Here is a 110,720-nt window from a genome sequence, read left to right on the forward strand (position 1 = left end):
ACGGACATCTGGAGGCACTGAATTGCAATATGTAACCCCCTTCCCTCTTGCAGCCAAGTGTTGCTTTAGTCTTGTTGCCCCACCACCGCCCCTCTTTGTATGGCAATACTTACAGCGCCATCCAGGTGGGATATTCTCCCCGTGCTCCCACACAGGGTCCCTACTATCTGACATCTCCACCCTGTATCAAATGCATGAGAAATTATCACTGCTAATTATAAACATACCTCCCATTATGCAATAATACGACGTAATTATATGTACACTGTAAGCATGCATCCAAATTCTTCCATACTATGACGTATTTAATTTAACCTATATGTACATAGACCAAAGCAATCAAATATACTTCACATGCATGGTTTTAGCCAAGCACGGGCAACCAAATGCCGAAATAAACTCATATTCCCAATGTATTTCACATAATCCCCAAATATACTCCACATGCATATTGGTAAAAATATGTTCTATTGACCTAAATCCCCAAATATGTTCATGCATATCACAGTAAAAAATACCATACCACGGTTCAAGCCACGGTAACCACGGTAGGGTGGACGGTTACCACGGTTTTCACACGATTACCGCACATATGTATATCGTCGCATAGCTTACGAAGCCGACGGTAACCCTACAAAACCGCACGGTTACCGCTCCTAACCGCGCGAAAACCTTCAAAACGGAGGGATTACCTCTTGCCCGTCGACCCAGGCGATTACCGTCCCGTACCGCGCGGTTACCGCAGCTTACCGCGCGGGAACCGGCCTCGCCGGCGCGGGCGCATGCCGTCGCCCCTTTGGTCCTGAGCGCAGCTACGCGAGAGAGGGGAAAAACGGTAGGATTCGCCAGAGAAACGAAGCAGAGGCTTCCAAAGATATTTTCCTCCCATTGTGGGCTTTACTGGGCCTCGTGAACAGTGCATACTTGGCCCATTCCATTTAATCTTTTTTCTTTTTTATAATTCACAATAGGTTTTGCGCTCAAATTTGAATTTACCTGCATCTTTTTGATGAAATTTTTTCACCATAACAACATACAAAACAAGCTTTACATCCATGATTTTTTTTATTTTTTTCGATTTTTTTTCAAATTTTTGAATTTGAGCAAAATTTGCCCAAACCCTACCGCCGGTTTTCGTTACCGACCCCCCACGGTAAGCCCGGTAACCGCGGTTACCGCGCGGTTACCGGTGAGAAAGTGAACCCTGAGTGTAGCATTTTTTTTTTCTTGCTGTAGTGGAACTCCTTGAACAAATCAAATGCATTAGGTTCTTCATCATTGTATTTGTCATCCTGAGAACAACATATATGCATTAGGTCCAGCATGAATTAAGATGTTACAAAAATCTGGACAGCTACTGTTCAACTGAAAATCCAAAAGAACATGTTCAACTAATTTCTAGCCTCATTCGTTGCACACAGTCACTATGTTTTCCACTTAGACAAACAACTGCAACAGAGGTCTTTCACTGCATACACATAGACATAAAAACAATAACTTTTAATCTATTAACACACTCAACTTAGATATAGATGGAAACCTAACTCGTCACCTGTCACACAATCATGTATTGGCATGATGTAGGGCGGCGGTGCTGCAGATCTACAGGATGGCGTTGTAGGGCGGCGGTGGTGCCTGATGTCGCTGGTCGGCTGGTGTGCAGCGGTGATGCGCGATGGCGCGGCAAGCAAGGAGGCGGCGTTGCTGAACTACGCGGCAGTGGTGGGCAGCGGCAACGCCGCTCCTGCCAAATTTCGCCGTGGGCGGCGGCGGCGGTGTCTCAGATTGGTTGCGGCTGGATGTCGAACTGACTAACTGAGTCGTGAACTGCGGGGTTGAGGAAACCTTACTCCTCCGTACATACACAGGTCAAAATAAGTACAGAATCCTACAATAACACATCAAACCAACTAGCGCAGTGGTAGGATGGGGTGCCTTCTACTGGCAGGTCCATTGGTTCGATTCTCGTTGGGCGCATTATTTGCTTCTATTTTACCAATTCGAGTTCTTTTTTCCTTTTCGAAATGCCAACTCCAGCTGCTAGGCCACGCTGTGGGCAACATCCTGGGCCAACTCAACTCGAGTGAATGGCATTAATGGGCCACGCCAACAGGGATGCTGGGCCAATAATAAATAAATAAAAATATATAAGTGCAGAATTGGACATCTAAAACAAGTGTTTCAAATGGTAAGACATATTTCATACCTTCCTGCTCAATGTGGGTTCAAATCCAACATGCTGCAGATTTTTTCCCCATGCGCACCATATTTTTTTAGTTTGCCATATTATGCATCATATACATGTAACAAATTAACAAAATTATTTTGTTCAAATTTAACAAATCATCATATACATGTAACAAATTAACAAAAATATTTTGATTTTTCCCCCCATGCGCACCATATTTTTTTTTAGTTTTCCATATTATGCATCATACACATGTAACAAATTAACAAAATTATTTTGTTCAAATTTAATCATCATATACATGTAACAAATCAACAAAAATATTTTGTTCAAATTTAACAAATCGTCTTTTGGGTTTGATTCTTCTTGCAATCATATTTTTTGTTTTTCTTTGCGCTACAATTTTTTTATTTTTCTAGGCTAACTAGAGTATGACGAATTTAAAATCATACATTGTGACGGTTCTGATAAAACCGTCACGATTTCGCGGGCTGTGAATATCCACTGGGCTCATCTGTGATGAAAAACAAAATATCGTCACGGATCACATTTGTCAGTGACGATCCATAAATCCGTCACCGAGAATCCATCACGGATTAACAAGTTTCTTGTAGTGCCCGCAGCAGTCTCCACCGGCTCGTGGTCCAGCACGACGACATGCTCGCCGCGGACCTCCCCGCTTAGCGCCGCTGCACCTCTTTGTCATGGGCTGCTACCTCGGTGGTGCCAACGCGTGCGCCGAGCTCGTCGAGAGCGGCAAGCTGCCGGTGATGGCGAAGAGGCTGGGGGAGGAGGGGCTGATGCAGGAGCTCGCTAGTAGGGTCCGGCTGCTCATGAACCCGACATGGACGACGCCGCAAAGAAGGCCAGGAGGGAGAAGCGGAGCACGCCGTCGATGCGGCGGCGGAGAAGGAGGAGCACGCCGGCCACCGCGCCGCGGCGGGATCCGGCGGGGACGAGGGAGACGACGACACTGACGAGGAGGAGAGGATCCCATCGGGAGTAGTGGGCGCGGGGCACGCCGACGCCGACGACCACCATGCCAGCCGCTAGGGGGCTACCGCCTCCACAGCCTCCGCCTCCGCCACTGCTGCCTACTGGCCGCCACGCGCTCGACCGCCTGCCGCCACCGCCTCCGCCACTGCGCCTCTGCTCCACTCCGCTTCGCCGGCCGTCGTGCTCGCACGCCGCCTCCACGACCGCCGTCCTTCTCTCCCGCCTCGCCCCTACCATGTTGCAGAGAAGTGAGAGAGAGGAGGCTAACGTGGATAACCCTGACATGTGGGGGCCACGTGGATCCCACGGTGACTCAGCCGCCACGTAGACCAAAACTGGGGTCAAAACCACCGAAAGACCTCGGGTAACCGGTTTTGTATGCTTAAGGAACCCCGCATATCTAGTTTTGCGGTTGAAGGACGTTTTTTTATCCCGATGACAAGTTGAGGGACCTTCGGTGTACTTTTTCCGATCCATAACCATAACCATAAGAGCAGGTACAATAGCAGGCTATAAACCAGCTATAAACACATTTCAAAGAGATAAAAGAGGAGAGAGAAGGGCAGCGCTCCGGATTACAAATTTGTAGCTAGCTGTAGCACGGACTCCAAGGTACATATGTGTATGACAGATAGGACCAGATATTAATTATGTAGTATATGTTCATAGACAACTATTGTATAAATTAGCTATTAAGTTGACTATAAATAATTTGGAGCCAGCAATTGGCTATACTATTAAGCTTACTCTAAGCAGAAGGCCTACCTTCCTTTGCGGCTTCGGGACGATATACTAGCTGTGGACACGCAGACCGGCTTGTGGGCTTTTCGTTTTTAGTGGGCCATACGATGGTTACGCACAGACCGGCATGACGCCCCGTTTGAGAGGACGGCAATCGGCACGGTGGAAAACGAGGCTGAAATCCAGACAAACCTAAGCTCCTGAACGCACCAAAGCTCCTGTTCAACCGAGTAACCAAACCATACATCAATCAGAAGATACCACGGTACCAACAACAAAACAAAGGGGAGTAACCAGCAACAGTGTCTTGGCGAGCTCACAAATCGTGTCACATCATGCAACTTGCAAAACAAAGTAGAAATTCAGAAATAACTGGCAGAAAGACTAGAGGATTTCTTAGAGGAAGGTCGCCACAAATACCTCTGAACATGCAAGCATGAAGCAGTGGCGCACCCAGTTCAGATGTCTACTCCATAATGGGCGAAAAGCCGAGTAAACAAGAGAAAATTTAGATAACAATCAGCGATCAGACGAAGTTAATGACATTTGCTTACGACGGTGCAGCCAGCAGGCGCCTACTTGTCCGAGACGCATCCAAAAACAAGGCTAAAGAACAACGACGGCCGGTACGTGTCGCGCGCGCGGATGATCAGAAAGAATCGACAACTATCAAACCCAGGAGAGGACGAGCAGCAACACGGTGGAGACCATCACGAAGACCCTCAATGGCCCCAGCGCCACGCCGCTCCCGGACACGGCGAACGCGAGCGCGGCGACCGCGAGGAGCACGCTGGGGAGGCGGCGCGCGCGCCGCCTAGCGGTGGCGACGGCCCGGACCACGACGAGCAGCGTGACGACCTGGACGAGCTGCAGGCGCGCCTCCAGGGCGCCCACGACGGCCTCCTCGAGCTGGTCCATCAGCTCGGCCGCCTCGGCGTCGACGCCCGCCGGCGCCAGGCGCCTGGCTCGCGCGAGCAGGGGCACCAGCATGGCGAGGCGGGCGGCGTTGTCGCGCATCCTGGCGTGGGCGACGTCGAGGGCGAACTGCACGGTGTCGACGTCGCGGAGGAGCGGGAGGAGGTTGCGGAGCACCAACGGGACCATGGGATGCGCGCTCGCCATGGGTGGGAGGGGGCGATCCGGCGATGCAGCTGTGGGTTTTGCGGTTTGGAGCTAAGACCAAAAGGGGGTTTTGGTCTTGGGGTTTTTGGCATTTTGCAGTGGAAAGGGAGAAAGAAGATGAGGCGAGTCCGCGAGTGGTGCAGGGATGTCAGATTGTCAGAGTACTGCGTGTGCCAGGCTTAACTTGCGTGGAACGTTAGCTTAAATCAGCAAGTGCTTCGTTTAAGAGCTGAGAATCATAATTAGGTCTACTCCTACTAGATGCTGATACCGTTTAGTGATGACAAACTGGAGTTGTGTTCTTATTTGACGAGCCGAGTTTAGATACAAAGTTTCTCTTCGAACTTCAGGTGTGTTTAGTGCACGTTAAAATTGAAAGTTTGGTTGAAATTAAAACGATGTGACGAAAAAGTTAAAAGTTTGTGTGTGTAGAAAAATTTTAATGTGATGAAAATGTTAGAAGTTTGAAGAAATATTTTGCAACTAAACACGGCCTACTAACTTTTCCATCACATCAAAACTTTCCTACACACATAAACTTTCAACTTTTCCGTCACATCGTTTCAATTTCAACCAAACTTTTAATTTTAGCGTGAACTAAACATACCCTAGAATGTTTACTGATGCCAATCTAGCTATCCAATAAAGGCTGTGTTTAATTCACACCAAAATTGGAAGTTTGGATCAAATTGAGATGATGTGACGGAAAAGCTGGAAGTTTGTATGTGTAGGAAAGTTTTGATGTGCTGAAAAAGTTGGAAGTTTGAAGAAAAAGTTTTGATGTGCCTAAACACGGCGAAAGACAAGTAATTCTTTCAAAATTTGTTCTCCTTTCCCTCGAGTCCACCGGAGGTCCGGACTAGACTAAAGAGTTCATTCATCCATTGCAATGGCCAATGGCAATATGGCATGCAAAAAAGGTTCTAGTTGTGTAGTATGGTTCGAGATAAAATTTACTCTTTTTTTATATTGACTAGTTATATAATGTTACTGGATGGCTTATGGACTATTTTTATATTATATCGTGGATGCCCTAAAGGATAACTAATTTAGAACGGAGGGAGTAAAGTTGATCAATGATCCCTATGCATGAAAAAACAAAGTGGAACAAGAGCAGTACACTACTCCAGTCAGTACAAGCATTCCAGCGAGCAAACTTAGGGTGTGCTTGGTTTGCTATCATGTTAAAATATAGTTTTGGTAGTGTCAAGATTTTGGTAACTTTTTGTGTGCTATTGGTAGCAAACCAAACACTATTAAAATACTATTCAAAGTGCCAAATAATTTGATAAGGCATATTTTGGCTTCAAACCAAAATGGCCGTACTATCACTCCGATCAATGCATTTGTAGTACAACTGTGCAGAACACTTGCAGCAGGGTGCAGGCGTTCAGCTCACCACGTTTCACGGACACCATCACTCCGATCAATATACTCCATCGGTGCCGGTAGGTCAGCTGGACAGGTTATGAAGGGCTGTTTTGGATTTGCCCATATTTTGGTAGCTTGAATATTTGGAGCCAACTAATTTGGTTATGCCCATATTAAATTTGGTAGTAATCCGGAATATTCTTCACTATAGTATCACAATTCGGCTCTAGTTGGAAGTAAACCAAACATGAGTACATGACATTATAAACTTATGGTAGTGCCAAAATCGCCTCTATTTTTTGTACTATCAAAGAATTGGTAAAGTACTGAACCAAATAAACACGAGCAAACTTAGCGATACACCACAGGTTCAAGACGAGATAGATCTCGTTTGCTCCCAAATGCCACTCGCCCCATCGAAGCTCTGGCAAGTGGCAACAGGGGATGATCTGGAATGCGTCGGTATCCAAACAGCCAGAACAGCTGCAGGATCGTGACTCTCGCGTAGCTTGAACATCCAAACGCATCACTTTTAGGGGCCCCCGCGTCGCTCCCAGGGCAGGGGCGACACAGGAGGCGACACAGCCGCCGCCGCAGCACCACCCCTCGCTGCCCTCCTTCCGCCTCGCCGCCGCCCGAGCGGGCCGCCGGAAACCGTGCGGCCGCAAGGACGGCGGCGGCGGGGCCTTCTCCCCCGAGGTCGCGGCGTTAGCCTTAGCCCTGACATATCTTCGGGGCGGCGACAGCGGCGCTGGGCGACGGCGAGGCGGCGGAGGCGCTGGGTGGCGGCGAGCGCAAACGACATGGCGAGGCGGCGCTGCCGGATCTAGCGTCTGCTGCGCGGATCTGGCGCGAGGGCTGCCCCAAGCCGGCGGCGGCGCGCGCGGGGGCGGCGGGGTGGCCAGATCCGGCCCCCTTCTATCCGGATCCGAAGCAGGAGGCCGAGCCCCGACCCCAGGCGGCAAGGCGGGCGGGTGCGGCTGTGCAGAGCCGGCGAGGGCAAGGTTGTGGCGCGGCCGTACGGAGGCAAAGGCGGCATGGCTTGGCCGTGCGGAGATGGTGGTGCAGCTGTGCGGAAGCGGAGGCGCAGGCGCTGAGGTGGAGGCACGAGAACGAGCCGGCTGGTGCGGCGCTGGCGGGAGGAGGAGCGTCGGCTGGTTGGCCGGCCGGCCGGCAGCGGCGGAGGCAGCGCGTGCACGAGGTGCGACTGGCGAGAGCAGAGGCCAGTGAGGCTCGGCCGGTGGCGGCGGAGGCGGCCGTGGTGCGCGGAGGTGCGGTCGAGGTGCCGGTGCGGCGCGACGAGGCTACCCGGCGTGGAGGCAGTGGCCGGTGCGGCAGGAGGAGAGGCCAGTGGCCCGGTGAGGCGCGACCGGTGGCAGCGCACGGAGACTGGCCGGCGGGGGGCGCCGGTGCAGTGGTGCCCACGCTCCGGCGGAGGTTTTGGATGGCGGTGGAGCAATGGTACATGTGTGGTAGATCGACAGGTGGTGGACGGCGGGTGAAAACCCAGCCCAGCCTTGGCCGGACAGGTAACAATGACGTTCGAGCGTCATTCCCCTCCTGAGGGCGTTGTCGTGCCATCTCGCCCCTCAAGGAAGGCTGCCGAGCGAAAGCTCAGTCTCGGCTCTCTTTGAGACCTTGACGGATGGCGGTGGCGGTGTTCCGTCGCTTCTCTCGTTGGAGACGTCGTCTAGGCATCCCCTTGCCGAAACCCCCAAGCAATTGGTGCAAGCACACCCTAGATTCTCATCCTCTTATGGCGGCGTCCTAATTTCTACAAGTTGGCCACGTCGGAGGGCCTAGGGGGAGAGGTGTTCCATCTTCTCTCTCACCCTCTCTCCCTGAATCCTGAAATCATGGATAGAGTTGGCTTTGTGTTGATTGTATGGGTCGGGTTTTGGGTGATCTCGGCAGTGTTCTGCTGTTGGCCTAGCGGCGGTCAGTCACGCTTAGCGGCGGCCGGTTCGGTGCTAGCCTTCTCCTGGATCTGTGTGTTGGCGCTGTCGGTGTGTGGGTGGTGGTATAATTTTCTTTTTTCCTGGTTACGACCTTCCAAGTTTGTAATCTTGTAATTTTTTTCCGCTCTATCAATAGAACTTCGCACCGTCTAATGCGAATCGTTCAAAAAAAAAAAAACTTATCCAGAACAGACAGAAAAAACCATTTTACCCACGAGCTTGACTCTCTTGACCAAAATCCACCCGCAACAGATTGTAGCAGAAACATGGCGTGGCAAAGGTTTAAACAGAACACACAACACATTGCTGCAATCAGATTCTAGAAAATTCGTGAATGGATTAATCATGCCATCCAAGAAGGCAAGAATTTATAATAGATCCAGCAAATGAATTGGCAGGGGGAGATCGAAACAAGATCGGCTTGGATATCTCTGAACAGAACAAGGTTTTCGCATCAGAAATCACCTTGTCTCAACTGTCAAAATCAGAAGGGGAGGGTGAAACAACAAGACGAGCAAAAAAGCAAACGAAAAAGCTAATCTCCCGATCCATCTACGCTGCTCACCACCGGAAAGCTAAGGAACAACACGAACGCGGCGCCGTCGCGCGCGCGCGCGACGTCGAAAGATCAGGCCCACCCGGTAGCACTCGAAGAAGCCGCACATCGCCAGAGCGAGGATCCTCGCGAGGCTCCTGGACACGGGCACGCCGCGCCTCGACTCGGCGTACGCCACCACGGCCGCGGATCCGGGCGTAACCGAGAGGAGCACGGCGGGGATGAGGCGCGCGGCGCGCGTGACGAAGACGTAGGCCCGGATCATGACGAGCGTGCAGACCACCTGGTCCAGCTGATGGCGGCGCTCCCGGAGGAGAAGCGAAGAGGCCCTGATATCGTCGTGGATCCTCTCGAGGGTGACCCGGGCGGCGTGCCGCTGCTCCACGCCGTCCACGATCATGGGCGGCGACGCCGTGACCTCGCGCACCAGGCGGCGGACGTTCCTGAGCCGAGCCCGCGCCTTGGCGAGGTGGGCGGCGTTGTCGTCGAGGTCGGCGCGCGCGGCGTCGAGCAGGATCTTGACGTCGTCGACGTTGTTGATGAGGTAAACGCCGAGGCTGTCGAGCAGCTCGTCGGCCAAGTTGTTCACCTCCATTGCTGTGCGTGGGTTCTTGCGCTTTTGGCGTGGTTCAGTGTTCTTCTCATCTTCTGGCCTTTTCTGTTCTGGGGGATGCTTTTTGGACTAAAACATGGGTGGTCTGTGGGCCAGAGTTGTCATGGTGTACAAAAGCTTCGTGGTAGACTGGGAGGTTAGATTAGCTCACACTGCTAATCCGCAATCAACACTAGTCCATAGGAGAGAAAACTGACATGATTATGGCTCTGGTGAATTTCAAATTTCAGATATCAAACATTTTTTTGTTGCGGAATGGATCAGGAAAGATTCTCACATTTCACTCCCACACATCGACAGCGCGAGCGAAATTAGCGACACACCAGTACACCGGTAGCAAAAATTAACGTGACATAATCCCAGATGTCACTCGCTCGCCCAACCGAATCTGTAACAGTGGGGGATGATCTGGAATGCGTCAGTAACTCAGTATCCAAACAGCCAGAACAGCGGCGGCAGTATCGTGATCCTCGCGTAGGTCACCGCGCGTCATCTCGTCGACTCGTCCTCGTCGTCAACCCCTTCGAGCTCGGGGCGGCCGAACACCTCCGACTCCACCTCATTCTCAATCGCAACAGCTTTGCAGCTTCACATCCCTTTGCAGCTTTGCAGAGATAACCATCCAAATCAACCAGAAACAGGTTGAAGCAGAAACACAGCGTGGCAAAATGCTTAAACAGCATATACAATGCATCGCTGCAACCAAATTCTAAAAGAAAAACATGACTGGATTATGAATGTCCTAGAACTTATAATAGATCGACCAAATGAATTAGCACGGGAAAAAGATGGAAACAAGATCGCTTGGATATCTCTGAACAGAACAGGTTTTCCCGTCAGAAATCAACTTGTCTCAAATGTCAAAATCAGAAGTAGACGGTGAAACGGCAAGATGAGCAAAAGAAAAAGAAAAGGCTAATCTCGACTCATCTACGTACGATGCTCACCACCGAAAAAGCCAAAGAACAGCACGAACACGGCCCCATCCTCGCGCGCGGCGCGGTCGATCAGACCAGGCCCATCCGGTAGCACCCGAAGAAGCCGCACATCACCACGGCGAAGATCCTCGCGAGGCTCCTGAACGCCGGCACGCCGCGCCTCGACTCGGCGTACACGACCGCGGCGGCGGATCCGGCCGTAACCGAGGCGAGCACGGCGGGGAGGTGGCGCTCCAGGAGGAGAAGCGAGGACGCGCCGAAATCGTCGAGGACCTCCTCGAGGGCGGCGCACACGGCTTGCTGCTGCTCCACGGCCATGGGCGCGGTCGCGACCTCGCCAACCAGGCGCCGGACATGGCTGAGACGAGCCTGCGCCTCGGCGATGTGGGCGGCGTTCTCGTCGAGGTCGGCGCGCGCGGCGTCGAGCAGGATCTTGATGTCGTCGACGTTGTTGAAGAGGTGAAGGCCGACGCTGTCGAGCACCTCGTCGACCAGGTCGTTGTCCTCCATTGGTGTGCGTGGGTTCTTGCAGTTAGGCGTGTCCGCGTGTGGTCCGTGTTTTGCGGACTGTGGGTGGGGGGATGCGTTTGGACTAAAGCCTGTGAGCCTGAGTTTACAGAGTATCAGGTTTTTGTACGTACAAAGCTAGCTTAGCTTGGCTTGGGTAGTTTGGCCAGTTGGGTAGGAGATTGGGAGGTTAGATTAGCTCACACTTCTAATCCGCAATCAACACTAGTCCATACTAGTCCATTAGGAGAAAGAACTGCCATGATTATGGCTCTCGTGAATTCCAAATTTTGTACTATAAAACATTTTTGGTTCCGGAATGGGTCAGGGAAAATTTTGACATTCCCTTCCCACACATAAACGGATATGATCATATGAAGTACCCTTCAATCCCTCGTCGTGCAGCGGAAAGCCAATTGCACGATTGCGCGCGTACATTCACGCCGCCAACCACAACCGCACCGCTCGACGCGGCGCGCAGGACGGGGAGGAGCCAGATGCGGCTGGTGCCGACCGTGACACGGCCCGGACGAGGACGAGCCACGCCGCGAGACGGACCACCAGCCTCTGCTCGATAACATCCTGCAGGAGCACGAGCGCCGCGGCGGCCGGCAGCGGCGTCGACGACGTCACCCGAGTGCGCGGGTGGCGTCCACCAAAATATCCCCCGCCGTTCGGAGCTCGGCAATCGCGCGAGCGAGGAGACGTCGGCGAGGAGGTGATAAAGATTGAGGAACGCGTGCAGCTCCATTTCGTCTTCTTCGTCAACCACTCCGAGTTCGAGGTGGCCAAGGTCCTCTGCTGCCTCCGCGTCTGATCAACCCCAGAATTCCTGAACGGGATCGCTCATCTCCTGGAACACTCACGCACGCGAAAAATGAACAGAGAAATTTTGCTCTGCAAACTTCGCAGCCATTTTTTCTGCTTCCTTTCTCCTCTATCGATTCGCGAAACTGAACAGGAAATAGCCCTGGTGGCCTCCAAAACACGCGCCATGAAACGTCGGAACGGCATCGCGCACCATCCCAAGGCTTCAAGATCATGCCTCATCACTAAACTCTTGCACTGTGCCGACACAACTGGTCATGCGCTGACTCAACGAGGAAGATAACCAGCGTCATCGTCGTCAACGACAGATAAACAGCACGAGCTTCACTTGGTGAAGAGAGTTTCCCCTATCTTAATTCTTAAGCATCCAAAATCCACCAGCAACAGATTGAAGCAGAAACGTAGCGGGGTAAAAGGCTTAAACAGCACACACAACGCATTGCTGCGATCAAATTCTGGATCGTGCAAATGAATCACTACAAGTGGACTATAGCACACGATCGAGCAAGATGGAAACAAGATCGGTTTGGATATCTCTGAACAGATGTTCCCCATTATCCCATCAGAAATCACCATTTCTCAAATGTCAAAAATCAGAAGCGCGGGCGAAACAACAAGATGAGCGACCAAATCAAACGACGAAACTACACTAAGACGGATAGTTCAGCGCGAGCTTGACTTGATGAGGACAGCTTCCCCAGTCTGAATTCTTAAGCATCCAAAATCCACCAGCAACAGCCAACCGATTGAAGCAGAAACATAGCGTGGTAAAGGCTTAAACAGCACACACAACGCATTGCTGCGATAAAATTCTAGATCGTGCAAAATTTCAAATGCTACAATAGGACTATAGCACGATCGGGCAAGAATGCAAGATGGAAACATGTTCTGTTTGGATATCTCTGAACAGATTTTTTTCCCCATCAGAAATCACCATGTCTCAAATGTCAAAAATCAGAAGCAGAGGGTGAAACAACAAGATGAGCGACCAAATCAAACGACGAAACTACACAGAAGTGATGAAACAAAACTAACAAATCATCAAGACGCCCGTGCTAATCTCCCGATCCATCTACGCTGCTCACCAATGAAAAGCTACTAGCAAACAACACGAATGGCATGTCGCGCGCGGTCGATCAGAGGCGCACCCGATAGCCCTAGAGGAATAAGCACATCAACCGGGTGAAGATCATCCCGAGGGTCTCGAACGTGGGCACCGTGCCGCGCCTCCACTCGACGTACACGACCACGGCGGCGGTTCCGGCCACGAACACGAGGGCCGCGGCGGGGAGGAGGCGCCGCAAGGCGCGCTTGATGATGGCGTAGGTCCGGATGAAGAGCAGCAGGTTTACGACCTGGTCCAGCTGCCTGCGGCGCTCCAGGAGGAAATCGACGCGCGCCCTGAGATCGTGGTAGGCCTCTACGAGAAAGACGCGCTGCGCCTCCCGCTCCACCTCGTCCATGGGCTCGGTCATGAGCTCGCCCGCCCGCTGAAGGACGTAGCCGAGCTGAATCTCCACCTCGGCGATCTCGTCGTCGTTGTGGGCGAAGTCGGAGCGCGCGGCGTCGAGCACGATCCTGGCGGCGTCGGGGTTGTCGACGAGGTGATCGTAAATGGCGACCACCTCGTCGAACAGGGGGTTCTCCGCCATTGCTGTGGTGCGCGTGGCAGCGTGGGCGCGTGGCGTGGCGAGGCTGCGTGTTCGGGGAATCGGGGGTGGTTTTGTAGGCCAGAGTTGGGGCTCCGTGACGGGTGGCTTTGTGGGTTTGTGGGCCAGAGTTGTCAGTGACACAGGTAATCAGGTAATCAGGTAATCATTTGTCCAGTACAATAGAAGTTAGACGTGTTCACACTGCTAATCCGCAATCAGCCAATCGCCACTAGTCCTGAGGAGAGAAGTGACGTGATCAAGGCTCTCCTATGCATTTCAAGTTCCATATCAAACAATATGGGTTCCGGAATTGATCACTAATTAAGTACTACTTCTTCGTTTAAGAGCTGTGAATCCTAACTAAGGCCTACATTACAAATGCCAACATGGTGATATCGTTGGTGACGAAGCCAATGAATAAAAAAAGAAGAAGAAGAAGAAGAAGAAGAAAGAGAGAAAAAAAAGACAACGGATGCAAAATTTGGAGCTGTTTTTCACTTGAGAAAGCTTGACTGATGCCAGTCTGTCTAGCTATCCAGTAAAGATAACTGATTCCTTCAAATTTTGTTCTCCTTTTCTTTTGCCGCATACTGGTCTACTGGACAAATGATCGGAGCTTGTCCCGTACACTCCGGTCAGTACATCGTGCAGGAAATAACATGTTTATACTTTGCTTCTGTAAAGTAAATCAGCAACAAATCATACTAGTGCACATCTATGCTGTTTTATGTACGAGATCAACCGTTTGTAATCCCAAGACACCACTCGTCCAACCGAAGTTGTAAGTTGTAACAAAGGGGATTGATCCGGAAAGCGTCAGCAACTCATGATCACTAATTAAGTACTACTACTTCGTGATCCCCGCGTTGTCCACTCGTGGAGCTCGGCCATGGCGTTTGCGAGGACGGCCTCGGCGCGGCCGACGTCGGCGAGGAGGTGATAGAGATCTCCTGAACGCCTGCAACTCCACTTCATCGTCTTCGTTAACCACTCCGAACTGGATTGCTCAGCCTCAGCTCCTGGAGTACTCCATCCCGCACGCGAAGAACCGAGACATGAACAGAGAAATTTTGCGCTGCAAACTTCGCAGACTTTCCTATATTATATTAAGGAACGGAGGGAGTATCATCTATTTGCCAAGAGAGATGCTCCGGTGCTTTCTACTCGTAGTATTATACTATCAGTAGAACTAATTTGAACCGTTTATTTTTTAGGGTAGATTGGTAAAGTACTAAGACAGATTTAGGGTAGATTTGACACTTAATTTATTTCTCCGTGTGGGTCTCGTGGTTAGCGTCGCTCGAAATCCTCATCTATCGCAATCGAGCGGAGGTGGAGAGCGTGACTCCTTCCGCCGGCGCCGCGACTCCTTCTGCCGGCGGCGCTTGTGCATCCCGTTCCCTTCCGCCAACAGCGGAACTCTCTGGCGCCCCCTCTCCTTCCGTTCCCCTTCTCCGCTGGCGTCTACTCGCTTCCCCACCGGCGTGCGCGCAGGAGCTTCTTCTGTGGGATGTTTTCCTGTTCATGAATTTGTATGGGTTGCGTTTTGCCTGAATTCTGGTGTGAACTGAACAGAGAAGGGAAAACGTTAGTTGGAAATTTATCTCAAATGCTGCAGTTCGTTTCATAGATATATGGACTAATCCATGTTAGTACTGAAGACCAACTGATCATCAATTGTTTGGTTTAGTTTTCAACAGTAACTGATCCTTCTGTTTGTCTGTCTGTTTGGTTAATTGACCCTACTCCCTGCATGTATCTGAATTCTTCTGGATATGAAGCAATTCGTTTCAGATATGGATGTGGATTTAATACCCTAGTATGTCACAATGTGTTACGAAAGGACATGTAGCCTAGTGGTTAGTGACCTGAGTAGTACCCTCAAGGTCCTGAGTTCAAATCTTCTATGGAGCGAAATTCAGATTGGGTTGTTTGCGGGGCTAAGTTCCCTATCTCAATGGCCGTATATATTCGGTTGGATATAGAGGCCGGGTAGAAAATACCCTTCTCTAAAAAAAATGTCACAATGTGTTGAATTCTTCTGCATCTGTTGTGGCATTCTGTTTCAGAGATGAATGGGCTTATCTGAAGAATCATGCTTTTAACTTGCAGGGCTAGTTGAACTGTTGGATCGCTTGCATGAAGTAAATATTTTGCCCCCAAGCTGCCACTCTTATACTTCCTCCGTTTCTAAATATATATTTGACATCGTTGACTTTTTAGCACATGTTTGATCATTCGTCTTATTCAAAAACTTTTGTGAAATATGTAAAACTATATGTACAATGAATCAAATGATAGGAAAAGAATTAATAATTACTTAAATTTTTTAATAAGACAAACGGTTAAACATATTAAAAAAGTCAACGGCGTTAAATATTTAGAAATTGAGGGAGTATATTTAAGTGAAATCCCAAGCTGCTAAGTTGCCATTATTATATATTTAATTGAAATCCCACTCCTATGTACTCTTATATAGCAAAACCGTTTTACTGTAGACTTGTTCGATGGTCACAAAATGCATTGACAGTGATATGCTACCAACCATAAACTCTGGACAGAAAGTTAATTAGGGTTGATCAAAGAATAGTTTGTCAGGTTTTGCTACTATCATGCTTCTTCAGCAAGCTCTCCCTTGGTCTGTTCAATGGTATATGCAACCAGCTTCGTATGTGTGAGAAAAGATGCAAAGCAAAATGCTCAATCCAGTAGATTGTCGACAAGATTTTTGACGACATCGAGCAGTGGAGCAGCTGCGGGCAAATGTGCTGGTGCATTTCTCTCAGAGAGCTAGATAAACGTTGGAGGCGGCGGAGGCGAGTGCGTTGGGAGGCGGCGGACGAGGGCGAGGGTGGCGGAGCAGGCGAGGTCGGCTGAGGCGGCGGAAGGGAGGAGTCGCAAGGGAGGTTCTCTCGGCATGGGCTCCAGAATCCAGATGTAGGCGTTAGCTCCAGAACGAATGAAGATAGGGTAGCTATCGTTATAGAGTGAAACTGTCGATTATACCCCTCCGTAAATAATTTTATTTGGACAAAAGTACCCCTCCACAATTCTACTACCATTAAGTGAGGTGGTAGTAGAAATAGATCTGAACCCTTCGATCAAATAAGATCAACGGTTTAGATTTTTTTCTACTACAAGTAGAAAGCACCGGAGTGAGGCTCATTTGCCAAACAGAACAGGGGAATGGCCGTAGTGGACTCCTAAACACGCGCAAAATCCACCAACAACAGATTGAAGCAGAAACAAACGCATTGCTGCAATCAAATTCTAGAAAATTCATGAACGGGTTATAACAATCCAAGAACTTATGCTAGATCTTGCAAATGAATTAGCAGGAGACTGATGGAAAACAGTATCGAATTGGATATCTCTGAACAAAATTTTTCCCATCAGCAATCACCGTATCTCAAATTTCTAAATCAGAAGCAGAGGGCGAAACAACAAGACGGAGCAAGCAAAGCAAACGAACCTACACAAAAGCAATGAAACAAAACTAGCACATCATCAAGACGCATGTGCTAACCTCCTGATCCATCTACGCTTCTCACCAATGAAAAGCCAGCGAACAACACGAGCGGCAAGTCGCGTACGCGGGCGGTCGATCAGAGGCGCACCCGATAGCCCAAGAGGAAGAAGCACATCAACCGGGTGAAGATCCCCCCGAGGCTCTCGAACTCGGGCACCGTGCCCCGCCTCCACTCGACGTACACGACCACGGCGGCGGCTCCGGCCACGAACTTGAGGGCCGCGGCGGGGAGGAAGCGCCGCAAGGCGCGCTTGATGATGCCGTAAGTCAGGATGAAGACGAGCAGCTTGACGATTCGGTGCAGCCGCCTGCGGTGCTCCATGAGGACATCGGCGTCCGCCCTGAGATCCTGGTAGAGTTCCTCGAGGGCGCGCTGCTCCTCCCGCTCCACCTCGGCCATGGGCCGGTCCATGATCGGCTCGTCCGCCGCACGCAGGTAAAAATCGAGCAGATTCTCCAACGTGGTGATGTGGCCGTCGAGCGCCGCGACGCCGGAGAGCACGGAGTCCAGCATGATCTTGGCGGCGTCGGGATCGTCTACGAGTTGTTCGCAAATGGCGGCCACCTCGGGGAGCAGGGCCAGGGTGTTCTCCGCCATTGCTGTCGTGTGGGTGGCTCACTGGCTCCGTGATGGGTGGCTTTGTGGGCCAGAGTTGTCAGAGAATCAGATTGTTGTACAGATCATTGGCTTGCGTGGCAAGTTTTTACATTAGCTCACAATACTAATCCGCAATCACCACTAGTCCAGAGGAGATAACTGACGTGATCAAGAATTTGGTTCCAGAATGGATCAGTGGAAAATTCTCACAGTATGCCACTTCCACACATATACTGCTTATTTACAATCACTCGAAATAACTAGGGAACTTAGCAAACTTCAATTAAAAAACTCAAACAAATAATCTGCTTTCCTCGAATCAGATATCTTTGAACAGGTACGCATAGCAGAAACCACCTTGTCTGTCCAAATCGGAAGCAGAGGAAGGAAACAACAAGAGGAACGAGTAAATGAACCCACAAAATTGCACCTAGCACGGTCATCATCAAGATGCAATATGCATGTGTTGATTTCTCGATCCATCTACATTGTACGCTGCTCAACAATCACAGCCGAAAAGCCAAAGAACGCAACGAACACCCTGTTCTGCATTACAACAGCTCTGCCATTTGGACTTGACTTGGAGAAGACAGCTTCGCCTCTCTTAATTCTAAAGCATCCAAAATCCACCAGAAACAGATTGAAGCAGAAACATAGCGTGGTGAAGAATTAAACGACACATACAAACGCATTGCTGCAATCAAATTCTAGAAAATTCATCAACGGGCTATAACAATCCAACGATTTATACTAGATCTTGCAAATGAATCAGCAGGAGAAAGATGGGAGCAAGATCGGCTTGGATAGCTCAGAACAGAATTTTCCCATCAGGAATCACCATTTCTCAATTGTCAAAAATCAGAAGCAGAGGACGAAACAACAAGACGAGCGACCAAAGCAAAAGACGAATCTACACAAAAGCGATGAAACAAAACTAGCACATCGTTGAGACGCCTGTGCTAATCACCCGATCCATCTACGCTCCTCGCCTCCTCACCAATGAAAAGCTCGCAAACAACACGAATGGCACGTCGCGCGGTCGATCAGAGGCGAACCCGATAGCCCAAGAGGAAGAAGGACGTCAGCCAGGTGAAGATCCTCCCGAGGGCCTCGAACGCGGGCACCGTGCCGCCGCGCCTCAACTCGACGTAGACGGCCAAGGCGGCGGTTCCGGCCACGAACGTGAGGGCCACGGCGGGGAGGAAGCGCCGCAAGGCGCGCCTGATGATGGCGTAGGTCCAGATGAAGACGAGCATCTTGACGACTTGGCGCAGCCGCCTGCGGTTCTCCAGGAGGAAATCGGCGTCCACCTTGATGCCGCGGTAGTCCTCCTCGAGTTGGACGCGCTGCGCCTCCCGCTCCGCGTCGGTCATGGGCTGGGTCATGAGCTCGTTCGTCTGGTGCTGGATATGGCGGAGCTGAATCCCCACCATGGCGATCTCGTGGTCGTTCTCCGCGGCGTTGAAGTGCGCGTCGTCCAGCAGGGCCCTGGCGTAGTCGGGGTTGTCGACGAGGTGGAAGTACATGGCGACCACCTCATCAAGCAGGGGGTTCTCCGCCATTGCTGTGGTGTGGGTGGGGTTCTAACTTCTAACTGCGTGGCTCCGTGTCCGGGGAATCGGACTATCGGCGGGGGGGTGCTTGCTTTTGTAGGCCAGAATTGGGGCTCCGTGATGGGTGGCTTTGTGGACCAGAGTTGTCAGAGAATCAGATTGTTATCCAGAGCTTTGGCTTGCGTGGCAAGTTTACATTCTGCTCCATTGCTGTGCGTTGGGTTATTTGCCCTCGCAGCCTCGCTCTTGTGCGTGGCTGCGTGTTTTGGGGGTGTTTTTGGACTAAATATGGGTTTCTTTGCTAGAGTTGTCAGTTGTAACAGAGTCGGGTACTCGTGTTACTGTCCAAGCATGGTTTGGTTGGTTAAGTCCATTAGAGCTCAGGCTGCTGATCTGTGAGAACTGGCATGAACAAAGCTTTAACGGAATTTGAGTCTAATGTCGAGCAATTTGGTTCCAGAATGGACAAGGGGAAATTCTCGCATTCCACTTTATGAGCAGAAAGCTAATCACACCACCAAAGAAAACCCTGTTGCGTCCAAATTCCTGAGTACTCGTGGTCAATAGCAAAGGGGTTGCATATGCATCTGAAATGGGAGGCGTGAGTCCATAATCCGTATGACCATAATTACTGCATACAGCATAATAACACCTTAAGTTGAAATAACGAGTGAACCACCAAACAAACTTCGACAAACAAGACTCGAAGAAATCAACAGCATTCCTCGAAAGTTCGAATCCACACAGCATTGCAGGAAATATACAATTCAGAATGTCACATGCCGGTTACCAGCTTTTGGGTGAGGAGCGGTAGATAACGTCAAGAATTGCATCTTGGAGAAAATCATTGGAGAAACAAAGGAATGCATATACAACAAAACGCGACCACCATTCTTCAAAAGTTCTTGATAAGCATAAGCTCAGTTCCGCGAATACAGCGCGTCAGCTGTCTCAATTGCATCATCTGCCGGTTACCCAGCACTGTTATATTGCAACATTACAGCCAGGCAACAAATGTTGCACAGCACCAGATTTACGAACTGTGCTGGTAAACTTAGGCCTAGATGGCTAGCTCAACGAGAGACCATCAACCTTTGCAACAACAAACAAAAAAAAAATCAACAGCAGAGGTAGTTCAGAGAAGTCTGAACAGAACGACGTAAAAAGAAGGAAACACCAAAGAATCACATAATAGGTGCATATCATATCCTACTTGGCTCACAGCTGATAATTCCTAATCATTATGACTATTTCAAGTCAAAATAGCATCAGTAACTGACAGTCCTCATCAACACAGCCAAGTAGCCAGAAAAAGCACAGATCATCTCCAGAAATATGATGTCCAACAAACTTCATACTTCACAGAACATAAACATAAAAAAGTTACACAGATGTTGCAACACACCAATTACCCACTGTGTGATGTACTGATGTATTGCATGCCAATTAGTTCAGTTCTACAACCAGCTAAAGTGAGTTCTTAACTAATCAGAGACAACCATTTCAGGAACTATTGGGATGCTACCAAATAGCAAAGTGGCTACATCTTGAAGTCAGACTGGCATTTATAATCGCGTATCAAAATTCACAAAAAACCTCCAAATAAGACATCTACAGATGGATTACTACTATGTGGCCAACTGACCACCAGTGTGCACATAGTCATGGCAACAGAAATGATTCACCATTGAGCATGAAACATTGTTATAAGCCACAGTCGTTTATTGAATAAATTATTTGACCAGCTATCACTAACAAATGAAGTAGAAAACAGCATTCATAAAAAAAGGTTATGCCAAAGAAACTCTGATGATAATCAAAACCTACAAATCTGAAAGTGAACTATGTATTCTAGCTACAGAAAAGAGTCAGACTAAAGTTTTACTGCAAGACCGATTCACTGATGATCAGAAATAGTCAATCAGACGCCAGGAAATGGTAACAAATGACAGTGAGTACTGATCACCAAAATGATCACATACTAACAGACAAATGAGCCCAATGAGTATAAAACAACCAGATAGTACAACTAAGAAACAGATCCGAGTTATCTTTAGTTTAGTAATATCGATAACCTAACACATTTATGGATGTAGGGATCACCCTAAACTCTTAACTTAAATCCAAAAACATTCACTTGCTAAATCCAAGACAGTAAATGTACCACATCACAAGATGAAATATGTCGAAATATAAACTGCCAATGCTTCCTCATAGGCCAAAGCCACCATCAGCAACATGACAAAAACATCAAATGTGATGCAAACAGAAAGCACGGATATAACCACATAATCAAAGTAAGGGCACACCATTTATGGCATCAAACGGCCCCAAACTATTTCATGGTCATTAGCATCAATCAATCACATGTACATGCATCCATCAAACATTTCTTTCCAAACAAAAGAATATAGAAGTGCACCCAAAGCCTAGAAGCAGAAAATGAATATAATGAAACGGTGAAAATTTGTCCCACCACCATGTTTTCCACAAGTGCGTATCCACATTCCATATAACCATCTATAGAGGAAGCATGCACATGCCAAAAGGCATATACAGGACATATATTGCACAGCATAAAAGAAGCAACACTGAATCTAATCAAGTTATAGTTCCTGGGTCGGAAACTAGAACCCGTAGGTACTATTGAACAGACTTGAGCAGCAGAAAACGCCTCGAGATCAGACAGCATAGCACATTAATCAACTGTGACATATGGCAACAGATTAATTAGCTCATTTCATCCATTCATTAAAACGGGATATCTCAAAATCATCAATCAATATAAGGGCACATCCAGATATGCAAACTGCAAACCATCAGTAAGAAGTAATGAGAAGCTCAGAATGGAGAAAAAGCATAACCGCACAGCAACCATTCGGCGTTCCTCAGTTACGCATCACAAATTGTTTCAGACATTTAGCGTCACCACCGAAGAAGGTAGAATGATAAAAGGAAAAACAGGAATGGAACATAACAAGTGTTCAGATCCCTATGTTTCTGTAGGCTATTAAGCAACTAGCTCATAGAAGTCATACTATTCTCATCCAACACTCTACCATCATCAGTTCATCACCACAAAAAAACTCATCAAATCTTCCATAGGCTGTCGCAGCAGAGCAAAACTTCCTGTGCATCAGATCACCGGTTTACCTCTTGAGGCGGAGGAAGATCACCACGGCAACAGTTGCCGCGGCGGCGCCGACGGCCGCAGCTCCAGCCATCACCGGCCACGCGACCCGCGCTCCCTGCAGGGTCCCAGGTGTCGGAGCAGCCACCCTCTCGTCCTCCGCAGCGGCAGCGGCAGCGGCGGCCCTGGCCCTGGCCCTCTCCTTCATGGCAATCACCTCCTCCTCGAGCCTCATCTTCACCGCGCGTTCGGACCCCACCTTGCCGGCGAGCTGATTGGAGTCGCGCTTGTCCGCCTTGAATTCATCTTTCTCTGCTTGGAGGAGTTTCTGCAGATCCTCGAGCTCCTCGCGGAGCGCAAGCACCTTCGCGTCGGAAGAAGAGGCGATGTACTGGAAGACGACCGAGTTCTGCTTGGCCTTATCGGAGGTGTCCTTCAGGCCGTCGATCTCCGTGGCACGCCCCTTCTTCTCACGGTCGGCAGCGGCGAGCTTCTCCTCCAGGTCGTGATTGGTGGTGCGGAGGTCCTCGATCTCGGCGTTGGCGGCGACGGCGGCGTAGGACTTGGCGGGGTTCACCGGGGCGGTGACGGTGACCTCATCCTCCGCAACGCTGCCGTCCGGCACGGTCTTCTCGGCGGCGACGGTGGCGTAGGACTTGGCGGGGTTCACGGCCGCGGTGACGGAGACCTCGTCCTCCTCGACGTTGCCGTTGGGGTAGGTCTTCTCGGCGGCGACGTCGGCGTAGGACTTGGCGCGGTTCTCGGCGGCGGTGACGGTGACCTCGTCCTCCGCGACGCTGCCGTTGGGGCTGGTCTTCTCAGCGACGACGGCGGCGTAGGACTTGGCGGGGTTCTCGGCGGCGGTGACGGTGACCTCGTCCTCCTCGACGCTGCCGTTGGGCAAGGTCTTCTCGGCGGCGACGGCGGCGTAGGACTTGGTGGGGTGCCAGTCGGTGGTGGCGGCAACGTCGTCGCCGGCGAAGCATCCGATGGGCGCGGTCTTCTGGCCGCCGCCGGCGGCGGCGGGGTAGGCAAGGGTTTCGTCGCCCTTCTCCATGGGGAACTGTGGGTTTTGGAGTGTGGATTCTCTCTGCCTCTCTGCGATGGGGACGGGTAGGGGAAATTCGCTGTGAAAAAGGCGAGACTACTTTCGCCTTCCCAATCGCGCGGTGCCCTTTTTATGCCGAAGGGGGGGCTTGATGGATTGGTGGAGAAGAAAAATCTCGGACGGCATTTGGGGGAAGGGTTTCGCTTCGCCTCACTGACCAGTGGGGCCCACGAATTGGTGTTGCCCCGTGACCCCACCTGTCAGTTTGGGTGGTAACCGCTCTGGCGAGCATGCGTGCCAGCCACCGCGACGCCGGTGGGGTCGCGGTGTCAGCTTGGATCGTGCCACTCGCGTTGCGCCATTGCGTGCTGAAGAAGATGGTGCCCCCGGTGCGTGGGGAAAAAATGGTTGCTACTAGTGCGCTGCACCGGGCACGGGACACGCGTCGTGTCACATCTCCGCGAACCTCGCATCGTGCAACAAAACAGTGTGAGGCTTGTGCGCTCGCATCGTATGACAAAGTAGCAATCGATATGCTCCCAAGTCCCATGATCCCGTCGTTTAGCAAGGGGCAGTGTGACCAGGGGCGGATACAGGAACAGGTAGAGGTAACAGAACAAACTGAACAAACTGCTCAGGGTGTGTTTAGTTGGGAAAAAGTAAATTTTTGGGTGTCATATCGAACGTTTGACCAGATGTCGGAAGGGGTTTTCGGACACGAATGAAAAAACTAATTTTAGAACTCACCTGAAAACTGCGAGACGAATCTTTTAAGACTAATTAAGCCGTCATTAGCACATGTGGGTTACTGTAGCACTTATGGCTAATCACGGACTAATTGGGCTTAAAAGATTCGTCTCGAGATTTCCCCCATAACTGTGCAATTAGTTTTTCTTTTTATCTATATTTAATGCTTCATGCATGTGTCCAAAGATTCAATGCGATGTTTTTGGAAAAAAAAATTTGGGGAACTAAACGGGCCCTCATTGCGTCTCAAAATATAACAAATTTTAGTTGGATAGGATATATCCTAATACTATGAATCTGGATAGGAGGCATGTCCAAATTCATAGTATTAGGATATGTCCCATGCATCCAAAAATTGCTATATTTTGAGACGAACACTATATTGTCATCTTCTAATGGATTATGACAGTTAATTTTAATGGAGGCTTCATGCTTGTAACACCGATATTGGGGACTCGAGACCCCCAGAGACCTCACGGTGAATCCGTCATTGAGTGTTACTGCGTGAGGCCTATACGGTTGCATCTTATCAGTGTATCACAAAGTATCAATCGATGCTCGCATATGATCCCATCGTTTAGCAAGGAAAAATATTGGTAAAACTTTTGTATTTACTAACTTCTCTATCTGTTTTACGATGTAAATCATTCTATCATTTTCCACATATATATCTATTTAGATTCATTAGCATCAATATGAATATGAGAAATGCTATAATGACTTACATTGTGAAATGGAAGAAGTATGTTCCATAAAAATTCAACTTATGTATATTTGTATTAAACTTACTCCATCCGTCCAAAAAAATTGTATTAAACTTACTACCTCCGTCAAAAAAAGGCAACCTAGTACTAGGACATCCTAATACAACGAATCTGGACATAAAGTATGTCTAAATTTATTATCCTAGAATGTGTCACATCCTAGTAGAAGGTTGAGTTTTTTTGGACGGAGGGAGTATGTATGTACTTATGCTATGTGCTATAGAACACCAAAACTCTGTGTTTTTTTATTGTAGCATACTAAAAAACGTGTTACGTGTATGTACGATAGGATAAAAAAACCTGATAATTAATTGTTAAACACCGATGGTACTGTATTATTTTGTTACATTTGATGTAAATGAAGAGAGAAACAATGTGAAAAGTATGAATGTATCCTTGGGGATATCTAATGCGCACTATTTTTTTCCCACTCCAACTCAATATCAAGTGATAGAGGGGATGAGTTTGGACGTCGGCACTCTAGCGACCAAATAGCGACAGTGGCAGCTAGTACTGTCCCATAGCACGACGCTCCCACGGGAGGTGGCAGTTGATGTCGTCCCGTCATGCCGGTTCGATTGAGTTGCAACGGTGGTAGGGGGAAGGTACCAATGATGCTAGTGTCGTAAAAAAGATCCATTACTACAATAAGTTTTTTTAAAGGATCTATTTGCAAAAGAAGGATTTTAAAAGATAGAATGTTAAAAATCTAATGAAGATGAGCGAGAAGAGGATATAGAGTAAGAAGATAGTGACGGTTTGGTTTAGAACTTTTAGGAAAATATACATTTTGGAGTAAGTAATGTCATATATTGTGTAACTGTGAAATTTAAATTGCATGACTTTAAATATTAAAACAGTAATGATATTTTTTGAACCATAAAGTCATTAGCAATAGCATTTATCTAATTAACCTTTTTGTATTGATTATTGAAAAGGGAAAGCTAGGAGAGCAATCAAGCGAAATTGACACGTGTCACGGCAGTGGACGAATATCCATATTGCCATCCCCCGCCCCCCCCCCCCCCCCCCACCCCCCGGGGGCGTCCCGTTTCTGCCATCGAGTCGAACAAACAAACCCTAGAACTCCAATACCCCATCGAGCCCCGGAATAGTACTCCGCCGCCTTGCGGAAACAAATCGAAGAAGAAGAAGGAAGACGCAGCCGCGTGCCCCCCATCCATGGATCTGGAGATCGTGGGCCGGCACGCGCTGCTGTTCGACGACGACCCGACGGCGGAGGTCGTCAACTCCGGCGGCTCCCTCGTCCCCTGGGCCGCCGTCGGCGCGGACGACCTCCTCCTCGACCGCCACGACGTCCGGCACCTGCTCGACCGCGTGCCTCCTCGCCCCCGCCGCTCCTACTCCGCGGCCCTCCTCTCTGCCCCCTCTCTGGATGGCGTCTCCGAGGCTGAACTCGACCGCGAGCGCTTCCTCGACCTCACCGCCGACGATTTCGGCGGCGAGGGCTCTCAAGATGCGGTCTCTTCAGGTATACGTCTGTTCCCGCTCCTCTTGACCTGCCTATGCACTCTTTCCCTATCCCCTATCCTGTATTGCAACTATTCTGCGTATCCATCAGCTGCCCTTTCACCTTTAGTTGCAATTGGGCGATGCGAGCTCTAAGAATCCAGTGTTTATCATCTTAAGAGTGCTAGCAAGAAATTAGACTCTCAACAACACCGCCTGATGTATCATGTAGTAGAGGTTAGAAACCAAACAGTTTTTTCTAGTCCCCTTTGCTCTCACTGGGATCCACAGACAGAATAAAAATCTGCTGTAGGGATCAAAAAAGAGTGAAGGACTGAAGGTACCAGACAATATGTTGTTGATCTGTGTGCAAGAGTTGCCTCTGCAATTGTAAGGACATACAGCAAAGATAATTTGTTATGTCATAATGTTGTTTGGTTTCAGTTGTGTGAATTTTCACCATCTCGGATTTGTTTCAAGTCTTACTGAGGCTTCATTTGGATGGGTTCAAATGACATCATTCTGAACCCACCAAATGAAACCTTGCTGAGGTTAAGTCCATGAAATGGGAGGGAACTTACATCGTTCTGACTTTTGAGCCCATCCAGATGAAGCTAAGTACATGGACTGTAGATATTCGATCTTCTTGGTTAGAATATAATTTTAGTTCAATCTTCTGAAACATCGCCCTTGAATGGATCTCAGTTGTTTAAAAGTTCTTTTGTTTGAATGTTAGTAGCAAAATTAAGCTTCTCTCTGTTGAATTCCTGCAGTAGCTATTCTTCTAGCAACCAAACTAGGAAATAGTTACATTGTTATGGAGCTCGATATAGTGAGAGTGAGCAATACTTGCACAAGTAGCACAACTAGCAATGCTAATTGGACCCATACATTTTTTTGTTGTACCTTTTGTAAGTTTGCAGGAAGGATGCTTGAATTTAGTTGATGAGCATCTTTAATCAGTTCAAGTAAGGGACTTCCTTCTATTTCTTCTAAGATGCATATTTGCACCTACACGTCTTCCTCTACATTCAACACTATATTTTATGTTGCTTGTGGTAAACAATGTTACATCTGACATCTTTTCTTTATACAGGAAATGGGACAGATACAGGTCGGGCTGATTATAATTCTGTCCCTTTCTCATATGGGAGTACTGCTGGTTCAGATGATCCAAATAATTTGAGCACATATTATTGCCCATCTTTTCCCGTGCCTGACAGATTGTTGAATAAGCTGGTAAGTACATGGACTATGGAGTCCGTCTGACTGCTTACATTGAACTTCTTTTAATAAATTGGAATTTTATTTCTTTATGCATTTTTGTATTAATATTCTTCAGCTGATCCAGCCATAATTATCCAAGGTGCATATGTTCTTCTAAGGATTAAATGCCTATTTCAGATGGTTGGAGCAGAGATGAGGTTCCTACTAGTGATGCACATTGTTTCCTTACATATATCATGATGTAAGGAATAGGCAGGTGGGATTAGAATGATGTAAATGTTACACACAACAGAAAAAAGTACTGGCATGGGATAGCTGTTCTTATGATATACCAGCTAAATTCATTTGAGCTTTGATCATAATCTTGTACTTCCATGCACTCAGACCCTTACTGAGACAATGTTTTCGCCCCCATATTTTTTTTTCATTTGCAGCCTCCTTCTGAGAAGGTTCATCAAATTATTGCAAGAACTGCTCTATTTGTCAGTGAGCATGGGGGCCAGTCAGAGATTGTGTTAAGGGTGAAACAGGGTAGTAATCCAACATTTGGTTTCTTGATGCCTGACCATCATCTCCACAGCTACTTCCGGTACCTTGTAGATCATCCTCAGTTGTTGAAAGATGGTCTAGATGCTGATTCAAACAAGGGCTGCAAAACTGCCAATAGTGAGAGTGGGCATGATGCATCATCAGGCGGGGCTTTGTCATTGCTTGGGGCTGTCTATGAGTCTGGAGATGAGGATGAAGGCATGCTTCCGCGTAGTCCAAAAAGCACGGTTCCTGGAAAAGACATGGTTGTGCATGAGCAAGGTCATGAAAGCTCTGTATCTGCTATACATTGCAACGAAGAAGCACGGGATGGTCAGAAAGCAACGGCAGCAGCTACTGTTGCAGCTAAAGATAAATCTATTTTGACTAAGAAGAACCCAATGATTACTGGCAGCAGCCTTCTTGCTGCTCGCCTAGAGAAGGCCAAAGATGCCATGATGGCATCAAGTACGTCAGATGTTTCTGACACAAAAGTTGTGATTCTGGAACCACCATCTTTCTTGAAGCGTACAATGGAGAAAATAGTTGAATTTATTATCAGGAATGGGAAAGAGTTTGAAGGAAAACTCATTGAGCAAGACAGAACAACAGGAAGGTTTCCATTTCTTCTGCCATCTAATCCATATCACCCGTATTATCTGAAGCTTCTCGAGGAAACTCAAGAGGTAATGTGAACCACGCATGTTTATACTTTCAGATTGCAATATTTCCTTTATTATCCCCCTTTCTGTTTGCTGTTTGGTACACTAAGTTTTATTAATCCCTTATGATATATGCATTGTTTCAATGTATATATTCATTATCTTTACAAGTTTACCCAGTGTTTTATGACTGAACTTCTCTCAAAATTTCACGCGCTCAATCCTTTCAATTGATTGTTCATCAATAATGTTTTGGTGAAACCGCACTAGGCATCAACTGCTAGATATGTTCATATAAAACCTCTTGTGATGATGGGCTGATAGAAATCCAAATTTTCTTCATTCGTTGGTTCATTTGATTGTTCTTTTTGGACAAGCATGTGTTGATCTACCTTATGTTTCTTTTTTTTTTTTTGCTCTTTTTAATTCTTCAGCACTTTTTTTGTTCTAGTGCCTGAAATGCTAATGGCTTCTCTATACCAAGCTTTCCTCCTGTTTGTTTCTTTAGTGCACATGATGTCTTACACTTGATCTCTGAACTTCAGGTAAGTTCATATGTGGACATATTTCATTGCTGATGCACTACCTACCTTTCCCCCCTTATTTTTTTGTTGATAATTCCAGTCACTAATAAAATATTTGGTTTCATTTTCTAGCATTGGTAAACAGCAGATTAATTTTAAGTTTTTCTTGTTGTTTTGGAGAGTCTTGTGTTACCATTTCCATACTTGATTTACTTCCCAGTATGTTTGTTTGTAAATTCCTAGTTGCTTTGTTCTACTTTTTTTCTCAGTACTGATTTTATTGGCTAATTGAAATGCATACCATCTATGTTGATGTACTTGCATTCTGCATATTCTTGCTTTTTGAGAATAAATCTCGAACTTCCAGAGCGTGTTTGGTTGCTATTTTTTATTTGCGCGGAGAATATTATTATATGTATATGCAATGTTTCTGAACTTATCTGTTTGAGGTGTTTTGTAGGCCTCCCCATACCAATAAACAAATGGAAAATTGTAAATGCACTTAACTGTGATTTAAATTCTGAATGATTTTGCAGTCCAAGTCCCGTGGTGGTTCTTCAGAGCCCAAAGACAGAAAAAGCTCTTCAGAGCACAAAGACCGAAGAAGCTCTTCAGAGCAGAAAGACAGAAGAAGCCCTTCAGAGCGCAAAGGTAGTAATCATGGTAAGGGAGAAAGTAAAAGCAAGACACGGTCAAGTACTAGCAAGGATGCCAGTTCTCCTGATAGAAGCTCTGCTGAGCCGTCAGAGAAGCAGCTCTATGACAAACACAAACAAGGGAAGGGAAAGTTCCACATGATCATTAGTGGGGCCAAGAAGGAACCTCCTCGGAATGTCACTGCAGATGAAGCTGCTGCTATTGTTATGGCAGCTACTCGTGGATTTGGCCCTGCCAATATTCAAACAAACACACTGAAGGACACTAGTGGAATTGGTCAGACCCGTGGAGATAATGGACATACTTCAAGCTTTGGAAGTTTCTCCTCTTTACAGGACCCAGATGTACCATCCAAACCTGTTTCAAATAGTGAGGCATGTACCTCACTCACAAGTAGTGGTCAGCCTAAAAATGAAGGCACTGGAATAATTGATGATGATTGGATTGCAAACACTATCGCAAAAGCTGCTGCTGTTGCAGCCTCTAAAGAAGCTGATTCTTCTGAAGCATCCATGACAAAAGAGCAGAAGCTGAAGGCGGAGAGGCTTAGACGTGCAAAGATGTTTACCTCTATTATTAAGAGTGGTGGCAGCAAGATGGCTGATTTGTCAACTTCAGCTGATCAAACTAATGAAGCTGGAAGGGCCTCTCCTGGTGATTTGAACTTATCTGAGTCTGATCCACAACCACCAGCTAAGGAACGTGAAGGTAGCTCTGTGCCATTTGAACGTGAAGGCTCTAATCTGGCCAAGCAGGAGAAAGACTCTGATGACGAACGGAACAGGGCAAGGAAGTATAGGAAAAAACATCACCCAGAATCTGACGAGGAGAACTATGATTCAGAGGAGAGCTATAAACACTCTAGGAAGAAACACCGTTCAGAGGATTCAAGAGCTCATACTAGTGATGTTCACAAACATAAGCTCAAGAGACACTCCAAGGATCTGGAACCCAGGCATCATAGGCACCGTGATAGCTCTTCAGAAGATGAGCATGAGCACAGGAGCTCCAAGTCAAGGCATCGTCACAGGGATGACTATCACTATCACGAGGATGATGAGCATAGGAGTTCACATAGACACCAGAGGGACCACCGTTCCAGTTCAAAAAGGAAAAAGGACGATGACCGAGATAAGAGCAAACAAACTATAGTTCTCCCAGAAGTCTCCCAGAACCAGGAGAAGCCCCCTGGTGACACTGCTCAATCCTCCCAGGCAACAACTGAAGTGCCGAGTGAGTTGAGAGCAAAAATCAGAGCAATGTTGCTAGAAACACTGTAAATCTGTAATACCCTGTGGGGATTATGCTGTACAATGTGATAATGTAGCCAACTCTCCTTGTTCAGCACCGACTCAGGGTGTATCAAGAAGTGTACTTGTTCGGTTATCTCTCTCATTTGAAATATGTGTACTGTGTACAGGATAGCGACTGCGTTCCGCAATGGCCATATTGGTTCACTACTCGGTACCAAGGCCATCCAACATGGGGCCTTGGATGAGTTGGATCCTATTCGTATGGTATTGTGTATTCGCTGTTTTTCCTCGCCTCCCCGTTTGCATGAGCCGAGCGCCGAACTTGGGCTAATGGGCACCGTTCGATCGAAGTTCGAACAAACATATGCAAAGCACAGGTTTCAAAAAAAACGAAGAGAAGAGCAAACGTAAAGCACGTAATATCACACAGAGCAGATTAAGTAAACAGGCATGTACTCCTACTCTCCTAGTACACTAAAATTCTCCTAAAAACGCAATTACGCCTAATTAATTAGCACTATCAAGCAAACATGCCAATGTAATCGAGTTCGACGGAGCCCAACCACAGCTTGCCCTTCTGCTCCGCCACTTCGCTGAGCGTGACGCCCTTGGCAGCCGTCAACTCCTCCACCTCCACGCCGTCGGGGTTGAGCCGTACGCCGACCAGGTGCTTGGCTGCGGGCGCCGCGCCCAACCGCATCCTCTCCTGGTTGAGCGCCACCCAGTAGCCTCCCTTGGTGTCGCGCCTCACGTTGTCGGGGTAGCCCGGGAGGTCGGCGAAGAGCTCGTACTCGCCGGCTTTGGTGCCCCGCAGCCAGTACCGGAACGCCTGGCACGGCACGGTGTGCGCCACGACGAGGTGCGTCCTGTCTCGGCTGACGGCGACGCCGTTCGGGTACGGCAGGTCGGTCTTCAGCACGGTGACCCGCCGCGTCCGCGCGTCGTACTTGAGCAGCCGCCCTGTCGCGTCGGCGTTCATCGTGATCTCCCCGTTGAACCTGCGGGTGTACGTGCTGCTGCTGTCGGTGAAGTAGGCATCACCCGTAGCTTGGTCGACGTCAAGGCCATTGAGGAAGTGGAAGGGGACGCCGTCCGCCTCGGTCGCGACCACCTGGGCCTCGCCGCCGTCGGGCCCGACCTTCATCAGCCCCTTGTACGCGTCGGCGATGTAGAGCTCGCCGGTCTTCCTGAACAACCGGATCCCCAGCGGGCGCCCGCAGATGCTCTCCCTCTCCTCCGGTGGCACCTCGGACGACGAGCAGAGAGGGATTTTCCGGTAGTTCGCATTGTACGCGAACGTGGTCCAGCCGGCGGCGCTGCCTCCCCACTTGAGCACGCGGCCGTCCGAGACGCCGGTGTAGAGGCCGTCCTTGCCGTCGAAGGCGAGGCTCTCGGCGCCGCTGACGCCGTCGGGAAGCGGGAGGTGGTAGCTCCACCGCGTGTCGGTGGTCTTGATCTGCTGGGCCGCGCACGGCGAGATCACCAGCAGCGACGCGACGCTGAGCAGCAGAAGAAACGTCGCCGTAAAATCGCGAGCCATGGGTCGCCTCATCGTTGCACGTAGCCGAGAAAACGTTTTCGATGGAGAACTAGCCGCTACCTGCATGTTTTTATAGGTTATGGCTCGTGACAGCCTCGGCGTTTCCCGGTGTCCAAGTTCTACTCGAGGTCGTCAGTAATCCTGCTCGAACTAGTACTCTATCCGTCTCGTATTATAAGTTTAATTCTTTTTAAGTTAAAATTATTTAGATTTAATTAAATTATAGAAAAATTAAAAACATCTGTAATACCATTAATTTAGTTAGATTTAAATTATATTTTGATAATATATTTGTTTACTAAAATTATTAGTAGTATATTTTTTATAAATTTAATTATAAATTTAGAAAAATTTAGAAAATGTTAAACGACTCGTAATACGAAACGTATTGAGTATTGCAGATGGACGGGAAGACGAAACCCAACCGAAACGGAGCCACGACACAGGCTTGGATTCGGTTTTCTTCACCCCCGCGGGCTCCGGCTCCGTTCCAAGTTCCCAATGCCAACCTCTCCTTCCACGAACGCCACGTCGCGGTCGCGGGCAACCCACGCGCCCAGCCGCCCACGCCCCAACCAGATTGGCATCGCGGCCGTCCATCGCCGCATCGGCGCAGGCGCGGACCCGAAACCCACCACACGGCAAACCAAAAAAAAGAGGCCTCACCGCACGGACGCGGAAATGGGTCGCGACCCAACCCACGCATTCCGCCCCCGGCTCCGATCTGCTAAGCCCCCTCGGATCGGGTTGCGGGTCCCCTCCTCCCCCCCGACCCACCACCGCTCGCCGCCGGCCGCCTCCGACGAGGTCAGTCCCCGCTCCCTTCCTCGCCCTTCCCCCCATCCCCACGCTGCCTCCTCCCCTCCTCCGTGGTGTTATCGGGTCCAGTAACCGGAGTCATAAACCCTAGCCGAGGGCGCGGTCTACGAGCTGCTTCGTGCCCGATTTCATGGGATTCGAGTGTGGGGATTGGACCCATGGAGGCTCCGATTTAGCTTGTATCTTCCAGATCGCTCCCTTGTATACGCTGATTGCGTCGTTGGTTTGGGACACTAGGGATTCGGGCGGGTTGAGCCGGTGAGGTGAGGGGATTTAGTGAAGGTATTTTGTGCGTGTTTCATCAACCGGGCGGAATGGCAGCTTGCTGCATCTCCAGATGTTTTAATGGGATTTGTGGATTATCAGAGGCGTTCTGTAGTGTGAGTGTATGCTTAGGATATGAGCTTTTCCTGCCAATTTCTACTTGCGCGTGTATAGTTATAGCTTGTAGCTACAAGTAGAAGAGGGCATGGAGAAAATATAGTAACATCAAAGGTCACTCATTGCTTTCCAGTGTTTTGGACGCGTGAGAGTTTGTCTGGAAAAGAGAGTCAAAATGATGCTATTACCTTTTCTTTGTATGGATGTAGTGTCTTTATATATACTATATTGCTACTAGTGTTGCATGATGTGCTTGTTTGGATCTGCTGCAGTGGGCGATCATATTTAGATACAAGATAGCATGCTGGAGCCAACAGCTATGGAAGTGCCGATTACTAGCTCAGTGAACACTGCAGTGGTGCCTGTGCCTGTGGTGCACAATCCACGGGCACGGAAATTGCGGTCTGCAGTTTGGCAGGACTTCACTAAGGAACGGCGTGCTGATGGAAGCTGTGTTGCTGTCTGTAACCACTGTAAGAAGCAGCTCACAGCTACTAGCCGGTCAGGCACCACACACCTACGCAACCACCTCGCAATCTGCACCACCACCTCCACGCGTCGTGCTGGTAAGCGCCGGAAGCTTATTGTGCGCCGTATTCTCCACAACAAAACCTCCACTGATGGACAGTCTGGTGACGGACATGCTTCGGGAGAGGACCATGACAACGATGGCACGCATTTTGACCAAGAACTCAGTCGGCGAGATCTTGCCCATATGATTGTCCAGCATGGGTACCGGTTTTCAATAGTGGATGATGTGGGCTTCCAAAAGTTTGTCAAGAACCTCCAGCCACAGTTTAGGATGGTGTCATATGAAACAGTGAGGGCTGATAGCATGACAATTTATGAAAGCGAGAAGCTGAAGCTGCAGGATGCTCTGCTCAAGATCCCTTGCCGACTTAGTATCTCAGTTGATATGTGGCGATCGAATACACAGATGGACTTCTTGTGTTTGACCTGTCACTATATTGACCATGCCAATGATGAGTGGAAAGTTAGGAAAAAAATTCTGAACTTTGTGCATGTGGAGGCACCTTTTACAGATGATCAGATTGCTAGTCTCATTCTAGAGAAGTTGCGTGAGTGGGGTATTGACAGGAAGCTAGCTGCCATTGTACTGGACAACTGCGCCTCTGGTGAGATTGTTGCTAGAGAGCTTCTCGTAGTTCTGCAGCCTAGGAGACTCCTCCTATTAAATGGGAATTTGTTCCAGGTGCGCTCTTGTGCGCACATTCTTAACCTCACAGTCCAAGAAAGCTTAGAACAGACATCTGATATAATTACTAGAGTACGTGAGATGATTCAGAATGTCAAGTTCTCACAAGAAAGGTTCGAAAAGTTTCAGGATACTGCAAAACTGTTGCAGATGGACCAAAAACTGCTAGTTCTTGATTCTCCTAATAACTGGCCGTCTACATACTTAATGTTTGATTCTGCATGTTACTATCATGATGTTCTCATGCGCCTTGCAGAACAGGAAGCACATTATGGTGCTTTTCTCACTGCAAAGGAGTGGGCCGATGTGAAAGCCCTCACTGAAATACTTGATGCACTCTATCATAAGATGGAGAAGTTTCCTGTGGAAAATCCGACTGCAAATCTCTATTTTAATGACATGTGTGAGGTGCATGTTCTTTTGAATACCTGGCGTAATAGTCCATCTCCTGTTGTTGCACAAGTGGCTGACCGAATGCTGACAAAATTTGAGGGGTACTGGGATCTTACTAGACCAGTAATGGCATTCGCATCTATTCTGGATCCTCGATATAAGATGAAGTCTGTTGAGTACTTCTGTAGACTCATTTATGCTGCTGATCAATTTAGAGCAAAGACAACAATAGATGACATTCGGCAGAGTTTTACCAATTTGTGCAGTGAATATGAACAGTCAGGAAATTCATTCAAGAATCCATCTGCTCTCTTCTACTCTGCAACCAGTAATTCTTGCATGAGTTCGGTATACAGCAATGGTGATGATTTTAAGACCTTCTCCCGTATCACATTATCTGATGCTCGAAGGGGACTTGATCAATATATACAGGAGACGTCATCAGGCCAATCCTTTAAGTCTGACTTAGACATGTACCTTGAGGAACCGGTCTATCGCCAAAAGGAAGGGCATTTAGATAATTTTGACATCCTGGGATGGTGGAAGTCCTTTGCAGCAAAGTATCCTGTCCTTTCTCAAATGGCTCGTGATATTTTAGCTATCCCTGTATCTATCATCCCATTGGACAGTGATGCTCGGACATTAAATGAGTATCTCAGTACCATGGACCCTTCAACAGTGCAGGGATTGGTATGTGCGCAAGATTGGTTGCGGGAAGATACAGAAGGTACCACTAGGTCACACCTTCTACAGTAAGTTATATTTCTGCCGGGCATGTTAATCTGAATTATTTGTTTCACTTGTGCTTTTGCAGTTGCTAGTTCAGACGGTCATGCAGATGACAAAGCGGCACGTGGTGATGAACTTATCGTGTTACCAAAATAGGTAATATATTGGACGCAGATCACTTGTTTCAGTTTGCTTTGATACTTTTATCTTTTCCCAGATGTGCATTCATGTGACGTTCTCATGCGGAAAGTTTGGGAGGAGCTTCAATATTTATGCTTACATATTCAAGTGTTTGACTTTCTCTGTTTGCTCATGTTTTCAAAACCTTGAATACATTGAAGATCAAACCTATATCTATACTCTGGTGCAAAGATTATGTTCAATAATATAATTTATCCAACAGCAGTGCTTGGGCTTACCCTGAGCAGAATATCCCTACTTTCAAATAGTAGTATGCGTTGGAAGTTTGAGTTACATTTTTCTCGAACACCAGTTCAAGTTACATGACATCATTGATTGAGAAGATCATGTGCACAGATGTTGCTAAGCTTACAAACTGCCTAATTGAATTGCTCATGAATTCTTGTTTGTACAATTTCATAAATGCATAAGGGGAATAAATAAAAACATTCTCTAAAAAGAAATGGCTACGTGAAGCACCATTTGCTAGAACTGAAACCTGTTGACCATAGTATTTGTACTCTTAGGCTTGTAGCCTGCTAATTTACTCACGGCTTCAGATCTCGATATTAGCTAATACTCCGTATTACTTAAGTACTTCCTTCTATACGTTTTCATATAAACTTTCTTTACTCTCCATTTGCAATCAACTTAGTGTGATTTTTTTTAAAACCCGTACAGCTAAAAAAATGAAGAAAAATAGCACACTGTATATTTCTTTTCTTCACTAGACTACTGGAGTACAACAATCGGAGTATCCGATCCACAGTAATTCACCACCGAAATGGTAGTGTTTTAGGTGCAATTTTCTTCGTTGGTGCAGGTTGCACAATGGTATTAACTTTAGCCAATTGCGGTTGTTATGCTTGTGGCCTGATACTTGACGAATTGGTTAAGTTAAAAATATGTTACTTCTTTTATTGTATTGGGCACCAGGATTATTACATCTTCATTTTTACTTGTCTGCAGTTGAGACTTCTGATTGATGGCTCCTGAGTCCTGAGGAGACCAAGGAGGCGAGGACGCAAGTAACTGCATTATTTATGTTCAACAGTCCAATTTCCAGGCTTCCAGCTACACCCCTGTAAATGTATCGTTCTAGTTCTAGATCTGTTTGTACAATGAAGTCGTAGGTACCTCCAAGAAGGTAGTATCAATTTAGGCAATTGACTCTGCATTAATGACTTAATGTGTATTATGCTGCTAAGCTAAGTTATCTCCATCGTAGCTAAGTTATCTCCATCGTATTTCTTAAGAATATGCAGTTATGCAGGCAACACTCCTGAAGTGGATAACTTTGAATCCAACATTTCAAATGTGACAAAATTTATTCTACTATCAAAGAATCTGAATCTGACGAGTGACGACTTGTGTTTATGTCTTTTTTTTTTCTTTCTTAAATTAGCCAGTATAAAGAACGGTCAAGTCTCTTGAGGCTTATCAAGATGTTGAAAATCGTCTCTCTCAACTCACAGAACTTTAAAGTTCGTCACGAAAACGCAAAAGTATGATGCTAGAAGCTTATCTCCTTTTATCTTTATCTTCTCTACAAATCACTGCCCTTAGGGGCAAGGTGTTCTATATTCTCCCCAATGGTGTTGCTTTCTTATTTAACGAGTGGGCTAGAAGTCCTTACTGGGCCTATTTAGATATGTGACCACATAAGGAAAAAGTCAACTTTACATCCCAACTCCTAAAACCAGTGTAAGTCACTTGATAATTTTAAGAATAGTTTTGTTTGACGTGGTACATACGTGGCTTGTTTGACTAGTTCTTTGTTTTACGTGGTATCTATGCGACAATAGGAAGCAAAATAGAATAAAACCAATATATGGGACCCACTTCTAATGATGCTGCCGCTGGTATTTGTCAGCTCCGCTATCCTCGCTGGCCTTAAGGAGAGAAGGGGTAGAGAGAGGAGCCAGATGACATGTGGACCTATTATATTTTATTATTATTATTATTATTGTGTGACTGACATATGGATCCCCTTGATATTTTTTATTGCAGTTTTGGATAGTATTTTTTATCAAAGTTTTCACATAAAGCAAGGTATGTTTACCTCTTCAGCACTTTGGATCACCTTCTCCATCTCTTTCTTCTCCACCTCCAGCTCCACCCTCTCCCACTGGAGCTTGATTGATAAGGCACCGGCAAGCTCCTCTTCCCCCACACCAGTGAACTCCTCCTCAGTTCGGACGAGATTCACCGTCTAGTTAGAATGAAGCAGGGGCAAAAGAGGTGGAGGTGGTGGTGATGGGAGAGCCGGAGGTGGAGAAGAGAGAGATGAAGAAAGGGTGGTCCATAGTGCAAAATAGGTAAACATATCTAGTCTTATGTGAAAACTTTGGATTGGGGGCAATTCACTCTATTTTTTTTCCTCTAATGCCAAGTACACACCAAGGGGTGAAGACTAATCAATACACCACATGTATGCTATGTAGGATGAAAACATTGTTTAAACCGTCTAGTGATTCTATATGTACTGATTTTGGTAATTAGGGGATGCTATATAGCCCGTTTTATAATTAAGAGACGCAAATAAAACTTGATCTGTAGGTGAGGGATATAAAGCACACCTTTTCCTCCACAGAAAGTTCCAAAGACAACTAGACTACATTCGATCCGATAGTAGTGCTTTCTATACATCGTCAGGTTGTAGTGAGAAACATAATCCTAGCTTGCTTAAGGGTTTATCAAAAGCTTGACTCTACATAAACTAGCAAACAATTGGAGAATGGAGAATGCGCACTATTGCTAAAGAGTGCCATTTTTCCTTAGTAGGAGCCTGTGACGACATTTTTCATTTTACAAACTTCCTAAGAGCAATTTTAATAGTATAGCCAACTGCAGGCTCTAAATCATCTATAGCTAATCTAATAGTTCATTCATACAATAGTTAACTATAAAAATATACTACACCATTAATACCTGGTCCCACCTCTCATACACACATAACGCTTTGGAGTCTGTGTTACAGTTGGCTACAAATCTACAGCTCGGTTTCTTCTCTCTTCTCTTTTCTTCTCGATCAGTGAAATTTTCACCATTCCCAACATAATGAGCTTGAGCCGCACGGTCTATATATAGGTACTTTTATCGTGCTATTTAGAGGACAGTCGGACTATCTTTTTTTTAGCTAAGTTGAAAGCAAATTTTAAATTTTATTAGAATTAGTTATGGAATTAATTTAAGTATTTTCTCGTTTTATTCGTTGCTTATTTTTCCTGCATAGCTAAGTCGTCCTTAGAAAAAACGAAAGCATGCATTACTCTTTTCTTTTTCTTTTTCATTGTTTTGGATTGCCTCGTAGGACGTTAGCTTATGCTGTGTTCGGATCTCCCTCTTCCTAACTCCTCTCTCTCGTTTTTCGCGCGCATGCTTTTCAAACTGTTAAACGATTCGTTTTTTAAAAAGTTTCTATACGATAGTTGCTTAAAAAATCATATTGATCCATTTTTTTTAAAAAAAATAGCTATACTTAATTAATCACGCGCTAATGGACCACTCCGTTTTCCGTGTATGGGAATGGTTTCCCAACACTCACCTCCTAACACAGCCTTAGTACATTAAAAATGAACAATGATATGACATCAGCATCAAAAATACCAGGTAGGATTTTATATGATACAAGGAAAGAGAGAATAGACAAAAGATTTATATTAACTAATAGACGGTCTAACAGATAGCATAACATCATTTATATCATGTAGAAGCTATCTATATGAATATTTTTGAAATAGCTAAACATATGACTTATTATTAAGTTATTTAAGTTGTCCTTATATCTTTGTCATCCAGATTTATAGTATTATCTTGCTATATTTTAAAACTGAGAGAGTAAAATCATGCGAAAAGATCTTATAGCCATTTGAATTGTCCATGCTCTTATGCGAAATGTATAGCCTCATATTTTCGCTTATGCTTATGCTTTTTAGTCAAAATTTAACTTTTCAACTTTAAATTTAAAGCGGATTTTAAGGTTTTTTCATTGAAGTTTATTTTTCAGTATTTACTTTTACATCTATAAGAACACGTATATAAAATTTTTATTCACAAATTACTTTTCATTTGCAAATATGTCGTTTGGCTTATTCCACAGATAAGCCAAATGATGGGGCTCATAATACACCCTACGGCCTATGTACCTTTTTAACAGGCGATGGCCGATGGGGCGGATGGGGAGTTCCCATCTTGCTGTTCTACCCACTACCGGGAACTCGTCCCAGACTATGGGTATGTTTGGAGGTGCTTCTAGTTGCTGTAGCTTCTCTCATAATCTCTAGCTCCCCAAACAATTCAGATTGTCACCCAGATTATAAGAATATATAGTTATAGAATTCAGAAAGTAAACTAAAATCTAGAAGCTGAAAAACCCAGCTTCTCCAAATTCACATAAGCTGACTCATAATCTTAAGCTTCTTAAAGCTCCTCCAAAGAGGGCATACGCCAGTGCCAGGCCACCGAACGAAATGATCCCACGACCGTGCCGAGACAACCGCTAATTTTCTTCCCTGGACCCACCGCGTGCGGCAACCCACGCTCCACCACCACAGCGGGGCTCTACCCGAGAGGCTGTGCCCATCGGCACGCCAACCGCGTCACCCCGCTGACACGCGCGCAGCACACACATCCCCCTCTTCCGCTGGCGCAAGCCAACACGTACGCCTGCGGCCTGCCTCTGCCTCTGCCTCGCTCGGCACTGGCGCTGGGTCGCTGGCACCGGGCAGCGCAGCGCAGCGCACGCCGCATAGCGCCAACCGCCCGAGCGGCCCACCCCCCACACCCGCCCGGCGCTCGGCACGCGCAGACCAGCAGTGCATGCGCATGACGAAACGTTTCACCGCAGCGTCGCCGACCGCACCGGGCAAGTACGCTGGACCATGCATGCACGCACAGGCACGGAGTGAGAATAAATTCAAGGGATATATAAAAAAGGCCCAGCGTGACAGCGCCCACGTCCTTCGGTGAGACAGATTGCAGCTGAATTTTGTCATGGTAGATCGATCGATCGAAAAAAGAATTTGCCTTAGCTAAGATTGCCAGTTTAATTACCTCCCCTCTACCCGAAAACTGAGACTTTTTATCTGGTACGTATTTCTCGATCTTACACAAAAATACTCCTATGTATACGCTTCCCGGACCAATACGGCTTCATTCCCATCTCCTCTCCCCTCCAGCCATGCCCTCCTCCTTCGCGTGCGTGCGAGCAGGCGTCACGATCGGTGGATACACCAGGCTGCTCTGAGGTGATCAACGTGGACACGGGGCCTGCAACCGAGAAGAATGTTCTTGTCAATTGTCAAGGAGATATGATTGAGTTGTACTATTGATATACAGGACTGCAAAAAGAAAAAAAGGTTTGCTTGCTTCAAGTTTTCAACACAGCATTATAGGATAACACAAGCACTGAAATAGGCCACACAAGTACACTGAGGCAGCTCTGAAGTTATACTATTACTGATGAAACAAACACATGCACACGGCCAAGATGTTCAGGCCAATTGCATGCATGCATGCTGCAAATTGCAAAACCGACTAATGAGTAGATAACCTGCTTACCTACAGGACTACATTCACATTTTACCATTTTACCAAGGACTCGTGTGTTTGAATTACAATTAAAGGATAAATTTTGTCTAAACACAATTTACAGATGAAAATGAATGTACTACATCTTTGATCCTTTGTAGATTGTATGGGAGCCAGGGTTTCACTTATCGCACGATAATCGCGCGACAAAAATCATGGATGTAGTTCTTGATTTGTAATTGCCAATGGTGAAGAATTTTTTTGAAATAGAGTAAGCTAAATTCAAATTTGAGGGCACAGCCAAAAATAGCTTACAAATTGGAAAAAAGAAGAGAATATTGGGCCTTAAGTATCCTACATATTCTTCCAATTATTCTCAATTTATAGTTTTGTACACATATTCAACCGTATTGTTGATTTTTTCCCTATTTATTTTACATTTACATGATTTTAGCTACACAGCCCGCGATAACCGTGCGAATATCGCGGTAAACCGTGCGATTATCGCGGTGAAACCGTGATACCGGTGAGTTTTGAATTCAAATTTTTGGATGTGATTTTTGTGCGATTTTAGGTGATTATCGCGCTGCCGCGGGGTGGCGATAACCCCGGCCCAAACGATAAGGTAAACCTGATGGGAGCACGGATTACTGCCTGAGCAAAGAAATTACGGAGCTAGAAAACTGTTTTCATGCATCAACAACAAAAGCAATCACATGTTGCATTTATTTTAACATAGACAAATATCTTCTCTAGCAAGTGCTATCAAATACAAAAAAAGTAAAGACGAAATTTGTAGATCTCAAAAAATAAGGGACATTTTGGTTTGATACCAAAATATTGCCATACCAATTTTTTGGTGGTTTAAATAGCAAATGTGATGATTTGATTTGAAGCCAAATGTTTGGTAATACCAATACTCAATTTGGCACAATTCTAAAATATTCTTCACCACAATTTAAAATTTGGCTCTCAATTGGCATAAATCCAAATGCACTCATTTACAATTCTACCCTACCAAAATATTAGTAGTGCCAAAACTTGCCTAGAGTTTGGCACTACCAACATATTGGTAGAGTACTAAACCAAACAAGCCCTAAATGCAGACAAACATGGCATTCTTTTTTGTTAATATCTTATTTATAAATCACCTGGGGCTCTTAGGAAAAGCCAAAAATTAGAAAAAGAAACTAAGGGCAAAAATTGATTGCTTATAAGAAAGTTGGTGACACCTGTACAAACATGGAGGCCCATAAATAGAGCATGCAGATCACGTACACGAAAAAAAAGTAAAAAGACCATTGGTTGACATCAGGACCAAAAGGGTCCACACAAACCTGCAAGTTTGTACTACTGTCATCCAATTCAATGCTAGATACTACCTCCGTCCCAAAATAAGTGTAGTTTTACACTGTTCATGTCCAACGTTTGATCGCTCGTCTTATTTGAATTTTTTCTATGATTAGTATTTTTGTTGTTAGTAGATGATAAAATACAAATAGTATTTTACGTGTAACTAACTTTTTTAAATATTTTCATAAATTTTTCAAATAATACGGATGGTCAAACCTTCGACACGGATTCCCACGACTGCACTTATTTTGGGAGGGAGGTAGTACCAAACAAAAATGATGGACATAAGCAATGGCAGATTGGCATGTTCTGGACTTTTGCATTGAGACATGCAAACAATTTCAGAATTGTTAACGAAGTTTGTAGTTTGTACCACTGAAATTAAATTTATAAAGAACACATTTGTGATGTGGAGAGTGGTTTAATGGGTTCTAAACATAACCAATAGAATTGCAAGAGTATAGAGTGACCCTATAAACTGATCAGTGACAGTGCCCACATACTTTACTCCGCAGTAGAAGTAATGGGAGTTGATCATCAAACCAGTGGGCCAAAAGAGAAAACAATTACTCTATGTTAAAGCTATTCAAAACTGTAGCACTTGTCTTAGAATTGCATCAAATTATGCAGGCATTCAGGATCAACCACCCAAAAGCTTACCTTAGCATGGGACAATAACATTCATTAGCAGACATTACTAATCAACTGCTTAAGATGACCTACAGAACAGTATTCAGTTTTCAAGGATAAACCAGTCATCTTTAAATAAAAATGAAGCACCTCTTCAGGGCATATTACTGATGAAAGCCATTATATAGTTATTCTAGAATCACGACCTAACTCTCCCAAGATTCGGCATCTAATCTAAGACAATTGTTTAACAAAGTACCGAAGCTTTTCTCATCTTTTGAGAGAAAGAAAAGTAACATGAAGCATGATATCTACTTAAAAAATCATAGTCACGAGATCAGGGCATCAGGCACTTATTTGGGCGCACAATGAACACGCAGTAGTTATGGGATGGCAGGCAGCTCACCCATAAAATCTATGAAGTACTAGTGCCGGCCCAACCAAATCTACGTCCACCAAACCGCAACTATGGGATTACCATTGGATTATTGAAGCCTGATCAAAGATGATAAATACTAAATAGTACGTAGTCATCACCTTAAAATATACTACTAGCTCACGTTATGAAAAATTACTCACAAATTAACTGGATCTAAGTATCTAGCAGCCTAGTAGCCAGATATATATAACTCTTGTCTAATGTAGTATTTCTTAAAACCATTCTGGAAAAGGCAAATTTGGCCCTCTGCATGGCCATGTAGTAGCAAAAACACCGTTCATTTTGCGTGCATATATCATATATGTACCACGAGTCCATAACTAGCTTAGTAGATTTGTTGTAGACCAGTGAGCGTAGCTTAAAGCGTTAAACCTTGAAAACAAGAACAATCGACCATGATTTTGTATTGCCTCCTACACAACCTGAACCTTGAAAGAAAAACTATCTAGCACCATGCCTTTGCAGAACTCTTACTACCTAGCTCTTACTACCTCTATCTCTCAAAGAAAACTTCTTGTTACCTCACACCATGAACAACTCAACAAACTTTAAGAACAGCAAAAGAGCAAGAAACCGAGTGCAATGTGGTAGCATGGGAATCAATCAAGCAGCTGCTCACCTTCCCCTCCGAGTCCACCTCGCGCTCCTTAGGAGGCCATGGAGGCCTTGGGGAAGCCTGGCCGACCCCATCCGCGGCCATTTACTCGGTTGGCCCTCGACGTCCTCCCGCTTGCTTGAGCTGTGTGTGTGTGAGCTGAGAGAAGCGAGGGAGCAAGCAAGGAAGGAAGGCCTATGTGTCTCCGAAAGGAAGGGGAAGCTGAGAGTTAAAACCAAGCAAAGAAAAGGGCAGTCTACCCTTGTGCTGGGCTCGGAGAGAGAGAGAGAGAGAGAGAAGGGGGCGTGCAGTGTGCAGAGGCAGCAGGGGCAAAAGGAAAGGAGGGAGCAAATGAGCAATGGCTGTCAGCTATTTTTTCTGCTTTTTTCTCGAGTCCGCACAGCGCTCGCTGCTCCTAGTCACTGCCACCGCAACGCGTGCCCCCACACACATCCGCATACTAGTCTACAGTTCATCTCTCATCTCCATTTTCTTTTTTTTCCTCAACTCCCTTCTCTCACTGCAAGTGGGCCACGGCACATGTTAGGACTTCGGACCACCTGCCAGTCACCGAGGGTTTTCTGTTAAGCACTTAGGCAATGTTCAACGCTCCACGCTAAAGCGTGGTTTCACCGCTCCCGAGGAGAATCTTCGATCGGGACCGCACCCTCGCCTAGCGCTGCGACTCTCTGCAGAGCGTCGGGTGATTTCGGCAGCTTTTCGGCGAGGAATGGGCGAGGAGCCGCGTTGGGGGAGAGGTGTCGCCCCGCGCCGTTGCTACTCCCGCGCTGGGAAGAAGATGGAGAGAGGGTGGACTGGAGAGAAGGGAAGAAGATGCGTCGATCCCGGCCGCTGCCGCGTCGATCCGCGGCCGCGGGCGTCGATCTACCGCCTTCGCCTCCATCCTGCGCCGTGGCGCCTCGATCCGCCACCACCGCGGCTTCATCCGCACCTGTCGCTGCTCGATCCGCCGTCTCCGCCTTCATCCGGCGCCGCCGCGCCTCGATCCACCGCTGCCGCCTCCATCCGTTGCCGCCACCGCGCGATCCGCCACTTCCACCTCGATCCGGTGCCACCGCCGCTCGATCCGCCGCCTCCGCCTCGATCCGGCGGCGGGGAGAGAGGCGCCGCCGCCAGAGAGGAGAGGAGATGCGGCAGTGGCGAAGGGAGAGTCGGAGAGGGAGGAGACACCAAGGAGAGAGGACTCAGGAGGGGTTGATGTATATATATCTTTGTGATTTTTAGTGGGTATACTGCAAATATTGGATGTATATGCAAATAATAATAATCTAAGGGTTTAAATGTAAAATGTAACGGACTGATAGGTGCTGAAACACAAAAAATACTATGGGGATATGGCTTGCACTATGTGAGATATATCTCTAACTGGATGCTTGGTCACTTTTGCTCATGTGGATAGTGGAGGTGCACCCTGCATTGGGCATGCCCTTAAGCCCCGTTTGGAAACGGAAACAAGCTGATTCACGTAAAAAGATTTGTACGAAAATTCCGTAATAGTTATAACATTTCAAACGGTACTCGCAGTGACTTTTTCATCCTCTGGTAACAGTAGCTAACAAGGGAGTGGATGGTGAGAATTCCATTTCACCCTGGCATGGGAATTCCTCGAGCTACGTGTGAGCTGATACTGCATCGCCGTTCAAGGCTCGCAGTGATCGACATTTTCCTCCCCGTGCTTTTCAGAGTTTTACCGCGGCACCGCCGGCCTTGCCGAATATATGCTCTGCTGCTGGCCTGAAGAAAGGCTTCATCATGCGCATGCATCGTCTATCGGCTAGCTGGCTGGCCCTGTGGAAGCGAGTGATTTCTCTCCCCGTCTCGGCCTCGGGTATGGGTTAATATCGGCGGCGTCGCGCGTGCGTGCGTGCCGTGCATGCGATGCGACATCGTCTTTTTATTCGCGGCGCGGCGCGCGGCTTCTCTCACTTCTGTCGCGGGCAGCGGCAGCAGGGTTTGGCTGGCGCCTCTGCTCTCCTGCTCGTTCGCCTGCTGCTTTTGCTCGCTTTTATCGTGTGTCTCAGGAAACGGGAAAGTGGCGGGTCGGGGGACTGGGCCGCGGAGGGGGAGGAATTCAGAGAGGACTGTGCCGGAGCGAGGTGGCGGCCCGAATCCCAAGAGATTGGCAAAGATCTGGAGGTGCTTTGTTTAATGTACAAAAACGACTCTAGTAGCAGCAGTAATGTCTACTACTAGCTACTAGCTAGGTTACCCTTTGGGGTTCCAGTATCCTTCCAGGACAATTAAGCCAAGGCTATATTTAGATCCAAAGTTTGGATCCAAACTTCAATCCTTTTCCATTATATTAACCTGTCATATACATATAACTTTTCAGTTACATCATCTCTAATTTCAATCAAAATCTAAATTTTACGCTGAACTAAACAGAGCCCAAATCAATGTTGTTTTGCAGTGTGTCTAGGCAATGCCACGGTTAGAGTAAGGACTAAGGATAATTAATACTCAAACTATATGGAGTATTACTTATGTGAAAGTGAATGGGGAGCGTATCTTATGTACTCATTTCCTTGCATGTACACACCATATACACCAACTAAAAATCATATAGAAAATTCATATATATATATATATATATATATATATATATATATACTTCCAATAGAACTGTCAGATTTTTTTCAGCTAAAATATAATAAATTTGAGGTTAAAATTTATACCAAGGTGTAATACTATTGAAAGTACATGTATGATTTTTTCTAGATCTTTTTATGACATTTATTAGTTGGTGTGCACGTGCGTACACGTGTGCGTAGGATATGTTGCCAAGAGGAAGATAAAGAAAAAGATTAGTGTTAGCTCTCATGCAAGAGCTAGTTCTACGCATGCTTCAAAAATATGCATTAAATTTATAGTGAGATAGAGAGAGGAAAGAATATAGAGCTAAATTATTATCCTATAATAGATTTATACTTCTTTGTGTCCTAAAATATAAGAGATTTTGGGTGGATGTGATATATATTATAGTATTACGAATCTGGTTAATAATCTTGTTAGTATTAGAATTGTCACATTCACCTAAAATCTTTTAGATTTTGGGACGGTAGGAGTTGTAAGTAGTAAGCTTTACTAATAAAAACTTAGTCTTAGGGCTTTGCTTCTTCCGCTGTTGTTTACAGAGGACTGGGCACCGATAGAGGAGTTGGGTTTGTTTTTGTTAGGTTGTGGGCTGGCTCTATTTCCTGCTGGGCCGTACTGATATACTAGTTGCTGGGACTTGGAGAATCCATTCAAATCACGACTCGATCTTACTCAAGTGAAGTCATTTTCGTTTCAGCAATGATTCCCGGGGTATCAAAAGCCTATCCAAACTCCAAAGGCTTGAAAACAAAACTTAGATCTGACAAAAGCTGAAGACTCGATCAAACTGTATACCCCACATTCAGTTCCGTTTACACTAATATATATTACAGTATTTAGTTTAGTTGGAATCAGTATGGTAATGTACATATGGGATAGTTTAAGAGCAGGTACGATGAGTACAACATCTACTTCTGGAGATAAGAGCAAGTATAGTAAGACCTAGTCAGCAGGCTGAACTATTTCCCACGTCATCAAAATCCTATATGGCGGAGTGAGAAGAGAAGAGAGAGAACGGAGCGGGCGGTCCCGCTATCGCTCGGCTGAAGCGTAGTATACGAGAGAAAAACGCCCGCTTCCAGCCCGATGAGAGCAGGTACAATAGCAGGCTATAAGCCAGCTATAAATATATTTTAAAGAGATAAAGGAAGAGAGAGAAGAGCAGCGGGCTACAGATCTGTAGTCAGCTGCGGCACGGACTCCAAGACGTAATGTGTGTATGACAGGTAGGACCAGGTATTAATATTATAGTAAGCAACTATTATATAAATTGGCTATTACATTGGCTATAGATGATTTGGAGCTAGTAGTTGGCTATACTATTAAACTTGCTCTGAGAGCGTTAAGCCGCCGCTTCGTTCCTCCCCCTCCGATCCCGTGCATCTCTGCCGCCGCCCCCAACCTCACTTCCTCCGCGCGCCAAATCCCCCCACCTCCTACTAAAATCGAGTCCTCCCGCTCAAATCTGCAATAAAACCCTCCCAAATCCACTCCCATGCCACCAAATTCGTCCCCAAATCGCCTCCTCTCAAACCCTAGACCCCAAATTTGTCCTCAAACCTCATCAAGATGAGGCGGCAATACAAAAGGACGCTTGCGCCGGCGTCTCTGGAGGTCCCTCCGCCAGCGACTTTGCCTGTCACGCCGGTGGCGACTCGGCCCTTGACACCGCCACCTCAGTTCGTCCTGCCGCCGTCCTTTTTTTCCACCTACATACCTGATGGCTGGTTCCCCACAGTAACACCGCAGTCCATTGTGACCTCCTCCTCACCATGCTTGCTCGCTGGGTTACGACAACCAGGCATTGTGAGTTCGTCGGCTCAAGGCCCTGCATTAGTGCCTCTGCATATCCTGCCCCAAGTGCTGAGAATTCCGAGGATCCCAATGTTCAAGCATGATATGATCTAGCCCTTACCGTCTTTATTTTTCTTAGTTTGTTAATCCTGCTCGAAGTGTATGTATGATTTTGTTGTGATATGTCCTATTGATCTGTTCAAGGCTTCACGTCCATACATGTCAAACTCAATTCACTGAATAGTTCCTGTTGTGTCATTTATTTAGGGGGTATATGGATCAGATTAGCTCCCAAATCCATCGGATCATGCTGACAATGCTGCTTGAAAACAATGGTACCTGGGTATAAAGATGAACATGTTGCTTGAACATATGTGGTATGCATGTTACTCGAAATTAATTAATTATATGTTTCTATGTTTGTTATCAATATGATATCAATATGATTGTTATTTCAAGTGTGATATCAATATGATTGTTATTTCATAAATCTTGATATATTTTCCTGTTATAATCACCATGAAATGAATATTTTGTACCCGTGTTGTTTCATTCTTTTGGTGACTGTACGTATGGCTGAGCATACTTGTATTTTGTTTGATGAAATAGCCACAAAGATATAGCCACAGCATATCATGTGCACATGCAGGCACATGTTGACTAATAGCCAAACATACAGCCAGTCTATTATATAAGTGAACTTTTAAGTGGAGGTTTTAGATGACATGGTATAAGAGCAGGTACAATAGCAGACTATTAGCTAGCTGTAAATATATTTTAATGAGATAAAAGGTAAGAGAGAAGAACAGCAGGCTACAACGCGGACTCCAAGACGCAATGTGTGTATTAATATCTGGTCCCACCTGTCATACACACTTTGTGTTTTGGAGTCCGTGCTGTAGCCGGCTACAAATCTGTAGCACACTACTCTTCTCTCTCCTATTTTATCCGCTTAAAATATGTTTATAGCTGGTTTATAGTCTGCTATTGTACCTGCTCTCATACGCCTTCGTACGTCGGTTACAACGGGATGAGATCCATGAGAGAGAGAGCAGCGTGGGAGGAGTAGGTTCAGTACGGTATCGAGGAATACCCATATTCATAGAGATCGAGTGTCGTGATTACATCATCACCAAGTTCCGCGAGGACTTTCCCACCACCTCACCTTAACGGAGGTCCGCAAAGGCGCTTGTTGATGAAGTCACGCTCCTTCAGAGCAAGTATAATAGTAGGTTATAAGCCGGCTAAATGCTGATATGGAGGAGAGAGAGGAGAAGCGGGCTGTAAATTTATAACTGGTTTGGACACAAGAACCAAGAAACTCTGTGAGATAGATAAGTGGGTCATGTATTAATTATAAAGAGCTAACTATTATTATATGGGTAGACTAAGAGAAGACTATAAAGAACCTTATAGCCAACAGATCGGCTGTATTATTAGGCTTGCTCTCAAAAATTGTTCGCCTTCCTTGACTCATCCAGCCTCAGCAACTTCTTCGCTCCAGCGGCAAACGAAGGCAGAGGACATCATGGAGGTGCATCCGTGCATATAGGGCTACTGATGCCGTGGGTGTGGGAATCATACATCATGAATGAGAGGAAAGCTTATGGGTCTGTTTACTTTGATGTCATTTTCAATCTTACTAAATTTTAATAAAGTTGTCAAAAAAAGTGGCTACACTTAGTTTGCTGCCAAATTTTGGTAACTATATAAGAAATCCTGTCAATTTTGGTAACTATGCTGATAAGGTTTTTTTTTTTTCATCCAAGTGAATAGGCCCTATGTATTGACATGTTTGGTCAACTGGTAGTGATAATTAGTACTATTGGCTTGTTACCGATGAGTATTAGCTGTTACCGTACTGGCGTGGTACCAATAGTATCAGATATGGTACTCAGCTGATATATCATACCTCCAAAACGAGACACCGTGCAATATAGCAACCCGTAAGTTTTATGAGTATAAAGTTTCTATAAAAAGGAAAGCAGTGACACTGTATGCGTACAAAATGAAACGCGAAAGGGCGTTCGGTTGATCACCGTGCGCGTGCACGTATGTGTGCATGCATCTCAACACGTACACAGTGCACACACGTTAATATCTACTCCTCGTTCAGGTGTACATGCCGAAAGGTTTTCCAAACCTCAACATCTCCCATACTAACCTGTCTGACCTGTCAGCCCGGTTAACGCACAGAGCAGGCGGTGGAATACGTCGAGCAGCCATGGGCCTTGCTGATCACTTGACCGGACCCAATGCGGCGGGCTCCGTCCACGGGGCGCCGGTGGAGCAGACGGCCTGCGCCCGCCTACAACCCCAGCTGGGCCACCACTACAGGCCGCCGGCTTCTGCTGATGCTGAGGCGGGTAACGCCCCTGCGGCGACGGCGGCGTGCGCGCCGGCCGGCGCAACGCCGCGTCCGGCGGCGATCCTTGGGCAGCTTCGTCGTCCTCACCGTCACTACTGCTTCCGTTTAGGTCCAAGTAGTCCACCATAACCTGCGTGGTTTCCTCTGCTGTGACTGTGGTAAGTACAGGGAGATTTTTATCATCTTGATCACCTAGAGAACGGGAAACCAAACTGTCAGTCTTGTGAGAAAGTATAGTAGTGCTATATGTAGTGTCGAAATAAGACGGCCAGAGAAGTGTAAGTACCACTAGCAAGTGGTCGAGCTTCGAGGAGTAATGGAATGGCCAGAACGAACACGAGAGCAAGATTGAAAGCAACCGGTAAACACTTCATGGCCTAAGAGGCTAAGAATATACTATTCTCTGCAGCGGCTAGAACGATCTAGTAAGGCAGCTCGACTCAAACTCTCTGTGCCCAGCTCGATCAGAAGCACGCTTATATATAACTGGCCTCTGACGCCTCTCCCCGAAGGGCAAAAGTCCCGATCGCCGATTCCCACTCAAGATGCCATCAACAACCCTGTGAAACGAAGCAGAGAAGAAGCGCATTTTGTGCATGCGCATTATATTATGACCGGTCCGTAAACCAGGAAACACGCCAGCCACAGAATCGTTTACTCTCTCAAGTCCAAGTTACGAGTCAATTCTCAATTCATCAGGCAAAATTTGGCCTTTTAATAGTTTTTCTTAAGGCGTTCTGCTCAGGCGACAACAGAAGTGGGCGACTACCTGCCGGGGAGTACGAAGTAGTACAGTGTAGTAGAGCCTGGCCTTATGGCCATGTGTCCACATGCATGCTTGCTTTGTAGGAGTATTAATCAAACCACCGCGTGGTTGTGGTTGTCTTCATGCACTGTGTACGTCAGACAAAAGGAATAATCGAAACACCCCCATTGTCTCGCTTGGGAACCTTCTTTTCCCTTTTCTGACTATTGACTCCACACAAAAAAAAAACCATTTCTGCATGCATATCACGCACGATTGAGATGCGCGTAGCTAAACGGCGATTGCTGGGTAGTTACTACATTTTTTCTAAGACAATGGAATTGAATATTCCGGTTTTTTCTCAGCGAGCTACAGTCAATTATTACAATGTAACAAAACAAGTGAAACTCATAAAAATAAAAAAGGACACCAATCATGAAAAAAAAGCAAACTAAAGACTACCAATCCAAGATAAGGAGTATACAATTATTGAATTTTATTTGTGAATCTCCATCCAAAATTGGTAAACAGTTGTATAACCGTTGTCTCGGGATTACGACATACAACTTTTAAAAACTCGTCCTCTTCATCACCCATTTGTAGCTGTGCGGTTCTAAGCCAATATGTTGTCCTAAAAAATACCTACATATATAAAACAGATGGTGATTTGTCAAACATCATGTCATTCATACTCAACCAATAGAACCTAACATAAACAGATATTTCTATAAGAATAAGTTTTCTATTTTTCTTTTCCGGTAGTTCCTACATGCCCCCTCCGTTCCATATTATTAAATGTTTTGGGTGTGTCATGTGTATTTTTCTTAATTAAGCTTAGACAATCGTCGTAGCAATATCTATAGCACCAACTTAGCTTATTTGAATCAACCGACGAATTTATTTTTATAGTACATTTGTTTTATGTTAAAAACCATATTACATTTTTCTATAATGTAATCAAACTTCTTAACATACACGGAGATAGCTGTATGTTGCTTACGCTTTACTTTATTGAAGAAAAAAAAGAGTCATGCTGTGCGTTATATAGATTGTACAACCCACGTACAATCATACCACATCCACCAATCATCGGTTAGGTTTATCTGCAGGTGGGCTCGGGCAAGCAGCAACTGTGTTTGTGCATGTAGTACTGATCGGATGTAAGTACTCCAGTACATATGGATCGGATGTATAGCTATTTCTAAAAATAAAATCTACGCAGTTATGAATCACTTAGCAGATGATTACTGGAGGGGTCAATCTTTTTTTTTCTTACCAAAGCACTGTGGGAAGCCCCCGCAGTAAAAGAACTTTATTAATGAAAGGAAAAAAATACAATGAGATTATCCAAGTTTATAATACATCATTTTCTACATGATTTCATCTATGAAGAAGAAAGAGTATATCCTTTTTTAAAAAGAGTTCTCAAAGAACGGAGGGGCCAGTCTTAAACACCCCCCCCCACCCAAAAAAAACATATGTTTCAAGCTTTGAATTATTTATTTGTTTGTTTGACTTAAAAATATGTGTTTTATAAAAGTATAGAAGTATACTCCTCCTGCCTTTAAGAGGATGGTTTTTAAAAATTACCCTACTAAAGGAAAGGGAAGGGCTCATATTTAATTTTTAATTTGGATTTAGTTCCTCACCGCCGGTTTTCATTGCTAGAAAAACTTGTAATGCTTACTTGAGGTTTTCATTGGAGGTCATTTGAAATATAGATATGTATGAGATTCTATTTTAAAAAATTGATTTGAGATTTTCTAACGAATATTTAGCCCCTAGATAATCTTAAATGAAAAGGTTGTCAACTTTAAGGTACAGAACTCGTCGAGATCTACAAGTTCTATATAAGTTTGATTTCAAATGAAGTCTACAAATTGTAAAAGTACGGAGATGATAAACAATACGGAAAAATTTGCTTTTACTACCTTCCCATCCCCAGAGGAGGATGGGAAATAAGCTTAAAGGGAAATATTACATAGTAAAGTGGGAAGACATGGCATTTCCTAAAGATTTTAGTGGCCTGGGTTTCACAGAAACAAGGAAAATGAACATTGCTCTCCTGGCCAAATAGATCATAAAGATTGAATCAGATGATAAGAGCTTGTGTATTGAGTTGTTAAGGAGGAAATATCTAGTCCATGGAGGTTTCTTTCAACACAAGGGTGGAAATGTGTCCCAATTTTGGAGAGGTCTTCTTAATATCAAGAGGTGGATGAGTTTTGGCTCTGAATGGGTTTTGGGTAATGGTGAGAGTATCAGCTTCTGGCAGGATGTCTGGTGGGGCACCTGTCCTTTAAAAACTCTTTTCCCTGCTATCTTTAGGATCTGTAATCAGCAAGAGCTGTTACTCAGCCATCTCAATCAGGAGGGTCCTGACTGCCTTACATTCAGGAGATCCTTTGGCCCGGAAGAAATCCTAGAGTGGGGAGACCTGAAAGAAATTATCGAACAAATTGAGGTTTCTGATTCACATGATAAGTTGGTCTGGGACGAGGAAGGTGAGGCAGGAGAGCAACGGGCCAGGAAAGTTCAAGTTGGTCCTCGGCGTCGACACGGATGCCGACGGCCGCCACCCCTACCGCTGCCAGTCGGATGCCTCAAGGTGCGCACGACACCTAGGCTCGCTGTCGGTGCCGCTGCTGAGTTGGTTGTTGATATGTGGGGCCCGTGTGGTTCCCACGTTGACTTAGCATAGCTGACCGAGTACACGTCAAATGAAACTAGGAAACATATTGTCTTGGGATAAAAGTTGACACGGTTTTGTGAGTTAAGAGATGAGCTATACCTGGTATCGTGGTTTAGGAAGAAATTTCAGACTAAGCAACAACTTAATGGACCTAAAGTGAACTTAGAAAACAGCATGGAATACAATGAGGCCACATGCGGCCTATTGGGCCACTGGCTACAAGGCAGGCTTAAGCATACTGTCTGTTCAGGCTTGGAAAAAGTACACCGAAGGTCCCTCAACTTGTAATCGAGTTGCAAAATTGTTCCGCAACCACAAAACCAAATTTCTGGCGTCCCTTAACTAATTAATAGGTTCTTTAGTGGTTTTCACCTCGGTTTTATTCTAGCGGCTGATTCAACGTGAGCCCCACATGTCAGCCTGCCACGTCATCTCTCTTTCCCTTCCCTCCTCTCTCTCTCTCTCACTCTTCTCTTCCTCCTCGGTTCCTCCTCTCTCTCTCTCTGCCTGTAGGCCGGTCGGCGGGGCGATGCGGGAGAGGAGGAGGGCGGCGCCGCGACGGCGGCCGGCGGTGGCGGCCGCAATGGGGAAGCACGGCGGCAGCCCGGCGGAGCTCCGCGGCGGCCGTGCGAGGCCCGCGACGCCGGTGGGGGAAGTGACGGGGGGCGGCGCGGCGGACGTGGCGAAAGTCGTTGTTGCAATCGCGAGCCTCTCCTGGTGCGCGCGCCACCACCGCAAGTCGTTGTTGCAACCGCGAGCCTCGCTCGGATCCTCCTCCTCCTCCTCGACATGGTCAGCGAGCAAACGCCGGTGGCGACCGCCGAGGCGGAGCTGGTGAGCAGCGCCGCGGTGCCCGTCAAACCCGAGGAGGCCGCGGCGAAGGCGCAGCCGGAGGACGATGCTCCCATCGTCGAGGACGCCAAGGATGATGACGACGGCGATGAAGACGACGATGACGATGGGGATGAGGATGAAGACGGTAACACTCTTCCTCCTTCGCGGTTTCGTCTTCGTTAATATTGCAATCTGTCCATGTGAAAGGCAGCGTGCAGTAGTTTTACTGATTAGAAACGTGTCAGTGCATCGTGGTGTTTGGATTTCGTTAACGGTTTTACCTTCGGTTCTTGTAGCAATTACTAATAGCTAGATTTATAGCCTGATTTGCCGTTTTTGATGACCTTGAATTGAAGGTGAGCACGGTGCAGTTGTAAACAAGGGCTCCAAGCAGAGCAGGAGCGAGAAGAAGAGCCGCAAGGCCATGATGAAGCTCGGAATGAAACCCGTCACGGGAGTCAGCAGGATTACCATCGAGAGAGCCAAGAATGTAAGAAACTGTACAGCTGCTGCAAACAATTTATTCATTCGAATGGAAGACAGAGTTAATGTTTCTCTGAATCCCGTGTGTTTCAGATACTGTTCGTGGTGTCCAAACCTCATGACGTCTTCAAGAGCCCGACGTCGGAGTCGTACGTCATATTCGGGGAGGCCAAGATCGAGGACCTGAGCTCCCAGCTGCAGGCGCAGGCAGCGCAGCAGTTCAGGATGCAAGATCTGAGCAAGGTGATGTCCAAGCCGGACGCGGCGGCAGCAGCGCCGGCCGACGAGGAGCAAGAGGTGGACGAGACAGGGATAGAGCCCCGCGACATCGACCTTGTCATGACGCAGGCCTCGTCGTCGTCGCCGCCGCCGTATCGTCGCCATCGCCGTCGCCGTGTCATCCGCCGTCGTGTCGTTGTCGCGTGTCCTTCCGTGTCGTCGTCGCCGCCGCCGCGTCGTCGCCGTCGTGTCGCCCGCCGCCTCCTCCTCTCCCGTCTCACCTTGGTGGTCTCCTCCGCCGCTGGCCGGCTTGCCCATAGAACAAAAGAGAAGAGTGTGTGTGAGAGAGAGGAGGGAAGTGAGAGAAATATGACGTGGCAGGCTGACATATGGGGCCCACGTGGGTCCCACATTTGAATCAGCCGTCACGTAGGACAAAACCGAGGTGAAAACCACCGAAGTACCTACTGTGACCGGTTTTGATTAGTTAAGAGACGCCGGATATCTGGTTTTGTTGTTGGGGGACAATTTCGGAGTTGCTAGAAATATAGCGCCATATGCACACAGTCGATTTTTTTAGCCACTTACACAGTAGTTACACCTCATTTACACCCCACTTACATATGTAATTAGTATGTAATTTTAGTAGTTACATATGTAATTTTGAGACTTACATTGTAAATACATTAAAATTACATATGTAATTTAGGGACTTACAATGTAAATACATACCGATTATTTTTTGATAAAAAATATGGCGCCATAAATATAGCTACGCCCACAATTTTGTAACTCCATAACAAGTTGAGGGACCTTCGGTGTACTTTTTCCTTCAGGCTTCAGATGCACATAGACTAGTTGGGCTACTAGACGATTACAAGTCTCTCAAGCCCAAGTTTTAATCATCCCAAAAAAGGGCCCAAGCTTTCACAGTGGCGCTGGATCCACATATCCATCAGGCTAATAGCCCGTAATATGATAGGCTTTTCCGCTAGCGTTTGTTTTCTCTGAGTGTCCAGTGTAGTTTGCTTTGGACTCTGACCATCTCTTTTCAGGGCATTGGGATTCTTTGAGTTGCATAATTGGAAGCTTGCTTTTACTTAAGCACCACCCAGTTCCCCAATCTTTCAACAGAACAAGTAGCATTTTGGAGGTTATCAGTGTCATCAAGTAAACTGAGTCCCTTTTCTACCACAAGTTTCAGAAAAGCTATAATGCCTGCTGGAAAGGAAGGAACATAAGATTACATGTTGACTCTACACATTTGGTGATTATCTATGTGAGAGGCTTCAACTACTACTAATCCCTAGCTGATAACTCCAAATCTTTCCTCGCCTCACAGGGAATAAGAACACCGTATCAGGATCAGGCCGGCACTAGCTGCACTGCTTTTGATTTTGAACGCTCGAAAGGAGAACAGTGAGCCACTGGCAGAACGGCGTAGCCTCACCGTCTGTAGGCAGCAACTAGTTGCCGCGGTCTAGTTGTAGGCCACAAGCGAGCTCGTTGCGGCCGACACCGGACAGTGACTTGACTCAGGAGGCAATAACTCCTTCAGCTCAACCAAAGGTGGCTGGCTGATGAACTGCCCGATTTTGAAGGGTTCAGTTCAAGTTCCTCCTACTTCCCAGCCAAGCTGCCTTATCCAATTAGCCGGCAGGTGATGACTGTCAAGCCAGTTGCATTAAGTTATAGCAGACGTCCTGGAGTGTGATGGAGTTAGGTCGAGGCGATATTTCTATTGCAAGTAGCTCACAAGGACGAATGAACGAACGAAAACTAATGAACCATAACTGATAACTCCAAGTCTCCAAGTTGTCAATTCTTGTTTTCAAGACATAAAATTAAGTAGCTTGACATCGGCCACCGCCGGTCGATACATGTCAATATCCATTAGTATTTATATTCAGGCATTGACTAAGTTAATGTTATCTTTTCCTTTGTCTCTTTTTATTCTTTATTATTACACGTTGACTTCCGCTTTACATTAAGTAATTTACAGCCATTGGCGGTGTCAACGCCTCGCTGATGATTTAGGGAAGCTCAAGGCCATCTTTGCGTCTTGCAGGATACGAAAATATATTTTTTGCAAAGAGGAGACGCTGTGCGTTTCCTTTTCTTTCGACCTGACTCGAAAGCAAAGTGTTCGAGTTGCCTTTAGCAAGGTTCAGTATAAGAAAGCAAAGAATAATTCGTAATCGATCCTGCGGTCAAAACGAAACTGGGGCTTTCCCCCTTTTTTATATTACTTGCAAACCTTGAATGTAACCTGGCTTATGTTGATTATGAAAAGGAGAAACCCTATGGGGATTTCTCAAACTGATTAAAACGCTTGCTCGCAGTACAAACCGAAGTCTTGGATCATTTTGTATTTAACAATTAGTTTCTTGTGAGATAAACATTGACACAGTACATTTGTCTTGTATGTAAGCTTTGTTTTGTCTCTTTACAGCTGCTGGGAACGATTGCTAGATGGTGGGTGCAACGTCATTCCACACAGGCCGGATTCTTTATTGTGATACTTTGATAGCGTGGGAATACTTGGAGTTATGCCTCTGGAGTCGACTCCAGCTCCCTCTTATCTCACAGGTTCAGAGCACCTGTGGCATCTGTGTACTACATCACTTCCGTTTATTTTCCAATTTGATCAGATCTAAGACATACAACTGACCTCGTGCATTGTTTGTCAACCTCCTAACATTCATGTTGATGGATATTGATAGCCAAAAAGCAAAAACTCATAAATTCTTCCTTGTAAATATAGATAAGACCAAGTAAGAGATAGTATAACAATGGTTGACCTACTTCATATTTGGGAGCTGGTTCAACCAAAAGGAGCTGTTCTTACTTTTTTGGCAGACTCCAGTAGAATACTGTAGCTAGCTAGAATCGGAGCTCTGGAAGAACGGGTTATTGTAATCATGCCCAGTTAATGTAATCATAGGGTGGTGAGGCTACTCAATTACTAGTAGTACCTCAAGTGTAGTCCGTACCAAACATTTGACTTGCTCGCATTGCTGGTATGTGTTGACTTGGGCCGTGGACCATTGAATCGAACGTCGAGTTCGGCGTCGCAGCAAAGCGATCGAGCCCCTCTGTCTCTCTCTCTCTCTCTCTCGCAGATCTCCAGACGTTCGGTAGTTCGGTTCATGTGCACATTGCACAAGCCGCCTTGAAAAACGCAGCTCCCTGCCTCCCTTCAACGCGTTTGCAACGTGCAGGCAGGCAGGATCTACGACGTTGTGCCGCACCGACGGGTGTGGTTTGGGGCCAACCCGAGATCGGCTCATGCAGTCGCGCGCTCGCCGAATCAAACCCGGCGTCCGGCTCGACCGGGTTCGCGTTCGTCGGCGAGCTTTTAGCTTCTGTTGTTGTCTCTCGTCTGGCTCCTGTGCGTTCGCGACCGCGCATCAATCATACAGAGCAGGCGCGCGTGCCGCCCGCCGGTTTGGCGGCGAGGCGGGATGCGTGACGAGTTTTTGCCAGTTCGCGCGGCGCTGGGACGCACGCGCGCGCGGGCGCGGCGTGCTGCGCTCTCCGACGACGAGGAGGCCCACCAGGCCACCACCACCTTGTATGTTGGGGGGGCACGAGACCGCAAGAGGGAATGAACCGTGAACGTACGATGCAAAAGCGAGCGGACAAGGCGGCATTGCGGCCAGGCATCTCGTGCTCGCTGTGCGGAATGGAAGCGGAATGGAAGGGGATGATGCATCCGATCTGACGCATACCCCAACTGCTAGTGCACTGCAGTGCAGTGCAGTGCAGCGCAGCGCGTTGCTGCATGCCAGGTCGGTCTGGCCCTCTGGCCCATTTGGCCGCCGACCTCTCCCAAAAAATATGCAGGCATCCACCTGTACGAAACTGCGAGGTCCGATTCCTTTATTGGTCGGAGACAAGAGAGTGTTGCCAGTTCCCCCCACCGATTAATCCCAAGAGCAATCCGGATGAACAAGCAAGCCACAGCAGGTAACTAGGTAAGCTGTGGCGTCTAAGTTCTAACTGTAACACTCAGATAGCTGGCTGCTTGCTAGTAGGTGAATGCACCAACTCCTGAACGGAATTGGTCACATTCGGAGGAAGAGGGACCTGGATGGCCGAATACCTGATCTATAATCTGAACTTGACCCAAATTTGATCCCACCAAAGTCGTTACAGGATTTTCTCAGGATGTTGTTGGGCCAAAGTACAACCGTAGAAGTCATGTACTACCTTACCTGCTCGTCCGGGTGGGTTTGGTGGAGCAAACTGCCGCTTACCCCGAACTACCATAATTCTGTTGCAGACTCACAAAGCCACAATGTCAAACCATCAGGCAGCAGCCATTTATGTCCCTTCCCCCACAAAAAAGACCCCTTTAGGCGCATGCGTTGACCCCCCCCCCCCCCCCCCCCCCCCCCGGCGGGACCTGGCATGTTTATATTGCGTTGAGCTATAGTGCCTTCCAATGTCAGCCGAATCACCAAACACTTGGCCCGCTAGACTTTGCTTTCGCTGCGCTCTCTCTCTCTCTCACCGTGTACGACCGACGACGGGGGAAGAGGTTGTTCGGCAAAGCCGTTGTACGTCCAATCTTGACTGGTGCCGCGGCACCGCTGATTAATTGGGCACAACCGATGAACTAAAAACGGGATCGCACAATCTTGGCCCGTGCTGCAAAGGCGATTAGATTAGCGAGCACCGCACACCCGAACGCCAAATTTTGATAGCTAAGCTCGTGTTTCATACCGTGATACGGCACGGAGTACTGCTATTTTGGCTCTTAACTAATGCTAGCTCTACGCACGACCTACACGACTCTGCAGAAATTAACATCTTGACCGTTTTCTAATTTCTAATCGTCAATTTGGATAACACACTAGCACAGTAGCAACATCTCGTGTTTCTCGTTCACAGGCATCTGAGAAACGCATAAATGCAGCGTTTTCCCACTGCAAAGGCAAGGAGGCCGTCCGTTGATGAGCCGGTCGTTAATTAGCCGCGCGTTCCCACCCACACACACACGCGAACACGCGCAGTCCAGTAGCCGCGCGTGCCCACGACGCACCACCCACACACACTTTCTGCCCCCGCCCATCGCCAAGTTGAGCATCCACGCACACCAAACACCTTGCCCATTTCCTAATCTTAACACCCCCACCCAATTAACGCCAAGTCGTCTTCTCCTTCGCCTTCCCCTCTCCACCCTTTGTATATAAACGCACACAAGAGCTCGGAAAGCCAACTCAGACCGAACAAAAGGATCACCAGCTCAGAGCTCACCACCACCACCACCACCAACAACAACAACGCATTGCAAAGCAAGGAGAAATCCGAAGTCCAACAACACCCACAAGAAAAGAGAAGAAGCGGGGAATGGCGATCGCCGTGAGCGGGCGCTGGACGCGGCTGCGGACGCTGGGCCGTGGCGCGTCGGGCGCCGTGGTGTCGCTGGCGGAGGACGGCGCGTCGGGGGAGCTGTTCGCGGTCAAGACCGCGGCCGCGGCGGAGGCGGCGATGCTGAGGAGGGAGCGGGGGATGATGTCTGGGCTGTCCTCGCCACACGTCGTGCCCTGCATCGGCGGCGGCGATGGCCCCGACGGGTCATACAATCTCTTCCTTGAGTTCGCCCCCGGGGGATCGCTCGCCAACGAGGTTGCCAGGGATGGGGGACGCCTCGAGGAGCGCGCGATCAGGGTGTACGCGGCGGATGTCCTGCGCGGGCTGACGTACCTCCACGGGATGTCGCTCGTACACGGGGATGTCAAGGCGGACAACATAGTGATCGGTGTCGACGGGCTCGCCAAGCTCGCCGACTTCGGGTGTGCGAAAACCATGGATTCGGAGCGGCCGGTCGGCGGCACACCTGCGTTCATGGCGCCGGAGGTTGCCCGCGGGGAGGAGCAGGGGCCAGCGGCAGACGTTTGGGCTCTTGGCTGCACGGTCATCGAGATGGCCACCGGGCGCGCGCCGTGGAGCGACATGGACGACGTCCTCGCCGCCGTCCACCGGATTGGGTACACGGACGCCGTGCCGGAGGTGCCGGTTTGGCTGTCCGCAGAGGCGAAGGACTTCTTGGCCATGTGTTTTGAGAGAAACGCCGGCGACCGGAGCACCGCGGCACAGCTCTTGGAGCATCCGTTCGTGGCATTCGCCTGCCACGAAGTCAAGGCCGCGCAGCCGAAGCCCAGGTGGGTCTCTCCGAAGAGCACACTGGACGCCGCATTCTGGGAGTCGGAGACCGACGACGAGGAGGAGGTCGACGAGATAACAGAGAGCCTCTGCGATAGGATCAAGTCATTGGCGTGCCCTGTTTCGGCCTTGCCGGATTGGGACTCCGACGAAGGCTGGATCGATCTGCTCGGCGAGCAGTGCGAGGCTTGCGATTCGGAAGCGGCCAGGGAATCGATTGATGTGGCGCGTAGCGCGCCAAGCAAAGTGTCCAGCGCGGCGACGGTGCCAGCTGCTGAAGTGGTGCTTGTCGGCGGCGGCTGCTGTCCAAGCAATGAAGCGGACGCTTTCGATCAGTCAATCGGTGGCGATATCCAAGCCGCTGATCGTTCAATCGAGCGTCGGAATAAAGTCTGCGCTGGTTCAGACAATGATGTACTTCCATTTCGATTACTATGTAACGGAATTTGTGCAATGGAATTCTTTCAGTTTTTCACAAATCTTGCTGTGCTGTTATGTTTGATTCCCTCCGTTCCCACTATGTTTTCGTCAAATTGTGAGCTACGCCCATGCCTAGAGCAAAAGCTCAGTCCATACGCACCACGAAATATTTCTATTCAACTTTATTACGTAAGTAACCACGCAATAATAAACAACTAAAAAAACAACTCAAGAAGCATAGCATAACCTGCCTGTGACACCACGGCATTAGATCATCCGTTCCCTTCCACGGCATAGTAAAGAATCGATAACACTGGGGTTTATTCCGTTCTGGAATCCCAAATCCCAACCAACGGCTTCTCCTTCTCGACCACGAAACAGGCGGAGCCGCGGAGGATTCCGGTCCCCGAATCGACACGGGGGACGGGGAGCGTCAGCCTTCACGTACCCACGTACGTCGCGTAGCAGTACAGACGCACTAGTCCACTTGATTAATCTCGTGGCCAAACCAAAACCTCCGCACTTGGGAAAAAAACCAGCGACCACGAGCGGCGACGGCGCGGCCGTCGGCTCAGGCTAAAAAGAAAAGCCGTACCTGCCCCTTTCGCGCGCGACCCTCCCGATAGCGATTGGCCCGGATGCCCGCCGTCCTGGGCCCCAGCCGGCCCAGCACCGCCCATATCCTCAAACCGCCCCCCAACCCCCGCGGCCGCTCAGCGCTGACGGCTTCAGCTTCTATCTCCTCGCCGCGACGGTGCGTGCAGTGCGTGCGTTGACGTCAAGCGTGGGGTCTGCGTGGCTCCGCGGCCGCACCGGCTGACGTAACCCCTCGATCATCCTCGCCATCAGCCCGCATTACCGCGCCCCCGTCTAGCCAAGCGCCCGCAGGCATACGTGCGCCCGGTCAAAGCGTGGGCGCCATAATTTGGCCCGCGCGCCGGCGGGTGCGGCTGGCTGGCTGGCTGCCGGCCTTGCCGCCCCGGCGATTATCCGGCCGTCACGTACCGTTTGCTCGCGACGCGTGTCGAGGCGGGAGGGTGGGCGCGCGAGGAAGACGCGAGAGCTCTGGATGGAGTCCACGGGGGAAAGGGCATTTGGGGCGTACAGTACGGTTGCCAACTCGTGCCGCGGAAGAGTCCACGGCTTTCGGTTCGCCTCTCCCGGGTGGCCGACTTCTTGCCACTTTGTGCCTTCTGTTGCTTTCGAGTCAGCTCGGTTTGGGAGAGCGTACACTTGAGAGATACTGGTTCTAGATGCGTCCAGAAGATTTAGTTTGGTCACCTTATGGATTATAATGGCTTCTTGATTCTAGAGAGATTCAGAACATTGAGGCTATTCGACTCATTGATTGCGAAATGGAGAGTTTGGTGAAGTCAGCGCGCGGTTTGGGTTGTGCGAGGGCACAACTAGATACTGTTTGATCGGTCACTAGGTGGCCCTGTTATCACGTGGACATGCAATCTCTGCATCTAGAGGATGTCTGGAAGTGTGCAAGAACTCCAAGTCTCTTATGGTCAGCTCAATGTCAAAGCCTGCTTTGCTGGCACCAAAATGAGCTATACCGGGTAGCACGACCGGTGATTTGGACGAACTGGCTCCAGACGTAAGTGTGCATGCAGTGCTGTCCACCGAACTACCACTTGGCTTGGTGATCAAGCCCAGGCTGCACACTACTACTTTGTACCAATCCGTATCGATCAGAGGTGTTCTCGTAGGGATCCAGATCCTCTGCATTGGAGAAGCTAATGTAGAGGGTGGAATTAGCTCCAATTCTATCCGTCCATCATCATCCAACAGCTGCAGCTTCTTTTTCCCTTCGATACTGATACCAGAAACAAACAAGTCCTCCTCACCGGTGGCCACAGCAACGCAAGCGCAATGGCAATGAGTCCGCTTTGACGATCTAAACCGCTGCGCCTCTTCCCTTGACCTATATTATCACCACCATGAGAAGCTGAGAGTAGCACCGAGCTCATGATTATCGAAAGAAAATGAAGCAACAGCGCATGCAATGTTCGGTCTCTCGGTGCTTATCCGTAGTGCGGTTCGCGCCGCAGGCCAACCCTTTAATATCCAGCACAACGCCATGATTTTCGTTCATCCATAGCTTCTGCAGCGCCGGCGATGCAACATACTTCACGAGCCAGCGATTCGAGGAAATCGATACTCCCTCCATCCATAAATATTTGATGCCGTTTACTTTTTAAAATATATTTGATCATTCGTCTTATTTAAAAAAATTTATGAAATATGCAAAACTATATGTATATATAAAAGTATATATGTATATATAAAAATACATTTAACAATGAATCAAACGATAGAAAAAAAATTAATAATTACTTAATTTTTTTTAATAAGACGAACGGTCAAACATATTAGAAAAAGTCAACAGCGTCAAATATTTAGGGACGAAGGGAGTAAAATGGAATCAATAAGAAAAAGCAATCGCAGCCATTCCTTCTCAGATGGATGGCCAGGATTTGGCAGAGGATTTGTGGTCACCGGTGAGGACTTTTGTTTCTGGTACCAGTATCGAAGAGAAAAAGAAGCTGCCGCCGTTGGATGATGATGGACGGATAGGATTGGAGCTAATGCCACCCTTTGCATTAGCTTCTCCAATGTAGAGGATCTGGATCCGTTCTCGTAGCAATCTCTGTTGTGCCAGCCAAATGGATGAACTAGGAGGTGCAGGTCGTGTGTTTATTCGGTACTCCTACAGATGACAAAACCACTATACGGGAATTCGGGAAATAAACAAGACTCCGTATAAGCACATCAAAGCTGCCAGCTCTCTAGTTCAGGCTCGGTTCAGGTTCCCATCCACTGCCTTTGGGGGAGAATGGCAGAGACACACAGTGAGGCAAGCTACAGTGCCGTACCGTTGCTACAGTGAAAAATACTGTAACTAAGGTAAAAAAATTCAATTATTTTTTGTTGTTACTGTAGCATTTAATGTTGTGCATCCAACGGCATGGCGATGTAGCTCTCTGCCGTTCCAGTTGGAACAGCAGAGGATGCAGAGCCGTTCAGGCTACACAGCGGCAGCGGTTCTTCAGCGGCGCCCGGAAAATCGTTTTTCTTTATCTCGAGTAGTACAACTGCATGCATGTCTCTCTACGCCTACAGTTCTGTACACTTGTATTTTTTTTGTTTTGTTCATTCATTATGGGCCGTAGCTCTCTGTCCACTGCTTTCTTAAAAAGAAAAAATAAACAAGGACAACAAAATTCTAAAAGTTGGAGACATAGCCAGTATAACGCCGTCCACTAGGATAAAGCAACGTGTTGCACGCCTCCACCAGGGACAAAACGCCAGGTATTCTCCCGTTCTAGAGCTAGACGCGCGAAAAGAAAACGGAAGCAGAGGCTATCAGAGCAGCGCTGTGGCCCTGACACTTGTCGATGCAACAACTGCGACAGGTAATCGGCGCCGAGCACGTACCAAAGGCAGCCGCCAACGAATAGCACAGGTGGCAGAAGGCGAGCTAACGGATATACCACTACTAGTCGGTAGTAATCCCTCTGTTACTAAATTGATTTTTTTAAATATATTTAGTTATTCGTCTTATTTAAAAAAATTAAATAATTATTAATTTTTTTCTACTATTTGATTTATTGTTAAATATAATTTTATGTATACATATAGTTTTACATATTTTATAAAAGTTTTGAAAAGAACTAATGGTCAAACATGTTTAGAAAAGTCAACGGTGTTAAATATTTAGAGACGAAGGGAGTAGCAGTTACTACTATTGCGGATGAGTTTGGATATGTACTACTCACTCCGTCTCAAAATGTAAGTATTTTTTAGCTATGAATCTGGATACACATAGCTAAAAATGTTTATATTTTGGGATGGAGAGAGTATTCTATATTTGTATCAGCCGGAATTTTAAGGGCTGGGAATGATTGTATTGATGCGATCGAGGGCACAATCACTTCGCTGGCACGATGAGGCCAGGGAGGATATGCTTATCATCAGGACTGGGTTCACTGATTGGAATGACGACTTTTGCTTTTGATTGCTACGCGGTGCTGTTTTTTGGACTGATTTCTGTCATCAGAACATGCGAATCGATCAAGGCCCCTCCAGCGATGTGAATCATGTGGTTCTTAATTACAGTTGCTTGATTGCTTCAGATAAACCTGAACATCTAAAAAGATGCACGACCATAGCACGGGATACTGTGCCACGCGGAGCAGCAGCAAATTAAAACATATCGATCCTTCCTGGCCAGGTCAACCTAATCCAATCGCATCAAACCGAGCAACACTAATGCTTGCCGCCGCCTGCCAATCTGCCATAGAAATGTGCAACGAGCCGGCGCACGAACTAACTACTTCCTCAAATAAAGCTATTTTTAAGATTGATACGGATATTAAGAAAGTAGACGAGAATGATTAAAGTAAGTGTGTAATTGGTTGAAAAGAGAAAGTAGATGAAGAAAAATGGTTGTGATTGGTTGAGATGAGAAGGTAGGTGAAGAAATAGCTTTATTTTAAGACAAGGCACTGTGCTATAAATAGTCATATTTTAACACGGAGGGAGTACAAGCTGACATATGTTCTTCAGCGCACCGAACGACCTAACCGCGCACTGGGCGTATCCTCTGGCTCCCCGCGTCCTCGATGAGTCGCTAGGCAGGAGCAGGGCTTCTGCCGATCCGATCAATCTCGCGACGGATACGTGTACTTCTCTGTTCTGCTCTACCGCGCCACGCGCATGGTTTGCATGGATCGCGTCCGCAGCGTTTGGCCTGCATGCATATTACTACCTCCGTCCCATAATAAATATAGCCGTGGATATCCGTGTCCAACGTTTGACTATCCATCTTATTTAAAAAATTTATGAAAAAATTTAAAAAAATTAGTCATACATAAATCTATCTAATAGCAATAAAAATAATAATCATAAAAAAATTCAAATAAGACAAATGATCAAACATTGAACGTGAATAGTGTAACACTATACTTATTTTGAACCGGAGGGAGTACTACTACATGCATGGGCCAGGCGGTAGCACGCAGTGGCATCGGCGGCGCAGCTTGGAGAGGCCCTCTCTGCTTGACTTCACATCTGTTCCGTTCCTTTGGGCGCGCGCCCGGCCAGGTGCCTACGAATCCTCGTCTCCCGTACTTCTGGAGTACGACTCGTGGCACGGTTTCCCGCGCTACTAACAGTGCCCTCTTGGGATTTTATGGCAGGCGTACGTGGACCAATAAGAAGGTTACAGTGCCTTGGGACTTTCAGAATAGGGCGTGGCTAATGGTTTTCACCCGCCCATCCCCTATACGCCCCTTTCCTCCTTCCTCCTCCCCTTCTTCTCTCCTACTACACCATAAATTTAAAAAAAATAAAAAAAACAAGTTAGAAAAATTTATGTATAGAAATACTATATATAAAAAATATTTGAATTCAAATTTAAATTTAAAACGGGTATGTAAACTTTTGACTTATAAACTTTGTGTTTATAAATTAATATTTGAATTCAATTCAAATTTAAATCGAGTATGTAAACTTTTGCCTTATAAATTTTGGGTCTATAAACTTTAGGTGTATAAATTTTAGATGTATAGAAATACTATATATAAAAATATTTGAATTCAAATTTAAATTTGAATCGGGTATATAAACTTTTGACTTGTAAACTTTGGGACTCTAAACTTTAGGTGTATAAACTCTAGATGTATAGAAATACTATATAAAAAAATATTTGAATTCAAGTTCAAATTTGAATCTGATATATAAAGTTTTGACTTATAAACTTTGGGTCTCTAAACTTTAGGTGTATAAAATTTAGATGTGTAAACTTTAGGTGCATAAATTTACTAAAATCGGAAAGTAATACAGTGACAAAAAAGGAAACCATGTGGAGGAGGGGGGTGATTGCTAGGGGCGATCGATCGCCCGTTAGCCTATTCGTTCAGAATATATTAAGGGAGATGCTGTTTATATGAGGAAAAAATTAGAAAAAGAAACGGAATCGCTATAAAACTTTGCAGCATATCTTTCTTTTAAAAAATATCGATTATTTAGTCGCTGGATTCATTCCATGATTCATACACGAGATGGAAGAAATCGCACTAGCTAGTGGCCGCACAAGAAAATGCCGTCATCGCGTGCGGTCTCTTAAGTGGATCGCATACGATGTGTTTGCACTATTGTGTGCGGTCTATTAATAGGACCACACGCGATAATACGTCTACGCATGTGACATGGTTATGGAAAGGGCATAACTTCTATTCTACAACTTATGGAATACTCCCTCTGTCTCATAAAAACCAACCTAGTATCGGATGTGACACATCCTAGTACTATGAATCTGGACATATATATGTCCAAATTCATCGTACTAGAATATGTCACATCCGGTCCTAGATTCGTTTTTTATGGGACGGAGGGAGTATATAGATACATCATACCTTTGTATGTGTGATAGACTTCCATATACGATAAGGAAATTGACAAGAGATTGTGGAAATAATCCTCACGAGCAAGTACGTAACAGAGTTCTACTCGGAGAGGTTAGGATTATACTATATCGTGCAGGGTCCGGGGTCTCCGAGTTCTACTAGGAGACTAAGGGATTCATTGTATAAATATATATCCCCCTGAGGGGTTCAGGGTATCGAATCACAGCACTAGCCAACCCGCCACCACAGAAGCGGTCCGGAGGACTTGAAGCCTACTCGCCGGTAGATCTCGTTGAGACTCTCTCGACAAGGATCTCGTCGGTAATTTTGGAATCAGTTGTTCTCTATTGTACTATGTGGATTTCCATATCAATCTCATATAAACTAGATTAGGGCTATTACCACGCGAGGGGCCCGAACCAGTATAATCCTTTTTGTTTGCTTGATGTTGAATCGTATAGATCCTTGTACCAACGTACCCCAATACCCATATTGTGCGGTATACGGTATCCCCCGTCGATAGCATGCGGTCCGTCAAACAACCCCTGGGGACCGGTTTTTCCAGGTGCAGCTATTTATGCCCTGCCTGAAACCTATGCCCCCCGTGTACAGGAAAATCGTCTTTTTAGTAGTGTGAGAGGCATTGATACCACACCCTCTACTTTGCTAGTCACTAAGCCAACGCTGACTTTGGTGTAAAATATAAATTTACATGCTACTGTCGCCCATGTAAAAAAAATCACTCCTGGGTATTATGCATCTAAGTATGGAGTACATTTGTACTCTATTGTAAGATTACTGACAACGACCGTCTGTCACGTCCAGAAATTCCCGAATAGAATTCCAAGCAGAATGTGCATTAAAATCCCTGTCCAGGACCGGCCGGGGTACACAAACGACAATGTTGACATTCAGATCCACGTCTTACAAACATTATAAAAGTCTTACATAAATACAGCGGAAAAACGAAAGACAACAGGAGCTAAGCCTTGACTAGAACTGCAGCGGGAACACCACTCCACATGCATCCTCGACGGCACGGACGAAGCCTACTCCTCGGAGAACCTCCATCTGACACATACTCGTACTCTGGGGTTGGGAAAAAAAAATAGAGCAAGACTGAGTACTACCCACTGTACTCAGCAAGTCATACCGGAATAGGGGTATGATGCAGGGAACTATCAAAGGAGAGCTAGAGTGGTTCATTTGCATAAAGTGAGCATTTATAAACAGAAGTTGGAAGATTTAAACAGTTGTAATAATTAATTAATATTAATCATCCACTGTCCAACGCTACCCCACGTTGCAACAGGCCCAACCATCCACCTATACTATCCAATTTCAAAAGACTAAACTAGGGTGAGACTAATCACGGTGAATCTGGTTGACCGCCCATAACCGCGGGTACGGCTATTCGAATAGTTTTACTCTGATCAGAGGTGTACAACTGTACCCACAAGACACAGCCCCACGACACGTTTCCTTGTGCCGACATGCCACCACGACATACCGGAAAGAGGCCGTGACAGGACCCTTCGCATAACCCCCTCTAGCCAAGCACACCATACCTCAGGTTCACCCCCGTCCCCAGCGGGCAACGGGCAGTCCCCTCTCGTGCCTAGGTGAATCCGGAAGCGACAGAGGCCGTCGCAGGGCCCGCCCCGCTCCATCACGCCCACCCTTGCCTGGATGCGTCGACTAGAGGAAAGCTACACTACAAACCCAGCCGTTGCCCACGCTGGCTTGTGGTAAGTACGATAAGTTCTTCCAGGGCATCCCGCGAACCGGTCCTTAACTGCCATGGGTGCAACTAGCAAAACCATGCACCCACAGCCCACCATGTGATTCATTTTAATTAACCAACACCAAAACGGTGGTACTAACCAACCTTACCAATTGAACCTAAAGTCTATATTTTAGTGAGCTTTCCCCATTGTGTGCTAGTGGAACTAAGCATGGCTAAGCAATTCCTAGTCCAAAATCTATTCATGTTATAACCCAAGCTAACGAAGGAGCATGGTATCAAAATAGCATGGCTGTAATAATAGGTAATCGTCCCGTAGTATTATTGCAAAACAAAATGCAGTATTTGAAAGAAAACATTAGGACATTTGCAATATAGGATCAACATGATCAAGTGACAAGCATGACTTGCCTTGCTCTGCTGCTGGAGGAACCTCGGCGACTATCTCGAAGTACACCGGAGCGTCGGAAGAACCGGAATATAGCGACATACAAGGCAAACATTGCAAACAGGCTATAAGACTACTGAAACAGAGAACAAACCCATTTTTAATGGATTCTACACATTTTTTTTGATTTACTGAGACTTGAATGGGCTTAAACGGAGCACAGATGAATTAGTTATGAATTTTACAAGATTCACTATGTTTATTACTATAACAAAAAGTCCTTAAATCATTTATTGCGCAATAAATCCCAGGGCTGACGTCATCAGGGGGGCGGCGCCGACATGTAGGGCCCACCGGTCAGCGGCTCGAGAGAGAGGGAAAAGGGGTGCCGGCATGCGGGCCCCACTCGGCAGCGGCTCAAAGGGGGGGGCGGTCCACCGTGGACCGGGACCACGCGGGTGGTCCACCGCCGGTCCACGGGACCGACGGCCCAGATCGCCCCCGGGGCTGATCGGACGGACGGCGGCAACCCGGCTCGGCTCGGCTCAAGGCCGGCCGAGCGGCCACGGCGACGGCGACGGCGCGCGCGCACGCGTTGCCGGCGACGGCAACCGGCGGCGGAGGCGGCGGCGCGAAGGCGACGCGAAGGCGGCGGCGCTAAGCGGCGGCTAGGAAGGAGAGGGAGGGGAATAGAGGGGAGGAGAAGCCTCACCGAGGGTGGCCGGCGTGGAGGAAGACGACGGCGAACGGCGACGCGACCACGGGCAAACGGCGGCGACGGGCGGACGAGGTCCGGAATGCCCTAAGGGAAGAAAAGAGAGAGGTTAGAGGGAGAGAGATGAACCACGGCGATCGGAAACCATGGCCGAAGGCGGCGGACATGGTGGCTCTCACCGTCGCACGGTGGGAACGGCGCTCCGGCGGCGAACCTCGACGAAGGAGGGGAGGACGGGGTGGATCTCGGCCACGCGAACCCGACGGCGGCGACGGTGCGGTGCGGCGGCAAACCTAGCGGCGGCTAGCGGCGGGAAAGGCGGCGGCGGGTGGATGCACGGCGCGGGAGCGATGGGGAGCACGAGGGAGTTCGGCGAAATGGGGAAAAAGAGAGAGGGGGCGACGACGGAGCTTAAATAGGGAGAGAGGGGGCCGGACGTGGCCGGGAGAGGCGGGGATCGCCGGCCAACGTGGGGAAGTGGGGGAGGAGAGAGAGAAGCGGGATTCGAAAATCGAATCCCGGCCATCTCGGGCGCGGGCGCGGGCGGGAGAGAGAGGGGAGTGGGCGCAGGAGATGCGGCGCATGCGCGGGCGTGGCCAACGTGGCCCGGAGGAGGCGGAGGCGTGGGCGCGGCGGCGGTTGGTGGCGCGGCGGCGCGGGCGCGAGGTAGGAGACGGGCCCGACAGGTGGGGCCCACCTGTCGGCGTCCCGGGAGAGGAGGGAGGCGGGGCGGCCTGGCTGGGCCTTGGCCTTCGGCCGGCCCAGCGGGAGGAGAGGGGAAAGGAGAATGGGCCGGCGGCCCATTCAAAGAAAAAGAGAAAGGAAAAGAAAGAAAAAGAAAAGAATTTTCTCAGGGATTTAAATATTGCTTATGCTCAATTTTAATTGGTTAAAATTATTTCTAGGGCTCTAAAAATTCCACTAAAAATCCGGTTAGTGAAATTCGACATGTAGAACTCAAGAAAAATTCCACATGTCAGATTCGATTATTATTTGTATTACTTTCTTAGGGTTTTCTCTTGATTTGCACCGGCATTTTCTTAGGGTCATTTATAAATTCAATTTTAGGCTTAGGAGGAGAACTTTAGGGTGTGACACCGTCGGTGCTGGATGTAAGGTTCAACAATAAGAAGTCTTGGACTCTCAAAACTGTCGAATGTAATATAACCCTATAGATATTCCCAAATAAAATTATGCAGCTTTCTTCAACTTTATGCACCTATTTGATTTGAAACCCTACTAAAATATTGAAACCCTACTAAAATATTGATAGTGTTAATTCTTGAGCAACTTTTGACACTGCCAAATTTTTTGTAGTGCAGAGTTATACTCCTTCCGGTATCAAAATAGTTGATGTTTTATATGTGGAAGCAAAATATGCTAATTCTTGACGTTTTATCTTGCCTGTACATCTTGGACCTGCTTGCCCTCCTGATTAAGGTCCTGTTTCTTTCAGCTTGAGATTATTATAATCTAGATTATTGAGTCAGATTACTATAAGCTAGATTGTTATAATTTGTAGTAGAATAAGCGGTTAGTTGTTTCTTTCCTAGATTATTAGAGCCTAGATTATTGGGTTTGCAAGTCTAAAGAGGGAGTGGGGTGGTATGGTGGGTAATTTTTCACCCAATAATCTGGAAAAAGCTCACCTAAATGAGCTTATCAGATTATAATAAGCTGGACTCCAGATTACAATAATAGGCTACTTTAATAAGTTGTCAGTTTCTTTCAGCTTACTCCCAATGATCTATATTATAATAATCAATCCCAAGCTAAAAGAAACAGGGCCTAACTGCTCGTTGGCTTCTTTGGTTCTTCTACACGTTGCTTGTTGGTCGTCAGCCTTTTACATGCTCTTTGCTCGCTGCCAAGTACTGCTTTCATCCATGGATAACATACTAGTGATGAGATGGCCGAGCATAGAGGAGGCCGTGCTTTTAGCGACTTCTTCCTCGCCGACGGTAGGGTTGGACAAAAAGCTCGAAACTCGTAAGCTTGTCTCGGATCGATTCGAACTCATAGTGTTAATGAGTCGAGTCGAGCTAGCCTTTTAGCTCGCGAGCTGCTCGTTAGTATAAAATATCACCATATCTTCATGAACTTAGTATTTCTTGACTGGTGCTTAGTCTTTTAATTACATCAAAACTATTCATATTTAGTGACTACTATATTAGTTAGTGTTTATTATTATGTTAATACATAATAAAATCTTAAATTTAAAATTATTAATATGATATTATTGAGATATAGCTCGTTAATGAGCCTAACGAGCTAGCTCGCGAGCCAAGCCGAGCTGGCTCGTTAAGACAACGAGCTCAAACAAGCCGATCTGGCTCGTTATCCACCTCTAGCCGACAGGTGTGATAGCAGCGATGATGTAGCAGCCGTTGTGTGCTAGAGCACGCGCGAGCGAGCCAAAAATGACCAATACAACGCAATGTAAATTTTTTTTTAATGCTTTCAGCGACTGCTTCCTCGCCGACAACGAGTGTGATAGCGGCGATGATGTAGCAGCCGTTGTATGCTAGAGCACGCGCGAGCGAGCCAAAAATGACTAATACAACGCCATGTAATTTTTTTTACCGACAACAAGTGTGATAGCAGCGATGATGTAGCAGTTGTTGTGTGCGTTGTAAATTTTTTTTATGCTTTCAGCGACTGCTTCCTCGCCGACAACGAGTGTGATAGCGGCGATGATGTAGCAGCCGTTGTATGCTAGAGCACGCGCGAGCGAGCCAAAAATGACTAATACAACGCCATGTAATTTTTTTTACCGACAACAAGTGTGATAGCAGCGATGATGTAGCAGTTGTTGTGTGCGTTGTAAATTTTTTTATGCTTTCAGCGACTGCTTCCTCGCCGACAACGAGTGTGATAGCGGCGATGATGTAGCAGCCGTTGTATGCTAGAGCACGCACGAGCGAGCCAAAAATGACTAATACAACGCCATGTAATTTTTTTTACCGACAACAAGTGTGATAGCAGCGATGATGTAGCAGTTGTTGTGTGCGTTGTAAATTTTTTTTATGCTTTCAGCGACTGCTTCCTCGCCGACAACGAGTGTGATAGCGGCGATGATGTAGCAGCCGTTGTATGCTAGAGCACGCACGAGCGAGCCAAAAATGACTAATACAACGCCATGTAATTTTTTTACCGACAGCGAGTGTGATAGCAGCGTTGATGTAGCAGTTGTTGTATGCTAGAGCACGCGCGAGCGAGCCAAAAATGACCAATACAATGCCATGTAATTTTTTTTCAAAAAAAATGTTGCCTTAGTAGGACGCCATATAATTTTTTTTTAAAAAACGTTGCCTCAGTAGGACTCGAAGCCGGCACGTACAGACGCTACCAATAGGTCCAAACCACCTGGAATAGTGCAAGTTTCTGATTCCTATTTGCACAAGACCGTACTTAATATGAGTAAAACAGGAATTAGATACCCTAATAAATTACTCATGATATGTGAGATTATGTCTAAAACGTCAAGAATTTTGAAACTAGAGAGAGTATCAACTCTATTGATTTTGGAAAAATTGACTACAATACAAATGGCTTGTAGTATGCAATATTATCAAAGTTTCTAAATAATTAAATGGACGAAATTTACTAATAGCTTTTTCATTTCCTTTTTTCTTGTATCTCTTGGTGGCTTATAGTTGTTTTGCTCTAACTGATAATCTCTCAGCACTAAATATTCCCTAAGTATTCACTACCATATATGGAATTTCATGATTGTCTAGTGTCCTATAAATTCTATCTTTTAGATTCTAAACTATATTAAACATTAATTAGTTCAAACATATTTGCTTATGGATTTGAATATTTGAAAGATTAATCATTTAGTATATTTAACATGATCTATATAATATAAAAACAAAATTATTATTATTATTTGTTGAGGAGGGTATTACTGATCCAATTGCGTGGTATAGGAAAATGATGTTATTTTTTTCTTTCTTTGTTTTGGATTTTTTTTCTTAATAATTTTGGGTTTACCATGTATTCAGTTCTAGAGTACTACAGCGTAGACATAGGCGTAGTATATTTAAAAAAGATAAATGGATAAGAGTTTATATAATTTGTAAGGGGAAAATAGTTTTGGAAGCCTCTGGAATCTATATGTGATATTCTGCTCTAGATTTTTTTTTCCACTAATGATTCTTAAGCATTTATTTTATGTGGTATGAATTTATTTTAGGGGCGCTACGTGGACCAATCAAAAGCCAGCAAAAGCTGCCATCGAAAAGCAAGTGCTTTGGCTTATCAGCCAAACTAGAACTTCCCATTTCAGCCAAAGAATTTCCATTGATTGGCTTATTGCTGGATGCAGGATCTTCTGTGGCTTACATGATTGTAGCTCTCAATTGATAGTAGCATACACATATAATGGGTTTAGGAATTGGGGATGCAGCATGAAGGGTCACATGATTAGTTTCCACGGACAAGTATGCATATAGTGCTGGGCCCACAATTTTAGCTGAAAAGCCACAGCCTTATAAGCCAAACGATGGGCTTCGGCTGAAAAGAAAAGGCCCAAGCAAGCCATCCGATGGCAGCCTTAGTAAATTAACCATGTCCTCAAATCCCCTGTCATATGGGTTGAGCGAGCCTCTTGCATTTGCCTATCTAGAAATTGACCAGCGTTGCTAGGTGAGAATGGTTTACAAGGAGGACCTTTCTGCCATGATATTAGGGATAATACGATATTTAGCTCGTGGTTAGTGGTCATTGGTCATCCTTTCTCTTCTCAGATCTCAACAACTCGTTTTTGATCCAATAGCTCAAAACAACGGCTGAGCCTGCGAGATCGATCCCTTGTCTGTAGCTGACCGTAAGCTATTAATAGCACTTAACCAAGCAACCTGAACGACGGATTCAGATCACGATCGCAGAACTATATTGCCCCTCGTACTATCGCATGCATGCTGCATTGCTGCCTACGGATAATACAGTTTTCTCACAGGATAAAATGTCCCCGAGATGCGGGGCTTCACCAGAACACCGCCCGGAGTACACTCGTACGACGTACAGCACGTACGGCAGAGAAGCTGCGACGATGCTAGTGAACCTTCTTGCCCCGGTAGAGGCGGGAGACGCGACTGCTCCCGGCCTCATCCTCAATTTCACCTCGTGTTCCAATTCCACTCCGCTCACTCGATCGCCTGCTCCGCTACGAATAGCCATGTTGCGACCCCCTCTGGCCCCCCAAACCGTTGGTCCCACATGCCAGAGTCCCGTTCTCCCCCTCGCATCGCAGCGTCGCACGCTTTTCACGCCATGCCGTCACGGTGCCTTCTCCTCGCTCCTCTGCTTATAAATAGTGGAAGCGCTCCACTTGGAGCACGGCCGACGAGAGCGCAGCGGCAAATATCACTAAATATCACACGAAAACCAAACCAAATCGAAGAAAGAGAGATACTGCTGTACTTGGAGCCAAGCGAGAGAGAAGACTGAGACGCGACACGCGAGCAATGGAGGCTGCGGTCGACGGCAGGTGGACACGCGTCCGCACGCTCGGCCGCGGCGCGTCCGGCGCCGTGGTGTCCCTCGCCGCAGACGACCGCTCGGGCGCGCTCTTCGCGGTCAAGTCGGCGGCGGCGGCGGCGGCGGCCGAGCAGCTCGTGCGCGAGGGGCGCATCCTTTCCGGGCTGCGCTCGCCGCACGTCCTCCCCTGCCTTGGCTTCCGCGCCGAAGCCGGCGGCGAGTGCCAGCTATTCCTCGAGTTCGCGCCCGGCGGCTCGCTCGCCGACGTGGTGGCGAGGAGTGGCGGGCGGCTCGACGAGTGCGCCATCCGCGCGTACGCGGCGGACGTGGCGAGGGGCCTGGCGTACCTCCACGGGGTGTCGCTCGTGCACGGCGACGTCAAGGGAAGGAACGTGGTGGTCGGCGCCGACGGCCGGGCCAAGATCGCGGATTTCGGGTGCGCCAGGACGGTGGGCTCCGACAGGCCAATCGGCGGCACGCCGGCGTTCATGGCGCCAGAGGTGGCGCGCGGGGAAGAGCAGGAGCCGGCCGCCGATGTCTGGGCCCTGGGCTGCACCGTCATCGAGATGGCCACCGGCCGCGCTCCGTGGAGCGACATGGAAGACATCCTCTCGGCGGTGCGCCGGATTGGCTACACGGACGCCGTGCCGGAGGTGCCCGAGTGGCTGTCCGCAGAGGCGAAGGACTTCTTGGCCCGCTGCTTCGCGAGAAACCCACGCGAGCGGTGGACATCGTCGCAGCTCCTGGAGCACCCGTTCCTGGCATCGGCAGGCTGCAGCGTGAAAACAGGGGAGGCGGCGCCCCAATGGGTGTCCCCCAAGAGCACGCTGGATGCGGCGTTCTGGGAGTCGGACACGGACGACGAGGAAGACGACATGCCAGCGAGCCCCGCCGAGAGGATCAAAGCATTGGCTTGCCCCTGCTCGGCCTTGCCGGATTGGGACTCCGACGAGGGCTGGATCCAAGTGCTCAACGAGTCCAGCGAAGCTTGCGACACGGCAGTGGCCAAGGTGGAGGCCGAAGGGAAGGGGCGCGTTCTGATCGAAGCGTTGGAAACGATCAACGAATCTTCCGATGGCGATGCAGAGTGTGTTGATCCCGAGTGCACTGTACGATTGATTACTGTTGCTTCCATTGGGCAGCAGGAAGTGTTCTGCTTGGGTCTCATTAATGACCCACTTGTATTTTCTGTTAATAAAAGTGAATTAACAAAGTCTTTATTTCCCCAAATTGTCTCATTTTAATTCTTGCTTCTACTCATTTTCTTCCACTAGTATATGCAATTTGCACCATCTGACCAAGTTCGCAACTGCTGAACCGATGTGCCATGATGATTCCAGAAACATGGTTCTAGACTCAAGAACAACAAATGCAAGAATCTGTGATCAGGAATGACCGGCAGTATATCCTCCATGGGGCCATTGTAAAGGCAGCGACTAGATCATACCAGCAAAGGCTAGAGAAAACACCACATCTGAGAAATCTGGGTCCTTTTTTGCCTTGGTCTGAAGTCTGAACTGCTCACATTCATCGCATATTCCTCACTACTATCTACTCTACTACTGTTGTTGAGATAAGGATGCACATGTAGAATAACATCTCCCAATCCAAATTGCCTCTGAAGAGTCGGGAGTGAAACAGCGATCGGGTCAACTGGGGGTCTCGTGACACTGGATAGTTGGCAAAGCTACTGCAATTAGGAGCGGCGTGATTGGTCCGGAGTCGGACGTGTTGCGATGCGAACTGATCGTCTCAGAGTGAATTCCAAGTGGCAATGTTTGATCTTCTCTCAAGCAGAGTAGACCAAGTTGACGTACACGTTTGATATTTGGCACACGTGGTAGGGGAGATGGGGAGAGGTGTCCAGGAGCTTGTCTAAATCCACAATATTAGCTCACCGCGACACGTGTCCTGGTAGGCTCTTCCGTGAAACTTCAGTGCGCGTTTCTAGATGTTTACAGTACACTTGCTGCCCTGCCAGTCATCCGGAGTTCTGAAATTCGCTAGAAGTAGTCGAGAACATATTCTCAGAAGTAGTAACTTATGTTCCAGAAAAAAGAAAGAAGTTTGGAAAGGCGACTTACGGGGATACAGTAGTTTCTTCATCTCTTCTACTCTGCATTAAGTGCCGGATAATACCGTGCTGCATTTCTGAATTATGAATTCCTTGCCGTTTACGGAATGAAAATAGCTGTTAATTGTGCAGTTAGCTGCTGTTAGAGTGGATTGAAGTCATCATATACAGCAGTGAAAGAATTTGGTCGCCAACACGACATCTGAAAACCGCCAGCAACCTTGCCGTGCGTCAACCACCTTCACATTTCAATTCCCTCGCGACCGCTTCATCGCCGCTGGTTCTTGAGGAGCAAGAGGGGAAAAGTGTGTGTGTGTGGGGGGGGGGGGGGGGGGGGGGGGGGGGGGCGTAGACTAGTTTAGTTGCCTCTAGAACCCTAACTTGGTGTATCTTAGGAGGGTTTGTTCCAAAAAGAAAAGAAAAAGAAAATCTTAGGAGGGCAGGGGCACCAAACTGTGTAGGTAGGTGGCGTCCAGGTCAACTTTTCAATGCAGAGAAGCCATCTTTGTGCTTAACGAAGATTTTGGGCAATAATTAGCTAGTCATCAAGAAGGAAGTTGGGCAACAAGAATCTCGTGCATATGTAACCCGTGGTGATGGCCACATCACGTTGCTTGCGTCATCTCTGGATTTCAGTTGGGGGCTCTGGATCAATAGTGTTTTAGGATATCCTGTACTGGCTGTAACAACTAACAAGTGTGCATACTGAATTGAGAGTGGGATATACTAGTATGGCTGTGATGATACAGTGGTGTCTGCAAGTGCCAATGTGCCATGCTGGGTTGGTACATGTTGGTTTTTCTTTTTCATGAACCTGGGTCTCTTTAACAATCTGAGACAAGTTGGTGTGAGTTAATAATATTCTCATGTTGTGAGTTAATAATATTCTCTGTGTGCGATGAGATGATATAGAGCTGTCCTTGAGACAAGTTGGTGTGATTCTGACTGCTATTGTAGTTGTGTTCAGTGGGCATATCCAGCAAGGGGGTGAAAAAAAATGGTGTGTTTCTCAGTAGTACTCCATCCGTACTTATAAAGAAAGTTGTTTAAAATAATGTTTAAGTTAAATCTTGGGAATATAAATCATAAATAACTCTCAAGTTGTTAAATTTGAAAATGTAAAAAATTATATGAATAGATTTGTCTTGAAAAATACTTTCATAAAAGTATACATATATCAATTTTTAATAAATATTTTCATAGAAACAAAAAGTCAAAGTTATGTTTTAGAGACCGTGTCACTATTTTAAACGACTTCCTTTATGAGTATAGAGGGAGTACAACTGTACTTGAGTTCAGTGGCATATGCAGCAAGAGGGGAGGGAAGGGGAAAAAAAAATCTAGGCACGAGATCATTGGACGATGGCGACGCGCAACAGTGAAACGTGCCAGTAGGGCATATGGTGCGTGCGCGGCTTGAACCGTGATGCGTCGGCCCGTCGGTGACGCGCGCACCTGGTCCAGCGCCGGCCCCAAGATAAGTCTCGAGATCAAGAATTCCGAGAGAACCTTTCCTTCCTGATCAGCAGCCAGCCGCCCGGCCACTTCCGGGCGAATTCATGCACAGCCCGGAGATAATTACAGATGCGCGGCGTTGCACGCAATACTACTACTCCACTACCAATCATGCGTGCGAAACAGTATAGGTGCATGCACCGTGCGTGCGCGATACTATTCAGAAGGTAGGGGATAAACTTGGCAGCCGGGGGTGGGTGAACAGAGTGGTAGAAATCTATTGTCAGCCAGGCAAAAACAAACGCCGGGGCCACTGTCGCTTTGGCGTGCCGAATTGCTGCATGCTCCGGTCACCCTCTGCAAGCAGCACACCACGTTAGTGCTTACGCCTCTCCTCTGCAAGCTGCGAAGCAAAAGAAAGACAAACAAAGTGAAAGTAATGGAAAAGAAGCCGGTGCGGTTAATCTTTCTCTGAAACGGATCATGACGACGATTCAGAGTTTAGATTATTCCCCATGGGACGTTTGCCTTGTCCCGGTGGTGCACCAACCACAAGTCCGCAAGCAAGATAGATAGATAGACCATAGATATGCCGTTCGCCCGTTCCTGTACCGGATAAGTCTTCTTGTGTTGTAATGTGTCTGTGTTAGGTCAGTACTAATTTCTACTCAGGTATGAAACGTGACCACGGTTTGGTGCAGGTAAATTCGGTCACGAGGCCAGTATATATTTGGATTTTTCAGTGAAGCCATCCGAGAATGACTTTCGCTGCATGGAGTTCAACAATTCAACCAACATGTGTTAGTTGACAGTATTTTTTTACACCATTGGAAGATTTCACGGTCAGTGCCAATGATACCCATTACCCAAGAGGCTTATAATAGTCAAGCAGAGCATATGCTACTCTATTCTGAGCTCGCTGGACCAAACGGTAGGTGAGGGCCAGGCACGTTTGATTTGTTCAGAAAGTCAAAACATGTGCCGGAATCGCATTTGCATCGTTGCATGGCCGAACTGTTCGGGCTGGAGAGAGAGAGAGAGGAGCAGTTCAGCCTAACTACACATGCCGCGCAAAACATGGTGCGAACCGAGCCACACCTACAGGGAGATCTAGCGAAGGGTACCCAATCGAACCAAAGAGATCCGAGCGAAACAAACTCATTTTCTAATCGTGGTGGCCTAACAAGTCGGGCAGATTTGCTGTTGGTGCTACTCAGATATGTAAAGAATCGATCTCACATAGTCACATCCCGTGAACAGCCTGGCTGTCTCTTGTTGGTGTTTGTACGTCTGATCAGTCGATCGAATCACATGCCGCTGATAAGCACATGCGACTGGATCATCAGGGAGAGGAGGGATAGGTTGATCTCATGGCTCGTGATGAGCTGGTAGCTAGCGCCTAACTGTGAAGCGGGCACGCGTGATGTAATGCATTGTGAGACATTTGCATCTCCACACGACGCGAGATCGCGTGCTCTTCCCTCTCTTTTGTGGCTGTGGCTAGATCACGCGAGCAAATTCCACGTTTATTTCCCGTGTTTGCGCGATGTGCTACGGACTGCTCGTTGGGTTTCAAGAGAACTTTTAGGCGAGATCCATCAGTAGTCGTACGAGTAGCACGTACATAACCTAATCGCAATGCACTGCCTAACTTGCAGGACCGCACCTACATGTTGATATATGTTGAAGGACATCTTGATAGCGATCAATCAGCATGTGGTTGCCAATTGAACACCAATATCTAGATCACTTCCAAATGTTCGATCAATCCAGCTCGAATGTGGCAATCTTGAGCTCAGATTCCACTGGTGTTTTTGCAATGCTGTGAGCCGGTGGGCATCAAGCCCCTAAAAGAACAGAGGAAGATGAACAGGGCCTGTTCACAGTGCCTCGCTATCCATCCAAAAAGGTAAACAGCAGAGTTAGCTTTGACCTCTCCTCTCCTAAAGTGGATCATCGATATCTTTTTATTAAAAAAGAAACTCCACACAAAAAGGAGAGAGGAAGTACGATATGACGTCCTCGTGGGCCTAAAGTGACGTCATAGTGACGCGCAGTAAAACGGCATGCTTTTCTCCGTACGGCTCAACAACGGGTTTAGTGAAATCGCCGGGTGTAATCACACGTGATTAAGTCGCAATCCAGTATTCCGTACGCAAAACTGCTTGCAGAACAGACCTGCCAACTTTACTAGAAGGGGATGGATTGCCGTTCGCTAACGACTCCGATCCTGATCGCTGGAAACATGAGCTAATTTTGACATATTCATAATTCATGTCTCGCTCGAACTAATTTTGGTCTCGAACTGTCACGTGATTGATTTGCAAAGTAGTAAAGGAGACGTAATGAAAAGTTAAATGCACCAACTGGTTGGTCACAACGAGAGAAAATTTGAGCGGAATTTAATTTTATTACTCTGTTCCTGTTACAAACACAATCGAATCTCACTGATTCAGTCCCGTCAGTATCGAACGGGTGAAAAATTTCATTTTTACCACTGCCAAGATGTACGTGCAGGTAACTGCCCTGCCTAATGGAGGATTCGATCGCTTCTGCTTCATTGCGCGGGACATGGTTGACGCCATCCGCGGCGACGGCGAACTGCTCCATCTCTGGGTCAGACAGTTCTGCCCAGACGAAGTAGTCCGCGTCGCTGGCCGGCGGCGTGACGGCGGCGAAGGAGCCCTCGTTGTGCACCTCGATCCAGCCTTCGTCGGAGTCCCAGTCCGGCAAGGCCGAGGCGGCGCACGCCAATGCACCGATCCTCTCCGCCGCGCCGGTTGGCATCTCGTCGTCCTCGTCGTCGGTGTCTGAGTCCCAGAACGCGTCATGCAGCGTGCTCTTGGGGGATGCACGTTCTTGCTTCGCCGGCTCCGGCCAGCGGTCGAGGGCCGCGGCGGAGGCAACGAATGGGTGTTCCAGGAGCTGCGCCGCCGTTGACCTGTCGGACGCGTTCCTCTCGAAGCAGCCGTCCAGGAAGTCCTTGGCCTCCGCTGACAGCCACCCGGGAACCTCCGGCACGGCGTTCGTGTACCCGATCCGGTGGACTGCGGCAAGGATGTCGTCCATGTCGCTCCACGGCGCGCGGCCGGTGGCCATCTCGATGATGGTGCAGCCGAGGGCCCAGACATCGGCCGCCGGCCCCTGCTCCTCCCCGCGCGCCACCTCCGGCGCCATGAACGCCGGCGTGCCGCCGATCGGCCCCGCCGAGTCCATGACCCTCGCGCACCCGAAGTCCGTGAGCCTCGCCCGGCCGTCGCTCCCGATCACGACGTTCCTCGCCTTGACGTCGCCGTGCACCAGCGAATTCCCGTGGAGGTACGCCAGCCCCCTCGCCACGTCAGCGGCGTACGCCCGGATGGCCGGCTCCGGGAGGCAGCCCCCGTTCCTGGCGGCCTCGTCGGCGAGCGACCCGCCGGGCGCGAACTCGAGGAACAGCTGGTACTCGCCGCCCGCGGCGGCGCGCGATCCGAGGCAGGGGACGATGTGCGGCGAGCAGAGCCCGGACAGGACACGCCCCTCTCGCCGCAGCTGCGCCGCGGCGCCGCCGGCGGAGGCCGACTTGACGGCCATGAGCTCCCCTGAGTCGTCGTCGGACGCGAGCCACACCACGGCGCCGGACGCCCCGCGGCCCAGCGTGCGCACCCGCCTGAGCTGCTTAGCCATTGCCTCGATTTCTTGGTCCTTGGAATTCTTCTCTATTTGTTTCTTCTTTTTTTCTTGCCTTGTGCGTATGGAGTCAGTGTGTGGCGTGTGGTGAGGAGGGGGAGAGGTGTATTTGTATGGCCCAGCGGAGCGTGTGCAACACGTGCGGAAACGGCTTTGTGCTGCGAGAGGAGAGAGAAAAATAGCTTAGGCAGCGTGCGTTTTTGCTAGCCTCCCGCACCGCACCACCATATGCCCCCACGCACCCACACTCTCCCTCCCCTGCATCTGCATGTCTGCAAAGGAAGGTGGAACGAAGTTGTAGCTCCGGTTGTGGTCGTGCGTTTTTTGGCCTTTTTTCGCCGGCGTTTTGTCCTGCGATTCTCCGTTTGACGGATCGGCGTCAGTGCCGCCGGCCAGGTGCATCGGCACCTGTGGCCCGGGGGCCTGTGTGGGTATCCAGCCGATACGCGCGGCCGCACATGCCCTTTATCGCGTGACACTTGTCCCCGCACGTGGTCTGCGATCTGCTCGGGCAACCGGTAAGAGCAAATTTAAGCCATCAATAATCTACAATTCATTTATAACCAATTTAATAACTAATTTATAAATAATTACATATAACTATATAGTAATGGTTAGAGACGGGATGCCGTCCCCAACAGGATGCTCCTCCTCCACAACGCGATTCTCACCCACGCGACGCGGCCGAAGCCCTCAACACGCACCAAGCCTCCTTTGCAGCGCCGCGCCCACCCCCCGCCGCTGCCGTCGCGCCTGCGCTGCCCGTCCTTCACCCTCAACGTGCACCAGGCCTCCTCTGCGGCGCCGTCGGCTCGAGCTTGGCCTACCGTGAGGGCAGAGGTCCCGGCATTTGTGGAGTTCTCGCAGGCGGAGCTCCGAGCCGCCACAGGCGGGTTCGCTGCGGCGAACATCATGTCAGAGTGCGGCGAGAAGGCGCCCAACCTTGTCTACAGGGGACGGTGTAGGAGGCCAGCCGCGCCGTCGAGATGCTCCTCCCCCAATAGGATATCTAGTAGAAATCACCTGATACCTGGTAGGTATCATTCGATACCTCGCAAATATCACGTGATTCATGGTAGAAATCGTCTGATATCTGATAGGTATCACATGATACCTCGCGAGTATCAAGCGATATGTGGTAGAAATTGTCTGATACCTAACAGGTATCACATGATACCTCGCGAGTATCACGCGATACGTGGTAGAAATCGCATGATACCTGATAAGTATCACCTGAAACATGTGTAGAATCGTCTGATACCTGATAGGTATCACACCTAATACCTACTCGGTATCATCCCAATCGAAAACAGATCTCGTTATATAGCAACTAAATAGTTACACATAAATATATATTACACTATTAATATGTGGTATCATATCTCATACTCACACAACGTTTTACAATCCGTTGTACAGCTGACTATAAATCTATAGTCTGTTTTACTTCTCTCTTCTCTTATCATCTCTATATATACTTATAATTGATTTATAGCCTGCTATTGTACTTGCTCTAATCTCGACGTCTCCTTTTGCCTCGCCAACAGATAAGGCCTGCAAAAAATGATTGAAGCATGTGTTACCATCTCTCTCTCTTTGCTACTGTTTGTTCGTTCTTTCCTCTCATCGCTCCTGCTAGCCTTCATGGGTGATGTCCAGTACTCCCTCCGGACTGATAATATTAGTTGTTTTAGACAATGATAAAGTCAAACTTTAAAATCTTTGACTAAAAATAATTTCTAAAATATTTATCTTAAAAATATGAAAACCATATGTTTAGATTAGTCTTAAAAAGTACTCCAATAAAATCATATATTTATTGATATTTTTATATATATTATAATAGAAAATAGTTGTTAAAGTTACTTTTTGAAAACCGTGCTTTTATCCAAAATGACAAGTATTATCAACCCGGAGGGAGTAGTACATTTCAAACACCTGAAACCGAACTATAAAATAAAATGACCGTTTTGGGGGGATAAGTCTGGCTGATCTCTCAACGTCCTTGTGCTTGGGGTTTGGCCGGATGATCAGTTTAGACCTCTTGCATCTGGCGTAACACTTTTGGCTGGCACATGTGCTGTATGATAGCTGTCTGTCATCTTTGATGTGTGCTCTGGTCGATTTAAGCCTGAAAGCTCTTCCATCGAACCCCTAAACTAGGTTTTGCGAATTTTGTGTCCCTTTCGCCCTAATGAGAGTACGAGCAACAAGGAACAATGCTATTCCAGATTTCCAGGGCGTCATCCACATTAGATGATTCAGGTGATCGACACGTGTGATACTCTATCTGTACAGTTTGTGCTGTACCAAGAGCCAGTGTATTGACTGTTGGGTTACCCAGACTCCCAGAGCTGTACCGCTGCCCACTTTTTCATGCTGGTTATTGTCTTCTTTTTCGCATGCACCCCCTCTGTATTAAAAAAATATATCTTAGTTATCTAAAAATATTATTTTGGCTTAAAATTTTGTCAAAAAAAACTGTCTTTTTAAAGTTGAGGGTCTACTGACGTCTTTAATATGCTCCTCTGTAGTACTTGATTTCTTTTTCTTATCTTACCTATTATTTTAGAACATTATCTTACATATTGAACCAATAGTACCACTTCTTCCTCTGTCATATCCATGTTTATAAGTTATATGCCGAATCCATTATATTTTAGAACCGTTGGATTATTTGTTTATACCCTCTCTTTGCAGGCTACACTAAATTAATTACACATGCATATGCGTATTTTACTGTTGAGAAAGATAGTGGCACATGTCACCTTCAATTCACTAGTGCTCTCAGCCTCTCCTCACCTTGCCAATCATTCATGCTTTTGGGGAAGGCTTCCATCTCGATTTTAATATCAGTAACCGACTGTTTGCGCTTGCGGTTATTAGCTCAAACAAAAACTTGACTACTCCAGGTTTCCAATACCAACCATTTCTTGCAACGAAGATTCCTTGGATCTTCTTTCTCAACTTGAGATCTTTTTATGCGTGTGCTTATAAACTTTGCCTCTGCTCAACAACTACAATAGCCGACGGTGCCCAAAGACTTCCTCCGGAAGATGAACCTCGCCCTGTATACGGTCGACTTGAACGTGGAAATTCTATGTTGTGGTATTACTAGATTTATGCATATTCGACATCTATGTGCAATTTTAAAATCTGACTCGATCACATCTTTAATTTTAAAACTACAAACTACTATGTTTGAACAATGTTTTTCCATTCACTTGTTGAAACTACTAACTTTTGTTCCTTAAAAAAAACTAAAACATGTCTTTCAGTATGTGCTTGACATTTTTGTGCGTATAATAAAATTATTTTTTTATTTTTATTTTTTTGGTTGCAAAACAATCTATTTGGTTGTTTTTTGTCATTACAAGGTAAATTGTAGATTGGAGGGGGGGGGTACCATCACCCTATTTGTATCTTGTTATTAAACCATTTTCATTATTAAGAAAATCTAGATGTGATTATTAGGAAATTATTTACGGAGTTGGGAGTTGAGACAATTTAGAACATGACCAACATAATCCCTAAATGAAACCCAATTCGAGGTTTAAAACATGCTCCAACAATTACCCTAGATATATATCCAAAAATTGGAATCCCATTATCCTCCAGTCCTCCTTTCTCGCTCTACACAAGTCAGGAGACACTCTCACTCCCAATTTTCCCACGGCAAAAGGAGAGGACGACACGTGGAGAGATCGCGCGTGTGGGAGGGGATGGGCAGAGCAATTTTTTGTTTATGTATATGTTGGTAGTTAGGGGTGGGTGGTGGATCTAGTTTTTATTATTGGGAGTTAATTTAAGATATCTGTTGGAAATAAAAATATATTTACACCTTAAAATCAAATTAGGAATTCCAAAAATAGAATTTTAGAGAGAGTTTTTTTTGGGTGTCTGTTAAATGATCCCCAAATGTAATAACTAGCTAGATTTCATAGCACAACATAAAACACCAGCTGCAAATGGCCGGTTCTAAGCATGGCCATCAATAGCCCGAAATGAACCCCAATCCTATTTTTTTTTACTTATGTAGAAAGAAAATTCATCCAACATCTATTATGTACTAAAAGTCCATTAAACACCTTAGAGACGCCCTTACATCGCCATGTGGCACTGGTACAAATACTTCTAAGACGTCACGGGTGCTCTAATAAATTGGAGAAGATTTTAGAAATTCTATACTAACAAATAATAAGTACACTCATTTAAAGAAAAAAATGTACCTATACTAACAAAATTTGATAGTTTGAGTGGTACTATTTACGTAGTACAAATTTGTGTCTCTACTAAATCACATATAGACTCAAAACTTCCACGTAGTGATACCACTGCATATTCTCAATTCTTGATCTTCCATATCTTCCCTATGTCTCTCAGACTCTTCTCTTTGTCCGTCCCCAATGGTCCCCATTGACGCATGTACAACACAACTTGGATAGCTTACGTAGGTATCGCAGGTGTGTGAATAGTCGGGCTGAGGTGAGCCCAATGGGAGGCCTGCGGTAGCGGCAAAGCCAATTGGACATTTTACAATGCAGTCCTCTAGGGTGGGACTACAAGAAACTATGCGCTAGATGTGAAGAATTATGTCAAAATCTCACTTAGGCAAGCCAATACAACGAATCAGATTGATGTGTCTTTTTGGAGATTGAATTGGTGTATAAATAAAAATCTCGGGAAGTCTGTTGATAGCGAAGCTAGCATGTGTAGGTTTCAAGGGCAACTGCCATATCGATGGTGGATCAGCTTGGACTTCATATCATCGGAGAAGATTGAAGCGAGCCAATGTGAAGGGCCTGATGGGTGTGTTTACGAGGAACTTGAGTGGGCACATGAGTATATCTCAAGGAGTGTGTCAATGCTCAAACTAGGGCTTCACCGCACGAGAGAAGAAAGATTTGGCAATTGCAGTCTACTTCACTGGGTGCAGGATCATGTCGGCATTATCCGGTTAAGTGGTAGAACCATAGAAGTGGTATTTTTACAATACATTTACAATAATATTCAACTATAATGTTAAAGACCGTGAAAAAAAGTTAATATGTGCTATATTTTGAGGAGGGAGCAGTACTGGCAGTGATTTATGTTTGAATCCATGTGCATTTTTGTTGTTTGGAAGATTGAAATCCTTCCTCTTTTTTCTATGCTTGTAGAAAGGCAATTTCTAAACTTTGTCATTCAGAAGATTCAACTCCTTTCTCTTTTTTTCCCGATGCTTATAGCAAGGTAATTTGTAATAAAAGTTCATGAGCTATTTTAGTTTTACAGTGTTGTTCTTATAGAAAAATAAATAAGTGTCGTGTGTATTTGCACGGGTTTGCTTACTAGTTGCCCTTATACTGGACTTCTCGTTATCTATTTTTTGTGGGAATGTGCTTGCTACCAATTCTTAATAGCACGGAAGGAGGGGTGTGAGATCACGAGAGAGGAGTCGCGAAAACACAGGAGGAGGGGAGAGATTTGAGGTGGCCCTATTTTTTAGGGTGTCAAGTTTAGGATATCTTTTGCAAAGTAGTATATATTTTATAGTCCATAAATTCTGATTAAAGATTCCAAAAGAAATTTAGTGGATATTATTTTAGGCCGAATGACCATGCTCTAAACTTCTAAAGTTTTGGTGGAAAGATGTCAACTCGGTTAAAAATTGCTCATTCTAGTCAAAACAGTGAGAATCAGCCTTAAACCAATTCTTTGAACGGTTTTTGCCGGGGCCTTTTTTTTTAAAACGGAAGTTTTTACGGGAGCTCAACGCTATGCAATCTATGAGCCCTTGATTGCAAGATGAATGGTAACAACAGGCAAATTTGTGCAGACTCGAAATTTATTACTCTGTTCCCGTTACAATGACAACCGAATTTTACAGTGTCGCTCCGGTGGCAATCAACCGGGCACAACGGCATATCACCGCGAACTCTCACACTCAGTTGTCTGTCGTACTCAATGAAACCACGCGCGCGTACAGTTCGCGTAACATAGCCATCGCCGTCCACGTCAACGAAATGGAGATCAATCTCCGCGTCCAATGCTTCCTCCCACCAAAGACCGAAATCTGCAGTAGTCACCACCATGGGCGCCGGTGTTTCCGAAACTTCAGATGGGTCGCTTTGCAAGTCGATCCAGCCATCCTCGGAGTCCCAGTCCGGCAACGCCGAGCAGGTGATCGCCAATGCGCTGATCCTCTTGGTTGCGCTCTGTGACATGCCTTCTTCTACTTCGTCGTCTTCATCAGATTCCCAGCATTCGGCGTTCAGCGTGCTCTTGGGGGACACCCAGCCGTGCTTCGGCGCCGTTTCGTCGATGTCGCTGGAGGCGGATGCGAGAAATGGGTGCTCCAGTAGCTGCGCGGCAGTGGGGCGGTCGCTTGGGTTCCTTGTGAAGCATCTGGATAGGAAATTCTTCGCCTCCGGGGAGAGCCATTCGGGAATCTCTGGCACAGCGTCCGTGTACCCGATCCGGTGGACGGCGGAGAAGACGTCGTCCATGTCGCTCCACGGGACGCGGCCTGTGGCCATCTCGATGATCGTGCAACCGAGAGCCCACACGTCGGCGGCCGGTCCCTGCTCCTCGCCTCGCGCCACCTCCGGCGCCATGAACGCCGGCGTGCCACCAATCGGCCGCTCGGAGTCAGTCCTCCTCGCGCACCCGAAGTCCGCGAGCTTGGCCCGCCCGTCGGCGCCGACCATGATGTTCCTGGCCTTGACGTCCCCGTGAACCAGGGAGTTCCCGTGGAGGTAGGCCAGCGCCCTCGCCACGTCCGCCGCGTACGCGCGGATGGCGCGCTCCGCGAGGCGGCCCCCGCTCCTCGCGGCCTCGTCGGCGAGCGACCCGCCAGGCGCGAACTCGAGGAAGAGCTGGTACTCCCCGCCCGCCGCGGTGCGTGACCCGAGGCAGGGGACGATGTGCGGGGAGCAGAGCCCCGACATGACGCGCCCCTCGCGCCGCAGCTGCTCCGCCCCGCCCTCGCCGGCCGCCGACTTGACCGCCAGCAGCTCCCCCGACGCGTCGTCCGACGCCAGCCACACCACGGCGCCCGACGCGCCGCGGCCGAGCGTGCGGAGCCGCCTGAGCTGCTTCTGCATCACCGCAGCCGCATCCATCGATCTCACTCTGTGTTCGAGCTTTCGAAAGTCTTGGAGGTTATCAGGTATTTGTATTGGTGGCTGCTGCCTCTGCCTCCACCCGCGTCTCGTGCAACACGTGCGGGAAGAGAGCGAGCGAGCGCGTCGCGTGGTAATCGCGCGCGCAGTAGGAAGGCCGCTCGCTCGCGCCCGTCAACGCCTAGGCGACGGCTTGACGAGATCGCTTGCGCCCGGAGGATTGGTCAAATCCTGGCGCCACGGCGGGCGGGCGCGGTAGATGGGCAGGATCACCCTCCGTTTCGGATGCGCGGACTGACCGACCGATTGATGCGTCACGGATCGTCCAATTGGCTTACTCCTATGCGCATATTCGTTCAGCGGTTCAGGTGAGCACGGAATCTGCTTCGAAGATTTAACTGCACGCTAATCTTGTGTCCGTGGTGGATAAGCTTAGGCTATGCGTGCCGTAAGTGACTCCTCTTTTTCCCTTCACTTTTCCCTTTGGGATGGACTTCCTTTCCCCATTCGTCGACTTCGTTTCATCGGGAGAAATATATTCACTGCACCGGAAAGCCACGAGCCCACGAGCCATGTTGTGAATATAAAATCAACGTGCAAAAGAAGTCGAATCATACGGATGCAGTGAGGTAATCAGCTGATCAATGGACGTCGCCTAGGAATACCCTAGGTGTCAAACTGAGGCTGCATGCGATTTGCAAAGGGGAGATGACCAGGAAAAAACCCCCGACGCTTCGCCACCTAAGAGGAAATTTAATAGTATAGCCCACCACTAGCTTCAATTTATCTATATCCAATTTAATAGATCATTTATACAATAATAGTTACATAATACACTATTAATACCTGGTCCCACCTGTCATACACACACTACGTCTTGGAGTTCGTGCTACAGCAGGCTACAAATCTGTAGCCCGCTGCTTTTCTCTCTCCTCATTTATCTTCTTAAAATATATTTACAGCTGGCTGCTATTTTACCTGCTTTAAGAGCAAATTTAATAGTATAGTCCACTACTAGCCGAGAAGGCTATTGGGCGATCAGTCGCGCGCGCTCCTCTCCGCGCGACTGGACACGTGTCGCGTGCGGAAAGAGGGCGGCGGACGCACCGCGCGGGAGACTGACTTTTCTGTTTTTTTTCTTTTTCCGTGTTTTTCCGTTTCTGTTTGGTTGGCTGTTTTTTCCCCTTTTTTTGGTTTCTGTTCAGATTGGTTTTCCTTTTTTTCTCGTTTCTCTTCTATTTTTTTTCGGTTTTTTAGATGTATGAATACAAAGTTTGTATTCGTAAGTATGCAAAGTTTGTATACGCGTATGCAAAGTTTGTATAAGTGTCAAACTTTGTATACGCGATGCAATTTCTTGTTTTTTTTATTTTTTTAATACGTATGTATATAAAGTTTGTATACATCGTATACAAAGTTCGTATACATCGTATACAAAGTTTGTATATGTCCTATATAAACTTTGTATACATCATATATAAATTTTGTATATGTGTATATATTTTTATGCAATAAAAAATATTCATAAATATATATACACACGTATATACGTGTGTATATATAGTATATACATAAGTATAGTATATACAGAGAAGAGAAGAGACTAGAGGGGGGCGACTAACCGCACGCGCGCAGCTGATCGCGTATCAGCGCCCTCCACTACTAGCTCTAAATCATTTATAGCCAATTTAATAGCCAATTCATACAATAGTTGCTTACTATACTATTAATACTGGTCCCACCTGTCATACACACATTACGTCTTGGAGTCCATTCTGCAGCTGGCTACAGAATTGTAGCCCGCTGCTCTTCTCTCTCTTCTTTTATCTCTTTAAAATATATTATAACTGGCTTATAGCCTGCTATTGTACGTGCTCTAACAACAGCAGCCAGCAGCCGGAGACAGGAGCCCGGCAGTTGACCAAGCGTTACTGCACTTGGCCCCCTGCTCTACTGCGGTCTCACTTGGCTGTTGGAATTTCCAAAGGGACCCGTTCCCTACGAGAGGTCTCTCAGGTCAACCACTACACAAAAAGCTATCCAAAATCAAGGCCGTTTCACCCGCCCTTCCTTCTTCTCGCTGACAAAAAAATGTACGAAAGTTCTAGTATGTCATTTTCGCCCCGTGCATATCTCCTTGCGTCTGCTGAAACAGGCAATAAAAATATGTTGACAATTCTATTGCTACCATCGTACCAACCATATCGCTGTCGCTCTCCAAGGTTCACACTTGCGCCTAAAAAAGATTCATTGGATACTTTGGATTGGTACTTCGTCAACTCATGCACCTCTCTCATTCGTCCAGCACGTAAACATTTGCCTGTCTGTTGAAGAGTCATATCGCGCTTCATTCTCTCATAAAAAAACGTTTTTGAGCTGCATGTCGACGATATGAGTCCGTTAAAATATCTGCAGCACTGGAATAAAAGACGCAGCACCATTCCAAGATTCAAAATCGGATAGGGTTCCCGTGATTAATCATTTCATAGGCAACCTGTTGAATTTAAAAACCAGACACGGTTTTCTTATGGCGAACTGCTCTTCCAGTTGCAGCTTTGACTGTGCACTTGGTACCTAGGCGGTTAAGCCACCTAATTAACACCCTCGATTTTTTTCTCCGGGCCGGTGAAATGTCAACCAGTCTGAAACATGTGGGTATACTATACCATTCATATCTCTCGTGTTGAATATTTGTGGCCAATTGACCGTGCATCCCTCTCTTTTCCACCCAAAAAAAAAATCATTGTTGCTCATCCTCCCAAAAAGTTGGGTAATATCCCAGATCGATCTACAGCTTAGAACGCACAAGGAATTTGTGGACACATGCTAGTGTGGAAATCCTAAAAAGGAACGTGCGTTCCCATTTCAATTTTGTGCAGTTGTGCCATCCGGAAATGACTATAGGTGGACTGGACTATAAATCTGGAACATGCTTAACTGTGAGCGTGCTCTAAACATACAATACGAAATGGGACGGAAGGAACCGACGCTGTAATCCTCTTGACGATGCTCTGAAAAAATCGACCTGGATATGGTGTATTGGTATCGGATTTGTTTTCCACAGCACATCAGCACGCTGTGCTTGACCTGGGAGAAGGGAAAAAAAACGCATTTCCATCTTCTAAAAAAAGAAGAAAAAAGAGTGCATTTGCGTACTGCTTGCGGCGCCTTGGATTGCCTACCTGGGGTCACAGTTTTCCGTTGTTATGCCTGCCATGAACATTTTTAAGCCATCCACATGACATTATTGGCATAGACATCTAGAAATCTAGAATGGATATATGAGTGTTATCTTTTGGGAGAGAATGGATGTATGATTGCATATGTATGCCCCTTTGAATGATAGGAATGGAAAAACAAAGGAAAAAAAAACATATGATTTTGATAGAAATACAAATGTAAAACAGAGAATTACAAAACATAGAAAAAAATATAAGAATAACTGTTTAATTGAACTAAAAAACGTAGGAATCAGATGAGAGAGATAGTATCGGAGAAAATTTTCCAAGAAGTTGAAACTCTTACTAAGTTTTCTTCAAAATCTCTATGGGATTATCAGTTCCATAGAAATTTTTGAAGGATAAAATATTATTTAATCTTTTGTTTTAAAGGTTTTCATAGGAAAATTTTCGATAAGATTGAAATTCTCTAAAATTCCTATATTTTTCTTATAAATTAAAGTGGTGCTCAATCATTTGGTTCCTTTCCCTAATGACGTACTGATACTTCATCTAGGGGTGTACGACAGATGTAGTGGAAGATGGATGACGAAACCCAAAACCACGAACGCAGTGGTAACCAGCCGTTGGGCATTCTGTTTCCATTTACCACTACCAAAGTATCATCAAGTGCCAGTTTAATACTCCTAACATCGACGCCGGAGCGTCATACATGCATGAGATCATGTCATATTGTCATTCTTAAGCGTGTCGGTGTGTGCATGCACCGTGCCGTAATGTAACTCCAGAGTTGCCATTCTACTCACACGGTCACACCGTGGACGCCCTCCGGAACAAGAGCTTGCAAACAACCGGTGGTCAATCAACGGGCGACACGCTGTTACTCTGCTAGTACCGGAGCCATCACGGTGATGCCGCCGCCATCACCAGAAAATTGGCGGGTCACAACTCACGACCACGAAGGCAGGCGAAAAGCGCCAGCATATCCGCATTTGTGCCGCCGAGGTAAGATCGCATCATGCCATGCGGATGTAAAGCAAGATGGATGATGGTGATACTCACTCAAAACCGCGGACATGTGCGATGACGCAGTGGTAAGTGGTAACCAGCGGCAGTTTCTGCGAATGCCTGAATTCTGTTACTGTCTGTTCGTTGCCACTTGCCAGTTCGTTATCTTCCATCAGAATATTATATATACTGACATACTGTACATTGTAGAGTGATATGTGACAATGTGCGGGGCACGCGCCGATTTGGATAATGAGGAGCTTCGGAGATTTGTCGATTCTCCACGCTGTGGACACGCCCTAAGAAAAGATTCTGGAAACAAACAGAGAACAGCCAATGGGCAATTTACCATCAACAGAGTAGAACTCTGCATCTGGAGCCATCATCAGCCCATCAGACTTGCGTGCGCGGTGACGCCGGCGCCAGTCACGTCACGTAGACGACAAGGCGGCGGCAGGTGAGGTGAGCGCCACGAGGGCTGAGGGCAGTTGCTCCGCAGTCCATGCTGCATCCGGCGGCCGTCCCACGCCTCCAAATTCGTTTTCGTTTTTAGGCCGCGGCCGCGCCGACGAGCGAGCGAGCGAGTGGCAGCATGCGATGCTGCCTACTCATGGGACCCCCACGGCGGCGGCGGCGCGCGTGGCCGCCGTCCGTGCGGGGATTTCTCGAAGATTCGCCGGGACCGGTCGGTGGAACGTGGTGGAATCCCACATCCCGCGGTCGCGGCCCTTCGTTTTCCGCTCGTCGCGAGTCGACAAGCGCATGGGTGCGCAGGGTTAGGAGGGGGCCCGCTTGGTTTGTTTTCCCCTTCGGACGCTGCAGCCTATGGGCCGCGCTAAATGGCGCTAATTTGTCAGCCGCTTTCTGTGAGGAATAAGCTCACTTTGGGTCCCTCAAGCTGTCGACCAGTCTGATTTTCGTCCTTAGTCCAGAAAACCGGATGCGACACGTCCCCGAACTTACAAAACCATGCAAATGAGGTCCCTAGGCAGTATTGACCCCGGTTTTTGCTGACATGACGCCTACATGGATCCTTTGACTATGTCTTCGTCCCACATGGCATCGACGTGATGCTTAAGTAGCAATTCTATCCGAAAAAATAATGAAAACCATATGATCCACGTGTCAGTTAAACAACAAAATAATAAAAAATGGTGGGCCCACGCGACCCCACATGTCATCCTTACTCCCATCTTCTCTCTATCCTCTCTCGCTCCCACCTGGGCGGAGCAAGGCGAAACAGGCGATGGGTGGGCGCGAAGTGGGGTTGGTGGCATCCGGAGTAGGTCGGCCAAGGGAGACGGTGGATGTGCTACACCCGAGCTCAAGGAGGAGCAGGGCGAGGCCGGCGTCCATCCCCATGCAGTTTGCCAGGTCGGAGCCAGAGATGGAGACGAAGATGAAGGGGGGAAGATTGAGAGGGAGGTGGCAGCGAGGGGGTTCCTGGCGACGAGGATGGTGCGGGAGGTGCGCGTGGTGGAGGCGGAGGCGGAGAAGGTGGCGAGGAAGGTGGAGGCCGAGGCGAAGGCGCTGAGGCGGAACGTGAGGAGGAGGATCATGCCGTCAGCGAGGTGCTCATGCGGCTGCTGCTCTGGCTCAACGCGGTCTACGGCACAATGGAGTCCTCGCGCTGCAGGGCACCATCGATGCCCTTGAGCACATGTTGGTGGCACCCGTGGTCGCCGACGACGCCGGCAAGCCGTCGACATGGAGTAGCGGCGACTGGAGCATGCCGGCATAGGCAAGGGGTTCAGCTTCATAACCTCCGCCGGTGACGTCGAACCCCCTGGTGGCATCGAACCACTTCACCGTCCCCTTCACCCTCTTTGGCGGTCGGCGGGGAGAGGAGAGGAACATGCGTAGCGATCAGCGGGAGAGAGAGGAGAGGAGTGTGCGTGGTGTGGCGGTCAGCGGCAGAGAGGACAGGAGCGTACGCAGTGCATCGATCGACGGGAGAGAGGAGAGGAACGTGGGCGGCAATGGGGGAGAGAGCGTGGCGTGACGTCCAGTGGGAGAGAGGAGAAGAGCATGGGCAATGCGGCAGCGGGGGAGAGAGCGCCGTGAAGCTCACCGACCTCCCCGCCTCTCCCTCTTTGAGAAGTAGATAAGGTCGATGTGGGGTCAAGTACTTTAATTTTATTTTGTTTGACTGACATGTGGGTCTCTCATATTTTGTTTATTTCTTTAACTTTTCAATTTTGCTCTTTTATTTTTTTCGATCAAACTGCCACGTAAGTGTTATGTCAATGCCACGTGGGACAAAGACCAAGTCAAATGAGCCACATAGGCGCCACGTCATCCAAAACCGGTGACAATACTGCCGAGGGATCTTATTTGCACCAGTTTTATAAGTTGGAGGATGGGTTGTATCTGGTTTTTGGGGGTTCAAGGACGAATGTCAGACTAGGCGACAACTTGAGGGAGCTAGAATGAACTTATTCCTTTCTGTGAAGGCGACGGATCCAACACGGCCTGGTAGTATCTGTATATGGGCCGCAGCGTGCAAAGATTGGGTAGCCTGGAATCCTATGGGCCTCCTCCCTCTGGGCTTCAATTAACAGGACATTTTAGTGTCGCGGTGCGATCGGATCGAGATCATCTCGGTGTCATCCACCAGAATTTCGGGTTCCCAACACCGATTGAATTGCAGTTTTGTTTCGGGACATAATAATCGTTAAATGGAGCATCCGCGAGGTGAGTGGAATACGCCTTCCCAATTTTCAGGGGTCAATCGAACACTCTGCAAAGCTGAAAAGATGGCTCAGCCGAAAAAGGAAAATTAAAGGTCCGGCAGTGTAGACACAAAGACTCACACCTGCTGCCGTTCGAGCTTTGAGAAAAAGAACTGAATTGGGGCCAAAAAAAGCATCTGCTGGGCTTTGCGAGATAGCTAAACAAAGTTAATTACCATGTGGACCTACTAACCAAATTTCATTAGCAAGCAGCTGTTCTGTCGCTTCCGTTTCAACAAGGAATTATTGGCAGAAGAAACGATCGATACGATGCCTTTCACCCTGGGTTATGCGTATCCTTATCTGAATATTTGTTTACGTTTCGGCATCTACCAGACGTGTCCTCGACGCAGCATCCAGCAATCCTAACACCTCGCAGACATTCGCCGCGGTTCGTTGGGCAAAGCAGCGGTCTCCGGCTGTTAAGGAATAAAGCGCTCGTTAGAACTGTGCTGAAGTGAACTGAACTGAAAGGATACACATGTCTCTGCATGAAAGAAAAGGCTGTACTTTTCCAGCTAGCCGTCATCTTAACCTCCAGACGAACAGAATCTCTGAAAACTCTAGACGGTCTGAAACCAAACCCCCGGACCCCAGCCGGGTACGTATGTTTTCTTCTTTCTTTCATGCCTTAAGCATCACGTTTGTCACAAAAACTTAACGTAATTCGGCTGTCCATATGCATCCCATGGAAGCAAGGAACAAAACCAGCTATGTCCCGTCAGTAAAATAGTTCGTATTATTTTTCGCGTTCTCCATCGATCGCGTGTATATCTATATATATATAAGGCCCGGATGCTAACGCCGAACCGGTGCGCCTCCTGAATCAAGTAGAAATAGTACTACTACGCAAGTAACGTAGATCAGCACGTAGATAGCTTGCGAAGACGTTCTGAAAGAGTGCAGAGAGTTTTTTGCTAGCTCTCGGCCGGTGGTGATATCCATGGCGAACGCGGGGCTGAAGCCGGTGGCCGGCCTTCTCCTGGTTCTCAACTTCTGCATGTACGTCATCGTGGCGGCGGTCGGCGGCTGGGCCATCAACCACGCCATCCACACCGGCTACTTCATCGGTAAAACTAGCTCACATTTTGATTTACCGTGTCGATCGATGTTGTCTTGTTATCGGGCACAACGAACCAAAACTTGCTCTAAATTGAGATTGGTGCCTAATTATGTTTGTCAATAGAAAGTGCATATATTTTGAAGCTAGATTTGTGACTGTTTGAGCGTATGTACTGCATGTACGTGTAGGTTCCGGGATGGCGCTGCCGGCGAACTTCTCCCCGATCTACTTCCCGATGGGGAACGCGGCGACCGGGTTCTTCGTCATCTTCGCGGTGATCGCCGGAGTCGTCGGCGCCGCGGCGGCGCTCGCTGGGTTCCACCACGTCCGCGCGTGGAGCCACGAGAGCTTGCCGGCGGCGGCCTCCTCCGGGTTCATCGCATGGACGCTCACCCTGCTCGCCATGGGGTAAATTAACGCAACTAAATCTGACCCTGTCCCATGCATGCATACGGGTATACTAAATCAATTTCCTTGATTCATTTGTTACGTTTTCAGATTGGCCGTCAAGGAGATTGACCTGCACGGCAGGAACGCCAGATTGGTAAGATCGAACAACATCAAACACACAGTGTTTTTTTTTAGTTCGTCGTGACAACCGAAGACACGCTATTAACTGTGTGCATGCTGCTCTGGTCTTGATTTTTGCAGAAAACCATGGAGTCCTTCACCATCATACTCTCGGCAACACAGCTGTTTTATCTGCTCGCCATTCACGGCGGGAGGTAGAAGAAGGTCAGGTTTTTCTAATTAAAGTTGTGAAGGTGAAGACACCTTTGTGAGCATTATTGGGCATCGATCATGGACTTTACGAGCCTAATTTGATTTCACCGGTTTGTGAGATTAAGTTCGACATGGATCAACCAGATCGAGGCGCTGTTTGTGCTTGTCTACGAATACGTGTGTGTGTGTGTGTGTGTTTTATGCAGTGTGTGACTAGCACTTCTTAGTAATTCGTGTGCCGAATACTCGAACTCCTGTGTGATTTGTTGATTATTTGGATGCGTTGATTCATACTGTATTGATTTCGCCGTGTCTGGTTAATCGATTTGATTATGTGGACGTGATGGTTTACCTGTTTGAAATTCAGTCCGAATGGCTATCTCCGCACGACAATCGTTTATCCCGTGAATAATAGGGGACTGCTATATGACGGTATACCCCTGTAATTCAACCCGTGGAAAGACGTGCGTGCTGCTTCGTACGATGGTGAGCACACCACGTTCATGTACTCCTCCCAAGTTATATTTTACTTGCCTAGTGATCTGTATTATTTTTGTATTATTTTTTTGGATTATTATTGTATTATTTTTTTATTGGGCCATGCTCTGTTACGTATTTATGGGCACTATTGGTTGGGTTTTTTATATATGCATGTACCAATGATGATACTTATAGGTACCGAGAATGATACCTGTGAGGTATCAATATATTGATGATAGGTATCCAAATAATACCTGTCATGTATCGTGATGATACCTAGGAGGTATCAATGAGTGATAGCACTTATAGGTGCCGAGTATGATACTTGTGAGGTATCTGTATGTTGACGATAAGAACCAAATGATACCTGCCATATATCGTGATGATACCTATGAGGTATCAGAGAGTGATGATACTTATAGGTACCAAGAACATTACACATGAGGTATCATAGATATCCAAATGATACCTACCATGTATCATGATGATACCTACAAGGTATCAATGAGTGATGATACTTATAGGTGTCGAGGATGATACATGTGAGGTATTTGTATATTGACGATAGGAACCCAAATGATACATGGTATGTATCGTGATGATACCTAAGATGTATCAGTGAGTAATGATACTTGTAAATACCAGGGATGATACCTTTCAGGTAGCAATGTATCGACGATTTGTTTTTATGTACCCAAATGGTACCTGACAGGTATCATGATGATACCTATGAGGTATCGATGATTGATGATGATTGTAGGTATCAGTGATTAAAAATACTTGGAAGTAAAATTTCAAAGTTACACTAAACGAAACAATTGAGATATTGAGCAAATTTAACTAAAAAGGATTAAAAGAAAAAATGATGAAAAAATGCCTAGGCTTAGTCAACATGTCCTTCCTTGCCTAGTTTACCATGCCATGCAAAATAACAACGTATTAGTACTACATATGCAGCTAAACCACAAACCTTCAAGATTCGAAAGATGCAACATGTAGACATGGCATAGGTGGGGCCAACATTGAGTAGGCAGTGCCGTCTGACAGTCGTGGACCTCGTGGTAAAGCGAATAAAAGTTATGCATGCGCGTGTGCGTCGTACTTGTTGAGAGGGATGGTGCGAGGAGGATGATCCCGTTCCGATCGCTACCAACGGAATACCGGTACCTAGCATTTCCGATAATGTATTCCTAAACTTTTAAAATTAAACACAAACGAGATTCTAAAACAGTTTGGATGATGGTTTTAACTAACGTGACATCCACATAGTTGGTTTAACTTGATCCTCGTCTCGCGTTATGTATCGTGGTCATGGCCATTAGCCGATGGCAATGTTGTCTTCTTGCCTTGCTTTCTTCTGCTTGGTTAGTTGGTCTTAAACAATTTAGCATCATTGCTTTGTGAGATCAAAGCTTAAGTCAAACCAATCATGTAGGCGTTGCATCAGTAGAAATCATTATCCAAAATGTCTTGGACCTTGTATAAACTGTTTTTAAAAGTTAAGAGATCAGTTATATCTGGCATTACGGTTTAAGGTTTAAGGATGTGATTTAAACTCAACTCAACCTAAAATAAAACGTATTCCTTTATCCAGCCCAAGACTTAAAAGTAGTATCCACATATATATATATGGGCCCTATTAGGGGTAAGTCTAAATGGGCTTGGCTCAACTACATAAGCGAGTTCAACCAAAAGAATTTTTAGGACGACCTTATGCCCTGTGAACAAACAACTATACTACTCTCTATCTATTTTTAAATTATAAACAGCTACAAATCCTGTAATTTGGATTAATATTCGTTCTTCTCTGGATTGAACTGCTTCCATCATGTTTATTATTCATGTTACTAAGATATCAAAAACATGTGATGGATCTAAATCATACACATTATTTTAGATAAAGATCTAATCTAATTGTACGGTTAGTACTTACCAAATTCATATAGATGCGGTCAAGTTACATGTTCGATTTATTATAATGTTTGACTCCATATAATAAAAATGTATTTCAGGTTCTACGAATTCTTTTTTACCTTATCAATGTTATTGATAGTTCAAGCTTTCAATGTCTATATATAACATGCAATTTAACTACACCCTCCGTTTTCCTCATTTTTAAATATATGGTGAGGTTGATTTTTTTATACGTCCATGCTAAAATATTATTTGCTTAAATTATCTTTATTGACAAAAGAAATCATAAATAAAAAAATATTTATTTATATAGTTTTTCTAATAAGACAAATAACCGAACGTTGTGTTCAAAAGTTAAGCAACACATATATTCTTAAGCATCACAAAAATAGAGGTAGTATTATTTCTACAACTTCATATATGTCCATAATAATTTTATAATAGTATTAGACATTTTTTTTAAAAAATATTGTAATAACATGTGTGTACACGATATGATATCAAATAATGGTTCAGGCCTCTCGCATGATAATAGCACTAATCCAGTTTATATTTGATTGATATGAAAAACCTCAGATTAAATAGAGAACAATCAATCCCGAGATTACCGGCGAGACCCTTGTTAAGATGGTTTCGACGAGATCTCCTGGCGAGTAGGCTTCACGTCCTCCAAATTGTAGGCTATGTTGGCGGTGTTGACGCTATAATTTGATACCTTGGACCCCTCAGGGGGTGTGTATTTATACCGTTTATTACCTTAATCTCCAAGAAGAAATCGGAAACACCAAATCCAGCACGATATAGTACAATCCCGATTCTCTCCGAGTAGTACTCTATTATTCGCTTCCCCGTGAGAATTATTTCTATAATCTCTGTCGATTTTCTTATCATATATAGAGACGTGTCGTACATATGAAGGTATGCCTTATTCATAATCATGACAACATCTTTTATATAGCCAATCCGCATGTATATATTCTTAAACGAGATACATTCAGAGAATACTAAAGTGTTAGTCAAACAATAAAAAGAAAAACGAATACGCTACTAGCACCCTTTCAGTCGGCAATACTCCATTTGTAGAGAGAAGACCAATGCACATTAATTAATTATTTAATTTGTGAAACTGGTAGTATCGTGCCACGTTCTGAGCAATTAAGGATCCCATAACGCCAGACATTAAGTCGGCCAACCCTTCTCATGCAATGAAGGTTTTGAAGCATGGAGTAGTTATCATACTTGTAATATCATATAGATGTTATATATAAAAATTATATATCTAACAGATGATGTTTTAAATTAAATTCTCATCTAATCATGAACCATCTTTTTCTCTCTCTCTTTTTTATCCACATATCCCCTTGTTTCATTCTCGATTATTGTGTAGAGATGGTTTATGGCATGAGAAATGATTTATCCATCTTTTTTACTTCTTTTCTCATTAGCTTTCTTGTCGTATCAGGTTTTTACTCGTGTGACAATGTATTTAATGCTATGAACACTATATACGAGTTGGAAATGACCTAAACCTATCTCACATCTCAACTCTCAGCCTTTACCAACTTTTTCTTAGAAAAAGTGTTCCTAGTACGTAATTTTAAACACAACCCAACCAATAAACACACTTAAGTCCGTGTGGAGACATTGGGGATGTTTACTTTGAGGCCTAAATCAACCTTATTAAATTTTAAATTTGCTACAGGACATCTAAAATTTGTGTAATTTGCCGATAGACATCGTGAAAACGTGTTATGGCTGAAAGACAGTCTAAAAAAGAAGGTAATTTGCTGAAGGATACTTCCGGCTCAATCGGAGAGAGAAATTTTTCAAAAAGACAAGAATGACCCTAGGGTCAAAAGCTTTTTGAGCCGAGACTAAAGTGAAAATAAAATAATGGTGTATGCTAGTGATGTACTTTGGGCTATGGCAAATTTAGAGTTACATAATTTCCAAATTTTTACTTTAACACCATGTTTGAAGCATGTGTCTAGAGGGGCATTCTCGTCTTTTTTAGGAATCCATCTCTTCAATTGAGCCGAAAGTGTCCTCTAGCAAATTACCAGTTTTTTAGAATGTCTTTCAGCCATGACACGTTTTTTCGATGTCTATCAGCAAATTACACAAATTTTGGGTGTCCTATAGCAAAATTTGCCATTTTAGAAATTCTAAATTTTGACATTATTAATATTTTTTTTTGACACGACATTATTAATATTTGATTGAATTGAGATGTGTAGATTGTATTTGGTTGTTACCTTTACTAAGTTTTTCTTTTTTTTAAATAGATTCTATAGTTGCCAAATTTTGATAGTGTAGATGGTCAAAAATTTGGTAGGTTCATTTTGGCAACAGAGTGAAAAACCTATTTTTTGCTACTAGTAATACTGGAGAAGTAATTTAGGCCCGATTTATAGGAAAGCCCATAGGTAATTTAGGGCGTGTTGAGAGAAAAGGAAATAAAAATATTGAGAAGATATATAAAACAAGATGAGACATTAATATATTATTAATTAATTTTTAATTATTAAACTTTAAAATGGATTAATATGATTTTAAAGTAACTTTTCTAAGATTTTTTTGAAAAAAAAACACCGCATAGCAATTTGAGAAGGGGACACGTAAAAAATGACACAAATCTTCTCCTTTTCATAAAAGGCGAACGTTGCCTTAGAGAACAATTCGATAGTATTACAAAAATTTCTATGAAAGCACTTGAAATAACTTGATGGGTATTTTGATCTTTCAACATGAAAACTGGAGGAGAGTCATGCAACGCTGTTACCATCTCACTTTTGGAGAAATCATCTTTTGTGGGTTGGACCAACAATAGTCCCGGTTCAACAAAAAACAGGGACTAAAAACCATTTGTAGTCCCGGTTTAAAAGTGCAACGAGATTATATGATCTTTAGTCCTGGTTCCATTTATGTCAGACGTTGTCAGGACGCCTAGGATCTTTAGTCCTGATTGATATCACCAATCGGGACTAAATATCTCTCTCCCACATCCTACCTCAGGATGCTTTCCCACGTCCTTATCTCTCTCGAGACCGAGAGACCCACGTCTTTATCTCTCGATCTCTATCTGTTCGCTCGTTCTCCCTCGATCCTCTTTCTCTTCACTCACTCACTTACTCTCTCTCTCTCTCTAGCAGAGGCTGGCCAAGAGAAGTGGTAGCTGGGCGGGGTCGGTGGTGGCTGGGCGGGAGAAGCGGCGGCGGCTGAGCGGGAGAAGAAGCGTCGGCCGGGCAGGGGAGGTGGCGGCCTCGCCCTCCCCTCCGCCAAATCCGGCAGGAGGGAGGCGGCGGTGGCCGGGCGGGGGCGGCGGCGGTGAAGTGACAGCGACTCGACCAGAGGAGAATTTGTTTTTTTTAGGATTTGTGGTGAATTTGTTTTTGAGAATTTGTGATGCTTTTTTTGAATTTGTGATGATTTTTTAAAAATTTATGATGTATTTGATCTATGATTTGGGGATGTAGTGAAATCAATATGCAAGCAGTTAAAAACAATGAAAAAAAGAAAAAAAACTTTAGTTCAGGTTGCTAACACCAACCGAGACTAAAGATTTGTGGTCCCGGTTACATAACTGAGACTACAGGGGTTACGAACGTGATTGAAGATACTTTCTCCAGTAGTGCTAGTGCCTATTGCCATACGTGATCAACGTAATTAATTCACGATTATTCCTCAAACTAAACATGCAATGATCAGAAGCACCAATAGTTTCCACCTTTTGTGGATCTCCCTCGATCTTCCATAGCGCAAAATTAAAAAGGGAGTCCGGCCGTGAAACGGGACACTGTTTTTATGATGTTCATTCCAATGTTCCAACCTTGATCAATAAGACGCTGGAGGGAGAACGTGTGGCACTTCTAGAGCAGTGCAGGTGACGATCAGAAGGACACCGCTACCCCGCTGACTGCCGACAATCTATCTAGACTCAAGCTAGCGATGCCAATTGTTCTTCTACACAGACAATATGAGAGGTGGTTCAAGGTGCGTCTGCAACCTCTACTTCCACTTTGATTTAGGAGGCTACATCAACATCCATGGCTTCGAGGAAACGGTTAGTCGTCCATAATTTCATATTAGCATATTCATGTTTTAAGTTAAACAGTTAAAAGAGTAGATTAGATAATCTGCACTACTTCCTCCGTTTTACAATATAAGTTATTCTAGTATTTTCCACATTCATATTGATGTTAATGAATCTAGATGCGGAGGAATTACTATTTTTTTTTTGAAATTACTATAGAATAAACATTCATATAGAGATTTTTGAAGGAAAGTTAGTAATAGCTTCAATCTCTTGGAAAGTTTTTTTTCTATCTCTCTCATCTGATTGTGTGTTTTTCCTGTTGGTGTATTCAAATAACAACTTCTACATTTTCCTTCTATTTTAATTTGCACCCATGTATTTTTCACTTACATTGAAATCAAAATTATGTTTTATTATATTTTTATATTTGTTTAATCCTACGTTTCGAACAAACCTTAGTTCTTGCCGAGCTAAAAGCAAATCAACTATAGACGAGTAAATGCATCTTGTGCACCATCATCAAAATGTTTCTTAATGATGAAAATGCAACAGTGGATACATCATCGCTTAAAAGCAGCGACAAATGAAAAGGAACAGCATCATCACAAATTCCATGAGAACAAGTTTCTCTTCTCATTTCTCTGCTGCCTGGTACTTCTCGAAGTGTGTGTTAATCTATGAAGGCTATAGTATGACTACTTGTCTTGATCATGGCCGTGATGCTTATGCTAGGCTGCTTTATTAGTTCTTGCTTTAGAGCAGGTAAAATAGCAGGCTATTCGCCAGCTGTAAACATATTTTAATGAGATAAAAGATGAGAGAGAAGAGCAGCGGACTATAGATCTGTAGCCAGCTGCAGCACGTACTCCAAGACACAATGTGTGTATGATAAGTGAGACCATATATTAATAGTATAGTAAGCAACTATTGTATGAATTAGCTATTAGATTGGCTATAGATGAATTGGAGCTAGTAGTGGGCTATACTATTAAACTTGCTCTTATGATAAAGTGACCTTGACAGAAAATATAGCTAATTATTTGTCGCGAACAAATGGCCTAATTAACAATTGTAATGGAATGTTTGATTTTGCTACCTTCCGTTGCTAGGAATTCCTTTATGTCATTTTCGTTATTATTGTTTACTGTAGGTCCGATCTGATCCATTCTCTGTGATGATACGTGCAACATGGAACGTAGACGGATGAGCAGAAGCTGCACGCTACTACACCATTTCCCTTTCCTTTTCAAACTTCAAGGACATCTTGAATCTTCTTATTCTTCTTCCCTCCCTCCCTCCCCCCCTCCTCTCTCTCTCTCTCTCTCTCTCTCTCTCTCTCTCTTCTTCTTCTTCTTCTTCTTTTTGCACAACCCATTGTTAATTTGAAATTGAATACTGTAATACTCAATTTGTTTTGGAAATTAATTTGTACTACCGTACCGAACGCATACTGACGTGCATTGCATATACCATATGGTACTAGGAACAAGTTTAGTACTACCTGAATACTAGAGCATATATACTAAAATACTCGTGTAGATCACCAGATCTTGAATCGGTGCTGAACAGAATCGATATTTTTAAAAGAGAACTATCAACGGAATCTTGTACTCAGATATTTTTAAAAGATAACATACTGTAAAATAATGCCAGATTCAAATACTCAGATCTTTTTGATCGGCAAGTTGGTTTTTGTCCAGTTTCGCTGAGACTATCAAGTTGAACATGCTCAAACAGTTGATGACAAAAGCATCGAGTCATCATGCTATGACTACTTCTTGGTGCTTCAAGGGTTCAAAAGTGGTTTTCAGAACACATTCGACAGACAAAGCAAATTCACTTCAAATTTGAACGAAGCAAAGGAGAAACAATGGTGGTGGCATCAATACTTAACGGTGCTCCTCTGATCTCTTCGTTTGATTGGACACCCAGTCCTGCCAAGATGACACCTTCATGCTACTACGGGCTGACAGCTGAGTCTCTGGATCCAGTTTACCCCATGGATGACACACATCACTGAGAAGTGAGAAGTCTCATATGCCTGGGCCACGTTGAAACAGACGTTCGTATTATCTGAGCCATCCATCTGTCGGCATGTGTGCAAATTGGTGTTTTCCGTAGCGCTCTGAATTGTGTGGCTCTCTTTGAAACAGCCAGCATCTAAACACAATAATACGAGTAGCACAAGGCACCGGATCTTCTGCACGGAAGAACTGTTTTGCCTCGTCCCAAGTTGAAATGTCATCGTCCCTGTCATTCGAGTATTAATCGACTGTCAATGTAGGCGTTAGCTTACGTTGCAGTTGGTTGCAGCGACCATTATGTTGAAATAAACGTGTTTATGATAAAGTAATAAGGGTTCAGAACATATTTAAGCAATTTTCTTTCACTTTTTTGGCCCTGAACAATTCAATAGCCAATAGTAGAGCTCTGCTGTGGTTGTGCAGCCGCAGCCAGCGCTGAGCTGAGCAGCACCTAAATTTATATAAACAGCAGATAAATCCACACCTACTCCATTCAAACAAAGTACTAAAGTACAGGTAGTATAGTACAATGTTGTGAGTACAAGAGGCGAAGTCCGGTGAGGTGCCACCGTGCCACATGCAGGCGTGGTAACCTGGTGTCCACTCTGCATCCCCGCAAAATGGAAAATTCAAACACAACTCGGCGAAATGCTATCCAGACCGTAGATGTCCCTTTGTTTCAATGCTTGCTGCTTTCTTTCTTAGGGCTGTTTAGTTCGTGAAAAGTAAATTTTTAGGTATCACATTGAATCTTTGACCGGATATTGGAAGAAGTTTTTGGATTCGAATGAAAAACTAATTTCATAACTCGTCTGGAAACCGCGATATAAATCTTTTAAGCCTAATTAAACCATCAATAGCACACGGGGTTACTGTAACACTTATAGCTAATCATGGACTAATTATGCTCAAAAGATTTATCTCGCGATTTGCAATTAGTTTTTATTTATATCTATATTTAATGCTCCATGCATGTGTCTAAAGTTTCGATGTGATGTTTTTAGGAAAAAATTTCGGGAACTAAACCAGGTCTTAGGCCTTGTTAGTTGGCAAAAGTTTTTCCCTAGCGTGTCACATCGGATATACGAACACACATTTAAAGTATTAAACGTAGTCTAATAACAAAACAAAATACAAATTCCGCTAGAAAACTGCGAGATGAATTTTAAGCCAAATTAATCCATCATTAGCAAATATTTATTGT

General features: G+C 46.5%; 11 protein-coding genes, 1 long non-coding RNA gene, 1 other non-coding gene and 1 pseudogene across 13 annotated transcripts in view; 7 read left to right on the forward strand and 7 right to left on the reverse strand.

Annotated features, from left to right (window-relative positions):
* The window catches only part of LOC127785241 (uncharacterized), a 4,489-nt gene extending 1,466 nt beyond the window's left edge, over positions 1-3,023 (reverse strand). Inside the window, exons 1-2 of the mRNA XM_052312711.1 lie at positions 2,905-3,023; positions 1-181 (exon numbers count right to left, since the gene is read on the reverse strand). The exon at positions 1-181 is cut by the window's left edge and continues 514 nt beyond it. Of these exons, the coding sequence (XP_052168671.1) occupies positions 1-181; positions 2,905-3,023 (300 nt within the window). The remainder of the gene's footprint in view (positions 182-2,904) is intronic.
* An 18,950-nt stretch (positions 3,024-21,973) lies between these two features.
* On the reverse strand, positions 21,974-23,451 carry LOC127760814 (uncharacterized). Its single transcript, XM_052285151.1, has one exon. It carries the CDS (start codon positions 23,335-23,337, stop codon positions 22,300-22,302), a length of 1,038 nt encoding a protein of 345 aa, XP_052141111.1. The 5' UTR covers positions 23,338-23,451; the 3' UTR covers positions 21,974-22,299.
* Positions 23,452-25,883: 2,432 nt separating this feature from the next.
* On the forward strand, positions 25,884-31,301 carry LOC127776195 (uncharacterized). The gene is made up of 4 exons (XM_052302556.1): positions 25,884-26,331; positions 27,406-27,548; positions 27,971-28,750; positions 29,787-31,301. The coding sequence occupies exons 1-4, from the start codon at positions 26,022-26,024 to the stop codon at positions 31,185-31,187; spliced, it is 2,634 nt and encodes an 877-aa protein (XP_052158516.1). The 5' UTR covers positions 25,884-26,021; the 3' UTR covers positions 31,188-31,301.
* Positions 29,245-29,308, forward strand: LOC127760912 (small nucleolar RNA snoR101). The gene has a single exon (XR_008015187.1). It is a non-coding gene; the product is annotated as a small nucleolar RNA snoR101 (small nucleolar RNA).
* Positions 31,302-31,402: 101 nt separating the features above from the next.
* LOC127776201 (protein STRICTOSIDINE SYNTHASE-LIKE 10-like) lies at positions 31,403-32,721 on the reverse strand. Its single transcript, XM_052302563.1, has one exon. The coding sequence runs from the start codon at positions 32,710-32,712 to the stop codon at positions 31,681-31,683; it is 1,032 nt and encodes a 343-aa protein (XP_052158523.1). The 5' UTR covers positions 32,713-32,721; the 3' UTR covers positions 31,403-31,680.
* A 667-nt stretch (positions 32,722-33,388) lies between these two features.
* Positions 33,389-37,764, forward strand: LOC127760085 (zinc finger BED domain-containing protein RICESLEEPER 1-like). Its single transcript, XM_052284294.1, has 4 exons — positions 33,389-33,507; positions 34,173-36,236; positions 36,324-36,394; positions 37,388-37,764. The coding sequence occupies exons 2-3, from the start codon at positions 34,202-34,204 to the stop codon at positions 36,392-36,394; spliced, it is 2,106 nt and encodes a 701-aa protein (XP_052140254.1). The 5' UTR covers positions 33,389-33,507; positions 34,173-34,201; the 3' UTR covers positions 37,388-37,764.
* A 3,665-nt stretch (positions 37,765-41,429) lies between these two features.
* On the reverse strand, positions 41,430-45,288 carry LOC127765839 (uncharacterized). The gene is made up of 2 exons (XR_008016173.1): positions 44,992-45,288; positions 41,430-41,689 (listed from the first exon to the last, which is right to left on the reverse strand). It is a non-coding gene; the product is annotated as an uncharacterized LOC127765839 (long non-coding RNA).
* Positions 45,289-51,329: 6,041 nt separating this feature from the next.
* On the reverse strand, positions 51,330-52,180 carry LOC127760614 (uncharacterized). Its single transcript, XM_052284902.1, has 2 exons — positions 52,032-52,180; positions 51,330-51,937 (listed from the first exon to the last, which is right to left on the reverse strand). The coding sequence occupies exons 1-2, from the start codon at positions 52,117-52,119 to the stop codon at positions 51,537-51,539; spliced, it is 489 nt and encodes a 162-aa protein (XP_052140862.1). The 5' UTR covers positions 52,120-52,180; the 3' UTR covers positions 51,330-51,536.
* Positions 52,181-55,430: 3,250 nt separating this feature from the next.
* On the forward strand, positions 55,431-57,447 carry LOC127765022 (uncharacterized; annotated as a pseudogene).
* A 4,265-nt stretch (positions 57,448-61,712) lies between these two features.
* On the forward strand, positions 61,713-63,528 carry LOC127765012 (mitogen-activated protein kinase kinase kinase 17-like). The gene has a single exon (XM_052289814.1). It carries the CDS (start codon positions 62,074-62,076, stop codon positions 63,526-63,528), a length of 1,455 nt encoding a protein of 484 aa, XP_052145774.1. The 5' UTR covers positions 61,713-62,073.
* Positions 63,529-77,789: 14,261 nt separating this feature from the next.
* LOC127756160 (mitogen-activated protein kinase kinase kinase 18-like) lies at positions 77,790-79,300 on the forward strand. The gene has a single exon (XM_052281578.1). The coding sequence runs from the start codon at positions 78,044-78,046 to the stop codon at positions 79,298-79,300; it is 1,257 nt and encodes a 418-aa protein (XP_052137538.1). The 5' UTR covers positions 77,790-78,043.
* A 4,550-nt stretch (positions 79,301-83,850) lies between these two features.
* Positions 83,851-86,168, reverse strand: LOC127785337 (uncharacterized). The gene is made up of 2 exons (XM_052312802.1): positions 85,877-86,168; positions 83,851-85,436 (listed from the first exon to the last, which is right to left on the reverse strand). Exons 1-2 carry the CDS (start codon positions 86,166-86,168, stop codon positions 83,851-83,853), a joined length of 1,878 nt encoding a protein of 625 aa, XP_052168762.1.
* Positions 86,169-90,968: 4,800 nt separating this feature from the next.
* Positions 90,969-92,360, reverse strand: LOC127761105 (mitogen-activated protein kinase kinase kinase 17-like). Its single transcript, XM_052285331.1, has one exon. The coding sequence runs from the start codon at positions 92,355-92,357 to the stop codon at positions 90,996-90,998; it is 1,362 nt and encodes a 453-aa protein (XP_052141291.1). The 5' UTR covers positions 92,358-92,360; the 3' UTR covers positions 90,969-90,995.
* Positions 92,361-100,069: 7,709 nt separating this feature from the next.
* LOC127755511 (membrane protein PM19L) lies at positions 100,070-101,313 on the forward strand. Its single transcript, XM_052281189.1, has 4 exons — positions 100,070-100,346; positions 100,528-100,747; positions 100,838-100,883; positions 100,991-101,313. The coding sequence occupies exons 1-4, from the start codon at positions 100,220-100,222 to the stop codon at positions 101,066-101,068; spliced, it is 471 nt and encodes a 156-aa protein (XP_052137149.1). The 5' UTR covers positions 100,070-100,219; the 3' UTR covers positions 101,069-101,313.
* The last annotated feature ends 9,407 nt before the right edge of the window (positions 101,314-110,720 follow it).

The sequence above is a fragment of the Oryza glaberrima genome, chromosome 1 (genome assembly GCF_000147395.1).
Source record: "Oryza glaberrima chromosome 1, OglaRS2, whole genome shotgun sequence".
Taxonomy (NCBI): domain Eukaryota; kingdom Viridiplantae; phylum Streptophyta; class Magnoliopsida; order Poales; family Poaceae; genus Oryza; species Oryza glaberrima.

What these genes read in the sequence shown, in the direction of transcription:
- LOC127785337 (XM_052312802.1), bottom strand. Translation starts at nt 86,168, where the DNA reads ATGATGTTCGCCGCAGCGAACCCGCCTGTGGCGGCTCGGAGCTCCGCC. An exon ending in CCTGTTGGGGACGGCATCCC is followed by an intron (nt 85,437 to 85,876) that starts GTCTCTAACCAT and finishes ACGCTGCCTAAG; the next exon opens with CTATTTTTCTCTCTCCTCTC.
- LOC127755511 (XM_052281189.1), top strand. Translation starts at nt 100,220, where the DNA reads ATGGCGAACGCGGGGCTGAAGCCGGTGGCCGGCCTTCTCCTGGTTCTC. An exon ending in CCACACCGGCTACTTCATCG is followed by an intron (nt 100,347 to 100,527) that starts GTAAAACTAGCT and finishes ATGTACGTGTAG; the next exon opens with GTTCCGGGATGGCGCTGCCG. An exon ending in ACGGCAGGAACGCCAGATTG is followed by an intron (nt 100,884 to 100,990) that starts GTAAGATCGAAC and finishes TGATTTTTGCAG; the next exon opens with AAAACCATGGAGTCCTTCAC.
- LOC127765012 (XM_052289814.1), top strand. Translation starts at nt 62,074, where the DNA reads ATGGCGATCGCCGTGAGCGGGCGCTGGACGCGGCTGCGGACGCTGGGC.
- LOC127776195 (XM_052302556.1), top strand. Translation starts at nt 26,022, where the DNA reads ATGGATCTGGAGATCGTGGGCCGGCACGCGCTGCTGTTCGACGACGAC. An exon ending in ACAGATTGTTGAATAAGCTG is followed by an intron (nt 27,549 to 27,970) that starts GTAAGTACATGG and finishes TTTCATTTGCAG; the next exon opens with CCTCCTTCTGAGAAGGTTCA. An exon ending in TTCTCGAGGAAACTCAAGAG is followed by an intron (nt 28,751 to 29,786) that starts GTAATGTGAACC and finishes ATGATTTTGCAG; the next exon opens with TCCAAGTCCCGTGGTGGTTC.
- LOC127760614 (XM_052284902.1), bottom strand. Translation starts at nt 52,119, where the DNA reads ATGAAGTGTTTACCGGTTGCTTTCAATCTTGCTCTCGTGTTCGTTCTG. An exon ending in AGCTCGACCACTTGCTAGTG is followed by an intron (nt 51,938 to 52,031) that starts GTACTTACACTT and finishes CCCGTTCTCTAG; the next exon opens with GTGATCAAGATGATAAAAAT.
- LOC127756160 (XM_052281578.1), top strand. Translation starts at nt 78,044, where the DNA reads ATGGAGGCTGCGGTCGACGGCAGGTGGACACGCGTCCGCACGCTCGGC.
- LOC127776201 (XM_052302563.1), bottom strand. Translation starts at nt 32,712, where the DNA reads ATGAGGCGACCCATGGCTCGCGATTTTACGGCGACGTTTCTTCTGCTG.
- LOC127760814 (XM_052285151.1), bottom strand. Translation starts at nt 23,337, where the DNA reads ATGGAGAAGGGCGACGAAACCCTTGCCTACCCCGCCGCCGCCGGCGGC.
- LOC127760085 (XM_052284294.1), top strand. Translation starts at nt 34,202, where the DNA reads ATGCTGGAGCCAACAGCTATGGAAGTGCCGATTACTAGCTCAGTGAAC. An exon ending in GTTGCGGGAAGATACAGAAG is followed by an intron (nt 36,237 to 36,323) that starts GTACCACTAGGT and finishes GTGCTTTTGCAG; the next exon opens with TTGCTAGTTCAGACGGTCAT.
- LOC127761105 (XM_052285331.1), bottom strand. Translation starts at nt 92,357, where the DNA reads ATGGATGCGGCTGCGGTGATGCAGAAGCAGCTCAGGCGGCTCCGCACG.